General features: G+C 39.6%; 1 protein-coding gene and 1 long non-coding RNA gene across 3 annotated transcripts; one reads left to right on the top strand and one right to left on the bottom strand.

Annotated features, from left to right (window-relative positions):
* The first annotated feature begins 23,749 nt into the window (after positions 1–23,749).
* On the top strand, positions 23,750–111,905 carry LOC114645600 (uncharacterized). 2 transcript variants are annotated; one of them, XR_007935831.1, is made up of 8 exons: positions 23,750–23,863; positions 23,985–24,278; positions 24,508–24,783; positions 28,397–28,532; positions 29,011–29,051; positions 39,228–39,277; positions 40,092–40,558; positions 41,133–41,798. XR_007935831.1 is itself a non-coding variant. In XM_051931834.1 (8 exons), the coding sequence occupies exons 1-7, from the start codon at positions 23,806–23,808 to the stop codon at positions 40,194–40,196; spliced, it is 960 nt and encodes a 319-aa protein (XP_051787794.1). In that variant the 5' UTR covers positions 23,750–23,805; the 3' UTR covers positions 40,197–40,211; positions 111,756–111,905. The 2 variants fall into 2 exon arrangements, 1 of the variants encoding a protein (XP_051787794.1); XM_051931834.1 differs by lacking the exon at positions 41,133–41,798 and adding an exon at positions 111,756–111,905 and having other exon boundaries at positions 40,092–40,211.
* LOC127529154 (uncharacterized) lies at positions 62,859–64,384 on the bottom strand. The gene is made up of 2 exons (XR_007935839.1): positions 64,328–64,384; positions 62,859–63,799 (listed from the first exon to the last, which is right to left on the bottom strand). It is a non-coding gene; the product is annotated as an uncharacterized LOC127529154 (long non-coding RNA).
* Positions 111,906–144,179: the final 32,274 nt, after the last annotated feature.

Here is a 144,179-nt window from a genome sequence, read left to right as displayed (position 1 = left end):
CAATTACTTTGGTTCATTTTGACGTTGAAAATGTATGCATGTTGTTCAAGTAACCTCTTCCTAAACACAGAGGGACTAGAGAGAATTGCAGCTTGCTGCCTATTCCTGTACTCCTTCCTCCTTCTCTGCATAGATTATCAGGCTTTTACCTCAGATTGTTCAGTCAGGGATATTTTTTTTCTTCTATGTACTTTTTTTTTTTTTTTTTTTTTTTTTTTAATTGTGCTGTTTCAGACTCCACAACTTCTGTCTTTTGCTGATGAATTTTTGCACTTCACCTATCTCTGGCATATTCCATACTGAATGGTTTCTTCCCCTTGGTCCCAAATTTTTCAGTAGCAATGTTAATTATTATTGTTGATATTATCTGAAGACATTTGATGAAACTGTAGATCAAACCCTAGCAATAACACATGTTGAAGTTGCTGCCAGAGGTTCTCCTTGCAGGCCTGTGGCCACTTTACTCCACAATGTTCACTGATCCTGCATAGCACAAAAGCATTTGGCATTTAGAGGCTCTCATCCTTGTGGGTTTGCTTGGGGTTCATACTCCTTTGTCTCATCAAGAGGAGTCCGGGTGTATTGTTACTTGCTCCTTTACAAGACATTTCATCTCTCCTGGTGGATGTTTAGGCCACTAATATGCGTGACTCTCATAGGCCTAAGTCCATCTACATAATTTGTTATCCTGAGCTCTGACCTATTGGATGCTCCTCCTTTTCTTCCCTCAAGCACTCCTAGCAATATAATCCCTCAGAAATCTCCTTAACACGTTTTGGGTTCCTCCTCAATGAAGATCCTGAGCCGGCTGCCACCCTTTCTGTCCTGATTGCTGTCACCAACCTATCTAGGTCATTGTCCAGCCTCTTCCCAGACATTACTCACCTAGCCAGTTAAAACTAGTTAACGAATACATCTTCTGATGCCATTAATGATGTAACCTGGGGTTATTGTGTATTTCTGGCACAGTACACTGTTCAAGGAGACAGGATTTGAATTGTGGCTCAGTCGATGTCCATGTGGAGTTGGGACATTAATGGTATGTGGAGGGGTGCTGTTTAAAAAAAGGGGGGCATCTCCAAGGCCTAAGTGTTATGGTGACTGATGACCTGCTTAAATGAGTGCACAACAGTAGTTGTATGTTGTGTGCCCTGCAAAGGACTTCCCTTCAATCCAGTGTTGGTTCCTGACACAAATTCCTCCCCCTTAAACAAGAAATTGGATTAAGTTCTTTGGAAAAGAGTGGCGGGAATATGACCTTGGACCAAACAGATTTATTTCCTCCAGTCTGTTTAGGCTGAAGTTTTGTTCTCTTCTCTTGCCAGTTGGTCTTGTTGTAATATAGTTACATAGTACATTACTTTTTAGTAGAAATGTTAACTTCATAAGTGTATGTATTTTTATATAACAGTTGATTACTTTCCACTTATATAAATACATGTCTGGAGTTATTAAAACTTTATCACAAAGTCTACCATATAAGAATGAGTTGCACTAAATGGCAAAAGGTTGGTTATTTGATAGAAAAAAAAAAATATACTATGAATGACCAAGCTGGGAAAGATGTGCAGCAGGTTAGGATACTAAAGGATAAAGACCGAAACATACTCGCAAGCGAGGAGAGTGTGTTGAGCAAATGGAAAGAGTACTTTGAGAGGCTGATGAATGAGAGAGAGAAAAGGTTGGATGATGTGGAGATAGTAAATCAGGAAGTGCAACAGGTTAGCAAAGAGGAAGTAAGGACAGCTATGAAGAGGATGAAAAATGGAAAGGCCGTTTGTCCAGATGACATACCTGTGGAAGCATGGAGGTGTTTAGGAGAGATGGCAGTGGAGTTTTTAACCAGATTGTTTAATGGAATCTTGGAAAGTAAGAGGATGCCTGAGGAGTGGTGAAGAAGTGTACTGGTGCTGACAGTTAAGAATAAGGGGGACATGTAGGACGGCAGTAACTACAGGGGAATAAAATTGATGAGCCACAGCATGAAGTTATGGGAAAGTAGTGGAAGCTAGGTTAAGAAGGGAGGTGATGATTAGTGAGCAGCAGTATTGTTTCATGCCAAGAAACAGCACCACAGATGCAATGTTTACTCTGAGGATGTTGATGAAGTATAGAGAAGGCCAGAAGGAGTTGCATTGCACCTTTGTGGACCTGGAGAAAGCATATGATCATATGAAAGCAGTGCCTCGAGAGGTACTGTGGTATTGTATGAAGTCAGGAGTGGCAGAGAAGTACGTAAGAGTTGTACAGGATATGTACGAGGGAAGTGTGACAGTGGTGAAGTCTGCGGTAGGAGTGACGGATGCATTCAAGTTGGAGGTGGGATTACATCAGGGATCGGCACTGAGCCCTTTCTTATTTGCAATGGTGATGGACAGGTTGACAGATGAGATTAGACAGGAGTCCCCTTGGACTATGATGTTTGCTGATGACATTGTGATCTGTAGCGAGAGTAGGGAGCAGGTTGACGAGACCCTGGAGAGGTGGAGATATGCTCTAGAGAGGAATGAAGGTCAGTAGGAACAAGACCTGTGTGTAAATGAGAGAGAGGTCAGTGGAATGGTGAGGATGCAGGGATTAGAGTTGGCGAAGGTGGATGAGTTTTTAAATACTTGGGATCAACAGTACAGAGTAATAGGGATTATGGAAGAGAGGTGAAAAAAGAGTGCAGGCATGGTGGAATGGGTGGAGAAGAGTGTCCGGAGTAATTTGTGACAGACGGGTAGGTCTACAGGACTTCCTCCCAAAGAACCTGTTAGGCAATTCTAGATTGGCCCCAGTGTATGGATAGGCCAGAGTCCTATGGTGGACAGACTGCCAGTTATTTCCTGCCTTGTGTTTAGTGCTTCAGAGAGAGGCGTGGGTCTCTTGTAACTCTGTGTTCAAGTAAGCAGCTTTAAAAATGGGCCTACAGCATAAAAAATGAGCACCATACTGGTTTCTGGAAAGTATGTCATTGTTTCAGATAAGCTTCAGGAACATCCAGGGAAGCTCTAGTGGAGCTTGTCAACATTACCTATAATTTTAAAGTATACACAGCAATTTATCAACAAACTAGCTTATACGTGTTGATAACAGTGTGACCTGTTTTTCAATAAGGAAAATAAAAATCTTTACAGTCTTTCATTTACATATATACCTCTATAATTCAATTGTTTTATTCAACTCATTTTAAAAAAAAAAAAAAAAAAAAAAAAATCTGTTTTAAGTTTTCATACTTCAGTTAATTAGATGGTCATCTCTATTAAATAAGTCAGATGTAATAGGCGCTACGCAGTGTTATGAGTGGATAAGACATCTTCAAGATGATCAAGGACTACATTAACATACATTTGGTAGAGGGCTGCTTGATTTTTTTTTTTCTGAGTCCTTGAAATAACTGAGTTTAGATAAGACACTGTTGCATTTTCTTTTCTATTGAACTTTGAGGATTCATAATTTGTAGCAATTGTAAATTCAGAGCAGTACTTTCAGTAGAATGTATGGTAGACTCTTTAGGATAATACTACACTTTTGATTGCAACCAGAATAAGAATTAAGAAAATATATATATATTTTTTTTTTTTTTATGAGAACTACCTTAGATAAAAAGGCCATCTACTGTGTTTTTAATTTTTACTGACAAAAGGTTTTTTTTTTTTTTTCTTCCTTAAAGACACCAGAAATGAATGAAGAGTCAATATGGACCTGCAGCAGTTCAGAACTGAAGGTATCTAGTTTGTCAAGTTATTTCTGTGTGTGACCCAATGTTTATTTAACATAATGTTAATTTGGAATCATAACTATGAAGTAAAATTTAATTGCTGGTAAATTCACAGTTGATGCTGTTGCTAAAACTAAAGAAAAGCAACGCTATACTGAGAAATTATAGGCCGGAGTTCGATCTTTCATACAGTAGATCGATATGAGTCCTGTTGATCTGAAAACCTCAATCCGTTCTTAATTTATACCCCCATTCACCACTCACTTTGCCAGGTATGAATTAACCGTATTAGTAGTTCAATTAAACTGTTTGTCAGTGTTTATTTTGTATAATAGAACTTTATTTGTCCCCAGGGGGAAATTTGACCTTTTATAGAAGCTGTTTGAGAAATATAGTACTTCTGAATGCACCATCATATGCTGCTTTAAAAGAACACAATAATACATTCAAAGAAATAAGATTCTGATATTAGATTTATGTACATCCTTTTGACATGATTGATCATTCCATCCAGTTATACCGCCTTGAATCAATAGAGCTCTCTGCTACTGTCTTAGACTGGTTCAAGACTTTTGTATAGCAGGGAGAAGCTTTCTGGTTTAATTAGGTGTCTTTTAACCCTCATTAGTAATGTTTGACTGTGGCATTGCGCAAGGTAGTATCCTGGGTCCACTGCTTTTCTCTCTGTGTGATTCCTCTTGGCAACATTTTTAGAAAACCGGTTGTAGATTTTCATTGTTATGCTGATGGTACACAGTTGTACGTAGCAGGAAAACCTGATGTTCTTGTACCCAGCATTCTATGTGCATGTTTATCTGTTATGAATGAGTGGATGTGTGATCATTTTTAAAACTCAATCAAATAAAGACCAAGATAACTGTTATAGGCCCCCAGAGAATGAGGGAGAAGGTGAAGACAAGGCTTGGTAATTTATTGACTCAAAGTAAATCACAGGTTTTGAATCTTGGTCTAATCCTGGACTGTTTTCTTAATTTTAAAACTCTCATCCAGTATGTTACCAAGACAGCTTTTCTTCATTTAAAGAACATTGCTAAAGTCTGACCTTTTGTATCACAAAAAGATGCTGAGAAGTGTTGTGGGGGAAAAAAAAAGTCAAGTTAATTACTGTAAATCTTTTTACTGGTGAAGGAAATTGCACCATTAACAAATTACGGATTGTTCAAAATACTGCAGCTAGAACACTTGTGAAAGCAAAAGAGAAAAACATTACATCATTTATTCGTGACCTTCATTGGCTACCTGTATCTTTTTAGAATAGATTTTAAAGAATAATTTTACTAATTTACAAAGCAGTTAATGGTTTAGCGCCTTCATGCATCACTGATCTTTAATGATTTACACTTTAGTCGTGATGTACCAAAACTGTGGAACATGCTACCAGCAGCAAATAGAACTATATTTGTCCCCAGGGGGATTTTTTTTTTCTTTTCTGGAAGCTCTTTAAATAAATAAATCGATAAATGTATATACTCCCACACCAGAATGACTGACTAAAAAGCAAAAAAATTAAAAACAAAAAAAAAAACACTTCTGACTTGACAGTTCCAGTGAAGCTTTATATATATTTTTCTCTTCTGGTTCGTCCTGCTTCCACTTCAAAACCAGTCCCACCCACACGCAGCCGACACGGCATTTCTCGATTCCTATTCATCCTCTTCCATGTCGTGCACTATACAGGCCTGCTGAGCATAATACATCCAACAAGTACTCGAGGTGCTGCCACAACGGTAAAGTAGGTTTACCACCTTTTGTGGGAGCCACCTGTGTCTTTACAACAGCTTCTTAGACAGCAAACATCAGAAGCTAAAAATTATCGTGAACGCATTCAAGAATACAACTCTTCTCTAGCGTTTGCTTCCATGGGTGCACAGTTAACTCAACCTCCTGGCCACGGACCATACTGTTTTAAAATACACGGGCAAATTTATCACCAAATTTCTCCACTATACGCTAACACTTCTACCTCTCCAGGATATGGACAGTTGTATGCTCTGTCTGTCCAATGAAAACTCTGGAGAAGAATAACATTTAATTTTCAAAACCGAGTTGCTTTCCAATTGGCCCGTTTGAATTTGGGGCGTATCCGTCAGTGCCTCCTCCACTAGACGGGCACCGTGTTGGTCACAGTTCACTTAGCCGCACATTTCACTGCACGTTTTGAACCTGTTGACCGCATTCTTTAATTAAAACAGCGTATACATTCCATTCTTCTTTTTATTTTCTGGTTGGTAACACCAAAGGCTATGCATAGGTGGCTTATTAAAAAGCAGACCTCTTCAACCTCTGTCCCTCAGCAAGCTGCTGGCTCCACGGTTGAGCCCAGCACCGCTACTACCAACACGGAGCACAGCACACCCCACGTCGGGAACTGAAACTCCAAAAGATGTAGATAAGCCTACACAATCCTCCAGCTCTGCGCCCGTGTCGGGTACTCCAAACCTCTGCCTTCAACAAAATATACAGTCCGGTCTGCCTGACTTTAAATAGGGATAGCCCATCCCAGCCCATTTTGATTAATTATCCCAAGCGCGCATTCGGAAAGACACTCGGATGTTTTAGTACAAGCTGGTATCCGTCTCGACCATGGCTTGAATATTCTGTTGTCCATGCCAGCTTTTGCTTTGCCTGCCGCAAATTTAGTGTTTCCAATTCGGACCACGGGGACATATTCACCAAACACGGCTACACTAATTGGGGAAAAAAGCTCTAGAAAAAGACGGTGGCGACTTCCACAAACATGTGTCTAGTATCCCGCACGTCAGAGCCATGTCTGCATGGCAAGAGTATCAGCGCTGGGCAGAGACCGGTGAAAGCATAGTTCAACTACTGGGTCCAACCCAGATAGAAAAGAATAGATATTATGTGAAAAGCATTGGGGAGGCCATTCAGTTCCTTGCAGTCAATGAACTGGCTCTGCGTGGTCACAATCACGAAGGTGGGGAGGAGGGACTTTTCCTTAAGTTCTTTGATTATACAATCAAAGATTCCAAACTTGCAGAAATTGTAAAATACATCCCAGACAACGCAAAATACACATCCAATGTAATCCATCCATTTTCCAACCCGCTGAATCCGAACACAGGGTCACGGGGGTCTGCTGGAGCCAATCCCAGCCAACACAGGGCACAAGGCAGGAAACAATCCTGGGCAGGGTGCCAACCCACCGCAGGACACACACAAACACACCCACACACCAAGCACACACTAGGGCCAATGTAGAATCGCCAATCCACCTAACCTGCATGTCTTTGGACTGTGGGAGGAAACCCACGCAGACACGGGGAGAACATGCAAACTCCACGCAGGGAGGACTGGGAAGCGAACCCAGGTCCCCAGATCTCCCAACTGCGAGGCAGCAGCGCTACCCACTGCGCCACCGTGCACCGTGGTAAAAGATATCCGGACCAAATATGAAAAAGCTGACACTCCTGGACTTTGCATTAAAAGTGATGGTACAAGGGATTGCTGTAATATTGAGAATTTGTCTGTAGTGATTAGATTTGTCCAGAACTCCATCCCTGAAAAACACCTGATTGGCTTAATTGAACTGAATCCGCTTGATGCTGAATATATTTGTAACCAAATTCTGTCACATCTCTCTGAGCTAGGTTACAGCCCAGACAATTTAGTGTGTCCAGGTTTTTTTACAAAACCAAGTTGGTAAGTACATTCCATATGTACACTGCTACAAACCACACTTGGCAGTGATACATGCAATGGAATCAGAACCTCTGGTTAAGAAGTTCTTTGACTGGTCAAATTCATTGAACACATTTTGTCACAGACATTATGTTTCACACACCTACAATACACCCACACTAAAAAGACTTCTAGAAATATGATGGACCGGTCATTATGATGTCACAAAGTCAATTGTCAACAACGAGGAAGCTATAAGGGGGCTTCTCTCAGAGGTAGCAGAGGCTGACACTGCCCCTTTCGACATTTGCATAGATGTATGTGGTCTTTTGACCCAATTAAAAAAGCAGAATTTCTTCAATACAGGAAAATTCCTCCTTCATGTGCTTGGTGTGCTGAAACCAGCCAATGCAATTCTACAGGCACATGCAGTGGATTTGTGCACTGCTGGGGAGGTGGTGACAGCTTCACTGGCCACACTGAAGGAGATGAGATGCGACTCATTCTGGGAGGAGCATTTCTCTCAGTGTGAAAGTAGGCCTACCAATTCGCTCAAAAGGAAACGGAAAGTTAATTCACAGCTTGATGATAATATTGTTGTGTCTATGCTTGGGCATGGTGACTCTGAACAAATTGCTCCTAATCAGACTTTTAAAAGGGTTATGCTCAGCATTCTTGATAGAGCTATTGTGGAAATGGAGACAAGATTCTCTCAGAGAAATGTTGAATTATTGAGGGCCACGTTGCTTCTCCTGCCAAAATCAGAATTATTTCTTGATCATTCTCTCCTGAAACCATTTCAGGCACTTACAGGCACAGAGCAAAACAGCATGAACTTGCAAAATGAAATTGCTGTGGCAAAAGCAATGTTGATCAATAAACTGCCAGCTGATGCTAATCTCTCTGAAGCATACAAATGCATTCAGAAGTACAAAGAGGCCTTTCCTATGTTGCATTCGCTATATGTCACAGCACTCATCATTGGTGTGTCTTCAGCAGCATGCGAAAGCTCTTTCTCTACTTTGAACCGCATTCTCACTCCACTCCGCCGAACAATGCTGCATTCAAGGAAGATAAATTTAGTCATTCTGGCACATGAGATCACATGAAAATCTAGACCTGAATGAATTTATTTCAGAATTTGCCAAGAGTAACCGCAGACTGGTCCTGTAGATAATATCCAGGTTAAACACTGGAAACTGATATCCTATAGCCTCCTTAATGACTACAATGCGCCACGTTTCTGTTCTTGCTCTCATATGTTGTATACATTTGACTTTGATACGTGTATTTACTTGTAGATGTATTTTTTGTGAACAAATATAGAACTACAAGTTCCATTGCCTCTGTTAATTTTATTGAACAATAGGTTATGGTTTATGCTGCAATTTTTGCTTTTATATGTTATAAATCTGTTATAAATCCTACAAAAATGGGGATGGATGGATATTTTTTGCCCCCCCCCCAGACAAGCCAAATGCCCACCCACACATGATGTTCTGGTCACACCTCTGTTACAAAATAAAGCAAACACTGCATGCAGCGAAAATTTACTTCTCCAGCTAGACTCCATGCTCGGAACCATCAACCCCTTTGCTAAATCATACAAACACATGCATGAAATCGCTCAGTCCAGTCCAACAGCATCTGTACGAATGGTTTTCAAGAAAAACCCTAGGCAGGATTTACGATACAGTGCCCCGACATGTCACACCGATGTTGCAGCAATTTTCGTCGGAGAAGATGGCGAACCGCCTGCTGAAAGTAACATTTGCATCTATCCCATAGGCAACTCCTGTAAACAGTCTACACTCAATATGAATTGCGATCCTATGGTTTACCCACTTTTATTCCCTTTACTGAGACATTGGCTGGCACAAAGATTTACAACATGTTCCCGATAAAAGATCCGCCAAGCAAATAAGGTTTACTCAATGCCAATTTTACGCGTACAGATTAGCAATGAGGAATACATTTAGTATTTTGCACTCCAGCGGAAAACTCTTCCAACAGTACGTCGTAGATGTGTATGTTAAAACAGAGGGCGCATATCTCAACTATCTCAGATTACATCAACAAGATCTGCACGTCGAACTATCGGATGCACTGCAAGCAAACGCTGAAAATAACGTAAGTGTTGGCAAAATGATCATATCACTGTCCACATTTCCAGGAAGTCCAAGATACATGCAACAAAACTATCGGGATGCCATGGCCATAGTATGTAAATTTGGAAAGCCTGATTTATTTATCACTTTCACATGTAATCCTGCTTGGCCGGAAATTCTACATGCACACTGCGTCTTTCAAGAAGTATTTATTTCTTCTTGATTTCTGAATTCCTTTCTCACCGTTTTCCATTCCTAATTCTTACACCTCCGTATGCTACGGCGGGCGTCGGCTAGTCATTATATATTATTGTGTAGGTTGGAGTGGTCATGTAACACAGAGAAACTATCAGTAAGCAGACATTGAAACTGTTTGGTGAAGCCAAAGTCTATAACTAATTCCTTAGTTTTGCTAATGTTAAGATGCAGACAATTCTCTTTGCACCCGAATTCTCTGCCTGACTCCTGCACTCTGTCCCATCCCCCAGAAGTGCAGAATCCTCTAAGAATTTCTGCAAGTGGCATGACCTGGTGTTCGAGAGTAATATTATTAGATTATAAAGAAGATGAATCATTCCTTGTTTTAAAAAGCTGTTAAAGGTGCATCTTTTACGCTGGCTTTTTAGTTAAGTCTTCGTTTTTTTTTTTTTCTTCAGTGGGCCCCCATTATCTTAGTTACATTTAAAAGACATTTATGTAAAATTAAGAGACTATCTCTAATTGCTTACTCTACATGCTTCTGTTTTCTTTTTTCAAATTTTAATTTTACATGTGAAGCACTTTGCTTTGCATTTCATGTATGAAAGGTGCAATATAAATTGGATTGATTGGTTGGCCTACAATACAAGGTTATTCCAATATAAAATAAATACAGGTGGAGAGTGATAGCTCTTCTGTCTCGAAGTAAGGAGCCTGGGGATCGTATCCCGGGTGCTGCCTGCTTGGAGTTTGTTAGTGGGTACATGTGAGTTTACTCTGGTTTCCTCCCACAGTCAAAAGATTCTTTTTGGTTTGGCGAATTGGCAATGCCAAATGATCCTCTGTGTTTGATGGGGGTGTTTGCACCCTGTGATTGACTGTCCAGGGAGTGTTCCTGTCTATGCTAGGTTAGGCGCCAGCTGCCCCCTGCCCCTGTTAAGTAGGTTTAGAAGATGGGGTGGATCAATGAATAATCCGTTCTAAACAAAGCAACTCTCAACTGCATATCGTCAATCCTTTAAAGAGACTGAGAAATACTCCAGTCGGGTCAGGTTGGGGAGCATGCACTGGTATAGTGCATTGTTGCACGCACCACATGACAAAACAATTCGGGATCCTGGTTGGCAACCCCGCCAGGCAGACACATGGTACACTACCACCCTCTGGAAATGACCATCTATCTGCCGCAGCCAGGTGTTATGTGGGCATCCCCTTGGCCTGGTCCAATTGCTTGAGTCCTCAACAATGATGATCCTGAGAGCCAGATGACCCTCGGGGAATCGCGCCAAATGGGCGTAGTGCCATAACTGATGCTCCCTCACAATGCAGGTAATGTGCCTCTTTCGGCAGCCGGGTGTTACGTGGGTGTCCCTTTAGCCTGGTCCAGAAGTAATCAATACAGTTTTAATTACGTGTGTGTTCACTGTTTTAGATTTACCTAGAGATTCTTTCAACTTTATTGTGATGTCTGTAGTATTTTCCTTTTTTTGTTATCCGATTTAATTTTGCATGATTTAATTTACACGCATTGCACTTCAGGGCTTCTGTAGCAAACACTCCAGCTTTCAAATCAAACCAAGTCTTACCGAAATGTAAAATTATGCATAACATTTTTTAACTTAAAATAAAGTGCTGGTTTTTCCACGATTACAAAATCTAGACAAAAAGCACAATGTTTTCTGTCATTTTTAAATATTGTTGTTTGTTTTTTTTTTTTTTTTTTTTTTTTTTTTCCCCCCTGTCGTGACAATGACTTGTAAGTTGATTTAGACGTCAGAGCCGGTCCTATTGGAGTTGTGTGGTCCCATCTCGAATTGATGCGTTAAGATCATCACACAGAAATTGCACAATCCCTGTTGTATTAAACGTTCAGAACACCTGGATTTAGAAAATGGATGGATGGACATCAGAATGTGACTGAAATGTCATTGTAATATGTGCAGTGCACTTCACCATCCTGCCCTCTAAATTGCTAAAATACCAACAGTACAAAAGTCTGCTTGGGACTTGAATGATCTAAACTTATTTATTCAATCTGGCATTCCAAAAAATCCAAAGGAACTTTTGATTATACACCAATATGACAAATTCTTCAGGTGTGGTTTTTTTTTTTTTTTTTTTTAAATATAAACTTAAGGATTGCATTGCTGATTTGAAAGAACAGGAACCATTGGAGATCAAAGAGCAGACTGCTGGCCCCGTTTTACAGAAAGATACAATCTGGGAATATTCCACCTTCGGTGGCAACAGCGAGGAGGAGGAGACACAGAAGACGGAGCCTTCAGATGAGGTAATGAATCTGCTCTGTATTTAACACTGGCACAATGTGTAAAAAAATGTTTGTATACTGTTGTATAAGAAATTTAAAATTATGTAAAAAAACCTGTAAATTGAGAGTGTTTGAATATCAGAATTAAGTAATTCTTTAATGGATCTCTAGTGATGATTGATAGTTTTTTGACTTAATATTGATTGTAATCCGTGACATGTGATGAGGTTCATGGCTGGTGAGGCACTGCCTCTTTGAGTCAGATTTACAAATATGAACCCAAAAGAGTAGATTATTCACTATTCAATTGGCTGCCAGCCTGCACATTGACTACTGGTTATGTTTCATATCTCATCAACACACACATAGGAAAGGTACATATTTAGCTAAGAAACCATGACGTGCGGTGAGGTTCATGGTAGGTGAGGCACTGACTCCTTCAGAGTCCGATTTACAAATATATGAATCCAGCATGCACATTGCCTATTGGTTGTTTCATATCTCCTCAGCATTCTTTACACACACATAAGTAGGGTACATATTTGAATAAGAGAGTGTTACATTTAGGGGGCGAGAGAGAGCGCATTTGCTCTGTACCCTCCATGTGTTCTAAATTTTCCCTTGCAGTTCCACAATTCATACTCCAATACAAATGAAGTATTGAGTAGTGTACAAAAAATGGATTTCAATTTTAACCTTAACTGAAATATTTAATTTTTTTAAAAGCTTTTAATTCTGATGCTTTAATCAATTTTAATACAGACTGTTCAACAAAAGGATAAGAAAAACAAAGGAATATTTTAAGGTCAAATTTTTTTTCAAATATTGGGTGGTGGTTGTTTTTTTTTTTTTTTATTGAAAACCGTTTATGGTCTTACCATTAATTTTAAAGTCCATGTGCCTATCCTTCTCCATGAAAATCTGTCAATTTCTTGTAAAAGTCCTCCTTATTTTTCCTTTAGTTTTAAAAATCGTAATCTTCCATTTTGGCAGTCAGTTGGAACAAAAAATAAAAATAAATGGACCACTGCATTGCGTTTTAATTTCTGATATTGCCAACTTATTGGCGCTTAACAGCAGCAACAAGCACCTGTTGGGCTCACATCCTCCTCCTTCAGTGCGGCACGGTATTGTCTGCCTCACCTTGCACCTTTTCACTGCAGTTTTATGTCTGATCAGCAAGACTAAATATGTCACACACATTCATTAAAGATATTAGCCAGACTGTGGAAAGTCAGGGTGTATAATAAACGTGTCTGCAAACATATTGGCGACATACAGATAGACAGCAACTGGCACACGCTAATTGCATGAATGAACCCCTGTGTTAGGGATGGGGCAGACCAAGGTTAGGCTCGTCACTGCCACACCTTGCGTTTCTCCCCTGTATTTGAACAGGAAATGCACCAATTCAGAGATTTTGACTATAAAAACGATCGATCAAAGTTATTGAAATCATGCAGAAAACAAATTTATCACACAGACCAGTAGACAAATTTCTTTTGTTATTTTTTATTTTTTTTTTTTTTACTTTTCATGATGACCCTCACCTGCCTCCCCTGACCGCATGTCCCTGCTAAGAAAGAACATTACGTTTATAGCAGCAGGAAAGGGCGCATTTGCTCTGCACCCTCCAGTGTTTGGTTAATCCATCCATCCATTATCCAACCCGCTATATCCTAACTACAGGGTCACGGGGTCTTCTGGAGCCCATCCCAGCCAACACAGGGCGCAAGGCAGGAAACAAACCCCGGGAAGGGTGCCAGCCCACCACAGGGCGTGCACACGCACACACTAGGGACAATTTAGAATCGCTAATCCACCTAACCTGCATGTCTTTGGACTGTGGGAAGAACCCGTAGCAACCATTGGAAAGTCCCGCAGACACAGGGAGAACATGCAGACTCCACGCAGGGAGGACCCAGGAAGCAAACCCAGGTCTCTTAACTGCGAAGCAGCAGTGCTACCACTGCGCCACCGTGCTGCTGTTTGGTTAATTGGATATACAATTTTTAAAGCTTTTTTTTTTTTTTTTTTTTTTGTTTGGAATTTTCAGTTTCATTAGTTGCACTTTTACTTTAAAGGTTTATTAAAAACAATATTTGGAATTTACCTTTTCTTCATGATCGCATAGAATTTTGAATCCATTGTTGGAGACACATTGTGACAACGCAATGTATAACTACCTGTGAGTGAATATTGTTTCTGTTTCTCTAATAAATAATCTGACTTTTTCTAATGGTTGTCCCTTTGATTTGTTAATTGTCATAGCAAAAGCTATTCTATTTTAATACGAATGGCATATCATGATCTCCTTTGTTATCTAATGTTATTCGCGGAATATATACATCACCTTTCTTGTCGCCTGTTAAAATTTGCATCGCTTCTCTGTCATCATAAATATACACCTGACCGAACTGTGTATTCTTTGAAATTAAACTTGTCATTGCTTTAACTGTTCCGGGACCACAGATTCTCCTAACGTATGGTCAATTATTGTGTAAATCCACGTTTTGTGCATTGAATGATACGAAGGCGAAAAGACTGTTTTTTACTCTTCACCTTTCATTTCTGACCTCGATTTGTCCTGCTATTTTTTCAATTACACCTGGCTCTGATGATTAATTACCTTTTGTTTGCACTAATGAGATCTTTACTATCTTTTTTTTTTTTTGATACTGTAGCGACTGATGTAATAAAGTGTCACAGAAGTTTAACTTGAGCAATTGCCAACTTCGTAAACCCAAACACAACTGTCTAGCACCCTCTGCAACCCATCCTTCTCCGGCTCTTGCCTCCCCCTTACCGCATCAATCAGTACCCCGCTATCAGTCTTCTGTGCTGTACTCCACCCCTCTCAATCGGACCGATCAGTTACTTAAAACAAAAGTCTTCAACCTGGCTGGGATGCTGCAATACTTTCAAATTGTACTGCTTTCATATTCTGTACCTTTCTCTGCATGTGTATCGCGCCATCGTTTATTTGAGCCTTTATTTCCAGCCCCGTGCATGGTTACATCTCTTTCTCGCAAGACGTATAACACTGCTTGCGTTGTGAAGTGAGGTGGGGGAGGTGGGGGGGGGGGGGGGCGGTTGGCTGAACGCACGCTAAGGATCGGCTGTTTTTCTGCTGCTGGCGAGCTGCCTGTTCTGCTTGTCACATGTCGTCATTTTAAGAGCTGTGAGCACATGTTGCGTGTCTGCCAAAAGCAGTCCAACAACTGCTTGGTTAGATGTCTGTGAACTCCTCCTTTTAAATGATGGCTCACTGCCTCATTTCGCGTGACGTTGTTAAAACAATAATTGTCCTGTATTTCCGGCCCTGGGCATGGTTAAATCTCTTTCTTGCAGGACGTATAATGCTGCTCCCGTTGGGGGTGGGGGGGGGGGGGTTTAGCTGCTGTCACGTCATGTCTTGCAAGAATCTCATGTTCTATATCCTCGTGAGACGCTCCATGGCCATTTTCTTTCATCTCGCGGGTCTTTTATTTGTCTTCCATGATGATCACGTACCGTCTCCTAGTCATTCCATCCCACAGGATTTTCTTTTATAATAGAGAGATGTCTTTTTATATATGTACAGGTGAGGATGGATATGTTTTGTATATTCATACGGTAAATGCAAATATCTAATATGCAGGATGGCACATTACAATTAAATTTCAAAAGCGTGATATTAAATGTTACAAACGTGATATCAAAATGACAAAGTATGGTGTTAGTTTAAAATGCATATATATTTGCATTTCAGCTGTCATATCAAATTTCAAAAATGACAAATTTTCAAAAGCACAATATCAAATTTTAAAATGTTTATCAAATTTCAAAAGCTTGATATCGAATTTAAAAAGCGTGATATCAAATTTTATAAGTCCGATATCAAATTTCAAACTCATGATATCAAAGTTTTGAAAGCAAATATCAAATTAAACAGATTAAATGTTAAAACGGCTTGCCACAGGGAACAGCTATAAGAACTGTACAATTTTTAAGATGACCTTTTTTTCTGAGCAAAGTTGCTGCAGTAGATTTTGCTCTTAAGGCATAACATGTTTTTAGTTTTAGTTTTTTCCCTCACATTTTTGGCTGAGTACATCAGCCTGCAGAATTTGACTGTTAACAGTTTTTATGTAGGGGAATATCATTAGCAGGAAATACCAGATTTTTCTCATTTATGGATAGTCCTTTTGGTTTGTCATCATAGTTCTGTCTTTTAAATCTTTCTTTGTGTACTTTATTATATTAGACACTGCAAAAATAATTTTAAGTACACACATTTAGTAATGTCCAAAACCAATTTTTACTTTTTCTTTTTAAAAGGTCGTTTCCTGGGTATACTGTAAAGCTTTTGCTCATGCAGAACACCACAAAATAGAATAAACAAACATTGACGCCACAAAATATAAGAATTTGCTGTGTTTTCTAGAAACTTATTGATATCTTGGGGAGGGGTTAGAAAATACAGCTGTTTGCCAAACTTCTTATCATGGCACCCCAGTTACCCCATCTTATGTTCTTCTTTTGGCTGCTCCCATTAAGGGTCTCCACAGCAGATCATCTTTTTCCATATCTTCCTGTCCTTTGCATCTTGCTCTGTACCCACCACCTGCATGTCCTCTCTCACCACATCCATAAACCTTCACTTAGGCCTTCCTCTTTTTTCCCCTTACTTAGCAACTCCGTCCTTAACATCCTTCTCCCAATATACTTGGCACCTTCGGTTCATGCCTCTGTCTCCAACCCCTATAACATAGCTAGTCTCACTACTATCTTGGGTACCAGCAAGAGTGAAAGGGAAGGTCTACATCTGTCAAAAATCGCTTCTGACACTTTTCTCCACTCATTCCACCCTGCCTGCACTCTCTTTTTCACCTCTCTTCCACAATCCCCGTTACTCTGTACTGTTGATTCCAAGCATTTAAACTCGCCCACCTTTGCTCCCTGCATCCTCACAATTCCTCTGACCTCCCTCTTATTCACACACATGTATTCTGCCTTGTCCCTACTGACCTTCATTCCTCTCCTCTCCTAGAGCATATCTCCACCTGCCCAGGGTCTCCTTGACCTGCTCCCTACATATCTCAATTTCCTCTGCAAACATCATAGTTAATGGGGACTCCTGTCTAATCTTATCTGTCAACCTGTCCATTACCATTGCAAATAAGAGAGAGCTCAAAGCTGATCCCTGATGTAATCCCACTTCTACCTTTTAATCCGTCCATCACTCCTACTGCAGACCTCACCACTGTCACACTTCCCTCATACATATCCAGTACCATTCTTGCATACGTCTTTATACAATACCATAACTCCTCTCTAGGCACCCTAACATATGCTTTCTCTAAGTCCACAAAGATGCTTTCTGTTAGCCTCTCGGAGTACTATGTCCATCTGCTCAACACACTCTCCTCGCTTGAGTATGTTTCCATCTTTATCCTTTATCACCCTAATCTGCTGCACATCTTTCCCAGCTCAGTCCCTCTGTCTAGTCAATTGGTACGGGTCCTTTTCTCCCTCCTTCATGTCTAACCTCTCATACAACTTTATCGTATGCCTTTTCTTTAGTCTTGTACTCCTGTCTACTTTCTGCATCTGTCTGACTATCCCACTTCCTCAACATCTTCCTCTGTATACTCTCCTGTACTTCTCTCCAACCCCCCCCCCCCCCATTCCACCACGTTTGTCCTATCTTTGTCCTCCTTTCTCTGCCCAGATATCACACCAAGCACCCTTCTAGCTGTATCTCTTACCACTTCTGCTGTAGTTGCTCAACTGTCTAATAAATGCCACCCAATGCCTGTCTTCCCTCCTCCCTGAACTAAACCTTGCAGAATTTCCTTTTTCAACTTCCATTTGATCCTTGGCTCTGTCCTCACTCTCCTCCTCTTGATATCCAATGTCATCCTGCAGACCACCAAACTATACTGCCTTACTACACTTTCCCCTGCCACAACATTACAGTCTCCAATCTCCTTCAGACTGACCCGACCGCATAGGATATAATCTACCTGTGTGCATCTTCCTCTACTCTTGTACGTCACCCTGTGTTCCTCCCTCTTCTTAAAACGTATATTCACCACAGCCATGTCCATCCTTTTCACACAATCCACTACCATCTGACCTTTTTCATTCCTCTCCTCGACACCATACCTGCCCATCATCTCCTCTGTTCCCTTCACCAACATGTCCATTGATATCCACCACAATTGCCACTCTTTCTGTCCCTTGGGTACACTCTCCACCACTTCATCTAACCCATTCCAGAAATGTTTCTCATCCATTGCACACCCAACTTGTGAGGCATATGCACGAACATTCATCCTCACACCTTCACTTTCCAGCTTCAAAATCAACACTGTCCAACACTCTTTTAACCTCAAACACTCTTGATGTCCTGAAGGAACCGTATAACACCTACCCCATTTCTCCTCCCATCCACATCATGGTAGAACAATTTGAACCTGCCCCCAATACACCTGGTCTTACTCCCCTTTCCATTTTTAGTCTCTTGCACACACAATACATCACACACAATACATCAACTTTTCTTCTCTCCATTATATTGGCAAACTCTCTCCCCTTGCCAGTTATACTGCCAACATTCAAAAGTTTGTACCCTTATTTCCACTCTCTTTACCTTCTCCCTCTGCCTCTGGACATGCTTTCCTCCACTTCTTCGGCCAACAATAGCCCAATTTTTCTGCAAGCACCCTGTTGGCTAACCGTACTGGTGGCGGCTGTTGTTAACTTGGGTCTCAACAAATCTGATATGGAAATCTGTATTGTTGTCTGAATATTGATCTGGAATAATTTTACACTGGATGCCCTTCCTGACGTATCCCTTCCCATTTATTTGGACTTGGGACTGACACGAAGAAACACACTGGTCTGTGCATCCTCTGTGGCTGGGTTACCCAGGAAACTCATTATTTTGAATCTGGTGTGTTATTAAATACAGACCATAGTGATTAGCTGAAACGGGTGTAATACTAATAGTTTAACAAATACTGGTAGCCAAAAATCTTGACTAAAGTCTTTTGACAGATGTAAAGTCATGGTTTGTATCAACAAATTATAGTCTGAGCACTATCACACCAAACCAGACTTTCAGGAAGTTGTATTTAAGCTGACAAATATGAAGAACCTGGGCAAAATAAAGATTGAAAACACAGTTGAAGACCTAAAAACTGTCTGTAGCTAATAAATGCTACTTAACCTTCAGTTCAAACACAGGGGGAAATCCAATCAAGTGCTTGATCAGCATCTGACACCAAATCACATGCTTCAACCATGGAATCTTTAAAGAAATGTTGTTTTTTTTTGTTGTTGTTCCTGTATGTTGTGTCAGTGTTTGTGTCTTGAAATGTAATATGGTGTATTTCATGAGCAAAATAGATGTGCTGCCCACATAAGTCACATTCAAAATAATTTTCTTGGGTGGCATTCTGCTGTACACTGACTGTCTAATGCTTTGTGTTCACTAGTAAAAATATTCACAAAAGTAATAAACAGAATGCTGAACAGACGTTCCATGGTTTTGTTTGTAGAATGTGAAAAGCCATTGTGATTCTGACTATATCCATGATAACAGTTATCAAGATATCTCGGATGAAGAGGTAAGCTATTTAAATTTTAATATTGACTGCAATTGTAATCTTCAGGTTTTTCCAGATGGAAGACCTGTGAATGCAGTGGTTTTTTTATGTTGTTTCAATTTTTATTTCTTAAGACCATCAAGAGTCATTTTTTATTCAACAGTATAAAATGTATCTGTATTTGAAAGGAAAAAAAAATTGTAGAATTTTTTTCTCTTGTAACCCATTGAAGCAATTCCTTTTTTTTTTTTTTTTTTTTTTTTTTTTTTTTTGTAATATATAAAGATTTCAACCAACAAAGAAAAGCATTGCAGACTTGGAGCAGAAGACCTAAATGACACCTTGGAATATGATTTCAGTGAGCTCCAATGTTGCCTGTTGATGCTTGAAGCTTACAAAGTAAAGAAGGCAGAAGATCTGGGAAATAAGAGAGGAACATTAGGTCTCAGTGGTGATTGAAAAATATGTATATTTGTTTTTAATGTAATTTGAAAATAAAGGAAATTACTATTTATATAAAAAAAAAAAAAAAAAAGTTTTGAATGGGACTACGTAGTCTGAGCCTCAACTTGTGATATTTAAAGGACTGCACATAAGATAATGTGAACAGTATACTTTTTTTTTTTTTTTTTTAATTAATGGGGCTATAAAACGATTGACGTTTTAAAAAGGGCAGCATTTGTAAGAAGCTGCAGTAGAATGCCATGCTTTGGACAAGTTAATCTAAAATGGTTTCTAGTCTATTTTACTCTTTTTTTTTTCATAAGCTGTTACAATACTGGTGGACGTTTGTTATATTAGCCTCTATATAGACTGGGATCCAGAGAAACTGATTTTAATCCTGTATAGTGACACCTTTTTTCCTAGGCTGTTAGGTAAGCTAGTGCTGTATTATTGTTATCATTGTATGTTGGTGTATATAGAAGTACGACGACCACCATGGTTTGGCAGTAGCAATCAGTTTTAAAAAAAAAAAAAAAAAAAAAAAATTCAGTATTTTTAGGTTCTAGTTATTTCTTCCCTATCATGATATTAATTTGCCACATAAAATAGTGTTTTAAAGTGAAGCATTTTTTTAAATTAAAAAAAAAAAAAAATACCCAGCTTGTTTAGCATTTTAAGATTAAGGTGTAAAGTCCTGGGGTCTAGGGCAGAGTTCTAGCATTTTCCAAAGGTACACCCCATTTTTTCCGTAGCTGTAGACTGCACATTATCCTAGTTTTGTCGCTGTGGTTGTTTCTTCAATGGTTAAATTCTGCCATGGCTTGTAACTTGGCCCTGGAATTTATTTTACTTTGGGTTTTTCTGTCGTCCTATCCATCAGATGTTTTTATTCTTTGTCACTTAGCATTGCCTAATCTTTTTTTTTCCTCTCTGTCTTCAACTTGTAAAGCACTTTGAGCTGCATCATTTGTATGAAAATGTTGTAATAGAAATAAATATTAAAACAAATGATGCTCTGTACAAAAGTGAGACGAGTGTGATAAAGCAGTAAAGCTCTCCATATGTCATGAAGTCAACTAAACTGTGTATCTCTTGTGATTCCCAGTGTACTGGAGGCACATGTGTACTTATGCCAGGTGTACTGAAATTTGTTTTTTTTTTTTTTTTTATCATTTTACTTTATATTAGACAATGCTGACACACAGACTGAATCGCATACAAACACCATGGTTTACAACAGACGTGTACTCGCACTGTGTGGCAGCGCAGTGTGTATGTTGGTGGGACATGCACATACGACTGCTGCTGTACTTTGCACCTCCCCATTTTGTATCTAAAATGTTTACTTCCTGTGTGTAATACTTTACATGTATTTATATTATATATCATCTCCCCTCCGTGGCTTGTCTAGCCTAATAGAGGCTCATCTGGAAAGAGAGGGGTCGGGTCTTCATGCTTTGCTCAGTTCGGTTCCCCTATCTATGTGGCTTCTTGAAGATGCAGGTGCAAATGAGAGACAGTTGGCATGAGCATCCCTGTTATCCGAGAGTGGTATTACTTCCCTCAGCTGCACCAGGAAAATGATTCCCTCTAAACTAACTTTTTGAATATTATTAAAAGGATGTATATTGGGATTGTTTCCTAAATTAACAGGTCTGTAACACACTTCTAATATGAGGCTTCAATCCTTGATGCTTTCTAGTCAAATCCAAACATCCTCACTATGTTGCGACTCATCTAAAAGAAGCAGACTTGAATTCAAATTCTGTTATACTTAAATGGAGACTTCTCTAGCTTTTCAAATAAACACAACAGAGCCATTTGAAAACTGCAAAGTAACTTGCGTGTGTACACTAAGGTTCTTCCTTGCATTTATCACTTCCTTTCTTTCTTCTCCCGCATATTAGAAGCACACTTTCAAATTGGAGCGACCAGACAGCAAAGCACGTGCCCAAAGCCAATGTGGAAAGAAAAGATCAGAGCACCGAGTTTAGAAGGGTACCGGCAAAGAGAACACATGCATAGAGAAAAGAAAGATGGAGTTAAAGTAGATGAAACTTCACAGCATAACTTTCCAGGGAGGGATTCTGGGGCAGTTGTCAGGGGGTCCCATGCTAATCTTTGAATGTTGTGACTTTCTGTCAATAATACTATACTAAACTATAAATATGTTATTGTGTTACAAGTGGACATTGGCATTCGCTTCTGCTTTAGTATCACAGTGACCTCTGTAACCTCACGTGCATTTATGTGTACGAATCTCACACACTACGTAACATAAAAGCTTATATGTTAACATCACTTCAACTCGATTCTCTTCAAAGAAATTTAGCAAATGTTTGTGTTGAACACTTGATTAATAATAATTCATAGTAATTTCATACTGTGGCATCTCCGTCTGTATGGTTTACTAATTGAGTATCATGTATATGTTAATTTTAGTGTGTTTCACTATTGTTCAAACATTTGTGTTGATCAATCTTTGCTGTACAACACATTTTTTAATGTTTAAACACTGATTTTGTTGGAAGTACCAATACAATGAATATATTTTTATTGGTATTGGTACTTTACTGTATTGGTATTTTTATCTACCATTTACATTTTTATTTGTGTGAGTGGTTGTGTAGGTAGGGGCCTGCACTGCACTGCTTTGTACCAGGCCTAAAATGCTGTTAAGATGGCCCTGATTGGCACCTTTGAGTCTGAAACTGTGCAACTGTGCCATTACAAAGGGCACCAAAAGCCCAAATCCAGGGTGCTATTCAGTAGCAAGAACTGAAAAGTTTTTTTTTTTTTTGTTATCAAGGACAACATGGATTTTTGCAAATCCTTGAGGAAAACCTCTTTAGGCCGATAGAGATCTACATTTTTTCTTTCTCCAGTAGCACAAAGACTCAAAGCACACACAAAAACTCCTAAGGAATAGCTTGAAAAGAAGGTTGGTAGTCTGGACTGGTCCTGCAAACGTCAGGACTTGAATTTGAATATCTGTGGTAGGACCTGAAAAATTGTGTCCACTATCACCTTGCACCTAATCTGGCAGAGCTGGAGCAAATTTTCACTGAAGAATGAGCAACACTTTCTGAAACCACAAATATGAAAAGCTCATGCCAACATACCCAAGAGCGCTCACAGCTGTAACTGCTGTTAAAGGATTACCTACAAGTTATCGCCTCGGTTGAATATGTTTGGAAAGTGAAATGTTAAGCTTTTTATTCTGGAAAAATTAAAGTTCTTAAACAAAAATATTTGAATCTATTACTGTGTTAAATGTTTTGTGTTCCTGGAGAGAGAAATGACTCTTTCAATGTGTTAAAATCGGGAAATGTAACAGTAACAACATGTTAAAAAAACAAAAAACAAAAAACACACACACAAGGGGCTGACTGGTTTCTGAAGGTGCCATTTATACAAGTGAACTCAGTTAGCTTTTATACATTGTTGGTCTTTCTTTTATGCTCATAATTTAAGTACCATTACTGTGTTATCTTATGATATTTACTGTTAATATCTTTATAAGATTGCAGGTTTGAAAAGTTATTTTTATACTAACATGTATTCTTATGTATTTTGTAAAGCATTTTGCAATGTAACTTTATGTGCTTGAAAGCATTAAAATTTGTTAAACATGACTACTATTTAAAACTTGCTGATTCATTCTGGAGTGGAAGTTATTTTTAAAAATTGTTTGCTGTTTCAATGAATTTTGTTATCCGCTCATTTCCATATTTATCTGGTTGCTCCAATTTTTCCTTTTTCCTGTCTTACTAAGCTTTCTAGTCAGACAAATTCGACACAGAAACATGCTTCGCTTCAAGAAGGACAATGGCAACATTCAGTTATATGTTGCTCTTATCTGTCACACTGGATATTTTTCAGACTGGTAAGCTGTATTTCTTGTAAATCCTAAATTCAGGGCAAATTAAGAGTCCCACAGAGTCAGTCCTGCAAAGATGATTTATGAGATGATTTACTAAGTGATTTATTTCTTCTTTCTGTTACAGTTATCCTTGGAAAGTCTGGAGTGGTCACTAATGTCACATGTTCATTAAAAAGTAATATTATCAGATGGGACTGGACACCCAGTTTTCCAGTGTGCTCTGAAACCATGGGCACAAATATAAAGATTTTTGATGTGGCAAAGGGAAAAGTTGCACTGAAAAGATTCATCCATAGACTGAAACTGACTGAGAATTATACACTCCAGATCAGACACCCAATCTCAAGTGACTCCGGCTTATTTACTTGCGTTAGCCATAATGGTGAAACAAGCAAAACTAAAATTCAGATTGAGCCTGGTAAGAAGATGGTATTCATTCTTATTTCTAATTCCTTGAGTTGCACCTAACAAAACTAAGTTGTTCAGCTTTGGAAGCCTGACTTTTATCACTTAGAATATAGTCTTGTATTCCAGACGTAATAATATGTGGAAAAAAGTGCTGAATGATCTTATAAAGAATTTTTAAAGTGTTGGATGAGGTACATTTTAATTAACATTCCTAATATTTAATCTCCTTTTTGTTGTAGGCTGTATGAATAATGTGTTGCTGGAAAAGCATTCAACAAGCCATTCACTGACCCTAAAGTGTTCATTATGTAAGACCACACCAATCTATGAGCTTGACAGATTTGAATGGAAATTAAATAACACTCCAGTAACAAATATAAAGGGTGTCACCGTATCAAAGAACGGAGACATCTTGGAAATACAAAGCACTCAAAAAGCCAGTCCCGGAAAGTGGATTTGCATCTTTTCTCCAAATACCTTATGGTTTGCAGAATATTGTATGGATGAAGATAAGGGTAAGAGATGTTTAAGTTGATTTACTGAAGAAAATATCAATGTTTAATTTTAATTGGGTGGATTCAAGAAACTGTAGGCCACTTAGCTTAACGTGTATCACAGGTAAATGAAGGAAATATCATGCAGAAGATTGAGCAGCACATGGCAAGAACCAGAGTTTTACTGAACAGTCAGCATGGGTTCAGAAGAGGAAGAACATGTTTATACTAACATGCTAGAATTATTTGAGGAAGCAACAAAAAGATGCAACCAACATTGAACATATGATCTTATTTATTTTGACTTTCAGAAAGCATTTGATAAAATGCCACATGAGACATTGGGCATCAAACTAACAGAAGTGGGAGTTCAGGGTGTAGATGTAGAATTTGCTAAAATACAGGAAGCAGAGGGTGATGGTGCAAGGAACCTGATCAGAATTGGATGATTTTAATAGTATTGTTTCACAGGGGCCAATTCTGGGATCAGTTAAGTTTGCAGATGATACCAAGCTAGGTGGTTTGGCAGGTAATTTGGAATCGGTTGAATCATTACAGAGTGACTTGGACAGCATACAGGCTTGGGCTGATTTAAGGGAGATGAAATTAAATGTACGTAAATGTAACTTATCACACATAGAAAGTAATACACAATGGGAGATCTGAAAATCGAAATTACACCTTTATGAGAAGTATCTAGGAGTCATAGTAGACTTGTCACTATCGACTGTTAGACAATGTTCAGAAGCCATTAAGAAGGCTAACAGAATGTTATGTTATATAGCATGAGGTGTAAAGTACAAGTCCAAGGAGGATATGATCAAGCTTTATAATGCAGTGGTGAAGCCTCATCTGGAGTACTGTGTACAGTTTTGGTCTCCAGGCTACAAAAAGGACATAGCAGTGTGAGAAAAAGTCAAGAGAAGAGCAAAGCAGGGTGATTCCCAGGCATTCCTAGGGGATAAGGAATGAGGAAAGATTAAATGAACTAATTCTTTTCAGTTTAAGCAAATGAAAATTAAGAGGTGACATGACTGAAGTGTTTAAATTTCTGAAGGGGATTAGCACAATGGATCAAAACAGTTGTTTTAAAATGAACTCAACGATAGCAGAGGGACACAGTTGGAAATTTGTAAAGGGCAAATTTTGCACAAACATTAGGATGTTTTCCTTCAGACAGAGAAATACAGCCACATGGAATAAGTTACCAAGAAATGTGGCAGACAGTAGGACTTTAGGGGACTTTCCAAACTAGACGTGATGTTATTTTGGAAGAATTAAGTGAACAGGACTGGGGAGCTTTGTTGGGCTGAATATTGTGTTCTCATCTAGATTGTTCTAATACTTACAGTCTTCATCAAAAATGTAAAGGTAGGGCTTGGAAACTGTTATTAACACCCAGCTCTTTTCACTTTCTTATTGATTAATTAAGTCAAGGTTAGGAAACTGTCAAAAGTAGTAACATTTTGTATCTACCCATTCATTGATCCATCCATCTTTAAACCCACTTATCCAGAGCCAGGTCATGAGGCTGCTAGAGCCTAACCCAGAAATCATTGGATACAAGGCAGGAAGAACACCCGGCCAGGGTGCCAGACTTACTTTGCATTCATTTCTTGATTAATTTCTCCTTCATACTACAGGCAGCATAGTGTAGTGGTTACGGATTTGTATTTTTAACATGTTATCGAATGTATTAAAATCACATAACATTCCATACAAGCAAGTCAAATTTGACAAAACTAGGTTCGAGTCAAATCAACACCCATCCATGAGAGAGAGCGTTAGGCCAAAAGAGTAAAACTATAATAGTAGGAAAAATAAGTAAGTAAGTAAATAAACAAATAAACATAATTAAAAAGGGAAGAAAATTTGCTTCCTTAATTTAAATGCTTATTCTAAAATTCTATTGATTTGATTAGATCCTGCCAGGTTTTTAAAAAGTTTAGAAACGGATCCTCTAAGTGAGAATTAGATTTTTTTCCAATTTCAAATAATAATATATAACATCAGTTACCCACTGACATAAAATAGGTGAGTTACAATTCTTCCAGTTGAGCAAGATAAGTCTATGTGCCAATAGTGCCATAAAGGCAATTAGTTTATTTGTCTCTTCTCCACTTTAAGCCCATCTGGGAGTACTGCAAAAACAGCTGTTAATGGATTAGGAGGGATTGTGACACCAAGGCTGCCTGAAATGCATTTAAAGATTTTGGTCCAGAATGATGTTAATTTGGTGCACACTCAGAACATGTGGCCCAATGAAGATGGAACTTGATTGCAATGTACACAGGTTGGATCTTGCCCTGGAAACATTTTGGACAATTTTAAATGAAACAAATGTGCCTGATAAAAGATTTTATGTTGAATAATTGAATGCTTTGTGCATATGGAGCTCGAGTTAATTTTGTGCATGGCTGCCTTCTACTCCTTTTCTGAAATATTGAGTGAGAGACCATTTTCCCACTGTGCTCTGGGATCTTTGAAAGGGAGGGACTTTAAAATGATTTTATATATTACAGAAATGCTTGTAAGTCCTCAAGCCTGATCAATAATTCTTCCAGAATAGAAGAAGGTGGGAGGTGAGGAAAATTAAGCAGATTTTGTTTAGCAAAGTTTCTAATTTGGAGGTAGTGAAAGAATTGTGTTGATGGAAAGTTAAATTTGGAGTGTAATTGTTCATAGGATGCAAAGTCATTATCTATGTACAAATCTCTAAGTGATTTAATCCTGTATGTTTTCCAAACATTAAAAACTGCGTATGTTTGAGAGGGTGGAAAAAGGTGGTTATCGTGCAGAGGTGCCACAGTTAAAAGCTTCTCTATCCTGAAGTACTTCCTACACTGGTTCCATATTCTGAGTGAATGAAGTACAATTGGGTTGTTAGTTGATTGGCGATAACTTGCATTTACTGGAAAACAAAGCAATGCTCAAAGACATCCTTCATTCAACACATTGCATTTATAAAAGCAAAGAAAAGTTTAACACATGACAGGAGAAAATGCAGTCCATAAAGCTCATTTGGTTAGCGGACAGCCTGGTTTTTCCAATATCTCATCAAGTTCCCATTTAAAAGGTATTAAAGTTCTAGCTTTAACCACATAACTTGTTAGTTTGTTCCTGATTCCCAAAACTCTTTGTGTGAAGATATGGTTGCTAGCTTCAGCCTTAAATACAAGACATGGATGAAGCCTCCACTCAGCCTTTTATGTTCAGCATTGAAGACAAAGTTAGAGATGTCTTTTACTCCAGGGATATACTAGGTTGAACAGTCCAGTTTCTATCACTGTATTTTATTTGATGTGTGGTAAGTTCTCTTAAGTTGTATGCAACATCCTTTTATAATGTAATATTTTAACTGCTTTTTAAGTTCCTTCTCCACCTTGTCTATACAATGAAAGTCTTGTGTCAATAGAAACCCATAAGCTCTTTTCAGAGGTTACTTATTGTAGAGTGGAACTGCTCCTCTTGCATTTACAATGAAAGATCCTATTGCCTTCATATGGCATTTTCCACTTGTCCATATTGAACTGCGTTCGTAAAGCTTTTATATTTTTGAAGTCAAATAATCGGTTTCATTTGCTTTAATAAGTTTTATTTTTTCTGATTTTATTTATTTAATTTTTTATTACAGAAGACAAGGAAATTGATACGGGTAATAGGATCAATGGTCTACAGGTTCTGCAGATTGTGGGTATCGTACTTCTGGCCATAATCCTGATATTAGCTGTAATTGTAATTGCGTTCCTGTATAATAAATTTACTGTCAGGTTTGTTGCCTTTTTATATTACTTTGCTAAAACCAGTCTTTATGTCATTTCATAAACTTGTTTTAATAATTCATTTATACATCCACCCATGTATAAAAACATTTATGTAGCACACTTTCATACAAACATTGTAGCTCAAAGTGTTTTACAAGATAAAAAAAGATGTTTAATCTTTAGAATTTTTCACTTGTTTAAAAAAAAAAAAAAAAAACTATTTCAATAGAGCATAATTTTAGTTGACAGACTTCAATATCAATGCCATTTATCAGCACACCATTTTTACAGACAGTCATATTTTCCTTTGAGTGTAGCAGCGGTAGATCAAGCGACTTGCTCAAGGATTACACTGAGTCTGTGGCAGGGCCCTATCCTGCAGACACGAAAACTCCAATCCAGCCTAACAGTTGTAACAAAAAATATATGCCTTTCCAATAATGTTTTATTTTTATGTAATTTTGTTTTTTTTTTTCTTTTTTAGAAAAGGAGAAACATATCAAGTCACAAAAGATGACAATGCAGGTAAGTTTTGAGAGTTTTTCATACACTAGTTATATATGGAATGTACAACTGGGTATGCTGTTTAGCTCTACTGTACATGGATGTAGTCTCCTTTGTTAGTTTCTGGCTAATTAAAAGTATTTCTACAAAATAGGATTATAAATATGTCATTGCTCACTGAATCATACATAGTGACATTGCTATTTATAGCTTGCCTAGTTTATACCGTATTATAGCCAAATGTAAATGTTGTAGAGTTTCTGCTTCGAAATTAAAACAAAAAATTTGAAAAACTCTTAAATACAACAATTTAATCAGTTGAACATTTACTAAAGCAAGCAGGTGGGTGGTTCAGATGATTAGGTTCTGATTGGCTCTCACAGGCCTTTTCAAAGGTGGCAAAGAATATCATTTAAATTTTGATGTTGTATATTTTATGTAAAGCTTTGCTGGGAAATCTACTCCAGATTTACTAATTCTGAGAATGTGATTACTCTTGGCAGTCTGAATCCTTTTGTCATTTTCTAACCATCTTAATCCAGACCAAGGTCACGGTAGGGCAACTGGAGCCTATTCCACCTAGCTAGGAAAAGACCACCGACAGGGCACCAGTCCATCACAGGATGAACACACACCCACACCAAACACACATTAGGAGCAATTTAACATCAGTGTACCTAACCTGCATAGCTTTGGATAGAGAGAGGAAACCAGAGCACAGACATGTGGAGGACCTAGGATGTGAACCCTGGTCTCCTTACTGCGAGGCAGCAGCAATACCAGTGCGCCACCATGCCGTCCATCATGAAGAATGTGAATGTTTATTGTACTAACACATACTGAACAGAATTTAAACAAAATGATACAATATTCATCAAATCAGACACTAGTACCAACCAGAAAAGAATTATTTTCAGGGCAAGTCCTTCACTACATTCACTGAAGCCAAGAAGAGCTGACAGGGTATCGTCTCAGAACCAGACCCACATGTGATTATGGACATGCCAAGTTATAAAAAAAAAAAAAAGATATTATTCACAAAGGAAAAATGTCAGTAATGGCTCAGTGGAATAAACAGTTCAACAAACAGCAAACGACGACTAAAAAGAAAGAACACTTCTCTGACTTTGCAGTGACATGGAGGCATCATGCAGACATATTGCCATTGACCATCAAAAAAAAAAAAAAAAACTCGTTTAATTAGTCAGTCAGTCCTAACACAGGGTCACTGAGGTCTGCTGGAGCCAATCCCAGCCAGCACAGGGTGCAAGGCAGGAACAAACTCCAGGCAGGGTGCCAGCCCACCGCAGGGCACCCACACCCACACACCAAGCACACACTAGGGACAATTTAGGATTGCCAATGCACCTAACCTGCATGTCTTTGGACCGTGGGAGAAAACCGGAGCATCCAGAGGAAACCCACGCAGACATGGGGAGAACATTCAAACTCCATGCAGCGAGGACCCGGGAAGCAAAACCAAGTCTCCTTAATGGGAGGCAGCAGCTCTACCACTGCACCACCATGCTGCCCACTTCTTTAACTATCTCCCATAAAAAGCATTATAGAAAGTGAGATCACAGCTTTACCATCTTTAGAAATTGCTGTTGTGGAAAATAGGTTCACAATTGCATGACTTAAGAGGGCATGTCTTGCATGTTTATAACTTTCATATATATATAATATATATATTTTAATATATCCATCCATCCATCCATTTTCCAACCCACTGAATCCGAACACAGGGTCACGGGGGGTCTGCTGGAGCCAATCCCAGCCAACACAGGGCACAAGGCAGGGTACCAATCCCGGGCAGGGTGCCAACCCACCGCAGGACACACACAAACACACCCACTCACCAAGCACACACTAGGGACAATTTAGAATCGCCAATCCACCTAACCTGCATGTCTTTGGACTGTGGGAGGAAACCGGAGCGCCCGGAGGAAACCCACGCAGACACGGGGAGAACATGCAAACTCCACGCAGGGAGGACCCGGGAAGTGAACCCAGGTCCCCAGATCTCCCAACTGCGAGGCAGCAGTGCTACCCACTGCGCCACCGTGCCGCCCATTTTTATATATATATATATATATATATATATATATATACATATATATATATACATATACAAATAATATGGTTGAAATAGTTTACTGTCAAATAAATGCAAAGAGTACGCGACACGTGTTTCGCCCTCATTCTGGGCTCATCAGGTGTACACACTCCACTGCACTCCCTCTCGGGAATCGAACCTCTGGCGCTGACGTCCGAGGTTCGATTCCCGAGAGGGAGTGCAGTGGAGTGTGTACACCTGATGAGCCCAGAATGAGGGTGAAACACGTGTTGTGTACTCTTTGCATTTATTTGACAGTAAACTATTTCAACCATTCTATGATCTGCTCCTCACAAACTGAGGGCACCGTGGCGGATGTTAGCAGATTGCTGGCCAACCACAAGCGTTACCTGGTAGGTAACCACCCATACAATCAGATTGTGACACAGACTTCGAATGCCGTGAATATATATATATTATTAATATATATGTATATGTATGTGTGTGTGTATATATACAGTGCATCCGGAAAGTATTCACAGCGCATCACTTTTTCCACATTTTGTTATGTTATAGCCTTATTCCAAAATGGATTAAATTCATTTTTTTCCTCAGAATTCTACACACAACACCCCATAATGACAACGTGAAAAAAGTTTACTTGAGGTATTTACAAATTTATTAAAAATAAAAAAAACTGAGAAATCGCATGTACATAAGTATTCACAGCCTTTGCTCAATACTCTGTCAATGCACCTTTGGCAGCAATTACAGCCTCAAGTCTTGTTGAATATGATGCCACAAGCTTGGCAAACCTATCCTTGGCCAGTTTCGCCCATTCCTCTTTGCAGCACCTCTCAAGCTCCATCAGGTTGGACGGGAAGCGTCGGTGTACAGCCATTTTAAGATCTCTCCAGAGATGTTCAATCGGATTCAAGTCTGGGCTCTGGCTGGGCCACTCAAGGACATTCACAGAGTTGTCCTGAAGCCACTCCTTTGATATCTTGGCTGTGTGCTTAGGGTTCGTTGTCCTGCTGAAAGATGAACCGTCGCCCCACTCTGAGGTCAAGAGCGCTCTGGAGCAGGTTTTCATCCAGGATGTCTCTGTACATTGCTGCAGTCATCTCTCCCTTTATCCTGTCTAGTCTCCCAGTCCCTGCCACTGAAAAACATCCCCACAGCATGATGCTGCCACCACCATGCTTCACTGTAGGGATGGTATTGACCTGGTGATAAGCGGTGCCTGGTTTCCTCCAAACGTGACGCCTGGCATTCACACCAAAGAGTTCAATCTTTGTCTCATCAGACCAGAGAATTTTCTTTCTCATGGTCTGAGAGTCCTTCAGGTGCCTTTTGGCAAACTCCAGGCGGGCTGCCATGTGCCTTTTACTAAGGAGTGGCTTCCATCTGGCCACTTTACCATACAGGCCTGATTGGTGGATTGCTGCAGAGATGGTTGTACTTCTGGAACGTTCTCCTCTCTCCACAGATGACCTCTGGATCTCTGACAGAGTGACCATCGGGTTCTTGGTCACCTCCCTGACTAAGGCCCTTCTCCCCCGATCGCTCAGTTTAGATGGCCGGCCAGTTCTAGGAAGAGTCCTGGTGGTTTTGAACTTCTTCCACTTACGGATGATGCAGGCCACTGTGCTCATTGGGACCTTCAAAGCAGCAAAATTTTTTCTGTAACTTTCCCCAGATTTGTGCCTCGAGACAATCCTGTCTCGGAGGCCTACAGACAATTCCTTTGACTTCATGCCTGGTTTGTTCTCTGACATGAACTGTCAACTGTGGGACCTTATATAGACAGGTGTGTGCCTTTCCAAATCATGTCCAATCAACTGAATTTACCACAGGTGGACTCCAGTTAAGCTGCAGAAACATCTCAAGGATGATCAGGGGAAACAGGATGCACCTGAGCTCAATTTTGAGCTTCATGGCAAAGGCTGTGAATACTTATGTACATGTGCTTTCTCAATGTTTTAATTTTTAATAAATTTGCAAAAATGTCAAGTAAACTTTTTTCAAGTTGTCATTATGGGGTGTTGTGTGTAGAATTCTGAGGAAAAAAATGAAAAATTTTGGAATAAGGCTGTAACTTAACAAAATGTGGAAAAAGTGATGCGCTGTTAATACTTTCCGGAGCACTGTATATATATGTACGTCTTTGTTAACGTCGTCCCAGCCGGTTCATTTTGCGCTGATAAATGCCAGATCAGTCGTGAACAAAACTTTCATCCTGAAAGACTTTTTTCTTTCCAATGGCCTGGATTTTTTATGTACTGCTGAAACCTGGATTTTACCGGGCGAGACGCTCTCACTCATTGAAATTTTGCCCCCGGGATGTTCCTTTATCAACACGCCAAGAGCGCAGCGCCGCGGCGGAGGCTTATTGACCTTATTTAAATCTGATTTTATCTGCAACCGCCCTTCCCTTCCGCTTTCATTTTCCCCTTCAACTTTTGAGCTCAGTATGTTTGAACTTGTCTGTTCTCCACCGCTGCTGTGCACACTCATCTATCGCCCCCCACAATATAATAAGGACTTTTTAGACGAATTTGCAGGTTTTTTGGCTGATATTACCTGCAGATATGATCGCTTCCTTTGTTTGGGTGATTTTAATATCCATGTTTGCTGTCCCGTTAAACCTCTAGCAAAAGACTTTCTGGACATTATTGACTCCTTTGGTCTTTCTCAACTAGTGAATGGACCAACACATGGACAGGCTCACACACTGGACCTGGTTCTTTCTCGCGGTCTCAGAATCACTGACTTGGACATTCTGCCTCCCAGTTTTTCTGATCACTCGCCTGTTCTGTTTAATTTGGATTTGGTCTCTGCTGAGCATGGTAAATCCACCACTACCCGTCCCTTCCGTGTCATTTCCTCTTCTGCTGCTGAAGATTTTGCAGCTGCTTTTTCATCAGTCTCCACATCTTGTGAATCCACGGATGCTGATGTTTTATTGCAAACCTTCTATACTTCCTGCTGTTCTGTGATGGATGTTGTAGCCCCACTCAAACGGAGACAATCCAAAGTCAAGCATGACCCATGGCTAAATGAACAAACTCGCTCCATCAGGCAAAACTGTAGGCGGCTAGAACGTAAATGGAGGAAAGATGGTCTCACTGTTACCTTTGACTGCATGAGAGACATGTGGTCTCAATACCAGAGAGCAGTCAGAGGTTCAAGGAACCAATTTTTCACTGACATCATCTCAAAAAATTCTGGCAATCAACGTGTCTTATACAAAACACTGAATGCTGTCCTCTCTCCAGCTGCAATTGTTTTCTCTTCTCCCTCCAATGCTCTTTGTAATCAGATCCTTACGTTTTTTCTGGATAAGGTCACGAACATTAGATCCCAGATCTCCATTTCTTCTTCTGGCTCTGTTGATTTAGCCGTTCCTGTACACGGCTCCCTCACCAGCTTTGAACCCATTTCGCTCCCCCATCTGGAAAAAATCGTCACCTCAATGAAGCCTTCAGGCTCTCCGGACAATGTGGTGCCGTCCAGACTGCTGAAAGATGTCTTTCCTGTGATTCGATATGATGTCTTAAAGATTATAACTAGTAGTCTATCTTCGGCTATAGTTCCTCGTGCTTTCAAAAACGTAGTTGTACATCCAATCGTGAAAAAACCTGATCTTGACCCTGCCGTTTTCTCCAATCTACGTCCAATTTCCAAACTACCTTTCCTGTCAAAATTACTCGAAAAAGTAGTTTATGAGCAATTAATTCATCACCTACAGGACCATCAGGTAATGGACCTTTTCCAGTCAGGCTTTAGGCCCCAACACAGCACAGAAACCGTGCATTTACGTGTCCTAAATGATGTCCTTTTGGCATTGGACTCGGGACTCTACGTGATTATGGTTCTTCTCGATTTATCTGCTGCCTTTGACACAATCGACCATGACATCATGATCTCCCGACTTGAATCCTGGGCTGGTGTATCTGGCTTAGCACTCGACTGGTTCAGGTCATATTTCTGCAACAGGACTCTTAGAGTCATGCTAGACGATTTTTCGTCTGAATCAATCCCACTCCCATGTGGTGTCCCCCAGGGTTCCATTTTGGGGCCACTACTTTTTTCAATTTACATCCTGCCTTTAGGTGCAATTTTTAGAAAACATGCAATCTCGTATCACCTATATGCTGATGACTGCCAAATTTATTTCTCCCTCAAGTCAACTGACTCCACTAAACCTCTTCTCGACTGCTTATCTGACATTAAGGACTGGCTGGCTGTAAACTTCCTTCACCTGAATGATTCAAAAACTGAGGTCATTGTTTTTAGTCCTGACCGCAAACAAACCCTACCCCTTGGCCTCGACTTTCTTCCCATTCCAGTAACTTCGTCTGTTTCCAATCTTGGAATCAAAATGGATATGGTCCTGAAAATGGATGCTCAAGTCAACAGCACAGTAAAATCCTGCTTTTTCCATCTCAGGGCGAATTGCCAAACTCAAACCAATTCTGCCTTACCACCTCCTAGAATCAGTAATCCATGCATTCATTACGTCCCGGCTCGACTATTCTAATTCCTGCCTATATGGTATTAGTAAAGCCACTCTTTCTAGACTCCAATTGGTTCAAAATGCGGCTGCAAGGCTTTTAACTGGAAGCAGCAGAAGCCAACACATTACACCGATTTTAAAAACCCTACACTGGCTGCCGGTTAGATTCAGAATTGATTTTAAGATACTCCTCTTAACCTATAAGGCACTAAATGGGCTAGCCCCTGCCTACTTGAGTGTCTTGCTCCATCGTCACAATCCCCCTCGTGTTCTTAGATCCGCAGATCAGCTGCTCCTAACCGTTCCCAAGGCACGTTTTAAAGTTCATGGTGAAAGGGCTTTTTCCGTCTGTGCACCTAGGCTCTGGATCTCCTTACCTTTAGTGGTTAGGCAAGCCGCTTCAGTCGCCACATTCAAATCACACCTAAAAACGCACTTCTTCACATTGGCTTTTAATTCTTAACCTGTCTTATTTCCACTTGCTTTTTGCTATTTCTCTGTTTTATTGGGTCCCCTGACCTGTTTTTAGTGTCTCTGTTTTAATTCTCTCTTAATGTTTGTTTTTAATGTTTTGCTTTTAGTCTTGCTTGTTTTAACTGTACAGCGCTTTGGTCAGTTGTAATGCTGTATTTTTAAGCGCTTAACAAATAAAAATGGTATGGTATATATAATATACACTGTATATATACAGGGTATATATATATATATATATATATATATATATATATATATATATATATATATATATATATATATATATATATATATATACACTGTATGTGTGTGTGTGTGTGTATATATATATATATATATATATATATATACACACTGTATATATATCTATTATTTAAAAAAAAAATCTTGGGAGGGAGACGAGGCGTGATCTTCTCGCAAGACATATTTGACGTCCTGCGAGAGACACTTCAATGATACGCGAGACAAGGCAGTGAGACAACATTTAAAACAAAACAAGTTCATAGACATCTAACCTAGCAGTTTTTGGAATGCATTTGGCAGACACACTTCATGTGCTCCCAGCTCTTAAAACAATGACAAGCGACAAGCAGATCACGCAGCTTGCCAGGAGCAGCAGCAGCAAGCCAGCAGATGATCCGACTGTTTCTCCTTAGCGTGCATTTAAACCCCCCCCCCCCCCCCAAAATGCGACCAGCAGAGATGCGAGGTGGCAAAAGGACAGCTGCTATACAGGCTTTTAAATGATAGATGTGCAGCGCGACAAACAGCAGCAACAGCAAGCCAGCAGATGATCAAACCGCTTCTCCTTTGCGCCCCCCACCTTCTCACCGTCCTCGCAATGTGAGTAGCAGAGACATGAAGTAGCAAAAAGACAGCTGCTGTACAGGCTTTTAAATGATCGACGCGCAGCACGACAAGCAGAACACGTAGCTCGCCAGCAGCAGCAAGCCAGCAGATGATTCGACTGCTTCTCCTTAGCGTGCATTTAGAACCCATCCCCCAACCCAAATACCGTCAACCCACCCACCGTGAGCGGCAGAGACATAGAGTGGCAAAAGGACAGCTGCTGTACAGGCTTTTAAATGATTGATGCGCAGCGTGACATACAGAACATGCAGCTCACCAGCAACAAGACAACATGATCCAATGGAATCTCCTTAGTGTGTGTTCAGACAACCCCCCCCCCCCACTTCACAACACGAGCAGCATTGTACGTCCTGCAAGAAAGAGATTTAACCATGTCCGGGGCCGGAAATAAAGGATAAGTATTGTTTTTACAAAAGTTTTAAAGTAAAAGTGAAAATAATGCTTATGTAACAATTCCCAAGAAAATAACAATCTCTTTAAATTGTATATCCGGTAAAACAAACCCAGGGGTGGGGCGAGCAAAGTGATCAGGTGGCGGAGCCCCCTAGTATCTATTATATAAAAAAATCCTGCATCAAGACAAGACTTTTTTTAAGATATTTTTTCCTGCAAGATTTTGGCCATGAGATTTTTTTCAAGTCACGCGCTCCTCTCAACCATATTCAACCACGCACATGGTAATCTCACCTCTCATTCGGGTGAATGTTTTTCTCAGACACAGTTCCCGTTCTCTCAGCTGTTATAAATTTTATGTTTTCCTCACTTTAAGTTCCCAATTAACGAAGACGTATTATGTCCAAATCTTATTAAAGAATTTCATCACGAAGGGCTATCAACAGAAAAAATGAGTACACGGGCAATCCTAGCACTGAGAAACATTGAAGTCAAACGAATTAATGCCAAAAATGTCAATCGATTACACTGCAAATTGGTTAAATGCGTATCAATAGGCTATGCTGAAACAGTTGGTGGTGATCGTGCAGAACATGAAAACATCAACTTACAATATCCCGAAGAATATCTACAACCATTAACACCATCCGGTCTTCCACTGCATGAATTACTGTAGAAAGAAGAATGTATCCAAGATAGGTAATGTACAGTAGTACATCTTCAGGGGATAACATTAGACAACAAAGGAGATCTTGATATGCCATTCGTATTAAAACATTAACAGATTCCCATTAGAATAGCTTTTGCAAAGACATCTAACAAGTCCATCCATCCATCCATCCATTTTCCAACCCGCTGAATCCGAACACAGGGGTCTGCCGGAGCCAATCCCAGCCAACACAGGGCAGGAAACAATCCTGGGCAGGGTGCCAACCCACCGCAGGACACACACAAACACACCCACACACCAAGCACACACTAGGGCCAATTTAGAACCGCCAATCCACTTAACCTGCATGTCTTTGGACAGTGGGAGGAAACCGGAGCGCCCGGAGGAAACCCACGCAGACACGGGGAGAACATGCAAACTCCACGCAGGGAGGACCCGGGAAGCGAACCCGGGTCCCCAGATCACCCAACTGCGAGGCAGCAGCGCTACCCACTGCGCCACCGTGCCGCCCCATCTAACAAGTCTCAGAGCCAAACAATCAAAAAAAGTCGTTTTATTTAATAGAGAGAAAGAAACGAAATTCAATCACGGGCAGTTATACATTGCATTGTCACGATGAAAGTCCAAAGAGTACTGAGAAAAGCGCTATATAAATGTAATGAATTATTATTATTATTATTAAAATTCAATGCGATATTGACAAATTTAATTAAAATATTTTAAAAAATGACATTTACTGAGGTTTTTCAGTAAAAGTGTAAGTTTTTAAAAGTATTTGCGTGTTAATTTCAAAGCCAAACAGGATGAAATCGTATTACGCAATGAATAACTCTAACTCAACATGAAACATAATTTACTTTCAAATTATTACATTTTACTATTTTTTGAAATGCTTAATTACTCGCTATAATGTAAAATAGTTCGTTCTATTGTGCATATGTAACAATTCCCATGAAAATAAAAGTCTGTTTAAATTGTACATCTGCATCCCCATACGCAAGCAGCAGAATGGCAAAGAGGCTAGCATGTAGAGCAAGCCTGAGGGTTGGCGAGCAGAGCGAGGATGGAGCAAAGCCCCCTAGTATATATATATTTTTTTTATCACAGAGTATGAAATTTTTTTGAATTGATGGTCATCTCTCTGAGCCACACTCTAACACAAGGAGTACAGTATAAAAATGAATTTCTTTTTTAAATGAATGTTTTCTTTTGCAGAGATTGCAATGATACCATCAGATGCTTCAAGGACCGACCCCATGTTGGAGGTTGTTATTTTACTCTTTATAGATTGTATTGTTATAGAGAAATAACTTTTTTTTTTTTTTTTACATTTTTGTCATTCTTTGTGTGTTTGTCACTTTGAGCTTCAAGTTGATTTTTTGTTGTCTTCAGTTTCGTCCATGAAATTGGAATAGACACTCTATGGTACGACTTCAAATAAGAAGCATCTCAGAATGCAAGAATTGTGGCAGAACTAAAAAGCTTGAGTTTGTGAAATAGAACAGGGTTAAATGGGTCATCTACCACCAGCATTTAAAAAGAAAAATAGCATATTATACAGTAAGAGCTGCAACATTAATGGATGCAAATCATTGCTGCCATCCATCAAATTTACCTTGCCTACTATTTCACTTCTCTGTTAAGGGAATATTTTTTGATTGCATGTGATAGTCCCAGACTAGAGACTAAATAGTATCATCTCCAGACAGAAGAGTAGCTTCAGCGACAGACTGCTGTCAATGTCCTGCTCCACTGACAGATTGAGGAGATCGTTCCTCCCCCAAAATATGCGACTCTTCAATTCCACCCGGGGGGGGGGGGGGGGGGGGGGGGGGGGGGTAAACGTTAACATTTAACATTATACAAAGTTATTGTCTGTTTTTCACCTGCATTATTATCATTTAATATTATTTATTGTATCAGTATGCTGCTGCTGAAAAATGTGAATTTCCCATTGGGATTAATAAAGTATCTATCTATCTATCGAGGTTTTCCCGTCAATATTTATGTATATTTCTCTAGACTACGGTACAAAGAAAGTATTAATATGATTAATTCTTTTTAATCTTTTAATTTCAGGCTCCATCAGAACTAAACTACATGACTATTATGTTTTCAGAAAACCAAGCTACTACAGTTGCATTGGGAAGCCCAAATGTTTATGCTTCTCTCAAAGTTAAATAATGAACTCTCTTCAAGGTTTACCAGAACACGTTACTCAATGGGGGTGGCATTTTAACTTTGAACTTGTACAGCTGATTGTGCCACAGACCCGAATTAAGACAAGTTAACAGCATCCTCCCTGTTGCAATATCTCATTGAGGCAGCGCTGTATGGTAGACTACTGCTGCAATTGCCCGAGCTTACTCAGGCTCAGGATGTCTCATCTTAAGTATTGATTGTCTATTTATATTATCTTTTTCCCTGTTAGTTTCTGTAAGTTCTCCCCATCAAAAGCAAAACTTTAGATTCTGTGGAGAACCACATGAAAAACATGGCCTGTATGTGGCAGTGTCTTTGATATACAGCTTTCTAGAATGCATCACGTAGAGCAGGGGTCCTCAATCACAGTCCTGGAGGGCCGCAGTGGCTGCAGGTTTTTGCTCCAACCCAGTTGCTTAATAAGAAGTACTTATTGTTCAAGTAACATTTCTGCTTCACTTTAGTTGTCTTGCTCATTAAGATTTTGAAGCCTTATCATTTATTTTAGTCTTAAACAGCTGTATTCTTGGTTTTTAATTGCTCCTAATTAACAATAACATGCAAATGACAAAAGAGACCAGCATTTCTCCATTAAGCTTGTTACAATTTACACCTGTGCGTATTTATTATGCACTATTGGGTTTAATTAAATACTTGGAAGGAAAGTGAAGAGAATAAAGTGAAGGACTGAGAATTAGTCATCCATTTAAACCTTCAAATCATTTGGATGACATCCTTAGAAAGCGGACAACAATCTAGGATATGAGAATTACCTGACACAGTAGAGTTAAAGCACTAACCAGCCATGAAATGAAATTATTGGCAAGAATTGCCTTCTAATTAAGCAACTGGGTTAGAACAAAAACCTGCAGCCACTGCGGCCCTCCAGGACTGTGATTGAGGACCCCTGACGTAGAGCATCAGCTACTGAATCCTAACTGAAAACAACTACACAAATTGCACACATTATTTTGTTATGTTTATGCTTATCACTTACATCAACTTGCAAGAGCCCATGCTGTTTGAAAAATTATAATAGCACTTGCTTGGTAATAGCAAAGTAATAATCATCTGCCTAAGTAAGTGAAAAGGGTAAACAAAAATCAATAAGTGGGAGTGAGGAACAAGTGGAAAATTAAAAAAAAAAAATACAAAAGGTGGCTTTTAAATTAATTGTAACCTGTGAGTTTATTTTAAACATTTTTGTGCAGTGTGAATGATCAATTGTCTGCATGCTAGATTCACTAGATTTGGAATTACTGTGCTGCATTAAACGGCCGAGTGTCCACACTCTGCTTTGTTTAAAGTATGATCAGCTCTCTGCTAAGGAGCTCCACTCCTCAAATTACCCAGGGGCTTGTTGGGATCTTCATCTCGCCATGGTTACCACACTGGGTGGCGCCAACCCTAGTGATGCCAATGGTTCAAACGCATCATCTTCATGGGCTGCCATGTTATTATTTCTTGACATGCCATCAATAGTTCTTGTACAAAATCGTACATATTTAATGCGAAGTATTGTTTAAAATATATATTTTTTGTATGTATGTTTATTACCACTTCTGCTACTAAAAATCATACTAATGCCACAAAATAAAGTCATTTATTTTAAAATAGAATGTACACTTGACTAATTATTCACTAAACATAGGAAGATGGGAAGACCTTCTCAAAAATTATACAAGAGATGACCTTGAAATGCATGATTTTTAAAAGTAGTCTGTTTGTGGCACACTGACCTGGCATATTCATTTTCAAGTATATTGTGCTTTTAGTGAGGAAGTGTCAACATGTAATTATTTTAATGGGGGAGTCAAGCCTCCATGAACCAAAGAGCCAGTTTCATTTTGCCTTGCTCCAGATCAGGGGTTTTCAGACTCGGTCCTGGGGGTCCACTATGGCTGCAGGTTTTCTTTCCCGCCAGATTCACAATCATTGACAACAGCACTGATCTCACTTAATTAGCGGGTATTTTTTCCCCTCTTCTCTTATTCTACATTTAGAAAAGCAGAGCAGCATGATTTTTACATTTATAAGACATATAGAAATATTTCTATTTTTGCTATAGATTTAAATGCGTAACTTTCTTTTGTTGATTTCATTATATTTTGCCCTTTCAGTATGTAGTTTGCTCCCTTCCATGTATCTAAATAATGACAATTAGAAACTAGCAGAGCAGACAGCCAGGCAAACAACACTGAATTGTGAAAGGCTACAACTACTTTAGCGTCAGACCCACTAATTAATAAATAATGGATTAAACAATTACAACACCTGATAAAGTAGAATGAAAATCAAGATGAAAACATTTTTTAAAAAGAAAAAAAATACATTATTCCTATATAACTGCTTAGTATATTTTAATAAAAACTTTTTAAAATTTTTTTTAACCAAACTTAGTTTTTTAATTTCTGAATTGTTCCCAAAACACAATCTGGGAAATATCAGTTCACTTAATTAGCCCAGGAGTCCCAATAAGAGACTCCTGATTGGAACAAAAACTTGCAGCCACAGGGGGTCCCCAGGACGGAGTTTGAGAACTCTTGACTTACAGCATTATACTGATCTTCAAACCTGCCTTTGGCCAGTGGAAGTAGAAACACTTCTACATGGTTATTCTTGTGCTCTTACTGACCTTTACAGTAGTTGACTGTGATGCCCTGGTTGCCTGCAGCTGGCATACTCCTCTTTGAACCCAGGATATCGCCGATCATGTACCAAGGATGGATGGGACACCTAACAACAAGAGGTTGGTGCAGATCAGTGCAAAGTGCTTTTATTGTCACAACACTGTGTTCCAAAAAGTGCAGTGCATTTTCTTCATAAATAATATATAAAATCCAAGATCTGTTTGTCTGTCTGTCTGTCTGTCTGTATGACTGTCTGCTTTTCACATGAGAACTCCTTAACAGATTTAGATCGGTTTTTTTTCTATAATTTGCTTGAACATTCCGGTTGATTGTGTGACTTCTCTCATCACATTAAGTATCATAGTTCGCTGGCTGTACTGATTTATTTGTGCAAATCCGAGAGGCAGAGGGGGGCGGGGCGCTCCTCATTCACGTGCCAGCCTCAGGGCATATCTTACCTCCACTTAGCTAGCGAATGACAGAAATACTTAACGGATTTAAATCTGTTTTTTTTTTTATCTATAATTAGCTTCAACATTCCGTTATGATTCTTAGTGTGATGAGAAGTCACAAAATCAATTTCGGTAGCAGGAGTGATATATTTGTGCTAGTCCGAGACAGAGGCTGCAGGCCGAGGGGAAGGGGAAGCATGACATCAGGAGTGGGGAGCCGGGCACTGTTCTGTTTCACTATTATGCAGACAGAGCCACTGGGGATGGCTAGTACATGGTTAAAATTCAATCAAATATTCCAAAAAATAGGTTAAAATCAAGGCTTAACAACACTGGATTTGCCCATTAAAATCACTCCTCATTCTATGCGTTTCCTTCCAAAACCAAAGTCTCCTCAGCATGAGATGTCCTCCAAAAGTGGCAGTCAACCATTTAAATCCAGTTTTTGTCCTCGCCGTCATCCCTCCACATTAGAGGGGACCCTGCTAGCACTGCTTTTTCCCGCCACCATCCTTTCGACCTTTAGTGGGATCCCATCCGGAGTGGTGGAATACTGATTGCAATCCACGGATTGCCAATGTGGAACAGCTGACCTAATCCAACAATCTGCTCGCTGTCCACACCAAACACCCCATGGCCGCCCCACTCCAACAGTGCACTGCCACCGACCCCAGATGCATTTTACCACATGGACTCTTTAAGGCAGAGCTTTCTAGAGCGGGTGTTGCAACACATTGGGCTGTCTTAAAAAGGCTATAGGAATGTTATGTAGATAATTCTCTAATTTTTCCTTTTTGTGAAGACGGAATTTTAATATGTTACTTTTAACTTTCAGTATACAACAAACAAATCTGCAATGGGAAAGTCAAATTAGCCATAAATTTAAGATTTGAATGCTCATAATTAAAATAAATGAAGGCTTATATATGTTCAAAACAAGAATAAATTATTCTGGGTGCTACAGAAGTTTGTACAATGTGAGTAATATGACATATACTGTATGGGTGTACTTCATGTATATTGTAAACATGAGTAGCAGATGCAGAGAGGCGAGATAAAGGAGTATGATCAGTCAAATGGTGTGCATTTAAAACAAACCGGCAGTTGAATTTTTCTTGGTAAAAAAAAAAAACAAAACAAAAAAAAAACATATTGCTTAGTGTCAGAAGAAGCAGCCATCATAAACAAGTAATGAAATAAGACCCAAGTATGGCTTTCAACACCTTTATATCTGCAAAGAAGTTTCTCACTGAACTAGAAAAGCTAGATTTAGTGATTCAGATAATGATAGATTAAATATAGCTTGAAGTTAACTAAATGCAGCAAATGTGGTAGGAAGCATGAATAAAACATGCCCAGGTGTCAGACAGATTTATAAGTCTTGTAAAATAGAAGTCCCACTTCGCTAAGATGTGCAGTTTACAGTCAGTAGAAGCTCAATAGTAAAATGTCCACAACTGACTGCAATAAGGATTCAACCAACATGTTCATAGGGACAAGCAATGTGCAACATGACAGTTGTTTCATGGCTGTTATTTTACAGAAGAAGATTGATTAAAGTGGACTGAAGATAGAAAAAATGTCAGAATTAAACAAGAAACTAGCACAAAGTGTAATTTGATGTCAGAGAGAAACTTCATTTCATTGAATACTAGCTATGTCCCGTGGCTCCGCCTGCGTATTAGTGAAAAAAGACAGTGGGGTGGGCCCTGCCCAGCTCCCCGCTCCTGATGTCACGCTTATCATGCAACCCTCAACATCCCCCCGCCCAGCAGCTTCTGTTTCAGATTAGCTCAATGTGGATTAGCTTAGCACAATGAGAGAAGTCACAAAATCAACCGGAATGTTCAAGCAAATTATAGATACAGTGGTGTGAAAAACTATTTGCCCCCTTCCTGATTTCTTATTCTTTTGCATGTTTGTCACACAAAATGTTTCTGATCATCAAACACATTTAACCATTAGTCAAATATAACACAAGTAAACACAAAATGCAGTTTGTAAATGGTGGTTTTTATTATTTAGGGAGAAAAAAAAATCCAAACCTACATGGCCCTGTGTGAAAAAGTAATTGCCCCCTGAACCTAATAACTGGTTGGGCCACCCTTAGCAGCAATAACTGCAATCAAGCGTTTGCGATAACTTGCAATGAGTCTTTTACAGCGCTCTGGAGGAATTTTGGCCCACTCATCTTTGCAAAATTGTTGTAATTCAGCTTTATTTGAGGGTTTTCTAGCATGAACCGCCTTTTTAAGGTCATGCCATAGCATCTCAATTGGATTCAGGTCAGGACTTTGACTAGGCCACTCCAAAGTCTTCATTTTGTTTTTCTTCAGCCATTCAGAGGTGGATTTGCTGGTGTGTTTTGGGTCATTGTCCTGTTGCAGCACCCAAGATCGCTTCAGCTTGAGTTGACGAACAGATGGCCGGACATTCTCCTTCAGGATTTTTTGGTAGACAGTAGAATTCATGGTTCCATCTATCACAGCAAGCCTTCCAGGTCCTGAAGCAGCAAAACAACCCCAGACCATCACACTACCACCACCATATTTTACTGTTGGTATGATGTTCTTTTTCTGAAATGCTGTGTTCCTTTTACGCCAGATGTAACGGGACATTTGCCTTCCAAAAAGTTCAACTTTTGACTCATCAGTCCACAAGGTATTTTCCCAAAAGTCTTGGCAATCATTGAGATGTTTCTTAGCAAAATTGAGACGAGCCCTAATGTTCTTTTTGCTTAACAGTGGTTTGCGTCTTGGAAATCTGCCATGCAGGCCGTTTTTGCCCAGTCTCTTTCTTATGGTGGAGTCGTGAACACTGACCTTAATTGAGGCAAGTGAGGCCTGCAGTTCTTTAGACGTTGTCCTGGGGTCTTTTGTGACCTCTCGGATGAGTCGTCTCTGCTCTCTTGGGGTAATTTTGGTCAGCCGGCCACTCCTGGGAAGGTTCACCACTGTTCCATGTTTTTGCCATTTGTGGATAATGGCTCTCACTGTGGTTCGCTGGAGTCCCAAAGCTTTAGAAATGGCTTTATAACCTTTACCAGACTGATAGATCTCAATTACTTCTGTTCTCATTTGTTCCTGAATTTCTTTGGATCTTGGCATGATGTCTAGCTTTTGAGGTGCTTTTGGTCTACTTCTCTGTGTCAGGCAGCTCCTATTTAAGTGATTTCTTGATTGAAACAGGTGTGGCAGTAATCAGGCCTGGGGGTGGCTACGGAAATTGAAGTCAGGTGTGATACACCACAGTTAGGTTATTTTTTAACAAGGGGGCAATTTACTTTTTCACACAGGGCCATGTAGGTTTGGATTTTTTTTCTCCCTAAATAATAAACACCATCATTTAAAAACTGCATTTTGTGTTTACTTGTGTTATATTTGACTAATGGTTAAATGTGTTTGATGATCAGAAACATTTTGTGTGACAAACATGCAAAAGAATAAGAAATCAGGAAGGGGGCAAATAGTTTTTCACACCACTGTAGATAGATAGATAGATATAGAAAAGAATCCGATCTAAATCCATGAAGTGGTTCTCTCGTTCTCTAGCCAAGGTAAGGTACATGCCCCAAGGCTGGAGCGTGAGTGAGGATGGCCCCGCACCACATTCCTCGGCCAGCTGTGTGTCTCTCAGATTCGCGTAAATAAATCGGTACCACAAGCAAACTATGATACATAGTGCAATGAAAGAAGTCACAAAATCAACCAGAATGTTCAAGCAACTGATAGAAAAAAACCCGATCTAAATCCGTTAAATAGCTCTCTCATGAAAAGCGGACAGACATACAGAGGTTGGATATATATATATATATATAAATAGAAAGAGAGAGGAGAGATTAGAGGAAGGCCGCATATGTTTTAGCTGCAAGATACTTGCAGATTCAGCTCACAAGATGGTGCCATTGGGCAGGTGGAATCTGAGATCATTCAGCAAGATGTTCAGCAATAGCTGGACTTGTAACATTTCAAAAACTAGGCATGATGAGAGGCAGGTTGGAAAGAAAATTGAACAATTAATAGCAATAATATTACATTTTCTTTATATACCACTTTTCCCTTGCTCAAGGTGCTTTATGTTACAAAGCACAAACACTTTTTTATAAATTGGAGCAGCACCATGCTCAAAATTGACAAACCAATCAAGTACATGTGCATGCTCTGCCTTTTGGAGACCAAGTTATTAAAAAAATTGTACCAAAAGAAAAAGATGAGTGTCCTTGCAAGACACACTGAGCCAAATGAGTGGGTCAAGAGCATGATAACCATGTTCATACCCAGTAAGATTCGTACAGTATTTGCATGGTGTAATGGATGGACCGGTATCCCAGTCGGGATAGACTCCATCTAGGCAGAGAGAGGCAAATTAAAGATTTGTAGGAGACAGTCAATATTCATAGGACATTTCCAGTACATAACAATCCATTAGTTACCCGTTATAAATCACAATCACTTATAAAAGTATGTTCGTGAACACACCTCAATGCTAATCAACCTTATACATATGTAATTACGATGCTGCGTACGTTCATTGATGTATAGAGGACCGCCTCCTTCATTCAACAGCACCCGCATGTGCTCCACAACTGAGTGCGCAAGTTGATGCGTGACATTAAAGTGTTCAAGCACTGATATGCCTGGCTCATGTAATGATGTTGATACTAGTGATGGGCGGAGTGAAGCCTCATGAAGCATCAACACGTTTGAAGCAATTGTGTCGGAAATCGTATCGAAGCTTCGAAGCATTTGACACTCACCTCTCTAGGGACACCTCCTGGCCATTTGTATTAACAGCACATTTTAACAGTAAACTCTTAGAGCATTGTGGACGAATACCGAATCTCTATGAAGTTGTGATATACACCTTTGAAGTCAAAAATTATAATTGGCAATTGTAAATCGACATACGCTTAGCAAGTAATTATTCTGCAATAATCGGGTCAACGTTGACTAGTTATGTTAGGCGCCAGCACGGATTACCGTTGTTTAGAAGTAAATGTATGCGTAACGGTGGCTTGAACAATTACGCCAGTCGGACAGCGCCAGGTCTCGTGTTCAATAACAAACCTGGTCAGCATCTGTCTGGGGATTGCAGATTGCCGTTGCCTGATGCGTTTGATTGATAGTTCCGATTATGCGACAATGCTCCTTGAAAACCTGGTTGGTGTTAGACTTCTAATCGGGAATTTAATCTGCATAATGTACATTCATATTCTAATTTCAATGTAAAACCAGAATATATCAGTATTTGAATTAAACTCTTCAACCAAACTAGACTACACCTCGTGGAAATGCGATTGGTCCATCACTAACTGTCACTAAATTTTGCAATAACTATACTGATACGAACTGGCGCTACACATCCACATCATCACGTGCATTGGAAATGAGACGCTGAGCTTTTGACGCACAAATGTTTCAAAACTATGAGGGGCCAAACAGGCCATAAATCATATATTTCTGTGTGTAATCTATTGGTTTACGTATCAACACTATTGGTTTATGAATATTTACTATCGGTTTGCGTGCATACTTAATTGGTTTGCGTGCGTATAATACTGGTTTCATTCATATGAACTATATTGGTTCGTGTCCGTATATTATCGGTTTGTGCGTGAACTATATCCGTTTGTATATGCATAGCACTGGTTTGCATATGAACTATATTGATTCGCGTGTGTATATCAGTGGTTCCAGTACGTTTGTTATTGGTTTGTGAGTGAACTGCATTGGTTTTCGGTTGTATGTTATCGGTTTGCGTATGAACTATATTGGCTTGCGTTCTGTGCCGGTCTAACGATGGATTTGTGTATGCACTATATTGGTTTCATGCACGTCTTATACTGGTTTCATGTGGGTAACATATCGGTTTTGCGCTTGAACTCTATTGGTTGTATGTGTGTTCCATGTCGGTTTCTCGTATGAAACATACTGGTTTGTGAACGAACACTATTGCAACTCTGTGTATGAACTATATCGGTTCTGCGTACGAACTATATTGGTTGTTCACGTGATCTTCAGTGAAAATGGGCGGGGCAAGAAACAGGAACTCAGGGGCCGGTAGTGTCATGGAGCGTGTAGAGAAGCTGACAGGAGACGGATCTGGGTTTACTTTAAACAGTGCAGTATTTTTTTCCACACAATAGGTTTGGGAAAGGACTTGGTGGTAATTATTACTATTTAATAGAATCTGCCATTGAGTGTGTAATGAACACAAAGCTGAAGTTAAGTACGTATTTGGTCGTCTTTTTATTCGCTTCCAGCTACATGCTCGCTTGCAACCCGCGACTGTACTTTTTCACACAGCTTTTGCAAGCTAGTTACTTATTCTAAAGGCAAAATATTCTACATTTACTACTGACGCCTTTATCCAGTATAACATTTAGTTACTACTGGTTACATTTCTTATGCCCAGCGATCCCGCACCGTGCCGCCTATTCAGGTGAAGTGACATGCTCATGGTCACACAGTGTCACTATCAGTACTTTAACCGAGAAATGAAGGATTTAGAGGGCAAAGCCCTTACCACAATGCCCCAATGCTTGCACATCTGCAATGTGTATATTATTTGACATGATATGATCGTGTCCATTCTTTGAAAAGCTAAATGTTCCATATTTAGGACCAGTATATGTGAGTTACATCATATTGGGCCACCTTACCTTTCACAGTTTTGTGACAAGGCATATGCGTTTTTTAAGATGCAGCCGATTTTTGCCCTGCCAGGTACGAGTACCTGCGTATTTCCACTCCAATATCTGATAAATAGGATTTACTGTGCTATCATGGACACTGTAAAGTGTTAAATCACGTTCAGCCACCTTAATTTTCACAGTTTTGTGACAAGACAGATTCCTTTGTTAAATTAAAGTTGTGTTTAACATTTTTGACCTGTGCAGAACCAAAATGTGGAATATTTATTTTTTCAAATAATTGATCAGTTTGTAATGATTCTGATTAATGTACATGCTGTAGAATATTTTGCCATGCTGTTAGAATAAGAAGCTGGTGTGCAAAAGCTGTATGAATAAGTAGCTGACTGCAAGCATATACTGGATGAAGCTAGGATTGAATAAAAAGCCAGCAGAATGTGCACCTCACGTCAGCCCCGTTAATATTTCAGAATTACGGGAAAATACTGTTAAAAATAATAACCACCAAGCCCTTTCAGAAACAAACAGTGACATGCAAAAGTATTCAATCACTTTAAAAGTCATCCTAATTTTCTGTATGACAAAAGATTTTTCCACGTTTATTTATTCATTCTTTTTAATGTGAACTCTTGTGCTGTAACAATACATTTCTAAATAAACCATTTTCTGTAGATATTTAACTGAAGAAGAAAAACTCCAAAGTTGATGTTTGCATTAAGTATTCAAGCCCAACACATTCATACTTTGTCAAGAACCCTTTTGCTGCCGTAACAGCCTTCGTTCTTTTGTAAGTAGGCCCCAGTTCTGCACATTGCTCAGGAGTGATTCTGCCCCTTTCTTCTTGGCAGGATTTCTAGAGACCCTCTATGTCGGTGAGATGGCACCTCTGAACAGCAGTTTTCAAACAGTGCCACAGATTCTCAACAGGGTTAAGCTTAGGGCTTTGACTTGGCCACTCCAAAACATTCACCTTTCTGTTTTTGAGCTATCCCAGTGTCACATTGTCCTAATGCTTAAGGTCATTATCATGTTGAAAGATGAATCTTCTCCTGAGCTTTCATAGCAGACTGGAACAAGTTCTCTTGCAAAATTGTGCAGTATATGTGTCCATCCATTGTCCCTTCAACTCTGACAAGATTCTCAGACCCAGCACATGAAAAACATCCCCATAGCATGAGACTGCCACCACCATATTCCACTGTAGGAATGTTGTTTTGAGGCCTGGGTAATGTTAGTGTTACACTTCACATACCTTTTACGTCTGTCCAAAAACTTCTATTTTGGTATCATATGACCATAAAACCTTCTCCCACATTTTAACTGGGTCTTTCTCATGCTTCTTTCATGCTACCCTCCCATAGAAGCCTGTTTTATGGAGAACTCTTGAAATTTGGACCCCAGCACCTTTACTCCAGCTAAAGATCATTGCAGACGTCTGAGAGTGACAGTTGGATTTCTAGTCGCCTCTCTCACCAGTTGATGTCTCACTCTGATGTTGAGTTTTGAGGGACAGCCTGTTCTAGTCACAGTCTGTGTACTTTGATGAACCTTCCACTTTCTGGTGATGAATGCAACAGTACGCAATGGGACATTCAAACTCTTTTGATATTTTTATAGTCATTCCCAGTCTTGTGCATTTCAATAACTTTGTTTCTCACATCAGTAGAATGCTCCTTTGTTTTCATTTTTGCAGTGACTGTCCACCAAAGATTACGGCCCTTACAAAGGGGGCTGTTTATATCCAGAGAGACAGAAAGGACTCACAAGTTGCACCTCATCATGTTTAATTATGACTGTTAAACGACTGTCACCTTTGTAATTAATTTGTCATTGGTGTAATGATGGAGCTTCCAAAACACAGAGGTTTAAATACCTATGCAAACATTAACTTTGGAGTTTTTCTTCTTCAGTTAAACGTCTACAGAAAATGGTTTATTTTGTCTTTGGAAATGTTTTGTCACAGCATAAGAAAAATACTGAATGAATAAATGTGTATAAATCTTTTGTCTTGCAGAAAATTATGACTTTCAAGGGGATTGAATACTTTTGTATGCCACTTAATGTTTGTGAAAGGGCTTGGTGATGATTAATGTTTAACATCTGAAATGATCACAGGACTTAAATTAGGTACACATTCAGGTGGCTTTTTATTCACTCCTAGCTACACATATGCTTGTAGTCAGCTACTTATTCACAAACCAGCTTCTTCTTCAATGTTAAGTGCATGGTAAAATATTATACAGTGTGTACATTAATCTGCAAACTGATACATTATTTGAAAGAATAAATATCCCAGATTTAGCTCTTGAACGGGTTGAAAATGTTACACTCAACTTTAACAAAGGAATCTGTCCTGGACAAGATTATATTATGTCAAATAATATACACATTGCAGATGTGCAAGCATTGGGGCATTGTGGTAAGGGCTTTGCCCTCTAAATCCTACATTTCTAAATCCTACATTTCTCGGTTAAAGTCCTGATAGTGACACTGTGTGACCATGAGCATGTCACTTCACCTGAATAGGCGGCACGGTGCGGGATCGCTGGGCATAAGAAATGTAACGGCGTCAGTCGTAAATGTAGAATATTTTGCCTTTAGAATAAGTAACTAGCTTGCAAAAGCTGTGTGAAAAAAGTACAGTCGCGGGTTGCAAGCGAGCATGTGGCTGGAAGCGAATAAAAAGACAACCAAATACGTACTTAACTTCAGCTTTGTGTTCATTACACACTCAATGGTAGATTCTATTAAATAGTAATAATTACCACCAAGTCCTTTCCCAAACCTATTGTGTGGAAAAAAATACTGCACTGTTTAAAGTAAACCCAGATCTGTCTCCTGTCCGCTTCTCTACACGCTCCATGACACTACCGGCCCCTGAGTTCCTGTTTCTTGCCCCGCCCATTTTCACTGAAGATCACGTGAACAACCAATATAGTTCGTACGCAGAACCGATATAGTTCATACACAGAGTTGCAATAGTGTTCGTTCGCAAACCAGTATGTTTCGTACGAGAAACCGACATGGAACACACATACAACCAATAGAGTTCAAGCGCAAAACCGATATGTTACCCACATGAAACCAGTATAAGACGTGCATGAAACCAATATAGTGCATACACAAATCCATCGTTAGACCGGCACAGAACGCAAGCCAATATAGTTCATACGCAAACCGATAACATACAACCGAAAACCAATGCAGTTCACTCACAAACCAATAACAAACGTACTGGAACCACTGATATACACACGCGAATCAATATAGTTCATATGCAAACCAGTGCTATGCATATACAAACGGATATAGTTCACGCACAAACCGATAATATACGGACACGAACCAATATAGTTCATATGAATGAAACCAGTATTATACGCACGCAAACCAATTAAGTATGCACGCAAACCGATAGTAAATATTTATAAACCAATAGTGTTGATACATAAACCAATAGATTACACACAGAAATATATGATTTATGGCCTGTTTGGCCCCTCATACGAAGCCTCTGACATGCGCACTGGGTTAACTGAGGCTTCGAAGCGTCGAGCAGATTCGAAGCCTCGGACATGCGCACTGGGTTAACTGAGGCTTCGAAGCGTCGAGCAGATTCGAAGCCTCGGACATGCGCACTGGGTTAACTGAGGCTTCGAAGCGTCGAGCAGATTCGAAGCCTCTGACATGCGCACTGGGGTAACTGAGGCTTCGAAGCCTCGAGCAGATTTGAAGCCTCAGACATGCGTAGTACTACTGAGATTGCGTCATGACTGGCTTCGAACGGGGATTTGAAGCCTCAGACATGCGTAGTACTACTGAGATTGCGTCATGACGGGCTTCAAACGGGGATTTGAAGCCTCAGACATGCGTAGTACTGAGCTCATGACGGAGCTCTGAAGCCTCAGACATGCGTAGTACTGAGCTCATGACGGAGCTCTGAAGCCTCAGACATGCGTAGTACAGAGATTGGATCATGATAGGGCTTCGAAGTCTCGAGCAGACATGGTTACTGAATCTTTGTGAAGCCTCAGCACACTCAAAGGCATTGACCTCTATATTTTGAGAGTCTATCTGACACTTAACTCTCTAGTTATTTTGTAATTCGTATTGACATTACACAATTCAGGTAGTTGCTGAGAAGTAATTATTGTTCTTGTGGTTTGCTGTGATTTCCTTTGTCTGATACATAGTGTCAAAGATATATTGTCATATATCAACTTTATATATATAAAAAGATTAGGTAAATCGTACAACCTTTTTATGGAACGCTTAATTTTGTTCAAAACCGTATGTCATATAGTATACATCTATAAATATAATTTTTTTGTCTTCATTAGGAGAATACAACAATGATACTCTCGTGTCAATTAAACCAATTTAACGTGCATATGTCAAACAACATATTTCCACATCCGCCGCAGTAAGAACAGTAGTAGTAGTTCAGTTGTGCGAAGCTCGTTTATTATCCTGATTAGGTGGCTCAATGGTATCGCAACTGTCTCTCGGTAAAAACACCAGCGGTTCGCGTCGTCGATCCTCCACTTGATAAAGGTTTTTTTCAATTCCTCCATTTAACCAAATTTTCAGCTTGGACGGATAGCGAGCGAATCGAGCTGTCGAGGGAAGATTGGGCCGCTGTAGACGGGCAGGGGGCACACGTCCCTAATTATATTGTGTATGTAAAGAGTTTCACTGTAAAACGTAATAAGCTTCATATTTGTGTGTTTGGATACCCTGGTGTCGTACTGAATTTGTATTGTAGAAAAACAAACTACTGTCCAGCATGCCTAAATGTGTCTTTTCGTTTCTGATCGCTATACGGCACTACCAATTTAAGACAATTCCCTATAAACAGTTTCAGCCAATCAGCGCCTTCTAAACATGCAGAATGACAGTGTGAACCTTTATTGTAGCGGCGCAGCATCTTCGTTTCAGTCAGTCGTTGTCCTGTTAGACTATTTACTGTTAAGTGCTGCTTGAGGTAGCGTTTATAGTACAACAGGTAGCCTACGTAGTTCTTAAATTGGTATTGAAATGCACACACAAGTCTCCTAAATTATTTATTGAAATGCCTACATTTACAGTGTCCGTTTTAGGAAATCGTAGTTTTTACTTGTTCCCGTTATCAGGAATTACAATTTCTCAGTGTCATATATTATTCGTTACTACTCGCGAGTCCCGCATCATTGAGATTCTGATTTATATTCGGTATAAGCAATTTTTTAAAAGGAGCGTTCATTGAACTGACTATAGCAGACTTGTCATCTTCTTAAAATGACTTTATTGATTTGATGTTGACAATCATAAGATCAAAAACCAAGGAGGCGATGAGTTTGCACGGACTGTGCTGTTTCTTTTTTTTTGTGACATCGCATCAGTAGAGAGTGCGTCAAATTAACAATGCATTCTGTCCTAAATGACAGCGCATACGCTTTTTTATATTTCCTAAAGGCCAATGTGTCTCAGTTTGCTCATTAATATATTTTGACAGTGTATTTTAGTGAGAATGATTATAAACATATTACCCATGTTCATTTCCCATGTAGATATGTAACGTTTGGTGAGAATAAATAAAAAGTAACAACACATATAATAGTTATGTTGCATTGTTTATGATTAACAAAATTCATAGTTTATCTGAAATGTTCTACTTATACAGTCGATTTATTCCACTTCTGAAGGTGTACATTGTCGGTATTCTCCATTGCAATTGCCCCAGAGTGTAAGGTGTGCCAGTGCAACTGAAGGGTGGCAGACGAGCTCACGTAATGGGTGACAAGGCACATTCTCACCCTGATGCAGAGGCTCTTGTCATGAATATTCCCATCTTGTGCTTTTTCTCGTTCCTGCCAGTTTACTATTATTATTGGACACGTATGTAGAGGGAATGTGTGTCTTATTTTATGTCTATGAAAGGAAGGACGGTAAAGCCTTGAATGAAACTGAGTGTTGATGCTTTGGGTGACACGACAGGTGAGGAGCAGGGAACGTTAAATGTGACAGTGACTGCGGGGGATTGTGGGACTGGAAGATGGTTTAAGAATACAGAAACGACAAAAGCTTAGTCTTTCAATAATTTTATTTACATCAATGATTTACTCCGTTGTGCTGCAGTTCGGAAGATTACTTATTTACCCCCCGGCGCAGCTTTTGATAAGATGCATTCAGAAGGAAAGGATGTTGCTGACAAAGTCAGGTGCTTTTTTGAAAGTTTGGCTCCAGATGTGCTTATCCAGCTGCTCCTTCTTGTCAGTACTTGAGTGATCTTTATGTTCACCTCTGGATGATTTCGCAAAGTTTCTTTGCAACGTTTTTGTCTCATTAACGCAAAACTCCCGAAGCTTTCCTAAAATTGCAGAAGACAGTTGTGATTAGTTATGCAGCACATGCTTTTACTCACATTGCTTTTTGGAAATCACTAATACAAATCAGCTACAGATCTGGGAATCACTGAATAGTAAAAACGTTTAATGAGAGTGTCTTGCGCATATACTGGTGTAATGACCACGTCGGCTTTAGTGAAGCGTTTCTTAGCCTCTCCGATATGATCGACATGGCGTAGAATAGATTCTGGATTGTTATAATACGTGCTACCTTACGCAAAATATGCTCATTAATTTGTTACAGATTCTAGGTGGACACGATTCCACACCAAGGAAAAAGGTGCCCCATGTAAATCGTTCATAATGTCTCCAAAATATATTTGTTAACTTTCAGACAAGTACTACTTAACTGTTTTATACAAAATCCTTATTTCAACATATGCGAGCCTAAATTAGGATTTGATCTCGGGTTAGCGAACCTTATCGCTGTAGCAAGAACAACTGCTTTTTACGCTTTGAGCCAAAGCGCTTTAACAGCCTAGTGAATGACCAAATCGACTGCTGACTGCGCAGGTATCAATGACGTCATTACGCAAGCGTGACTCAAAATCACGTGACGGGCGCATTTGAAGCAAGCCTCGAAGCGGCGCTTCGATCTCCAGTGCTTCGAAAGCTCGACACAGTGTCGAAACCTGAGTATCAAGCGGCACATCGCTAGTTGATACAACAAATAGTATTAAACACATGAAAACTAAGGTTTGCTAAAACAAAATATATGGAAAAAAATTGCTCTATGATCAACTTTCCACTTGTGACGAATGTTTCTAAATAAAAAAAATAAACAAAAAAAAGTCCCCTTATTTTCAGTGCTCTGTGCAGTGAACTCCATACTAATAACAGGCAACAACGAACAACACCAACATTGTCAAAGAGAAAAATCAGCCTGCGGCAATTAAGCATTAACAGAAAAGCAGCGCCATCTAGTGGTATGAACTAATACTGGGCAACACATTACATTATTGGTCTATCTACAGTAGAGCACTTTAATGCAATAATATGAGGGCAGTAAAGTGATCCCGTTACGTAAGGAGGACCGCACACTGCTGTAAATTGCCTTTTAATGTTGGTAACAACATTTTATATTTAATGTATGTGCATGAAAACCATAAGAGAACTGGACTTAGCGGCTCCTCGGTTAGCTAATGACTTTCTGCATAGCGGGTACGACGGAGTGAAGCTTGGCTGAAATATTCCTGACCTGTCGGCCAGTTCCCAGCGAAGTAACAACAGGTAGGATACAAACTGAAGAAAAAACAAAAAAGTTCTTCAGTTCTTCACTCTTATAACGGAACTGAAATGCACTGGCAGTGATATTTTCATAACGAAAACGAGAACTAGAATTTAAAATATTGTTTTTTGTTTTACAAGAATGAGAACTGAAATTAAGGCAAATAGAGAAACTAAAACTAAATAAAAATAAAAATCAGTGATATGTGAACAAACTAAAACGAGAATGAAAATTGAGTGAAAATGAAAAAACGGCAATAGCATTTTCGTTCAATCCTGTCTAGTCGCCCTGAGCGTTCAGTTAAGTTGCGCTCTTCACTATGTGGTGATCTTGTACCTTGGGCTTACTATAGTCACGTGGCACAACTTCCGTAAAGGACAGTGGTTTGTTTGTTGAGCACATTTGGCTTGTCGGGTTGAAGCAGTAAGCAAGTGTGGTTACCTATGACGAATTTGGCAGAGATGTTTGCGGGTAGAAATCAAGAAAGTAACGTGTGGAAATACTTAAATTACAGCGCAGATGATAATAACAGCAAATGTAGAGTGCGAGAAGAAGAAAAGAGTCTCGGAGTTTCAGTGCAGGACTAACTGGATCAGTACTTAGTGGAAGCCCAGGACTTCTCTGGCACCATGACTGCTCTTCAGTCCAGGGATGTGTGATCGGGGGAGGCATGTAAAGTAAAAAAAATAAATAAATAAAAAATAATATTGATAACATAAAATAAATTTGTCCACTTGTTTGTGCTGTAAATTTATTTTCTGTATGATTCCAATAATTTTTATCTTTTTTTACTGTTAAAATCACTGAATTTGCGCATTTCCTGATCGAATACATGAGAGAAACGCAAGGTGCGGCAGCAACGAGATTTGCATGCATGACACATGCTTTATCAAATACATGAAAGGAATTGCATATTGGCACTTGATTGTAATCAATCGGTAACAATATAATGGTGCACAGAATGGCCAAACTGTTCCAACTACCTGGCTGCTTTAGTGTTGTTAGAAGACATCACAAATGGAAGAATCAGAACAGGGCGTGTATTTAGAGATCGTCCTGATTTCTTGCCCCATTATGATGATGGACTTCTAAGTCGATTTCAATTTCCTAGAGCTATCCTCTTGGAGATGTGTGCCGAACTGGGACCAGCTTTACAAAGGCAGACTTTGAGGACTTGTGCTCTACCTGCTCCTTTGCAAGTTCTGTCAACCCTTGGGATTTTAGCCACAGGAGCTTTTCAACATGAACGGGCTGACTGAACGGGGATTTCTCACTCATGACTGAGTCACGCCATGCCAGCTGTATGGGATGGTATTATCTGCTTGTCATCCAGATATGTAAGATTTCCTTACACTGTTGAATGGGCAAACATCAAAGTGCAATTCGCAGCAACGTCCGGTTTTCCAAATGTAATTGGAGCAATTGACTGCACGCACCTTGGTATAAAGGCGCCTTCATAAGTGCAGAGAATTAATTTGTTTATGTAAATAATTTGCACATTAAACGCTTTCTATCTGTGATGCGAAAATGATTCTCATTAATGTTGTGGCGAGATGGACTGGCTCAACTAATGATTCATTCATTCTGAGAAATAGCAGTGTTGGGAGCAAACTTGAATCTGGGGCTGTGTGTGATGGCTGGCTTCTCAGTAAGACAAGACATTTAATATTATTGCTTTGTTCAAAATTTTAAATTATCTGTATGATGTTACCATATAACACTTACATTAGGTGACAGCAGGTACCCGCTGAAGACATGGCTTCTCACCCCGCTTGCCAACCCAGTGACTGAACAAGAGGAACGTTATAATGACCACCACTCTCGGGCTCCGGAGTTGGTAGAATGTACTATAGCACAGCTTAAGGGCCATTGCTGCTGCCTGGATAAGACTGGTGGAGTGCTGCTGTGTAGTCCACAGAAAGTGTGTCATATTGTGCAAGCATGTAGCGTGCTGCATATGTGTCACACAATCGTGGCTTACCTGTACCTGAAGCGATGCAGTATGATGAACCTGACCCAGACCCACCAAATGATCAGCCAAATCGGACAGCATTACAATTTTGTTTGATTGTAATTAGGAAAATGTAAAAACAGGTAATCAGAAGAAGCATCTATTATGTTAAGCAGTTTATTCCATTTGTGGCCAATATCACATAGTACAGCATTTATATTCCTTAATTCCTTTCTTCACATCTCTTAGAGAATCCACTATTGCATTTTGTGACTCCAGAATAGCGGCTGTCAGCACACGGAAAGATGGTCATATGGTGATTTCTGAGGCAGGGGTGTGTGAGCAGCCAGCACTTAAAGATGTGTTCAGAATTGCCTGGCATAGAGGTCACCTTTTGTAATATTGTCTGAAACAGAAAAAACATTAATACCACATCGCCTGCTTGTTTGTCTTATTAAACATGAAAATTATTTACATGAGTATGGGTAATAGTAAGTGAAAAAAAATTTAAGCTCCCACTCACCTGCAAATTCCAGTTATAACTGTCTCACCAATAATTGCAGCATCTCATTGCTCAAATGGTATGAGCCCCAGACCTCCGCTATCTCCTCCAATGGTGTAGACACTCAGACTTTGGGCTGCAACTCGCCTTTTCATGTTGACTTTGACATCTGACTACTTTTTTAGTTTGGGCACTGTGCAACTTTCTGAACTTTAACTTTTCAGTGCATCCACCACGGTGTGCCGCTCCATCAATTTCCTTTTTTTTGCTTTACCACTGCTTAAGCCACCAAATAGTAAATTTTTCCTTGCTTCCACTGAGCAAGACCTCCATTTTGCATTTGCTGAAATTCTTATTTTGTACAGATGCTTTTGCCATTGTCTTTTAACAAAACACTAAACCAAAGGGATTGTTTATACTGATTTGCTTATTCAAATTGGTGAAACAGGAGTCGGGGTGAGGCTGTAGGTGTGTGTAGTTATGTTAAAATTCATGTTGATTGGGATTTATAAAGGGAAAATGCGTTGAACTTTGCTTATGCATAGTTTTATGCATCTGAATTTTTTTTTGTTGGTGTGAATTCTGCACAAGGCGTTTATTCATGAGGCATCCTAGTATTCTCTCAGCACACAGCTCCAAGAGAATAGCTCTTGGAAATCTAAATAGACTTTGAAGCCAGATATCATCATGGGACAAGAAGTCAGTAGGATCTCTAAATACGTGCTCTCTGCTAATTTTTCCATTTGCGATGTCTTCTAACAACGCTAAAGCAGCCATGGTAGTTGGAATAGTTTGGCCATTACATGCACCATGATATTTTTACAGACTGATGACAATCAAGTGCCATAAATTTGTTTATGATATGCAATTTATTTTGGTGCATTTTATTAGACCTGCGTCATGGATACAAATAAAAAATAAAGGGGAAACCTGATGCTGGGTGCTGCCCATTTACAAAGCCGAGCAGAAAAATGTGTACACATGGTCTGCGACCATGAAATTGTAGCTTTACGCCAAGTTTAGTTCTTATACATCTCGATGTCAGCGTGGAAATGGGCATATGCAAAATTTTTGTGCGTACTCACCGTTTATACATGATGCCCCTGTAATAAATCAGGTTTTTATGGTTTGGGACCCCAGCTCTTTTTACATTTTTTTCAGTAGTATAGTGTTGTACAGTGTTAGCCATTATGGATGCAATGAGAAGTCAAGGAAAATGACACCTTTTATTGGCTAACTAAAAAGATTACAATATGCAAGCTTTCGAGGCAGCTCAGGCCCCTTCTTCAGGCAAGATGTACCTGAGCTGTCTCAAAAGCTTATATATTGTATTCTTTTTAGGTAGCCAATAAAAGGCGTCATTTTGTTTGACATCTCATGGCATTTTTTTAACAGATTGCAGTTAGGAACAATTAGTATAAAAGTTCTGGTCTGGAGGAGCCTTATTTCAGGAATTGCCTGACTCTAACTAAGAAGGAGAGTTGAATAGTTGGAGAAGTTCTGATGGAAATGAAAAAGGAGGATTTCCTGGTATGAACAAGTTGTAAGATAGAGATGACCAACACTGTTGCCTTGTCTTCCACTCACTTTGCCCTCTCTTAAGCCGATGTCATATTATGCAACATTTTGTCGTAGGGTACGTCAGATTTGCTGATCATAGTCGCTGATCTCGTCACTGCACCATTTCAATTACACGACTGAAAATTGCAGCCATTGTCATATTTTTCAACTGACCGCCGATCTTGCAATACAGCTGTGCTCGCCCTTTTTTCTGACAGCTAATAGCGCGTTGCTTGACAGAGCCAGAACTGCATGAAGTGTTAACAGCTCTAGCAGGTTCAGCAGCAATCTCAGCCCTTTAGTTCTTTTTCTCCATTCTCTTATGGTATGTTAAATACAAGAATCAAACAGACAATGTTCTCTTCTGTTTGTGAGGTCTAAGGGCCCCCATGCTGCTTGACGTAGCCGAGGGTATACCAATGCTTTGTGAAGGGTTCATAACTGTGGTGCAGTTCTGCCCTTCTTCTTTTTTTCCATTTTGTTTTAGTACATAAAACACGAGACACCAGACAGACCAGCTTCTATTTTATTTGTGAGGTTCACAACACAGGTGTTCCAAATTCCTCGTCACAGCATTCTATGTAGTGTACTGCGGGCTGGATGCTCATTGGTTCTAAGATCTCACACATAAAGAGCCGGCCTCGCTGACCAATACAAAGTCAGACTTTTTCATCCTAAGTAGCTACAGACTAGTTGGTTTCAGTTGTTAGGTATGTGACATTAGGTGATCAGCTTTAAAAAGGAAACAATCAAGAGGTCTGAGTCTTACATAGCAAGACAATTAAAATGAAGGTGAAACAGTTAATCAGCAGCAAAAATGGCCACTAATTAAGAAAAAGTTTAGAAAGAAAACTCTGCAGCCACTGTGGCGCTCCAAGACTGGAGTTGGAGACCCCCACATTAGAGACTGCACAGTTAGTCAGATGCCTCAGGCTGGCTATGATTATGTAAGTGAAGACTAAGGCATTGTCATCTAATGTGACATCATGTGACATGGCCTTAAGGGACATTCAAAAACTACAAAAATGATCAGGATGGCACAGCATTGTGTGTTAGGAAGGGTCACTGAATTTGCTGTACTGCAGTATATGGCAGTCAGGATGATCACCAAACTGAATTTACCATTGTAAAGTTTTAAGTTGATTATTTAAATTACAATATTAAATATAAAAAAACCTGAGACTGTCTCAATAATATTTCATCCTTATGTACTAAAATAGCACCTGGGAATCTAGTCATAAAAACAACAAAAAAAGGAATGAAAACCCTCGTACTCAAAATAGTTTTGATTTAATGCATTTATTTATTGATTGATTGAATTTAACAATAAAAGAATGAATCAAGTAGCACAGAAAATATAATCATAGCTAAATCATCAAGAAAATCATGAGAAAATCAATTATAAAATTAACTATTAAACCTACATTACTATAGTAGTGAGGAAACAATTAAATTTTCTCTGGAACTAAGACATGCAATTTTTAATTGTCAGCAGGATCTTTAAACATGTTCAGTTATTCTTGACAGTTAGCCAGCAATATTGATTATGGGCCTACTTTTAACTAAAATGTGAGTAAATCAGATTTTGATGTTGCATTTAGAAAACTGCTTAGTGTCAATCCACTCTGAGGCACAGACCTACATGAGGCTAATTTAAAATGAGCTAACATGCAAGTCTTGCAATACGGTAGGAAAATTAAAGAACCTGTAGAAAAACCCATGAAAACACAGGGAGAGCATTCAAACTCCACACAAATCATAACTCGCTGCAGGATGTAAAACTAAGGCTCTAGTAAAGCAGTGCTGTTTTTATAAAACTTGTTTTCTAAATCCCGATACCAGTCACAAAACAATATTAACAGCAAATCAGCAAATGCTCTGTCTACTTTCAATTTAAAGATATGTTTTGATTAAAATATTAAATTAAAGTTGTTAAAATGTGTAGCAGTTGAACTACTTTTGTTCCCAAAGATCTCAGATTTTACATAAGTTCAATTCAAAAACCCATTAAATGTTATCATTCATTGTTGATTATGCACTTGATCATTGTTATTGATTACATATGCCATGCATTGCAATATTTCTATTATCATTTTAGTCTTTTTCAGAACATTATTAGAAAAGAGATAAAGCTCAGAATGAAAGAATATTCAAATCAACATGTATTACTTCTTCAGTTTTTACTTCCAGTATGAAACTGTCTTGTGCTCAGTATAAAAAAAGCCTGGAAACAACAAACATAAAATAATTAGTAACAATATTTTTACAACATCTATAAAAATTAATGTGCATCTGAAATAAACATGAGAACAGGTTTTTGAAAAGAAGAATCAATAAATGCTGTAGCTCTGCTGCAGTAAAATTGGGAATATTGTTGGAGACACTTTGAGCATAGGCAGCTAAAATGCTGTGCTTTAATTCACCTAATTTCTTAATTTTCCTCATTTAAAAATAAATGTTTGAATAAAAATGAAATTTGCTAAAGCAAGAATTTGGGTTAGAGGGTACACAACAATACTCAACAAAGTCAGAAATGTTTTGAATGTGTAACTTAAATACTAAAAATATTAAAATAAGAAATAAAATAATATCTGAAAATTATCAATAACAACACTTTCATTTATTTCTGTTTATATAAAATGGTGGTCTTACTAACTGATTAGTTTTTTTTCCTCTTTAAAGTATTTCAGGTAAAGATCCATTCTGTGTTAAACTATTTTAATTCAAATGGTGCGTTAGAAGATTAACTTACCTGGTACATTTTGGACCTCCCCATGAAGTCCAGTTTCCTGCTCCTTAACAAAGGAGTGAACATGAAATTCATTTCCTCCAAGTCCTCCACACATTCCATGTCCTCCATGTTCTCCATGCACTATGTGTATTCCAGATGTACCAAATGCTTCAGGTGCTCCTTGCGGTAACCTTATGAAACAAATATTGGTGATGAGATGCAATATAAAACAATTTATAACAATTTATAAAGTAGCATTTCTATCCCATTACATTTATCTATCATTGTTAATAAAGACAAAATCTTTATATATAATACGCTACCGTGGCTGTTCTTTTGTCTGTCCAGGATTTTAAATCGCAAACCGTTTCAGCTATTGAACTGAAATTTGGTACACATATACTACGTGACGTCTACTATCTGCTTTCTGGGTGATGATTGACCGCCAAGGTTATTCCTCTTTTTATTTTTATTTTATTTGATTGTAGAATCAACTCTCGGCAGTGACCAGCAGGGCGGCCGTGCGGCGCATGCGTATAGGCGATGTTCTCAACCCTATCACCTTTGCTGTCACTTCCCCTACCTCTTCATATCTTAAATCATTGTTGAGGCAGATTGAAGACTTAAGTGCCCGCTTAAGTGAAAAATTAAAAAAAAAAAAAACGTACTAACTAATTGCAACACATACACTGACTTTCACAGTTTTAACGTGAAAAGATGCCGACAAAAGAAGAGAAGAAGCAGGCCGCCAGCGTGGAGAAAAGAACAAAACAGCAAGTGCAGCAACCTCTGAGCAAACAAATGGTAAACTACAGAGAAAGAGGATGAAAACTAGGAATGTGCAAGTCAAGTGTATTCAGTGCACGTTATTGTGCAGTGCGTCATTACTGGTAGCTTATAATGCAATAAAATGTAAGTGTTATAATTAGTACAATTTACAATTCACCTTCCCTGTATTTTTAGTACATTCCTTGCTCTTATCATCAAGTTTGACAACTTAAATTCTCTTTTTTATTTCTCTGTTGCTCACTGCATTCAGCTTTGATCATTCTTTTCAAAATCATTCAAGAACAAATACGCCGTTCATTAAAAATATCTTAATAGTAAATCAGTAAGCATTCAGGTAACCTACATCACAAAGGTTCAGATTTCTAGGCTTCACCTTGAATCCTTGTCCTCCCTTTTAAAATATCTCTTTTTCTTTTTAAAACCCTAATCGTGCTTAGGGTCTGCCTATTGTGTGTATTCCAAAATCAGTTATATAAAATATAAACCAACTGACAAATATCTCATTTTATACACTGGCACAGTGGTTTGCTCTGCCATCTAAAATGTGCAGAGTTCCGGATTCAAAACCTGGTTTGGAGACTGCACTTGTGGGGATCTCACATTCTCCCTCTGTGTTTGCATGAGGTTTTATTCCAGAGATGTGCAGGTGAAGTAAATGGCCGACTCTGGACTGACACTGAATGAGTGACGGTGTGTGCACAGCTGTGTCCTGCAAAGGGACTTGCACTTTTTGCCAGGTTATTTCCTACCTTACACATAAATTCTACCAGTACATGCTCTGGCTGGCTGCAGCCGTGCACTGGATAAGTTATTTAGTATATGGATGGACTAAAATAATATGTTATTATTATTTAGACATATACAAATAAAAATACTTCCCCGTACAGCTGAATTTGAATGCTTATAAGCATTTCAGAGGCAAATGTGCATAAATCAAAACACTTTTCATTAAAGCAGTATATTCAGTTATTGGAATATTATGTCTGATTTTGTTTTCTGTATTGTAAAATAAAATGATTCTTGGGAAAAAAATCAGGAAAATGTACATGACAGTTGAAAGCAAAATTAAATGCTGCCATACAGTGGTTAAACTAAAGAAGACCAATTTCATTGGAGATACATGGCATAAACTGTCAGTATAAACTGTATTAAGGTATCACTTGGATTTTTGATCAATACATCATATTTTTCATACAAGGAAATACAACACAGATAAATATTAAAGCAGGGGTTTACATGTTCAGTCCTGTGTTTTTGTTCATACCAGTTTCATAACCATTTTTAAATCTAATTGTTTTCTATGTTTAATTAGCTGGCCTTTAGAATTTTTCTTATTTTGCATTCAGAAAAGTGCCATATTCATATATTTACATTTAGAAGAAATTACATAATATTTATATTTGTGTTGTATCTTTAAATGCTTAACTGTTTTGTCATTGTATTTTTAATTCAAATTTCCTGTGGTGTTTGCTCTGATTGATTCCAAATGCTGCAAATGAATGTTTAACAGAATAGACACCATTGCAAATGATGTTGAATGGTAAAGGGCAACGTCTTAGTGTTACCGACTTAGGACTGAAGCTGAGAACCACCATATTAAAGTTTTAAGCCCTGTGATGGACTGGTGCCCTCTCCAGTCCAGAACAATCCCTGGACAAGGCACCAGTCCATCACAGGGCAAACACACATTTTGATTTAACTAAGTTGGCTTTTCACAATGTAAAAGTTTCATATTTCAAAAAAATCAGGGATTCTTTGAATATGATTTTCTTTTGGCTATTGCATAAAAATAAGCCATTATATCTCATCAGACCTAAAACTACAAGAAGAATGGAACGTTTGAACAAAATAATGATGAAATTGTTCATCTCTCTGTTCATTTTTCAAACCCACTAAATTTTATTTCACATAGCCTGCATACTTGAGTAAACTAAACCCATATTAATCCAGATTCCACCCCAGCCAAAATCCTCAATGAATAAATGTTGCAAGGGCAGGTAAGAATTGTTCGTAAAATCAGCATTGTGGATACTGAGATACTCCCGATCATGTTCTTCATTAGGCAGGAGAGGACAGGGTGTTGCTGACCACATGTTAAAGTGAAAACAGACCATAAGCGAAAGCATTCTGTCTGTATTTGTGGTGACAGTTTTCAGTCTACTAATCCTGAGCTCACAGCTCATGTTCATGTCACATTTAACTAAATTTTTGTGCTTTAACCAGCATTTTGTTATTTCAGCACTTCATTGCTCCCTAGTTTAGTCTGGTTGTGACTTTTCACCTTATTTAATAAATAAAATAATTTTACTTCAAAATAGTCTTTATAGTTTGGATAAAGTAATATTTTGTCTAAAACTTGGTGTGTGTGTGTGCGTGCCCTGCGGTGGGCTAGCGCCTTGCCCGGGGTTTGTTCCTGCCTTGCACCCTGTGCTGGCTGGGATTGGCTCCAGCAAACCCCCGTGACCCTGTGTTAGGATATAGCGGGTTGGACAATGTCAAATAACTTAATAATTAGTTTGGCATGATGATGCATTTTTGTAGTTGAATTGTATTTGGAATAATGTGATGCACTCTTGATGTGTTTAGTTTGAATTTTACTTGCACAGAATAAATAAGGCTTTTGAAGTGACCAAACAGTAAATCAACAGTCACCTAACTCTTCTAGCAAAACAAACTGGCAATTCAAATGAACAAAGTGGAAAGGTGAGACATCATATGAATGTGAATGCAGCATTTGCCAGTCAAATGCCTGCTCAGTTGTATTTTACATAGAACCCAAGACCTTCAAAATGCCTGCCGCTCACCTTAGTTCTCATATACATACTAATACATAACTTATTCATTTCTCTCCCCATAAACAGTACACTGTCTATGAAGTTCCTAGCTGTTTTCATTTGCTTCTGTTAATATGAGCATCTTTTACCTGTACTCCTGGTCTTGAAGTACCCTAAAGCTGCTGATTTTAGTTTTAACTTTATTTCAGTTTGAGCATAATCTCTGTCTATAACAAAAATGGTTTTAAAATTATCAAAACAAGTTATAATTCCAAAAGCTATAGCAGTTGTATTAGGCGTTTGTCACTGTTGCACATGCAGATAATATACTTTTAAGAAGGCAAAATAGTACAGCTCTACTGAGTACAGTATGCTGAATACAAGTCACGATGTTACTCATAAATTGTATTATACAGTTGTGAGGGCAGACCTGAAATGGTGTGTTAGATTTCAGTGTATGTAATACAAAAAAGGTAAAACAGGTCTAAAGGAGTCTGGAAAACAGCAGCTAGACTAATTGCAAGACATATGAGATCATCAGAATAACACTAAAACAGTTGAATATTTTCAGTATAAGCAAAGAAGATTAAGATGTGAAATAAAAAATTGCAGGTTACTACTTTTATTTTGGGGTTTTTTTATTTGTTTTTTTTTTTCAGAAAAAAGTTTTCTGTCCAATGAGGAAAAACCAACATTTCCTTTTAAATTGCAGGTTGCTCTACAAGAACTCAGTTTGCCTTGATTTGGAGTTTTCAGAGGTCCATAAGAAAAAAAAAATGTAAATAAATGTGTTTAAAAATAAGAAGGAATGTGCAGCTTTGAGTCTATTTGCTTTTTTAATTGGTTAATTAACATGTAACCCTTGTTGGTACTGAATATTAACCCGCATTCAGTATGTTCTACTGTAGTAAGTAAAACTAGTAGAACTACTGTAGTACAGTAGTTTAAAAATAGTATCACAAACTGAAATACACAGTAAATAAAAGAATAACAGTTTGTCACTGCAAAAAACAGAATTTTAATGGTTTCCTTACAGTCGTTATTTATCTTAAATGTGCTATATATGCACAAACTTAAACATTTAGCTTATTATTAAGTATATTAAAAAATGTTTATTTCTGATTTGAAATATGTGTATTATAGTTATTAAATCAGGTGGCACGAGCAACGGTTTTCATATACTTCTGAGAGGTATTGCAGAGGTTATTGGTACACATTGCAGCTTCAGGGACAAGGGATTAGTTTGTGGAGAAGTCATTGATTATGTGAAGTTTGCATATTCTTTGTTATAGTAATGTGGCTTTTCTCCAATACTCTTCCAGATCCCAAAAATCTGGGGATAGGGTGAATATTTGATTTGCTTTTAGTGGACCACCAAAGGTCAACTATCAATATTAGATCATCTGTAAAAAGATGATATTGTTCCATCATCTTCATAAAGCATGACAATGTGAAGTCAGAAGAAAGAGAAAATCCTTCTAGTCAGAGTACTGAGACATATAGATTTCACAGATTTCTTGTTTTGTAAAATGTATCTGTGAGTAATACATTTCCAATTTACTCTCATATTGACAGCTTCAGGCAGAGACCCTAAATAATGCAGTATGAAGTAAAGCAATATCAATACAATGAATGTATCGAAAGGCAAAACTGATGCATAGTCTCAAATTGCTTTTTAGGACAATGTTCACAAAGTCCACGTGTGGGTCCAAAATCAACATTTCCCAGATAGGTGATTTAATTTCAGGGAAACTTCACCCTTAGATCTTTCTCATGATTACAATTGTTCCAACACCATGAATGTGCTCCAATTAATACTCCACTGCCTATCTTGAAGAACCTTGCTATTTCACAAAGCTGCCCAATTTCATCCTGCCAAGTAATGAAGAAGACACCCATGTTGCTATGAAAAAAATCTGATATTTTTCACATTCATCCATTACCACAATGAGAAAGCCTGCAATATCTTTAAAAAAAATTAGGAAGACCAACTGTAGCACTTGGATTTGGATTTGGCAAACTCACAAAATTACTTAAGACCTAGCATATGTAGTATAAGGATTGTTCCTGTATTTCACATAACTAAGCACAACCATTTGATCCTTGCCACACTACTGTGCCATAATATAGACAATACCGTACTTATCTGATCCTTCAATGTAGACATTGCTTTTGAGAATTTAAAGAAGAAGAAGTTCATCAGAGTCTATTTCAAAGTTTGTATTAAATTTACTTTCATCTTATAACAATGAAAAAAGTGAAATATAATGCAGGTAGTGTTGTAATCAAGACTGCCTCTGTAATGTCCTTGCCCTCATTCATGACTGGGACATGCATATACTCACATTTACCACATCCCTAGAAAGTGAAAAAAAAACTGATCACAAAGAATACTCACTTCTCAAGACTTGATTTCTTATGAATTCTGAAATGTCCCCGGGGTCTTTTATTTGGTCCAAAATAGATATCTGCTAATCCTGTGAGTTTGTTTGCAGGAAAGTGAGCCAAGGGATCTGTGCCTGGGTTTTGAATGCACCAGCACCAAGCCTGGGCTCCAATCATCACTCCACCACCTCCCTTGATAAATTCAGTAATCTCAGGGAGCTGTGAGATTTGTTCCTGTCCGTTGATGAAGAACACTCCCATGCTTCTGTCAAACTTGTCTGATACTTTGACCTTGTGGCCAGCGGCTGTGAGAATGCTTGCAACACTCTCATAGAATTTAGGAATACCCACCACAGCATTTGGATTTGACTTCAGCCATTTCACACAATTGCATATAAGCATTTTGATGTTGGGCTCTTTTAGATATGCTTCATGACCAAACACTACCATTCGACCCTTGCCATACTCTGTGGCAGCCATCAATACTGCACCAGCCTGGTCTTTCAGGATAGGGATTGCCTTAGTCGACTTGACTACAAGTTCTCCAGGGTCTGCATCAATGTTCAAATCCAATTCAGTTATGTTCTCCAGCAACTGGAAGATTACAGGCACCTGAGCAGATGGCTTAATAAATGTTTGTGACCTGTTGTAAGACAGTAAAAACATGGACCATTTTAACTGAAGCTATTATACATGATACTGTAAATGTCTTTGCAATTGCCTCCTAACGAATACAATTTTCTCACTTATACAGTATAGGACCGTATCTGAAGTTTTACTGAAACAGAAACAAACCTGTGAGCGTGGCTCAATTTTTGATTATCTTCTATCACTGACAAATGTAAGAAAAGCATAACAGCTTAAAATCCATACAATATTAAAGAATTAATGTTCTTATTGTATTTAATTTAAATTACAGAAAGTTGTGAATAAAACACAAAAAAAAATTACAACTTTTTATTAATGTATTATATGAATATTCAGAAATTCTTATAGTAAGTTATTTTTCAGGTTTCCAACTAGGGATTCTTTTATCTCAAGAACAAAATGATGAAATACTGTGTATAGTTAAAGTTTTTATTTTTATACATGGTTTATGAGCTGCCAATCTTAAATTTAATAGGTTTTATTAGTAAAATGTTTTGAAAAGCTCACAGAACTTAACCTTTTAATTCTGCTGCTCAATGGATTATGTTAAGAAGGTGACTTATCACAATATTAACAAGTAACCTGAAAACTGTATATAAATTCTTTCATGTGTAAATAGTTATTTTTTGATTACATTACCACATCAGTTACACTACCATGTGCAATAATATTTATAATAACAGGAACAAATAAATATCAAAAGAAATGCAATGCTTGTTATAATTTATACTAGACAGTTTAATTATTTTACGTATTGATTTTTTTTCTTACTTATTCATTATTAATCTTTCCAATTTTAATTTGTTCTTTTCTTGTAACTATTTATTTGACATTTATTGAGACACTTTGAGCTACATTCTGTGTAGGAAAAAGTGGTATAGAAATTAATGTTATTGATGTTGCTTGTGATTTACAGGATAATTCTATTCTCTCAAAACCAAAATAAAAACGAGGAGAAAATATTTTAAATATCATATCCACCCTTCCACTAAGTTGTCTTTCATCAGACAACTTACTATATAATCTGAATTTTTCTTTAACAGAATTCAGTTATCTGAGGACATAAATTTTATTATGAACTCTATAATCACAGTAAAAAACAGGAGAACACACTGAAATTAATAAACAATACTAAAATAAAGGTGATCCAAGAATACTCACTCCTCAGAAGTTGTCAAATGAATTGTAAAATATCCCCGGGGTCTTTTATTTGCTCCAAAATAGATATCTGCTAATCCTGTGAGCTTGTTTGCAGGAAAGTGAGCCAAGGGATCTTTCCCTGGGTTTTGAATGCACCAGCACCAAGCCTGGGCTCCAATCATCACTCCACCGCCTCCCTTAATAAATTCAGTAATCTCGGGGAGCTGTGAGATTTGTTCCTGTCCGTTGATGAAGAACACTCCCATGCTGCTGTCAAACTTGTCTGATACTTTGACCTTGTGGCCAGCGGCTGTGAGAATGCTTGCAACACTCTCGTAATATTTAGGAATACCCACCACAGCATTTGGATTTAATTTCAGCCATTTCACACAATTGCATATAAGCATTTGGATGTTGGGCTCTTTTAGATAGGCCTCGTGGCCAAAAACTACCATTCGACCCTTGCCATACTCTGCGGCAGCCATCAATACTGCACCAGCCTGGTCTTTTAGGATAGGGATTGCCTTAGTCGACTTGAGTACCAGTTCTCCAGGGTCTGAATCAATGTTCAAATCCAATACAGTTATGTTCTGCAGCAGCTGGAAGATTGCGGGCACCTGCTCAGATGGCCTAATAAATGTGTCTGGCCTGTTGTAAGACAGTAAAAATATGGACCATTTTAATTGAAGCTATTATAAATGATACTATAAATGTCTTTGCTATTGCCTGTTAATGAATACTTTTTTTACTTATTAATTACAGTATCATATGACAAGTTTTACTGAAGCAGAACTACAGTAATGACAAATGTAGGAAATAACATCGCTGCCTGTAATTCTTACACTTTTAATGTATTAGCTTTTTCCATGCTTAGTTTAATTACTGAAAATTGTGATAAAAGAGGAAAACAGCATCACATTCCATTTTTATTGATATATTATTCAAATATTAACAAATTATTTCTATCAGCTATTTTTCAGGTTTCCACGAAGTGTTTCTATTACCACAAGAGAAAATTGTTAAAATTCTCTGTATATTTAGGTTTTAAGTTTTTTAACATGGTTTGTGGATTGCCAGTTTTCAAATTTACTATTTTTTCCAGTAAAAGGCTTTTAAAAACTGATATAGTTCTCAAATAAGTTGACATTCATTATACAATTTACAGAATAATATTCGTACATGTGCTATGGAATTTGAGGTGCCTGTGGACATGAATTTCATCATGAAATAGAGAGCAACGGAAAAAAAACAGGAAAGTCCATTAATGGAAAAAAACTTCAATAAAACAAAGGTGACCAAGAATACTCACTTCTCAGGACATGTTTTCATATGAATTGTAAAAAAGCCCCGTGCTCTGGAATCTGGTCCAAAATAGATATCCGCTAATCCTGTGAGTTTATTTGCAGGATAGTGAGTCAAGGGATCTTTGCCAGGATTGGAGTAGCACCAGCTCCAAGCCTGTGTTCCAATCAGGACTCCTCCACCTCCCTTGATAAATTCATTAATTTCTGAGAGCTGTGAGATTTGTTCCTGTCCGTTGATGAAGAACACTCCCATGCTTCTGTCAAACTTGTCTGATACTTTGACCTTGTGGCCAGCGGCTGTCAGAATGCTTGCAACACTCTCGTAATATTTAGGAATACCCACCACAGCATCTGGATTTGATTTCAGCCATTTCACACAATTGCATATAAGCTTCTTGATGTTAGGCTCTTTTAGATATGCCTCATGGCCAAAAACTACCATTCGACCCTTGCCATACTCTGTAGCAGCCATCAATATTGTGCCATCCTCGTCTTTCAGGATAGGAATTGCCTTAGCTGACTTGACTATCAGTTCTCCAGGGTCTGCCTCAATGATCAAATCCAATTCAGTTATGTTCTCCAATAGCTGGAAGATTGCATGCGACTTATCAGATGGCTTAATAAATGGTTTTGACCTGTTGTAAGATAGTAAAAACATGGACCATTTTAACTGAAGCAATTTTAAATGATACTGTAAGTGTCTTTGCATTTGCCTCCTAACAAATAAATTTTCTCACTTTTGGAGTATAGCACCATATGTCAGGTTTTACTGAAGGAGAAACAAAGCACTGACAAATGCAGTAAACAATATATCAGCCAGTAATCCCTATACTGTACTTTTATGTATTATTTATTTCACACTTCTTTTAACTACTGAAGGTTGTGATAAAAGAGGAACACAGCATCACATCGTATTTTTATTGAGGTGTTATTCAAATTTTCACAAATTTTTCTGTCTGCTAATTTTCAAGTTTACACTTAGAGTTTCTATTACCACAAGAGAAAATTGTTGAAATCCTCTATATATCATGGTTTGTGGATTGCCAATTTTCAAATTTAGTATTTTTTTTAGTAAAAGGCTTTTAATGTTGATATAGTTCTCAAATAAGTTGTCCTTCAGGATAGAATTTACAGAATAATATTCATATGTCTGTTATGGAATGTGAGGTGTCTGTGGATATGAATTTTATTATGAACTGCATAACCACAGGAAAACATAAAACAAGAAAATCCATTAACACAAAAAATTCTGTAATAAAAGAAAGGTGATCAAGAATACTCACTTCTCAGGACATGTTGTAGTGTGAATTTTAAAACAGCCCGGGGGTCTGTTATTTGGTCCAAAATAGATATCCGCCAATCCTGTGAACTTGTTTGCAGGAAAGTGAGCCAAGGGATCTTTGCCAGGATTGCAAATGCACCAATGCCAAGCCTGGGCTCCAATCATGATTCCCCCACCTCCCTTGACAAATTCAGTAATCTCAGAGAGCTGTGAGATTTGTTCCTGTGCGTTGATGAAGAACACTCCCATGCTTCTATCAAACTTGTCTGATACTTTGACCTTGTGGCCTGCTGCTGTGAGAATGCTTTGAAAACTCTCGTAAAATTGAGGAATACCAACCACAGCATCTGAATTTGATTTCAGCCATTTCACACATTGGCATAAAAACATTTTTATTTTAGGCTCTTTTAGATATGACTCATGACCGAAAGCTACCATTCGACCCTTGCCAAACTCTGTGGCAGCAATCAATACTGCACCATCATTGTCTTTCAGGACAGGAATTGCCTTAGCTGACTTGAGTATCAGCTCCCCAGGGTGTGCATCAACATTCAAATCCAATTCAGTTATGTTTGACAATAGTTGGAAGAGTGTAGGTCTTTCTTCTCTTCGATAGTGAAATGTAACTCTTTCAAATTCCATTTTTTTGTTCTGTTCTTTGTAACCTGTTTAAAATATAAGGTTATGACTTTTTAAAGTGATTACACAAGATTAGGAAACTCAATTAAAAATGACTTTACAAATACATCAATATTTTGGCTAATTGAACTTTATTTTTCTAGAAGACTATGATTGATTCCCAACCTAGACATCTTCTCTGTGTATAATGTCCACCTTCTCCCTGAGCTACCAAGTGTTTTTCCTAATACTGCTGTTTCTTTCAGACACATGCATGTGGGCTCAGCTGGGGTGCATACATTTCCCCACTATGAGTGAATTTGCATGCATTGCTTTCTTTACAGAGTCATTTGCTGCCTTGTGACTGATGTTCCTAAGATAGGCTGTGTCGCCCTCAGAAAGAATTAAGCAGATTTTGTAAACGGACATACATTTTCATTTTCAAAATTATACAGACTTACGTTAAATATATATTTCTTGCTTTTAAAATTTATTTACCTGAACAACTCTCTTATTTAAATGTACTTTGAAACCAAAAATTACAATAAATAAAATGAAGTTTTTTTTTTATAATGCTTATATGTTGTAGTTTGTGAGAAACAATAGGACAATAATAACCTTTTTTTAAAAACTTTTAATTGTTTGAAAATGTTTATAACATTGAATATTTCATATGTGTTAATATTGCATTTGATATTAATTTGCTGCTTCTCTTTTTTATTTGTTGATTATATTACAAAAAGCTCTAAAGTATGCCTATTGTAATATTTGAAATGTTTTTACGTCTTTTTAAATGGTGGGGAGCACAGTGGTAAACTGAAATAAAACACTATCCACTTGTTATTAAAATGTATTGTGTTTGTCTTTGTCATCCATACTGCTCTCTTGCAAAACATTGCATAAAGTACTTGATGATCCACATTATCATTTTTTATCAAACCATTAAGATTCTGTATTCTGTTTATCTCATTCATAATTTTAAATAAAGATTCAGCTCCATTCTTTCACCATAGTTCATACCTGCAGACCAATTCCCTGGATTGTTTGTAGTGCTGTTAGGTCTTTCTTACTATGTGGAGATCAATACTGTATAAAATATCCCATATGTAAGTTCTTTGTGAATGATATAGACAATAAACAATTTAAAACATTTTCTTTTTTATACAGAGCCTTTTATTAGAGTTTTGTGCTGTTTTTTTAATATGAGAAAAACTAATCAAGGTGGATCAGAATTTTTAGAGAAAAATGACTACAGTACTACAATATTTTCATATTACATTCAAAATTTTTAAAGACATTCACTGTTTTAATACAGAAACGTTGTGAGTCTATGGCATTACAAAAATTACCCATTATTGTTTTTGCACTTTGAAACAATTGATACTGGCAGATGAAACACTGATTACATTTATATATATGTATCCTTACGCATGCAAAAATGTTTAGTGCTAAAATAATTTTATGCATTTGTATGGGAGGTTTTTTATTGTACCAACAAGGCATTCTTTTTACCTAAGGTATAATTATAAAATTGAATAGCAGCATGCAGTGCTCGTTTCTTACTAATCTTAAAACTCTGTCATACATACAGTGCAATCCTCTTATATTTAAACTGTTGACTACTTTGTCAAGGTATATTTTGCAGTGCAGAGAACTCCATAGACAGATTTGCACAAATATCGTTGTTATAGAACGACTCCTTCACTGCAAGTGTACTGACAGAGCGACCTTAATGGGCGGTCTCATCTTTTTCTATCACTAGTACACTTACAGATGAAGCTTTTATTTCTGTATCTATAAAGCCGAAATTTTGCAGTATATTTTAAATACCAACAGCCATAATTTTTATTGTGAACACTTTATTATTTTAAATATCTTACTAGTTTAAAAATCAACTTACTTCATGTGTTTTCTTACATTTCAGGAAGCGTTAATGTATACATGAAACTCCACAGTTTTGGGGAAGCCGAGTTTACACCTCACAATAAGGATGATTTGCTTTAACTCTGAGACCGAATGGCTCTACTAAGTCTGACCAGGTCCCTAATTCATCAAACGTGCCACCACTACTAGCACGACATCTTCAGCTTTCTGTCATGCCCTCCACCGCACAGGTGACGAGATTGATGGTGGGGTCTCAGACAACATAATAATGTTCATCTTTGTGCAGGTAGAATTGCTGTCCTTGTGTCCTGTCCTTGTTGTGTCTTTCAATGACATTTTTTAAACCTGATTGTGTGATTCACTGCCACTTATAAAGAACAGTATTCACTATAAACTGGCTTTTTTAATCTTTACAGCTTTACTGGTAGACATGTTTTCCTTTTACTTGCACACTTGCATGCTTTCTTTTTACAAGGCAACAGGGATGGCAATCACATTATTCTCAAAGATAACAAAAAAAGTTTCAAAGGAAGAGCAATGTAAAATTAAGAAGTACCTTATTTAACAATGGTAGGCAAAATCATCCTTACTTGTAGATAAAACACCAATACGCCTCTGCCTGGCATTCAAAAACCTGTACAAAGCAAAAGCTGAAATACTTTTATTCTTCCATTAGGAGCACAGAATACCTGTTGCTTCACAGATGCCTTTTTGTTCAAAACCATTTTACGCTCATGAGTTTGCCTATTTATATTGTAAACCTAACTAATAGAGCAGGAGCTACCCGAAAGAACCTGGAGAGCCATATGCATGCATATCATAGGAGCAGGGCTTTATTCTGTACTGTCACCAAAGTCAGAAACTTTGTTAAAAAGAATTTGCATAGCTTCACTAAATCTCCATTAACATTCATGCTCATAATGTTTTAATTAATCATGAGAAGAATATTGGTAGAAGTTTCAGATTATCAAGGGTATGATCTCTAGACAATTTTAGGCTACACAGGGAAAGAAACCTTCCTATCAATATCTCAAGTGAAGAGTGGATTTCAGTTATTCATAACATTCATTTGTCATCATCTTTAGTCACTGAGTTTCTCTTGACTTACTCCATTTAGTCATCATATTTCTCTTCCTTCTGAAGCATTGACCCGGGTTAAGTAGGTTCGGCAACATTAGAATTTATTTCGCCTTAACTCCCTGAATTAGAAGCCCTAAATGTAGTAATCTATTCATATTTATGTGTGTAGATACTGTACTGTATATATTGTAGACTGTGGTGGGTTGGCACCCTGCCCGGGATTGGTTCCTGCCTTGTGCCCTGTGTTGGCTGGGATTGGCTCCAGCAGACCCCCGTGACCCTGTGTTCGGATTCAGCGGGTTGGAAAATGGATGTATGGATGGATGATGGATGGATATATTGTAGAGTGCTTTTGTTACCATCTTACATTTATAAGCATGAAAATACTTTCCAATTCTGTTCATTTCAAATACTGTAAACTGATCTGCATTTAATCCCTCAGATTTATTTACTCATATACATATTCTGTCTTTCTTTGTTCAAAATTGCATTAGTCTGTATTAATTGCTTCCCAGTGCTTGTCTTACCAGAACATATTGCAACACTATCCTCCAGACTGAAAGGTGCACAACTGTTCAGAACTTGAGGGGCCTGCTGTTTGAAGACTGGTTCATCTCCAGTGAAAGAATTTCTCATTGTGAATTGGTTTCAGGCAAATGTACTGACCAGCATAAATTGTTCTAAGACAGCCAGAAGTTCTATAATATTTTTAGGATTTTTTTTCCCGGTCAGCTCTCTAACCTCTGTAGGCAAAGCCTGTATGAAATGATCTATTACTAGAATTTCCACAATTGAAGCCACCTGTCTGCCAGATAAATCAGGTGGAACATATGAGATCTTGTAGAGTCTCCCATTTGGTATCACCAGTCATGGAACCGCTGAGCTATCTCTCATTAAGTCAAACATTTGACTAAAATTTCATTTTTTAGCTTTTCATAGTCACTGTCTTCAGATTTAAGATCAAATGAACTTTCAATGCCTACAAGCAATGGAAGAACAATGCTAACCCATTGATCTTTTGGCAAGCATATCTGTACAGCAATCATCTCAAATGACTTCAAATAATATTCTATATCATCACTTTGTTGTTTCTTTTAAACTAAAACACTTTTCTTCATGAAGGATTTTTGTAATTCCTGGAGCCACCTGTTTAAAGAAAGTGTAATTGGCTTCTTCTGGGAGAGCCTGGGTTCTTTGGACTAATTCAATAGATTTTGTCATCTGTTCACATTGAATCAGGATATTTTCTTGTTGTAACCCTGTTGCCTTTATTAAGGAATTCAATAAGTCTTCCATTTTTTCTTGGTTATTACAGTATTTGTGTTCTTTGCTGACCTTAGGTACTACCACAGTTTTGTAATAAATGGAGTCTTTAGCACTTAATTCTTCAGCATTTAGGCTTTGTGAAGCAACTCATCAGGCTTTCACCAAATTTTTATTTAAAAAAACCTCAAACCACAAGTGGATCCACAAATATTTAAATAGTTATTCTGAATAATTAATGCATTTTAGTTAATTCTGTAACTTTCAGACTTGGAAATGTTAACTTTAGTTCCCCAAACTTCACAGCACTTTCATTCAGAATAACCATGAAGGATATCAATCGTTAATATCAAATCTATATTAGCAATATTATTACTTACTGTATAATCTTGTACTTAAAATACAGGATACAGTTGTAGGCTTTTCTGCTAGAATTAGTTATCTTTTGAGAGATATTTCTCCGATGCAGAGGTTGACCCTACAAGCCTGTCAGATTTAAATGGATGTGTGTGTTTGGCTTCCTTATGCTCTGAGCTAACTCTTTGTTTTGTTTTATTTATGTACAGAATTCAGTAATGTCCACATTAAAAGCAATAGCTTTTAAATTGTAAAGAATGCATTATTATATACAATTATTTTTATTCTTATTCTAAACTTTTCATATTCAAAGTGGCTGTACATTGATTAAAACTACTGTGAAATTTTTTAGCTGAGGTCTTTTTTTAATTAATACTCTTAAACCAATTTGATACATTAGCTGTAAAGAACAAATTCTTCATTTAGTCAGGCTTCTTATTTGCATTATGACCTTGTTGGTCCTATCCATTTGATTATAGTATTTACATCATTTGGAGCATTTAAAAATTAGGATGTGCTAAGTAACTGTGGAGTAAAGGGGTTATGCATCTTGACAGCACAGGAAGTTCACAGGTTTAATTGGTATAGATCAGGGGTCCTCAGTCACAGTCCTGGAGGGCTGCAGTGGCTTTTTGTTCCAACCCAGTTGCTTAATTAGAAAGCAATTCTTGCCAATAATTTAATTTCATGGCCTGTCGGTGTTTTAACTCTGCTATGTCAGCTCATTCTCATCTCCTGGATTTTCTTCCCCTTTCAAATGATTTGAAGGTGAAAATGGAGGAGTAATTCTCAGTCCTTCACTTTTTTCTCTTCACTTTCCTTCCAAGTATTTAATTAAACCCAATAGTGTACGATAAATAAACACAGGAGTAAATGGTAATAAGCTAAATGGAGAAATGCTGGTCTCTTTTGTCATTTGAATGTTCTTGCTAGGTGGCACGGTGGCGCAGTGGTAGTGCTGCTGCCTCACAGTAAGAAGACCTAAGGAGACCTGGGTTTGCTGTGTGAAGTTTGCATGTTCTCCCTGTGTCTGCATGGGTTTCCTCCCACAGTCCAAAGACATGCAGGTTAGGTGCACTGGCGATCCTAAATTGTATCTAATGTGTGCTTGGTGGATGTGTGCCCTGCAGTGGGCTGGCATCCTGCCCGGGGTTTGTTTCCTGCCATGCGCCCTGTGTTGGCTGGGATTGGCTCCAGCAGACCCCCGTGACCCTGTGTTAGGATATAGCAGGTTGGATAATGGATGGATGGATGGATGGATGTTATTGCTAATTAGGAGCAATTAAGACTAAAATAGGCGATAAGGGTTCAAAATCTTAACGAGAGAGACAACTAAAGTGAAGCAGAATTGTCACTTGAGCACTAAGGGCTACTTATTAAGCAACTGGGTTGGAGCAAAAACCTGCAGCCACTGCGGCCCTCCTGGACCATGATTGAGGACCCCTGGTATAGATTAAATTTATGATTATTTTAGACTTTGGTATACAATTTGTGATTATTTAAACAATATTATTATAATTATGCACAGACCTCTTGGTTTGTAAATGTCAGATGTAGAATTACATTCAGGTTATCTTACAAAGTGTGATTAAACATATTGATTTGGTGTATATTACTGCATACATGATTATTATATACATTACATAATAAATGCATATACTTGAAGGTCCCCTGTTGACAAAAGACAGATTAGTTGAATGGTTTGTTAATTAAACAAATGGTCTTATAAGCAAGTTCAAGATAATAAATTGTTTTCTACTTTTTCCATATTTCAAAAATGATGAAAGTATTATTTTAATGAAAAAATCAGCTTTGGGTTTTATACCTGAATGTCCATCTTCTGTGGTGAACATTTTGTGGATGTAGTAACTCAGGAATGAATGGACTGATTGTTTTGAAATTTTGTGGACAGTTTGCATTCATTAGTCTTAATGAATACTCTGCATACTCCCCCCAAAAATGATATTTTTTTTCTGCATTACCCCATGCAGTTTGTTGGGATGGCCAAGAAAAGAATGTTCAGGGAGAAAGAGCGTAACAAAGTTATAGAATGGACCCAATGGAGACTAATGCTGGACAACAGCAAACAATATTAAAAATGCCCATGTAAAAAATCTCATGTAACTCGCGTCACATAATCTACATGGCAAGTCATTCAGACATACACACACAGCAGTCAAAATGCATGTATTTCATGCTAAAATCTTAAATAACTTCAGGAGATGAAAGTAATCTACAAAAAGGGTAATCTACAAATACCCTTCACATGGAATTGTACCTACGAATTGAAAACCTGATTCCTCCCCTCATTGGTCAAGAGTCTTGTCTTCAATTCAATTGCAAAATATATCAGATGGCTTCTTCTACTAACAAATGTCCCTTCTTCAAAGCCTTAAATTCACAGACAAACTCAGAAGGGCCACATTAAATCACAATGGATTTAATTTATTTTTATTTGAGAATCTTTAATGTCACACTAAAAACAGGTTTCTGCAAATTGATCTATAAGTGGCCTAAATTATCTACAAGTATAACACACAAAATAACTGATTGCATACGCATTCACTCCTTTAATATGACACACCTAAATTAGCCCTGGAGCAGCCAGTTTGTTTTAGAAGTCCCCTGGTGAGTTAAACAGAGATCACTTGTCTGTGGTTTCAATTGATTGTAGTATATCCATAGCAGTAGAGTGTTGTACCGTGTTAGCCATATATTGATACAGGAGAAAGTAGGGTGAAATGACACCTTTTATTGGCTAACTAAATAGATTACAAATGCAAGCTTTCAAGGCAGCTAAGGCCCCTTCATCAGGCAAGGCAAGGAGTAACTCCACTCTACTGCTATGGATATACCAGACAGCACAATGCACCAGATTCACATGGAACTGAAAACCCGATGGAAGAAGTTTCACTGTAGCAAGGGCCCGAATGTCGAATAGGAAGGGAAAAGTCGAGTGGGAGGGACTACAGTGTAGAGTAGGAGGGGTTTATGGGCTCTTAACATCTGACCCTCCCACAAGCCATAATCTTTACCATAGTGTAATTGGCCATGCATTGGGCGTATGTCCCATCACACTCGACATTGTCCCTCCTACTTAACATTCAGCTCCTGGCTGCAGAGGTGGTTACTTGTGTATCAAGCACTGTGCTGGCTCTTTTTGAGTAGCGTATGCAATGTGACATCTATTGGAAGTGATTTGTAGTGCATGATGTAATTAACTGCAGTGCATTTTCATTCCAATAGATGGTGCATCATAAGCATTGCTGTTGAGAATATTGCAATAATTGCACCTACCCCCAAGTACCCCTCCCCCATCCCTGAAGTTTACGGAATGGCTACAGTGAGGACAGTCTCTATAATTCAGGCAACAGACAAATGGACCCTATCATTTAATAAAGGACATTTTAAATAGAAAAAAAAACAATAATAAAAAATGAAAGATATGGCACTGATCTCATTTAAATTCTTTATATATTCAGGTTATCTGCCCTCATTTATGTAACAACTGGATAGCAAAAATAAATTGTGTAAAGAAATAAATTCCTTTAACAGCTAGAAAGAGCTCACTTAGGCCCCCCAACATCTGAGCTTGATACCACCACGGTCAGACCATCAGCTGTTTTCTAAAGAAATTAAGAAACTAAATGTGAGTATTGAGCAAGACAAAGATATGCCGAATGGAAATAACTGATTTTAAGGCAAGAGAAAAAAATGAATGAGAAAATTAAAACCAGAAATATGTGGAACAAGGTTATGAAAAAAAATGCGATCAAATGACAGAATTTGGAAAAAGCAGATCAAATTCTAGAGAGAACTTAAAGTGATATGTAATACTGAAAGATGGTTTTCAAATGGAAGGAGACTGAGACAATTGTGTTTTGAGTATGACTTAATCACAACAGGAAAAGATCAAATCTAAAAACCAGCCAATGGCAATAGAAAGAGGGTTATGCTTCTGGTTAATTCTTCTTTAGGTGTGTCACAATACATTAAAAAAAAAAATTCAAATTTAAAAAATAATGTTTATTCAGATATGAAAACAGTGAAAAAATTTTGTAGACAACTATACAAACATAAAAAATAAAATAAAATCTATTTACTTAACATGCTTAATCCAAATTTTACTCATGGGGGATCTATGCCAGTCTTAGACAGGGCAGCAAACATTCTACAAGATGTTAATAAAATGAACGCTAAAATTAAACAAGAGTAATTTAAAGAATTAGAAGTGTACAAAATAAAAGACTTGCATTGGGTGTGACAAGGATGGACAAGATTAGAAATGAGAAAATTAGAAGGTTAACTTAGGTTGGACGGTTGGAAGACAAATCAGAGAGGCAAGATTGCGCTGGTTTGGACATGTGCAGAGGAGAGATACTGGGTAGTTTGGGAAAAGGATAATAAGGATAGAACTGCCAGTTAAGAGGAAAAGAGGAAGGCCTAAGAGAAGATTCATGGATGTGGTGAGAGAGGACATGTATGTGATGGGTGTAACAGAGCAAGATGCAGAAGACAGGAAGATATAGAAAAAGATGATCTGCTGTTTCAACCCCTAATGGGAGCAGCCGAAAGAAGAAGAAGAAATGTAGAAAGTAAAAGCAGTATGAACCAAGCAGAGCTCAGTACACAATCAATTGCCAGTTTTAATTTGGCCTGCTCAGAGTGGATGGTTGTTTGGATGGGCTCTGTGACAAACTGCTGTCTTACCCCAGGATGAACGTCTTTTACTAGGCTCCGCTGCCCTGTAATGGACAGCTACAAGCATAGGAAGGTTAAAAAAGGAGTGCCTACTTGCCAGTGCTCTTTCCAAGTTAGAAGACATGTCTTGTTTTTTGAGCCTGAGTATATTTAACACCATGACATAGGCTTCTAAAACCCATCTCATCCAGTTCAGAGTTGCAGGAGGACAGAGCCCATCCTGGTTACATCAAGTGCAAGGAAGGAGGCAAATCCTGCACAAGATGCCAGTCTATTACTGGGCGCACTCACACCTACAGTCACAATAACAAAGGGTCAATCAACCTAGGATGCATGTCTTTGGTATGTGAGACAAAAACAAGATTAGCCAGCAAAAAATTAAATAGAGATAACTACAGAGAGAAGAATTTGAACTTAGCGTGTTTTATGTGTGCATAACCCTGACCTTTAAGAACATTTCTGCAAAAAGTTGTTCTTTAGATTTAATTGTTATACTTAGACAGCATGTCTAACCGGGAGGATGCCCCGGGGAAGACCCAGGACACGTTGGAGGGATTATGTCTCTCGGCTGGCCTGGGAACGCCTTGGGATTCCCCCGGAAGAGCTAGAACAAGTGGCCGGGGAGAGGGAAATCTGGGCATCTCTGCTCAAGCTGCTGCCCCCGTGACCCGATCTCGGATAAGTGGAAGAGGATGGATGGATGGATGGATGGATGGATGGATGTTATACTTAGAATGAATGCAGAGAAAAAATGAATACAGTGGAACCTCGGGTTCACAACCATAATTTGTTCCAAAACTCTGGTCGTAACCCAATTTGGTCGTGAACTGAAGCAGTTTCCCCCATAGGATTGTATGTAAATACAATTAATCTGTTCCAGACCGTACGAACTGTATGTAAATATATATTTTTTAATTTTTAAGCACAAATATAGTTAATTATACCATAGAATGCACAGTGTAATATTAAACTAAATGTAAAAACATTGAATAACACTGAGAAAACCTTGAACAACAGAGAAAACTAACACTGCAATAGTTCGCGCTATAGTGCTAGGAACCGCTCCCTAAAAACACTTTTTTTTAATGAGTTTTAAGCACAGGGGAAAAAAAATGAACATTTGAAAAATCCATAATTTAATAAACCACCAAGAAAAGTAACATTGCAACAATGCAGGCTACGAACCGATCGCTGTAAACAGAACTGAAAACAAAAACAAGCCTTCTCTACCTTTTGTGTCCCTCCCTCTCTCGCTCGCTCGTGCGCCTGTGTGTGTGTGCGTGTGTCTCTCTTTTGCGAACCTGGAGCGCCTGTGTGTCTCTCTAGCGCGCTCCTGTGTGTGTGCGTGTCCGTCTCTCTCTCTCGCACTGCCTGTGTGTGTGCGTGTCTCTCTTTTGCGAGCCTGGAGCGCCTGTGAACGCCTACAGAGACAGTCTCTGTAGCACGCTCCTGTGTGTGCGCACGCCTCTCTTGCGCTGCCTGTGTATGTGCGCGACTCTCTCTCTCCCGCTGTCTGTGTGTGTGCGCGGCTCTCTCTCTCCCACTGCCTATGTGTGTGCGTGGCTCTCTCTCTCGCGCTGCCTGTGTGTGTGCATCTGTCTCTCTCTCGCGCTGCCTGTGTGTGTGTGTGTCGCGCTCTCTCACTCTCTCTCTTGCTTGCTGCACAGGAAATGCACAGGGAGAGACTGAACATGTACAAACCGAAAGGGAACCTGGCTTGTTCGTATACCGAGTGTGTGGTCGTGAACCGAGGCAAAAGTTTGGCGAACGTTTTGGTTGAAAACCGATTTGTACGTGTACCGAGACGTTCATGAACCGAGGTTCCACAGGCTAAATATGGTGTTGACAGATCCCAGCCCCCTGTGATCCTGATTATATGGGTTTAAGAATGTTATTTTATTTTGGACATAAAGGAATAGTTATTGTTTATTGCATGTAACTATAACATTTGAGGAGTTTATCAATAAAGTGTTTAATTATTATACAGCAGACATTTAATTACATCTGTCACTAAGCCAAATAATGTAACTTTTAAAATTTCTTACCTCTCTAAAGGTTATTATACCTGAGACAGACATATATGATTGATTACACATGGTACAGAATTTAACTGTTAGCTCTTACTTTGTTTACTTACACTTCAACAAAACTTTCTGATTCAGCATTTATCAAATTCTCAGCCATTTGGCTTATTTCATATTGCCAAGAAATCAGTACAAATTTTGTACAGTGGTTAGTGATATGATTATTATCTAGATATAAGGAGCGTTGTTTATAAACTCCTGAAGTTATTGAATTAAAGAAGATGGGAAATATCATCAAAGCATTGCACAGAAAATTTGCACTGCTGTCCTTTTATTAGTAATTTCATAGTTTTTGTACTGCAATTTATCAGAAATATACTAACATTACAGGTTTATCAGTGACAAGCCAATTCAAGTAAACTCACAGTTTTTATTGTTTTCTAAGACATATCAGTCCCTTTAAAAGCACAAGTACAAATAAAGAAATATAAAGTCTGTTTTTGCTCCTTACCTGACTATCAAGTTGTGAGGATGAAGGAAAGGGTGACCTTCCAGTACTAAAGAGATGGTTTATATAGCGGAGGACATCTAATTCATGCTTCCCCAAAGGTGTTAGAGAGATTATGAAACCAGGTGCAAACTTCACTTGGGGCAATCCAAACAAATTCTGTAAACCATGAAATATATGAATAATGGACTAAGAGCTCTTTTTTCAGCACCTGTCAAGATGTTATGGATTCTCATTTGATTTCCTGGGGGGCAGAAGGTAAATGTGACCTAACATCAAGGTTATGAAGTACTCTTCTTAAAGCACCTCAGCAAAACCTTTACCATACACTGAGCCCTTATTGACTAAATGAAGTATAAATGATGTATAATAAAGTAAATGGAATCACCACAATGGCCTGCATCCCCATCCAGCTGTGTTTCTGACTTGCTTCCATTCATGATAGCTCCAGTAGAGGGAGGTTTTGAAATGAATGGACAACACAATGCTGGGTCCTTACACCTTGCAGAACCTGTCAGTGAGGCTACAGCAAATAAAATACTTTCTGAATGTTTTGGAGCACAATATATTTAATATGAAAGAAGGAATTATAAAAATATACTGTAGGAACATCTTATACACATGGAATCTTTAAATGCATAAACAACAATTAGTCATTAGAAAATAGTGACATACTTTAAGCTAGGCACATAATTTAGGTCCTCTGTGGTCACTATAACTGCAAGATTGCATTTCAACAAGTTTCTTATTTAGAACTCTTTAGATGCTCCTAGATGATTTGATGCCATCATCTTTTCTTGTTGAAGAAATCCCCTGTCTACATTGGGTAATCTCTCTCTCATGCCACAGGCAAAATACTTCTGATAAAACATTGATTTCAATTAACAGCATGAAATAATTTGAAATAAGGAAAGTGGACTTTAAGGAATAGTGCAGGTGCTGCGGCCATCCAGGGCTGAGGATTATCTACTGCTGTTATTAAGTGTGCTTGCTAGTTTAAAAATGTCTTAGGATAACACCTAAACAAAGGCTCATTTCTGAATTAAAATAAAATAAAAAAGGACACTGGAAATATATACACACTTTACCCAGACAGCAAGCAAGTGTGTGATTTAAACCTAGGATGCTGGATCTCTGAGGAACTGTGAAAAACCTAACAAAAGGGTTATCTATTTAGGCTGTACAATCATTGGCTGGTGTATGTATGAAGGCTAAATACAGCAACAATTCTTATTATTTATTCTGTGTGGAATAACCTTTGCCTGTGTTTAACTCTAGAAGATTTACAGTGATGTAGCCCTTTGATGGCTGAAAAAGGCAAGCCTACCTCCCACCATTCTCACCACATTCTACATGGGTACCATTAAAAGCAGTCTGACCACCTGTGTCATTGACTGGTTTGGGGACTGCAGTGTTCCTGACCATAAAGTCATACAATGGATAATGCACATAAGCAGAAAAGATCACTGGGTTTTCTCTTCCCTCCAATAAAGACATCTTTGTAAAGGATTGCATCTACAAAACCTATATCATTGTGGAGGAACACTCCCACCTCTCCAGTGGTCTCTTTTCCCCACTTCCATCTGACTGAAGGTTCTGTAGCATCCAAATGAGTTCTGTCAGGTTCAGCAACAGCTTCTACCCCTCCGCTGTTTGGACTGTGAACTTTGTGCTGCCTCCCTGCCCTGAGATCTGCTCCTCAAAGTTTACTTATATGCAGTATATTTGCTACACTTGTTACCACTGTTACTAATATTATTATTTGTTGTTACTATTTATTTATTTATGTATTTATTAATTATTATCTGTTTCAAATTATTACTATTTATTCAATTATTTATTTATTTATTTACTTACCTACTTACTTAGTTAATCACTCCGGTGTTTATGTATATGTTGCCTCGCAGTCCTAGGGACTGTTATTTCATGCCACTATATAATAAGCACAAATAGCATAAAATAATATAGCCAGACTGCCTTAACCCCATTCAGAATCATGGGTGACTTGGACCTATCCTAGCAACAAGGGGTGATGTCAGGAACCAACTGTCCATTACAGGGATCGATCTCCCACCCAGATCATGCTACTTACTTAAACTTGGCTAAATTTGAATAGTCAATTAACCTAATATGAATATTTTTAGGACATGAGAGGAAAGCTCACAAGGAGAACATAAAACCTTCATAACGACTTGGTGTTTAATGCAAACCCAAGACACTGAATCCAGGAAACAGCATTAACCACAGCACCATTAAAGAAAGTGCAAAAATAAAACAACAACAACATTTATTTATATAGCACATTTTCATACAAAAAGTAGCTCAAAGTGCTTTACATAATGAAGAAAAGAAAAATAAAAGACAAAATAAGAAATTAAAATAAGGCAACATTAGTTAACATAGAAAAGGAGTAAGGTCTGATGGCCAGGGTGGACAGAAAAAACAAAAAAAACTCCAGAAGCTGGAGAAAAAAATAAAATCTGTAGGGGTTCCAGGCCACGAGACCACCCAGTCCCCTCTGGGCATTCTACCTAACATAAATGAAATAGTCCTCTTTGTAGTTAGGGTTCTCATTGAGTCATTTGATGCTGATGGTCATACAGACTTCTGGCTTTTAATCCATCCATCATTCTTGGAACATCATGGTGCTTTGAGTAGATGGTGGTGGCGCAAGCCACCACCAAAAGGACACCGGAAAAGGAAACAGAAGAGAGAGTAGGGGTTAGTACAGATTTTAGAGCCACCATGAATAGTTATTATAATGAATTGGATATACAGAGTATCAGGATTAAATTACAGTGAAGTTATGAGAAGGCCATGTTAAAGTAATGTGTTTTCAGTAGTTTTTTAAAGTGCTCCACTGTATTAGCCTGGCAAATTCCTACTGGCAGGCTATTCCAGATTTTAGGTGCATAACAGCAGAAGGCCGCCTCACCACTTCTTTTAAGTTTTGCTCTTGGAATTCTAAGGAGACTCTCAGTTGAGGATCTGAGGTTGTGATTTGGAATATAAGGTGTCAGACATTCCGATATATAAGATGGGGCGAGATTATTTAAGGCTTTATAAACCATAAGCAGAATTTTAAAGTCAATCCTGAATGAAAAATCCAAAACTCTAAACATCGAGAAAGGTAAATAAGTGAGAACTCAAATGGATTATAATGCTTGGTAGTTCAGCCAATCCTTTAATAAGAATTTGGTCTAACTTAAGACTAACTTTCACTTTAGAATTGTATGAACAATAGGTAGTTTTCCATGCTTTAGCTAAAAGTCATCCTTTTGTCCTTTTTTCAGATAAGTGTGGTCTCCCCAGTTTCTGTACAATGTACAGTGTCTCTTATTCACTATAGTTTTGTGTTATTTTTGTAATGTGCAGTTCTCACCAGTTCTGATTACACAAGGCGTTGGACAACATGACTACAGGAGCAGTTTCCCAGCTGCACTCCTCTAAGCTAAATTGTATATTTTCTATTTTTGAATATTCAGTAATGTTGTCACCATTTTCAGTTGAACAAGGAGCTGAATGCAATGTAACTTCAGGGTCTGAATCCGGCTGAATATCCTATTAAACAACTACAATTTAAAATTTTAACAACTGAAAATCCTTCTTGCACCAAGTGGATACCTTCTGAAGTTCATACTTCAAATGGTGAGTTGGGTAATAAAACATTTGCAGTTTTTCAATCAATAGACATACCAGGTTGCCAAAGGTACAGCATATAGCCAAGGATCAAAGTTTGTGCGCCATACTTGTTCCAGACTAGCTGGTAGTTTAATGACAACTTACCCATTAAATGTTTGAGTGAATTAAAATCTGGGGACTTGCAAAGGCACTGCATTTAGCATAATTCATTATCATATTTCTTAACCACTGCAGAACTTGCTTAGAGTATAACCTTTCTGAAAAATCCCATTTTCTGACATGAAGTGATGCATCAAGTTCACAGACGTTCAGATGTCTTGTGGCTTTCTAATCCTCCGTTCAGCCTTCAGATGAAGCTTTTCCTGTCTTCTTGTGTCTCTTCCCCCACTGAAACTGTACCTTCTTGATTTTCTCTGATAAACTTGATTAGTTCACTTAATGCCATGCAGCATTTGTCTCTTCTGGCACCACTGATGTGTCAGCCGTCTGTTACTTCACCAGGCTGCATTAACCATACAATTACCACATGGCTGGTCATTTTTGGCTGATGTGCCATTGGCTATGCAAAGCCATTTAAATTTTCAGTCTTGCCCATTTCATTCCAAAATGCACATACACACATCTGATTCATTTTCAATAGCATTGTCTCCAAGTATGTCGGAGCAGTCATTTGGGAGACATAAGGACCTAATAAATTGACCACTCAATGAATATCAGCTGTTTTTTGTTTCTTTTCTTGCTTATTAATCTAAAATCTGTCTAATTTAGTCCAGTTTTATATAAATTCATGGATTAGCATATTCAATATGAACAATTGGGAGGTTCTCTTGTGAAGTTCACCAAACCCAGAGAATGTAAAGAAGTCCAGACTATGCATCTTTACTACACAGATTAAATACACAAAAGAAAAAGTAAAACAACTTTGAAAGGAAACAACAAACAACAACAAGTGAAGCCTCTGGTTTGTCTTTTTGCCCCACCACTACAGTCCTACACAAAAGTGCCTCCCATTCTCAGCTTCTCTCTTTCTAGATACGAGGCTTGCTTTGTTCAGCCACCCGAGTGGTTGTTCTAACCTGACTCCCCACAAATACCACACTGAGTGAACCTCTGACACAAAGTTGGATTGCACCCCCTTCTCAGGGTGACTTGTAGGCAAGCTCCATAATTACTTTCAGAGCCAGGGACAGACATGTACAGTTGAATTTTGTCTTGTAGACAGAGATATTTTTCTAATTCTCAGCTTTCATTTCAAATGTGCATACAGCATATAAAACAAGCACCATACTGGTTTCTGGGAAGTATGTTATTTTTTCGGATAAACATCAGGATAATCCTGGCAAGCTCTAGTCAACATTGCCTATAATTAAAGTATACACAACAATTTACCAACAAACTAGCTTATACCTGTTAATAGTAGTGTGTACTGTTTTTCAATAAGAGAAATAAAAATCCTGACAATCTGTCTTTCACATATAATATAATTCAAATATTTTATTCAACTCATTAAAAACGGCATTCTGTTTATAATTTTTCCTCCTCATACTTCAGTTAATTAGATGGCCATCTCTATTAAAAGAGTTAAATATAATAGGAACTAACACAGTATTATGAGTGGATAAGACATCTTCAAGATGATGAAGGACTACATAAACATTCATTTGGTAGAGGACTGCTTGATTGTTTTGATGTTGATGGTCATGGGAACATCTGGCCTTCAATCCATCAATTTAGGGACTGCATAGTGCATTGATCAGGTGTTGTAGTGCAGATTGCCACCATTGAAAGACCAGGAAAAGAACAGTAGAGAACAGTATGGATTAGTACGGATTGTTGAACCATGAAGAAAATGATATGTGAAAGCCATGTTAGAATAATGGGGTTTTAGCAGTTATTTAAAATGCTCCACCGTACTAGCCTGGTGATTTTCTGATGGTAACCAATTCCAGATTTTAGGTGCAAAACAGCAAAAGGCTGCCTCGCCACTTCTTTTAAGCTTAGCTCTTGGAATTATAAGCAGATCCTCATTCGCAGATCTAAGGTTATGAAAAAAAAGAAAATTAAATGCATTTGCAGAATATCAGAGTTATACTAAAATAAAGCTATGAGAACGCCATGTTATAATAATGAGTTTTTAGCAGTTTTTTTTTTAAAGTTCTCCACTATATTAGCCTGGCAAATTTCTATTGGGAACTATTCCAGATTTTAGGTGCATAACAGCAAAAGGCTGCATCAGCACTTCTTTTAAGTTTAGCTCTTGGAATTATAAGCAGACCCTCACTCGAAGATCTAAGGTTACGATTTGGAGCGTAAGGTGACAGGCATTCCAAAATATAAGACAGAGCAAGATTATTTAAGGCTTTGTAAACTATTCGCAATTTTTTAAAGTCAATTCTGAATGGCATAGATAACCAATGTAATGATATCAAAACTGCAGAGATGTGCGTGGATTTTCTTTTCCTAGTTAGGATTCTGACAGCTACATTCTGCACTAGTTGCAATCGATTGATGTCTTTCTTGGATAGTCCTGAGAGGAGTGCACTATAGTAATCTAGCTGACCAAAAACAAAAGTGTGAACTAATTTTTCAGCATCTTGTAAAGTTATAAGGGATCTAACTTCTATATATTTAATTCACTAAGCCGCCAGTGAGCAAGACACCCATGGAGCACGCAGGACGGAGCCACGCCCACCAACTCTAAGACCATTGGGTACGACGACAACTTGCAGAGCCACGCCCACCAACTCGGATGCAGCAACTCACAAAACACGGCATCATTCGCATTCGTCTCTGCTACAGTCCACATGCACCTCTGAGCCACGTTGACTTTTCATTTTTCTTTTCGGTTACAACGCATGACCGCGTCCACCATCGCAAACTGTTTTACACGCCATGGTCTTAGAGTTGGTGGGTGGATCTCTGTGAGTTACTCTTGTCAGCAGGCACATGACCAGGCGGTGTGTATGCTTCGAGAACGAGGGTGGACGCGGCAGGACCATCTAAGAAGAGGCATGTTTGTCGCGGATGTGAATCGCTGTATGCAGTGTGTAAAACAGTTTGTTTGTCGCAGATGTGAATCTCTGTATGCAGCGTGTAAAACAGTTTGCGAGGGGTATCCCATGGTCTTAGAGTTGGTGGGCGGATCTCTGTGAGTTGCTCTTGCGACCGGGCACATGACCAGGCAGTGTGTATGCTTCGAGAACGAGGGTGGACGCAGCAGGACCATCTAAGAAGAAGCATGTTTGTCGCAGATGTGAATCGCTGTATGCGGTGTGTAAACAGTTTGTTTGTTGCAGATGTGAATCGCTGTATGCAGCGTGTAAAACAGATTGCGAGAGGTATCCCATGGTCTTAGAGTTGGTGGGCGGGTCTCTGTGAGTTGCTCTTGCACATGCTCTGAATTTAACACTGCCATAATACGTATATAATGTTAAATATCTTTGTATATTATTGTATAAGAAATTTTAAATGATGTAAAAAATTGATAAATTTAGATAGTGTTTGAAGCTCAAAATTAAATCATTTATTTAATGGATAATCTAAGTGATGATAGTTTTTTGTGGCTCAATATTAATACTGATTATAATTTTTCAATGTACTTATAATATTTTAAATTGGCATCCATGATTAAGGAGTATTGCAACTTTCTAAGTAAGGACATAAATGTCATAAATGAGGATAACAGTTTGGAAACAGGACATATTATTCAAACTTGTCTGTGTTTTTTCATATATGTACAGGTGAGGGTGGGTCAGTTAATCAGTATATGCAAATATCTAATATGCAGGGTGGCACAGTACAGTTATGCAATTTATATTTGCATGTCTGACTAACATGCAACATTTTGCCACTTTCCAGTGCCAGATGGAAGTCTGTGAGCTCTGAAGGACACTGATGAACCCTGTAAGAACTGTACAGTTTAAGATGCCCATTTTGTCTGAGCAAAGTTGCTGCAACAGATTTTGTTCAAAAGGCATAATGTGTTCCTCACACATTTTTGTCTGAGCACATTGGCCTAAAGAATTTTACTGTTAGCACAGTTTTTATGAGGGGTGAAATCATGAGCAGAAAATACCAGATTTTTGTCATTTATGGATAGCCATTTTGGTTTGTCCTCATACTTCTCTGTCTTTTAAATAATTCTATTACTTTGTATACTTTATTATATTAGACACTGCAAAAATAATTGTAAGTACACACTATTTAGTAGTGTGCAAAATCAATATGCTCATACAAAGCACCACAAAATAAAATAAACACAAACATTGACACCACAGGGTTCAGAACAACACACGTTTGGTTGCCTATCAAGGCATCACAGTTAATACATCTTATCGTCTTCTTTTGGTTGCTCCCATTAAGGGTTGCCAGAGCAGATCATCTTTTTTAGTATCTTCCTGTCCTCTGTATCTTGCTTCATTACATCCACCACCTTCATGTACTCTCTGACCACATCCATAAACCTTCTCTTAGGCATTTCTCTTTTCCTCTTACCTGGCATCTCCATCCTTAACATCCTTCTCCCAATATACCCAGAATCTCTCCCAATATCTCCCAGAATCTTTGGTTAGTGCCACTGTCTCCTAGCCATATAATAAAGCTACTGTCCTGTAGACCTTCACTTTCACTCTTGCTGATACCCCTGTGTCACAAATCACTCCTGACACTCTTCTCCACCCACTCCACCCTACCAGCACTCACTTCTTCACCTCTCTTCCACAATCCCCATTACTCTTTACTGTTGATCCCAAATATTTAAACTCACCCCCCTTTGCCAGCACTACTCCCCATATCTTCACCATTTCACTGACCTCCCTCTCATTTACACACATGTATTCTGTCTTGTTCCTACTGACTTTCATTCCTCTCCTCTCTGGAGTACTGTATATCTCCACCTCTCCAGGGTCTCCTCAACCTGCTCCCTACTCTCGCTACAGCCCACAATGTCATCCGCAAACATCATAATTCATGGGGACTACTGTCTAATCTCGTCTGTCAACCTGTCCATCACCATTGCAAATTATAAAGGGCTCCAAGATGATCCCTGATCTAATCCCATTTCTACTTTGAATGCATTCATCACTACTACTGCAGACCTCATCACTATCACACTGCCCTCGTACATAAACAATACCATTCATACATACCTCTTCATACTTCGTCATACAATACCACAACTCCTCTCTAGGCACCCTGACTTATACTTTCCTCCAAGTCCACAAAGACACTTTCTGTAAGCCTCTCAGAGTACTATTTCCATCTGCTCAACACACTCTCCTCATTTTTGAGTATGCTTCCATCGTTATCCTTTATTTCCCTAACTTGCTGCACATCTTTTCCAGCTTGGTCCCTCTGTCTAGACAATCGGTACAGGTCCTTTTCTCTATCCTTAGTGTCCAACCTCTCATACAACTCATCATATTCCTTTTCTTTAGCCTTCACCACCTTCTCTTTACTTTACCCTTATCTCCTTGTACTCCTGTCTACTTTCTGCATCTCTCTGACTATCCCACTTCTTGTTCAACAACCAATTCCTCTGCATACTATCCTGTATTTCCCCATTGAACCACCAGGTTTCCTTGTTCTCCTTCCGCTATAAAGATGTAACTCCAAACACCCTTCTAGCTCTCCCTTTCCACATCTGCTCTAGCTGCCCATCTATCTGGTAACTCTTCACTGCCGCCCAGTGCCTGTCTTACATCCTTCCTGAACTCAACCTTACAGTCTTCCTTTTCCAGCTTCCACCATTTGATCCTTGGCTCTGTCATCTTGATATCTAATGTCATCCTATTGGCCACCATCCTATGCTGTCTAACTACACTTTTCCCTGTCACCACTTTGCAGTCTCTAATCTCCTTCAGTCTGACCATCCTACATAGGATATAATTTACCTGTGTGCATCTTCCTCCATTCTTGTACATCACCCTATGTTCCTCCCTCTTCTTAAAATATGTATTCATCACAGCCATGTCCATCCTTTTTGCAAAATCCACTATCATCTGACCTTCTTCGTTCCTCTTCTTGACACCATACCTACTCATCACCTCCTCGTCTCCTCTATCCCCTTCACCAACATGTTCACTGAAATCCGTTCCAATCACCACTCTCTCTCTTGGGTACACCATCCACCACTTCATCCAACTCTCTCCAGAAATCTTCTTTCTCAGTCATTGCACACCCAACTTGCAGGGCATAAGCACTAACAACATTCACCATCATGCCTTCAATTTCCAGCTTTGTAATCCTCACTCTGTCCAACACTCTTTTCACCTTCAAACACACTCTTGACATACTGTTCTTCAGGAAAGCCCCTCCCCCATTTCTCCTTCCAACCACACCATGGTAGAACAATTTGAACCTGCCTCCGATACACCTGGCTTTACTCCCCTTCCATCTGGTCTCTTGAATGCACAATATATCAACCTTCCTTCTCTCCATTCCCTTATCAGTCATACTGCCAGCATTCAAAATTCATATCCTCACTTCCACTCTCTTTACTTTCTTCTTCACCCTCTGCCTCCGGACATGCCTTCCCCCTCTTCTTCTCCCTCTTTGCCCAACAGTAGCGTAGCCCAATTTCCACCAGCACCCTTTTGGCAAACAGTACTGGTGATGGCTGTTGTTAACCTGGGCCTTGACCAATCCAGTTTGGAAATCTATATTGTTGTCCGCATATCGATCTGGCAAAATTTTACATGGATGCCCTTCTTGATGTAATTTTCCCAATTTATCCGGGCTTGGAACTGGCATAAGGAACCACACTGGTTTGTGCATCCCCAATGCCTGGGTTTCCCCAGTTATTCTATGTATTTTGTAATTTTCACTAACAACACACTAGATTCAAAATATTGAGATAGTGATTAGCAGAAATTGGTGTGTTATTTATAAAGTTTAACAAATACTGGTAGCCAAATATTCTGACTAAAGTCTCTTTGACAGGTGCAAAGTCATGGTTTGTATCAACAAACTATTGTCTGAGCACTGGCACACCAAGTCAGACTTTCAAGAAGTTATATTTAATCTGACAAATATGAAGAACCTAGGCAAGATCTGTTCCCTGTAGGGGGCGATAGCTCCCTAGTTGGAATAAGTTCTTTTGTAATTGCCATGTTTTAAGTAACCCGAATCTATATACATATAATATTAAAAGGCGATATCCCTCCCATAGTGATATGGTGGTAAGAAATCACATAAGAGAAAATAACTTAGCTTTCTTTAATGATGATTTACGTGGCATTACAGATGGGAAGCCATGACAAGACTTTATCAAGGTGAGATCTCGATGTATACAGTCTGCTATTTTTCTTCGCTGCGCTGGAAGGCTTTTCAGGACGATATCACCCATCCTACACCTGAACACCAGCAAAACCAAGGAGCTGGTGGTGGATTTTAGGAGGCCCAGACCCCTCATAGACCCAGTGATCATCAAAGGTGACTGTGTGCAGATGGTGCAGACCTATAAATATCTGGGAGTGCAGCTGGATGATAAATTAGACTGGACTGCCAATACTGATGCGCTGTGCAAGAAAGGACAAAGCCGGTTATACTTCCTTAGAAGGCTGGCTTCCTTCAACATCTGCAATAAGATGCTGCAGATGTTCTATCAAACATTTGTGGAGAGCGCCCTCTTCTACGCAGTGGTGTGCTGGGGAGGCAGCATTAAGAGGAAAGACGCCTCACGCCTGGACAAACTGGTGAGGAAGGCAGGCTCTATTGTTGGCATGGAGCTGGACAGTTTAACATCTGTGGCAGAGCGAAGGGCGCTCAGCAGGCTCCTATCAATTATGGAGAATCCACTGCATCCATTAAATAATGTCATCTCCAGACAGAAGAGCAGCTTCAGCGACAGACTGCTGTCACTGTCCTGCTCCACAGACAGATTGAGGAGATCGTTCCTCCCCCAAACTATGCGACTCTTTAATTCCACCAGGGGGGGTAAACGTTAATATTTAACATTATACATAGTTATTGTCTGTTTTTTTCACCTGTATTATTATCATTCTTTAATTTAATATTATTTATTGTATCAGTATGCTGCTGCTGAAGAATGTGAATTTCCCATTGGGATTAATAAAGTATCTATCTATCTATCTATCTATCTATCTATCTATCTATCTATCTATCTATCTATCTATCTATCTATCTATCTATCTATCTATCTATCTATCTATCTATCTATCTATCTGTCGGCTTCGAAGACTTGGCTGCTGTCCAAGTCTTTTATACTGTTTTCTCCACGCGCAGGCCCTTACTTAGGTTCCAAACTAGGCAAGGAGAGGATTCAATTTCATCTCTAACATACAGAAATAGTAAAATGTCCATTTTCGTAGTTGTACCTTTCTCTCTTCAAATGCTTGCCTAGCAGTTCTAAATGCTGAGAGCCCCTGTGTGCTAACTTTGGCCTGACCTGTACATGTGAGTGGATTTATAAAATAATTTTTGTACAGAGCACAGTGACATTAAACTTATATTCTTATTATAATACTGAACAGAATTTAAGCAAAATGATACAATATTATTCAAATCAGACACCAGTACCAACCAAGAAAATAATTATTTTCAGGGCAAGTCCTTCACTACATCCATTGAAGCCAAGAGGAGCTGACAGGGTATTATCTCAGAACCAGGCCCACATGTGATTCAGGACTATGCCAAGTTATAAAAAAAGATTTTATTCACAAAGGAAAAAATATCAGCAATGGCTCAGTAGAATAAACAGTTCAACAAACAAGAGTGTCCAATAAATGAATTAAAATTCAGTACCCAGGGGAAAATGTTGAAGACTCCCATTTATGTTAAATAACACATTCGCTTGTCTCTCCAAATATAACAAGCCTAAAGACAGACAAATATACTAGGTAAATAAAAGGAGAATTTACAGTGGGTACGGAAAGTATTCAGACCCCCTTCAATTTTTCACTCTTTGTTATATTGCAGCCATTTGCTAAAATCATTTAAATTAATTTTTTCCCTCATTAATGTACACACAGCACCCCATATTGACAGACAAAAAAAAGAATTTTTGAAATTGTTGCAGATTTATTAAAAAAGAAAAACTGAAATATCACATGGTCCTAAGTATTTAGACCCTTTGCTCAGTATTTAGTAGAAGCACCCTTTTGAGCTAATACAGCCATGAGTCTTCTTGGGAAAGATGCAACAAGTTTTTCACACCTGGATTTGGGGATCCTCTGCCATTCCTCCTTGCAGATCCTCTCCAGTTCTGTCAGGTTGGATGGTAAACGTTGGTGGACAGCCATTTTTAGGTCTCTCTAGAGATGCTCAATTGGGTTTAAGTCAGGGCTCTGGCTGGGCCATTCAAGAACAGTCACAGAGTTGTTGTGAAGCCACTCCTTCGTTATTTTAGCTGTGTGCTTAGGGTCATTGTCTTGTTGGAAGGTAAACCTTCGGCCCAGTCTGAGGTCCTTAGCACTCTGGAGAAGGTTTTTGTCCAGGATATCCCTGTACTTGGCTGCATTCATCTTTCCCTCGATTGCAACCAGTCGTCCTGTCCCTGCTGCTGAAAAACACCCCCACAGCATGATGCTGCCACCACCATGCTTCACTGTGGGGACTGTATTGGACAAGTGATGAGCAGTGCCTGGTTGTCTTCACACATACCTCAGTGCAAGACACATGACAGCCCGCATGGAGTTTGCTAAAAGACACCTGAAGGACTCTGAGATGGTGAGAAATAAGATTCTCTGGTCTGATGAGACCAAGATAGAACTTTTTGGCCTTAATTCTAAGCGGTGTGTGTGGAGACAACCAGGCACTGCTCATCACTTGTCCAATACAGTCCCCACAGTGAAGCATGGCGGTGGCAGCATCATGCTGTGGGGGTGTTTTTCAGCTGCAGGGACAGGACGACTGGTTGCAATCGAGGGAAAGATGAATGCGGCCAAGTACAGGGATATCCTGGACAAAAACCTTCTCCAGAGTGCTAAGGACCTCAGACTGGGCCGAAGGTTTACCTTCCAACAAGACAATGACCCTAAGCACACAGCTAAAATAACGAAGGAGTGGCTTCACAACAACTCTGTGACTGTTCTTGAATGGCCCAGCCAGAGCCCTGACTTAAACCCAATTGAGCATCTCTGGAGAGACCTAAAAATGGCTGTCCACCAACGTTTACCATCCAACCTGACAGAACTGGAGAGGATCTGCAAGGAGAAATGGCAGAGGATCTCCAAATCCAGGTGTGAAAAACTTGTTGCATCTTTCCCAAGAAGACTCATGGCTGTATTAGCTCAAAAGGGTGCTTCTACTAAATACTGAGCAAAGGGTCTGAATACTTAGGACCATGTGATATTTCAGTTTTTCTCTTTTAATAAATCTGCAACAATTTCAAAAATTCTTTTTTTTGTCTGTCAATATGGGGTGCTGTGTGTACATTAATGAGGGAAAAAATTAATTTAAATGATTTTAGCAAATGGCTGCAATATGACAGAGTGAAAAATTGATGGGGGTCTGAATACTTTTCGTACCCACTGTATATGTTTACATCAGCCAAAAAACAGCCAACACCTTTAACCTGCTTTCCAAAAAATAAAAACAGCTGCTCCCAGGCTTTATAATTCACTACCCTCAACCTGCCACTAAGGTAAGACAGGAATATTCCATCCCGTGAGGGAAACCCCAGCCTACAAGCAGAACTAAATAAAGCCACGCAATAAGGGAAATGTCACCGCTTCTTTTATTTACAATTAACAATATAACATACATTTTCAGACTTGGTCCAACACAGGCAAGGCAGTTTTAAGATGTACTGCCAACACTCCTTAAACCTACTGTTTTATCATAAAATTACCAAAAAGCACTATATTATGAAAGGCACTATATAAGTCTTTTAGGTTCTTTTGTAATTACCCCCAGGAAGCTCAACAGTGATAGCCTGCATGCTTCTGATGCTACACTTTATTATTTATTATTATTATTATTAACCTCTGCATCTTATCCAGAAATTTGTCTCTCTCTCTCCCCACCCTCACTAATCATCTGTTTCACTCTCTGCAATGGTTATGTATTACTATTACGAGTAAACCACTTGATAAGATCCACTTTGGAACTCTCATTCTGACATACAGGTGGTTGCACAGCTCTTTTTCTTACTGTCTTTAATGTTTGCTTTTTCCATAAATGCGTGAGAAAATGTGTGTGTTTACTTATGTAGTGGAAAGCAGTCTTTAGGCCATTTATTTGTAAATATCACTGTCACCTTTCCCATGCAATAGGAGAGAAATTACTAAGTTCTCTTTACACAGGGGCAACAGCTAGAGGGCTACACATACATATGTGTGCGTATATATATATATATTGTCACACACGCACGCTTAGGAGGCAGTCAACAAGCCCAGAGGTGAGTGAAATCATGGGGTTTGTGCCGGGTACTATCCCCTCTTTCTTTCTATCTTCTGATCCAAGGAACAAAAATAATAAAACTGTTATTGTGTTGATGTGATTGTAAAATTAATTCAGCTGGTCATTTTTTAGTATGACGAATGTGTCGTCTACATAGTGTATTCAAATTTTGGGTTTGAACTGGGATAGGGCCATGTTTTCAAATCGCTGCAATCACATCAACACAATATTCCCTGCAATCCAATTCACAATGGAAAAAGAAATGAACCGACACATCAGCTTCCTGGACATCTACATCAAAAGAAATAATGACGCCACCCTGACCACAAGTGTTTACCGTAAAGAATGCTACGCAGACAAGATATTACACTTCACCAGCAACCACCCGGTATCTCATAAATGGAGCTGTGCTAAAACTCTATTCAGAAGAGTCCACACCCATTGTAATACGAAGGAAACAAAAATGAATGAGAGACGCTATCTCTTCCATCTTTTCACTTCAAACGGATACTAAAAAACATTAATTAATCGGAGTTTACACAGAAGACGCCAAATACTCAGCAAACAATCGACTTTAATCAGTACCCCCCCCACTTGGTACTCACTCCCTTATCACCACAAGGTGTCTGAAGGTACAGCACGCATCCTGGCCAAGTCAGGCGTCAGAATAGCACACAAACCCACGAACAATTTGCGCACGGTCCTCATTAATGCTAAAACTAAGAAATTGACAGCAGAAACATGAAACGCGGTTTATAGTATTCCATGCAGTTCTTGCTCAGCAGTATACATAAGACAAACTTCAAAAAGAATCGCAACACGTATACAGGAACATCGCAACGCCATCAGAATTTGATTGATCTATACGCATACTAAATCAACAGGACATACATTTAACTGGGACAATGTACAAGTAAAATTCAAGGCCAGTACTAAAAGTGCTAGAGAGCTGGCCGAATCTTGGCTATCAAATGAGAACGCCATTAACAGACACTTGGACATAAATCCAGCATACGATCACATTGATCACATCACATATGATCACACTGACAATGGGAATAAATACAGTTTATCTCCTCTTTGCTCTGTTACTTGCTGGGTGGCAGCTGCTGCTGCCGCCGCCGCCACAGAAGAAAAGGAAGATTTTTTTGTATTCTTCTAATTGAGAGACAGAACTGTCACCTCTGTCTTCACAAGGAGCTCATTTTACTTTTGAAAGAGACATATGTTCGTTTTAAGTGTTTGAATAAAGTTCCTGTCTCTAAAATCTCCTGTGTTTCTGTGCAAATATGTGACCCAAGCGTGACAAGTGATACCAGGAGTGGTTGCACAGATGAATCCTGAGGAGTTGTTTCAATTCGCTCAAACTTTTCCGCTTCCTCCCGACCCAGAAGATGATTCCCCACCTGCTCTTCCTGCTAATCCTAAGGATCTGCTGGTGAAGATGGGTCCTTCAGGTAACCCAGAGATGTTCTTTTTAGCTTTTGAACACGTGGTGACTTTGATGTGCTGGGACAGACGAAACTGGGCTGTTATCGTCACCCCCTTTTTGTCCAAGGATGCCTTGCTTGCAATGCAGAATGTGCCTCACAATAAGGTCGGCGATTATGATTTCTTGAAGGAACAAGTTGTTTTCTGTAAAACTACGAGCTTTCTGGCTAAGGGTTTTGCACTTCGTGATTGGAGACTGGACATGGATGGTCCAATTCGAGCGCAGTTACAAGATTTGATTCATCAAGTTCACTGCTGGTTTGAAGGGGACCAGACAGAGTGTGTTGTGGAAAAGGTTGCCATGAAGATCGTGCTGGCAGGGATACCCACAGTTCTCCGCAATGAATTTCTTCGTCATGATGTTGAGTCATTTACAGTCTTAGCCAAAAGTTTGGAAGGTTCTCAGGCTGCTTGGAGAAAAGGCGATGGATTCGCTGCACTTTATGCTCATTATCAGCCTCCACCGGATTGCCCTGGGAATGTTCATCGCCTGAACAACGGTTAGAGCATCAACGGGCTTCAAGACCTGAAAATCCAGTTTCCTCAGGAAGGCCACCTACGGGTCTGGTTGTTGATGAAGTGCCAACATCTGGAGAGGCAAATGGTCGTAGACATCGCCGTGGATATTTTAGCAGTGGTGCTGAACGAAGATGTTTCCGGTGTGATCAACTCGGCCGCTTAGCCAGAGAATGTCGCCTATCCCCTGATCATTCAATGGAAATCGGCTTAGCCAAGGTTTTTTGCTCCTGTGTTCCTTCAGTTAAAAGGGACAGCTTAATGATCTCAGTGAAGTTGGGGGGCCGCGAGATCTCTGCCTTATTGAACTCAGGAAGTGACCTTTGTGTTATCAGACGTGACTGTCTTAACAGCGAGTACCACTGCAACGCTGAAACTGTAAACATACGTTGTGTAAATGGAGATGTTAAGGACTATCAGACAGTGCTGCTTCCTTTAACATATTGTATAAGGGTCGGCACTTTAAAGTTTGGACTGCTGTGTCGGACTCCTGCCTCTGGCCCTTGCTAATAGGCAGGAGGAATGCCCTCTTTCCTAGACTCATGACCAAATGTCGGGTACCAGTCATCAAGCCCCCTGTCAACCTAAATGAGGGGGAGGAACTGGTGGCTGTTGGGGAAGATCTTGAGCCACGATTAGACATTGAATCTGATCTCTCCAGTGAGACTGGGAGTGACTCCTCCAAATTCCCAGAGAGTGGCTAGCTGGCCCATCTACAACTTCTCAACTTGCAAATGCCTCCAAACACAAACCAAGCACTAGTGAGCAGATGGATTTTGTGTGCTTGCAGCATGCTGATAACTCATTAGAATATGTGTTTAAACAGGCTTACTCCGCTAGTGACTCCTACTACCAAGAGCGTGCGACTGGAGGCTTGAAAACCCAACACTTTCTCGAGAAAGACGGCTGCCTTTTTAGAGTGATTTCAGATCATTTAGTGGGGGAATTTATTAAACAGTTAGTTGTTCATAGAGACATTCTTTTGCAGTTGGCCCATTCTCATGTCTTGGGTGGTCACCTGGGGGCTGATAAGACTAGAGATCGTTTATCAAATCGATTTTATTGGCTGAATATGGTTAAAGATGTTGAACAATTCTGTAGTCCGTGTCCTGACTGCCAGATCATCTCTGCTTATAAACCTCCTCGGGCTCTCCTTTCTCCTATGCCTATTTTGGATATTCCTTTGCAACGGGTAGGATTGGATATTGTGGGCCTTCTTCCTAAGAGTAATAATGGGTATCAATATATTCTTGTGTTGATTGACTATGCAACGCGATATCCTGAAGTGGCTGCTCTGAGAAAAGCCAATTCCTCCACTGTAGCCAAAGCTCTGTACGAGATTTTTAATCGTATTAGCAACCCTAGTTAAATTTTAACTGATAAAGGCACACCTTTTACTTTTCGCATGATGAAACAATTGTGTGACAGCCTTGCTATTAAGAAATTAAATATGACTGTTTATCATCCGCAGACGAATGGTCTGACTGAGCGATTTAACAAGACTTTAAAACAGATGATCAGACGAGAGTTGCTCATGATGACCCAACATTTTGGGACTCTGTCCTGCCCTTCCTTATGTTTGCTGTGCGGGAATCGCCGCAGGCAACCACTGGCTTGAGTCCTTTCGAGTTGTTGTTCGGTAGGCGCCCGTGATGAGTCTTGGATGTTGTACGTGAGGAATGGACAGGAATCAGGACAAAAGCTTCTAAACTTTCTTCTATTGCTGTGGAGCATCAGCAACATGAACAAGAAACTCAGAAACGGCTATATGATAGACGCTCTAAGCTCCGTGAATTCAAACCTGGTGATTGTGTTTTGGTTCTGATTCCATCTGACCCGCACAAGTTCCTAGCCAAATGGCAGGGTACTGCCATTATTGGGGAGCGTATGGGGCCGGTGCAAACCATTCTAGATTCTACATGTTAATCTCTTGAAGGAGTGGCATGACATGCAAGGGCTTTGTGCTTTCTTGGCTGCTGTCTTTCAGACCAATGTTGCCATTGGTGACGATTTGACTGACTCGCAAAAGACAGAGTTATTATCATTGATTGAACGAAACACTGATGTTTTTTCCACCCTGTTGGGTGTGACTCACCTTGCAGGACATAAAATCACTAGTGAACCCAGTGCTACGTTGCAGATGCACCCGTTTCGGATCCCTGAAGCAGGACGAAATATTGTATGCGAAGGAGTCAAACAGATGCTGGCATTGGGTGTAATTTGTGAAAGTAAAAGTGACTGGTGTAGTCCGGTTGTATTAGTCCTAATACCGAACAGTTTAGTTCGGTTCTGTATCAATTTCAAGCGCTTGAATAAGATCTCTAAATTTGGTGCTTATCCAATACTCCGGGTTGACGAGCTGTTGGAAAAACTGGGTCAGGCGACTTATATCTCCACGCTGGATCTCACGAAAGGTTACTGGCAGGTGCCTCTTGAGGCTGGCAGTTGTGAGAAAACAGCATTTGCAACTCCTGATGGATTTTATCAATTTACTGATAGGCATATGCATCTAGAACGTCTTCAGGCTGTCCTTGATAGCTTGAGACAGGCTGGCTTGACAGCTAACCCAAAGAAGCGTAGGTTGGGTATGTCTGAGACTCATTAACTGGGTTATTCAATGGGCCGGGGTTTACTCCGGCCCCAACTTATAAATGTGGAAGAGATGCTTGCTTACCCATGTCCAGAAATGTAGAAACAAGTTTGTGCTTTTCTGGGGCTTGCCGGTTATTATAGAAGATTCATCCCTGATTTTGCAAATTGGGCTGCTCCTCTTTCTGATCTTACAAAGGCAGAAAGAACCGGCCTGTTTTATGGACAGAAGATTGTGAAGGTTCCTTTTGTGATCTGAAAACTGCTTTGTCTTCTTATCCGGTTTTGTGGAATCCCGACTTCTGTAAGGATTTTGTTCTACAGATGGACACTAGTGCGTTTGGTTTAGTTGCTGTCCTATCTCAGGTTTTAGATGGGGAAGAGTACCCTATCACATTTTTGAGTAGAAAATTGCTTCCTAGGGAACACAATTATTCGACTATTGAGAAAGAATGTTTGGCGATTAAATGGGCTGTGGATGCGCTCTGTTATTATTTATTGGGTTGAAATTTTACATTAGTGACTGATCACGCTGCACTTCAATGGTTATACCATCAGAAAGATACAAACTCTCGTCTCAAGAGATGGTTCTTGAGCTTGCAACCGTAAAGTTTTACTATCAGGCATCGACCTGGCTCTGAGCACGGATGCGGATGTCCTGTCACTCCTGTTTGAACCTGTTTTGGAGAGTTGCTTAATTCACGAAAAGGAGGAGGTGTGAAGAGGGGGGCTGAACGCACCCCTAGAAAACATGGTCGCTCCTCCAAAACACCCTCTGAAACGCTGATACAATGGAAATAAATACAGTTTACCTCCTCTTTGCTCTGTTACTTGCTAGGCTGCTGTTGCTGCTCTTTTGTATGATATGCTTCTTGCACAGCGCTTCGCATTCTTAAAAGCCTCAACAGCACCTGTCCTTTTTGCTCATTGCTTTGTCTCTCTCTCTCTCCTCCTCCAGACATCCTCTGCTCATGTTGGTGGTCCCACTCATGACGCACACCCCTATGAAGAGGAAGATGTTTCTGCATTCTTTTAATTGAGAGATGGAACTGTCACCTCTGTCTTCACAAGGAGCTCGTTTTACTTTTGAAAGAGACATATATTCGCTTGAAGTGTTTGAATAACGTTCCTGTCTCTACAATCTCCTGTGTTTCTGAGCAAATCTATGACCCAAGCGTGACAAGATATACACCAGCCATTTCATGTCCTTGCCACTCGTATGAGACTTTCAAATTTTAGTACTTTCAAAATCTTTTACCTGCTCTGTATGTGTATCGCGCCAATGTTTTTGAATTCTTTACGATGTCCTACTTTGTCATCTACTCTTTGTCTTTTATTTCTGGCCTCGAGTGTGGTTAAATCTCTTGGCACAAAGTCTCGTCTCGTGGGATGTGAAAGTATCTTTCTGAAAAAGTCTTGTCTCGTCCCAGGATTTTTTTATTATAATAGAGAGATATACACACACACACACACAGTGGTCTGAAAACACACCAGAATGACTAAAGAGAAAGAAAACTTCTCTGACTTTGTAGTCACATGGAGGCATTATGAGTATTATTTTCCATAAAATGCATTATTAGACAGCTAAGGCTGTGGGCATGCCCCCAGAGGCCCACTCAGATTGACAGGACTGGGCTGGCATGAAATCTCAACCAGTTGGAAGAAAATGAGATCACAGCTTTACCATCTTTAGAAATCACTATTGTGGAACATAGCTTCACAATTGCATGGCTTCAGAGGACATGTCTATAACACACACATACAGTATATATATATATATATATATATATATATATATATATATATATATATATATATAGCGCATCACTTTTTCCACATTTTGTTATGTTACAGCCTTATTCCAAAATGGATTAAATTCATTTTTTTTCCTCAGAATTCTACACACAACACCCCATAATGACAACGTGAAAAAAGAAGAGTCCTGGTGGTTTCAAACTTCTTCCACTTACGGATGATGGAGGCCACTGTGCTCATTGGGACCTTCAAAGCAGCAGAAATTTTTCTGTAACCTTCCCCATATTTGTACCTCGAGACAATCCTGTCTCGGAGGTCTACAGACAATTCCTTTGACTTCATGCTTGGTTTGTGCTCTGACATGAACTGTCAACTGTGGGACCTTATATAGACAGGTGTGTGCCTTTCCAAATCATGTCCAATCAACTGAATTTACCACAGGTGGACTCCAATTAAGCTGCAGAAACATCTCAAGGATGATCAGGGGAAACAGGATACACCTGAGCTCAATTTCGAGCTTCATGGCAAAGGCTGTGAATAATTATGTACATGTGCTTTCTCAATTTTTTTATTTTTAATAAATTTGCAAAAACCTCAAGTAAGCTGTTTTCACGTTGTCATTATGGGGTCTTGTGTGTAGAATTCTGAGGAAAAAAATGAATTTATTTTGGAATAAGGCTGTAACATAACAAAATGTGAAAAAAGTGATGCGCTGTGAATACTTTCCAGATGCACTGTATACTATACTTTCCACATTTTGTTATGTTACAGCCTTATTCCAAAATGGATAAAATTCATTTTTTTCCTCAGAATTGGCCGGCCATCTAAACTGAGCGATCGGGTGAGAAGGGCCTTAGTCAGGGAGGTGACCAAGAACCCGATGGTCACTCTGTCAGAGCTCCAGAGGTCCTCTGTGGAGAGAGGAGAACCTTCCAGAAGGACAACCATCTCTGCAGCAATCCACCAATCAGGCCTGAATGGTAGAGTGGCCAGACGGAAGCCACTCCTTAGTAAAAGGCACATGGCAGCCCACCTGGAGTTTGCCAAAATGCACCTGAAGGACTCTCAGACAATGAGAAAGAAAATTCTCTGGTCTGATGAGACAAAGATTGAACTCTTTGGTGTGAATGCCAGGCGTTATGTTTGGAGGAAACCAGGCACCGCTCATCACCAGGCCAATACCATCCCTACAGTGAAGCATGGTGGTGGCAGCATCATGCTGTGGGGATGTTTTTCAGCGGCAGGGACTGACAGACTAGTCAGGATAAAGGGAAAGATGACTGCAGCAATGTACAGAGACATCCTGGATGAAAACCTGCTCCAGAGTGCTCTTGACCTCAGACTGGGGTGACGGTACATCTTTCAGCAGGACAACGACCCTAAGCACACAGCCAAGATATCAAAGGAGTGGCTTCAGGACAACTCTGTGAATGTCCTTGAGTGGCCCAGCCAGAGCCCAGACTTGAATTCGATTAAACATCTCTGGAGAGATCTGAAAATAGCTGTGCACCGATGCTTCACATCCAACCTGATGGAGCTTGAGTGGTGCTGCAAAGAGGAATGGGCGAAACTGGCCAAGGATAGGTGTGCCAAGCTTGTGGCATCATGTTCAAAAAGACTTGAGGCTGTACTTGCTGCCAAAGGTGCATCGATAAAGTATTGAGCAAAGGCTGTGAATACTTATGTACATGGGATTTCTCAGTTTTTTTTATTTTTAATAAATTTGCAAAAACCTCAAGTAAACTTTTTTCATGTTGTCATTATGGGATGTTGTGTGTAGAAGTTTGAGGAAAAAAATGAATTTAATCCATTTTGGAAAAAGGCTGTAACATAACAAAATGTGGAAAAAGTGATGCGCTGTGAATACTTTCTGGATGCACTGTATATATATATATTGTGACCGATTAAGGTCTCCGTGACCCCTTGAACCCTCAGACTAGACGTCAGACACCAGGTAAAAGTCCAAATAATGGTTTATTAATAATAAAGTGCACAAGGCACCCTCCTCTCCACAATACTCAATAATAATAACAATAAACAATAATCATCCACACTCCCAGACGCATTGCCACCCTTCCACCCAGCTCAGCTCAACGTCTGGGATTTCCCATCGTCCTTTTATACACCCTGACCCGGAGGTGTTCCTGTCCAATCCGTCCACAGTTCCTTATCCCTTCCGGGTCAGGGTAAACAGTCCTTTTCTTCAACCCGGGAGCACAGCGTATCTTCCTGTCACGTGACCATGACGTACTCCCGGGTTATAGGGCACATAAGAGCCTCCGAGTCCTCCTACAGCGACTCCTGGTGGCCCCCAAGGTATCCAGCAGGGCTGCGTATAAAAACTACATAGTCCATGAGGCCCTGCTGGAACTCGGGGGACGTTCACGCTGTTGGGAGAGCTCCTCCTGGCGGCCTGGGGGTGAGAACCGGAATCGAAAGCCGGCAATCCACCACAATATATATATATATATATATATATATATATATATATATATATATATATATATATATATATATATATATATATATATATTATCATATAGTATGAAAATTTTTTTGAGTTGATGGTTATTTCTCTGAGCCACACTTTAACACAAGGAGTACAATTTTAAATAAATTTCTTTCTTAAATAGATGTTTTCTTTTGCAGAGATTGCAATGATGAGATCATCAGAGGCTTCAAGGACCGACCCTATGTTGGAGGTTGTTATTTTACTCTTTATAGTTTCTATTATTATATGAAAATAATGGCTTTTTTTAAAAAAAAATTTGTCATTCTTTATGTGTTTTTGTCACTTTGAGCTTCACGTTGGTTTTTTTGTTGTCTTCAGTTTTGTCCATGAATTTGGAATAGACGCTTGATGGTACCACTTCAAATTAGAAACATCTCAGAATACAAGAATTGTGGCAGAACTAAAAATCTTGAGTTTGTGCAATAGAGCAGGGTTAAATGGGCCATCTACCACCAGCATTTAAAAAGAATAATCGCGTATTATATAGTAAGAGCTGCAACATTAATGGTTGCAAATCATTGCTGCCATCCATTAAATTTACCTATTTCTAATTTTTCCTATTTCACTTCTCTGTAAAGGGACCATTGTTTGATTGCATGTGATAGTCCCAGACTAGAGAGGTTTTCCCATCAATATTTATGTACATTTCTCTAGACTACTGTAAAGAGAAAGTATCAATCTGATTAATTCTTTTTAATCTTTTTATTTCAGGTTCCATCAGAACTACATGACTATTATGTTTTCAGAAAACCAAGCTACTGTATTTGCACTGGGAAACCCAAATGTTTATGCTTCTCTCAAAGATAAATAATTAACTCTCTTCAAGGTTTACCAAAACACGTTACTCAATGGGGGTGGCTTTTTAACTTTGAACTTGTACAGCTGATTGTGCCACAGACCTGATATAAGCCAAGTTAACAGCATCCTCCCTGTTGCAATATCTCATTGAGGCAGCGCTGTATGGTAGACTACTGCTGCATTTGCCCAAGCATACTCAGGCTCAGGAAGTTCTCACCTCAAGTATTGTTTGTCCACTTGTATTATCTCTTTTCCCCCCTTAGTTTCTGTAAGTTCTCCACATCAAAAGAAAAACTTTATATTCTGTAGAGAACCACATGAAAAACATGGCCTGTATGTGGCGGTATCTTTGATATACAGCTTTCTAGAATGCATCACTTACAGCATCAGCTACTGAATCCTAACTGAAAACAACTACACAGATTGCACACATTATCTATATATAATTCACTAAGCCGCCGACAAGTAAGAAACCCATGGCACACGCAGGATGGAGCCACGCCCACCAACTGTAAGACCATTGGATACGACGACAACTCGCAGAGCCACGCCCACCAACTTGGACGCGACGACTCAGAAAATATGGCGTCATTTATGTTTGTCTGTGCTAGAGTCCACATGCACCTCTGAGCCACGTTGACTGTTCATAGAGGCATGTTTCTCGCGGATGTGAATCGCTGTATGCAGCGTCTAAAACAGTTTGCGAGGGGTATCCCATGGGATCCTTAAAACAATCCTTTAAAACTGAGGTTAAAACACAATGAAGGAAGCAGTCTTTAAAAACCAATAAGCCCTGTGCCTCTTTTTCATTAGCGTCTCACCTGCTTCACCGATGCAGGCCCTGCAACAGTCGAGACGCTCTCTCAGCAGCTGACCTTCTCTGTGCCTGACTCCACTACTGTCAGTCGCCTGATTAAAAATGGCTTTTTGAAGGGGAGCTATGGACCCGCTATACCACAGGAACACATTGCCTTCGAGCCTGCTCTCGCTCACTGTAACGTACCAGCTTTCTCTCTCTCCTCACTCACTCGCACACTGCACAGGGGAGAAACGCCCGCAGCACGACTCCACCCGGAAACCGTTTCAGCCAAACTTCCACGCCCCTCGCTACTCTGTGAGCGCGGTAATTATTTATTTAAAAATGGGGGGATCGGAGGGTGTGTTCCAACTACAGAGGGATCACACTCCTCAGCCTCCCTGGAAAAGTCTATTCAGGGGTCCTGGAGAGGAGGGTCCGTCGGATAGTCGAGCCTCGGATTCAGGAGGAACAGTGTGGTTTTCGTCCTGGTCGCGGAACAGTGGACCAGCTCTATACCCTTAGCAGGGTCCTGGAGGGTGCATGGAGTTTGCCCAACCAGTCTACATGTGTTTTGTGGACTTAGAAAAGGCATTCGACCGTGTCCCTCGGGGAATCCTGTGGGGGGTACTCCGAGAGTATGGGGTACCGGCCCCCCTGATAAGGGCTGTTCAGTCCCTGTACGATCAGTGCCAGAGCTTGGTCCGCATTGCCGGCAGTAAGTCGAACCCGTTTCCAGTGAGAGTTGGACTCCGCCAGGGCTGCCCTTTGTCACCGATTCTGTTCATAACTTTTATGGACAGAATTTCTAGGCGCAGCCAGGGTGTTGAGGGGGTCCGGTTTGGTGGGCTCAGGATTGGGTCACTGCTTTTTGCAGATGATGTTGTCCTGTTTGCTTCATCAGGCCGTGATCTTCAGCTCTCTCTGGATCGGTTCGCAGCCGAGTGTGAAGCGGCTGGGATGAGAATCAGCACCTCCAAATCCGAGACCATGGTCCTCAACCGGAAAAGGGTGGAGGGCCCCTCTCAGGGTTGGTAGCGAGATCCTGCCCCAAGTGGAGGAGTTCAAGTATCTCGGGGTCTTGTTCACGAATGAGGGAAGAATGGAGCGTGAGATCGACAGGCGGATCGGTGCGGCATCCGCAGTAATGCGGGCGTTGCATCGGTCTGTCGTGGTGAAAAAGGAGCTGAGCCGCAAGGCGAAGCTCTCAATTTACCAGTCGATCTATGTTCCTACCCTCACCTATGGTCATGAGCTATGGGTAGTGACCGAAAGAACGAGATCGCGAATACAAGCGGCTGAAATGAGTTTCCTCCGCAGGGTGTCTGGGCTTTCCCTTAAAGATAGGGTGAGAAGCTCAGTCATCCGGGAGGGGCTCAGAGTAGAGCCGCTGCTCCTCCGCATCGAGAGGAGTCAGATGAGGTGGCTCGGGCATCTGATCAGGATGCCTCCTGGACGCCTCCCTGGTGAGGTGTTCCAGGCACGTCCAACCGGGAGGAGGCCCCGGGGAAGACCCAGGACACGCTGGAGGGACTATGTCTCTCGACTGGCCTGGGAACGCCTTGGGATTCTCCCGGAAGAGCTAGAAGAAGTGGCCGGGGAGAGGGAAGTCTGGGCATCTCTGCTCAAGCTGCTGCCCCCGCGACCAGACCTCGGATAAGCGGGAGACAATGGATGGATGGATGGCCTTTTGAAGAGGAGCTGTACACCCACTATACTACAGGAACACCTGTGACATTGCCTTCACATTGTTTTCCTTTTATTTCTGATCCTGTCGAGCAGATCAGACACCCAGGCAAACAACACTGAATAATCAATAGCTGCAACTACTTTGCCCGCCCCAACTCCTCACCTGAGTCGGTTTCGTCTGTGTTCTTACATCCACCTAGTCTGCTAGACTAATCTGCTACACGGCTGCATTTGAAAAACTGACTTATCCCGGATGAGTTTCACCGGCATTAATGATTAGGAATCTGGTTGGAACAAAATCCTGCAGCCACAGGGGGTCTCCAGGACGGAGTTTGAGCACTCCTGACTTATAGCATTATAATGATCTTCAAACCAATCATTGTGACTGCTTTTGACCAGTGAAAGTAGAAACACTTCTACATGGTTATTCTTGTGCTCTTACTGACCTTTACAGTAGTTGACTGTGATGCCCTGGTTGCCTGCAGCTGGCATACTCCTCCTTGAACCCAGGACATCGCCGATCATGTACCAAGGATGGACGGGACACATAGCAACAAGAAGTTGGTACAGATCAGTGCAAAGTGCTTTTATTGTCACAGCACTGTGTTCCAAAAAGTGCAGTGCATGTTCTTCATAAATAATACATAATAAAATCCCATTTCATGATAGAGGTTAAAATTTAATCAAATAAATATTCCGCACTGCTTTTTCCTGCCACCAGAGGGAGCTCACCCGGAACAGCTGGCTGCTTCTTTTCATTGAGCATTCAGGAGGAGTGAGCCAGCCATGTGAGTGCCATTAGTACTCCATTTGGGTCAACATTCCCAACCACCTACCTCTCCATAACACCAGCCTTGATCCTATCGCACCTTCTTTTCCTTATTCCTTCGTTTATTGTCATTTTCTCCCAGCTCCATTTATACTCCTTTGGGTGCTGAATACTGATTGCAATCTACAGAGTGCCAATGTGGAACAGCTGACCTAATCCAACAATCAGCTTGCTGTCCACACCAAACACCCCATGGCCTCCCGGAGTCTGACTACCATGGACCCCAGATGCATTTTACCACATTGACTCTTTAAGGCAGAGCTTTCTAGAGTGGGTGTTGCAACACCTTGGGGTATCTTAAAAAGGCTTAAGGAATATTGTGTAGATAATGCTCTAATTTTACTTTTTGTACAAGCAAATTATTTTTTTTTTAAATTTCAGTTTTAACTTTCAGTATACAACAAACAAATCTGCAATAGGACAGTCAGATTAGCCATAAATTAAGATTTGAATGCTCATAAGTAAAATAAATGAAGGCTTATATATGTTCGAAACCAGGAAAAATTATGTTTGTACAATTTGGGTAATATGGCATATATGGGTGTACTTTATGTATATTGTAAACATGAGTAGCAGATGCAGAGAGGTGAGATAAAGGAGAATGATCAGTCATATGGTGTGCGTCTAAAGCAAACTTAGAAGTTAACCTGCACTTGAATTTTTCTTGGTAAAATATATATATATATATATATATATATATATATATATATATATATATATATATTGTGATGGACGACCGGCTACAGACTCCGGTCGCCACCCCCAGGCCGCTAGGAGGAGCCCTCCGGACAGCATGATGGTGCCCCGAGTTCCAGCAGGGCCTCATGGACTTTGTAGTTTGTATACACAGCCCTGCTGGATACCTTGGGGGCCGCCGGGAGTCGCTGTAGGGGGGCTAGTGGGCTCTTATGTGCCCTATAACCCGGGAGTGCGTTATCATCACGTGACAGGAAGGAACGAACGACGTGCTCCCGGGCTGAAGAAAGGACTGTTTACCCTGACCCGGAGGGAATAAGGACTTGTGGGTTTGGCCAGGAACCACTTCCGGGTCAGGGCATATAAAAGGACTGTGGGAAAGCCCAGACACTGAGCTGAACTGGGAGGTAGGGTGGCGAAGTGTCTGGGCGAGGAGGATTGGTTTGAGAATTGTGTAGTATATGAGTAGTGTGGTGTGGAGAGTGCTTTGTGCACGTGAAGACAACAAAATAAAGAGTTGTTATACTTTTACCTGGTGTTCAGAGTGGTACCTGAGGGTTCAAGAGGTGGACAAAACCTCTATCTGCTACAATATATATATATATATATATATATATATATATATATACAGTCATGGGCGAAATTATCGGCACCCTTGGAATTTTCCCAGAGAATGCACCATTTCTCCCAGAAAATTATTGCAATTACACGTTTATTTCCTTTATGTGCATTGGAACAACACAAAAAAACAGAGAAAAAAGCCAAATCTGACATCATGTCACACAGAACTCCAAAAATGGGCCGGACAAAATTATTGTCACCCTTTCAAAATTGTGGGTAAATCGTTTTATTTCAAGCATATGATGATCATATGAACTCACCTGTGGCAAGAAACAGGTGCTGGCAATATAGCAATCACACCTGAAGCAAGTTAAAATGGAGAAAAGTTGACTCAACCTTTCTGTTGTGTGTCTGAGTGTGCCACACTAAGCATCTATATTACTAACCGAGAATGCTAAACCGGATGATGGACGCAGGCACATCCGGCCATGGGCCGTAGCTGCAAAAAGACGTACTGCGCAGGCGCAAAAAGAGTCCGCGAGAGTCGGCTGAGGAGCCGAGAAAGGCGGACAAAAGAGGGCGGACAAAAGAGGGCGAGAGAGGCGGATGAGGGTCCGCGAGAGGCGCAGGCGCAAAAAGAGTCCGCGAGAGTCGGAGAAAGGCGGACAAAAGAGGGCGACAAAGGCGGATGAGGGGCCGCGAGTGGCGGACAAGACCACAGAAAAAAGGAGTGAGCACATACAAAAAGGAGTCACACAAGCACCGAAAAAAGGAAAAGGCACATAAAAAAGTACTCAACCGCGGGCAAAGCACAGAACACATTGCACACGAAACTAAACACAACAAAAAAAAAGAACAGACGAGCGCACAACGGCAAGGCACGACCACCCCCCCTACAGGCACGGGACGGGACGGGACACACACCAAGAGGGGGATTCAACAAGCCCATGGAAGACAATAAAAAAGAACACAAAACCACCCCACAGACCCTACAAGCAAGGGACGGGACACACACAAAGAGGGGGATTCAAACAAGACACAGGAACACAAAAAGAAAGAAGACGCTCGCGCAACAACAATCCTCACCCCCCCCCCCCCAATAAGAAGTGACACCCAAAACCACATTTCTAAAGGAAACGTCCATATTAAACATACGTCATCTGAACACCTTCACACTAGGCAGCATAGGTGTGAGCATAGGTGTATCTCCTTACAATAAAGCACTATTAACCGTTCAACTGCAGAAAAGGATACATATTAACAGTGAGTGCGATCCTCCTTATTTCGCAAAGCGGTGGCAAATCAATTAAAACTACAAATTAGCTCGTCACAAATAATGTACATGCAACAACGCGTCAGTCAAACGCCACAAGCAAAACATGCCCGTCGCGGACATCAACGCCAGACACCTGCTAAATGCTTACGCCAGTTGGCTGACAACGCCTTCAATAATGAGTCCACTATTGAGGAAAATTCATTGGGATTAATGAATGTCATTTGCAATCATTGTCATTCACTTAACTTCCCAGAAGAAACAACTGGCAATACAAATAATGAATTTACACGTAGTTGTCAAAAAGGTAAAATTAGACTGCCTCCTTTACATATAATCACCACGGACCCAGTGTCATTGAAACAAAACCGGAATAAAGCTAGGTCAGAAATTAAAGACAGAGTAGAAAGCAAAGTAAAACGTCATAAACAGGTTGAACAAGGGGGCCACGCACATGGACAGCAGGTTACAGATAATGAAGACCGGAATTCAAAAGCTTGAAAAACATGAGCTCAACTGACCAAAGATACAAACTGAAACGAGAAAAACTACGGGGTCCGCAGTAGTCCAAAATGCACCGCGTAATAGTACGGACGAAGCTCTGTTTTACCAGTGGGGGACTCCAGAATGACACGGGCAAACGCTCCGTATTAAACGTGCGTCATCCGGACACGTAGCTGCCCAGCGGGCACGGGTTCAAAACGCCGGGGGTAGGCGAGCGAAGCGAGCAGGGGGCGGAGCCCCCTTGTGGAGAACAGAAAGAAGAGTAGAGAATTGTCTGAGGACTTGAGAACAAAAATTGTGGAAAAATATCAACAATCTCAAGGCTACAAGTCCATCTCCAGAGATCTTCATGTTCCTTTGTCCACTGTGCGCAACATAATCAAGAAGTTCACAACACATGGCACTGTAGCTAATCTCCCTGGACGTGGACGGAAGAGAAAAATTGATAAAAGACTGCAACGAAGGATAGTCCGAATGGTGGATAAACAACCCCAATGAACTTCAAAACATATTCAAGCTGTTCTGCAGACTCAGGGTGCAACAGTGTCAGCTTGAACTATCCGTCGACATCTGAACAAAATGAAACGCTATGGCAGGAGAGCCAGGAGGACCCCACTGCTGAGACAGAAACATAAAAAAGCCAGACTGGATGTTGGCCAAAATGTACTTGAGGAAGCCAAAATCCTTCTGGGCGAACGTCTTGTGGACAGATGAGACCAAGGTAGAGCTTTTTGGTAAAGCTCATCATTCTACTGTTTACAGAAAATGGAATGAGGCCTCCAAAGAAAAGAACACAGTACCTACAATCAAACATGGTGGAGGTTGTAAGATGTTTTGGGGATGTTTTGCTGCCTCTGGCACTGGATGCCTTGACTGTGTGCAAGCCATCATGAAATCTGAAGATTACCAAAAGATATTGGGGCACAATGTAGGGCCCAGTGTCAGAAAGCTGGGTCTGTGTCAGAGGTCATGGGTGTTCCAGCAGGACAATGACCCCAAACATACCTCTAAAAGCACCCAGAAATGGTTGAAGACAAAGCGCGGGAGAGTTCTAAAGTGGCCAACAATGAGTCAGGATCTAAATCTGACTGAACACTTATGGAGAGATCTCAAAATTGCTGTTGGGAGAAGGCGCCCTTCAAATCTGAGAAACCTTGAGCAGTTTGCAAAAGAAGAGTGGTCGGAAATTCCAGTTGAGAGGTGTAACAAGCTTGTTGATGGTTATAGGAAGTGCTTGATTTCAGTTATTTTTTCCAAAGGGCGTGCAACCAAATATTAAGTTGAGGGTGCCAATAATTTTGTCCAGCCCAGTTTTTGAGTTTTGTGTGACATGATGTCAGATTTGGCTTTTTTTCTCTGTTTTTTTTGTGTTGTTCCAATGCACATAAAGGAAATAAACATGTGTATACCAAAACATTTGTAATTGCAACAATTTTCTGGGAGAAATTGTGCATTTTCAAGGAAAAGTCCAGGGGTGCCGATAATTTCAGCCATAACTGTACAGTGATCCCTCGCTATATCGCGCTTCGTCTTTCGCGGCTTCACTCCATCGCGGATTTTAAATGTAAGCATATGTGAATATATATCGCGGATTTTTCACTGCTTCGCGGATGTCTGCGGTCTACAGTACGTGTGCTTCCTCAGTTGATTTGCCCATTTGAATTCAAACAAGGGACGCTATTGGCGGATGGCTGAGGAGCTACCCAATCAGAGCACGCGGTTAAGTTCCTGTGTGCTGCTGATTGGCTCAGCAATGTAGTGCTGACCAGGAAGTCTACTCTCACTCATTCAGAATTAATGCACGTTACTGTTAATGCTTCAGGATTGCAGAAAAGGTAAAAGTTTTGGATATGTTGAAGTAAGGGAACAGCTACACCGCTGCAGGACACAATTACAGCATCAATGAGTCCACGATTCTTTTTATTTAAAAAGGAGGAAAAGCATATAAGATCTATGGCCGCAGTGTCCTTTAATCAGGGCGCAAAATGAGTTGCAAGTGGACGTGATAAGGCAGTAGTATGGATGGAATCTGCCTTAGGGATTTGGATTGAAGAGCGATGGAAGAAGAACAACGGCGGTGCTAAACAGTCGCCTGAAGAGGCTCCTTTATAAGAGCTGTAACGCTCTCCTTTGTTGTGCAGTAAAATTAAACTCATCGTTATTGGACAAGTCATCATGTCATTGTTGGTGAGTAACCATAATTAATTTTCTACGTACAGTACTTAGTACATGTACTACGTTTAGTGTCACTGTACACACATTTTACTGTATACAATTTTTCTTGCATTGTACGTATTTATTGCTGGTGGCCTGTCTGTCGTAATGGCTGTAACATATGTGATATCGGAGACGCTCAATATCTTTAAAATAACATTTAGGTTTTACTAGATATAAACAGAGTGTTTACATACATAATTTCAATGAATCTTACCTAATATCTAAGAATACAAAGGGTTTATGCTGTATAACTGTGCGGGAAATGTTTATATGACTCGGGGAGAGTTTATAAGAGTTTGAAATATATAAAAATAACCATATAAACATATGGTTTTTACTTCGCGGATTTTCACCTTTCGTGGGGGTTTCTGAAACGCAACCCCCGCGATCGAGGAGGGATCACTGTAATATAGTCAAATTCCGTAGCAACGCTTGGCATTCACATTGACACTTTGCCGGCCAGCTTTTCTAGGCCACCCCACAAACATGTTTGACGGGTATCCCAGTAACAGAAAATCGATTGTTTGCTTTCGGATTATAGAGAGAACAGCGAGAGGTTCATTGTAAACCGAATTCATCATTCCTAAAGTTCTCAGATTCCATATTCCCTTTAAAATGGCTAGTGCTCCTCCAGCTAAGAGAAAAAGGAAACTGAACGAAGAAGGGCGAGTGTTTCAAGAAAAATGGGAATTACAGTATTTTTGCACAACAATAAATGGAAAGATACATTGTTTAATTTGCGACAACAGCATTGCCACGCCCAAAGAGTATAACTTGAAAAGACATTATGAAACGAGCCATCGATCTTACGATAAATATGAAGGCCCAATGCATGTTTCAAGACTCAAGAAATTAAAGGTTAACTTGAGACAGCAACAGACCTTTTTTACGAAAATTGAGAAAGGTAATGTTGCTTCCGTTACTGCAAGCTATGAACTCAGTCGAATGATAGCCATGAGTGGGAAATCTTACAGTGAAGGTGATTTTGTAAAGCAATGCCTTGTAAAAACGGCTCAAATCGTGTGTCCGGAGAAAGCACACTTATTCAAAGATATTTCATTAACCAGGAACACTGTTGCTGAACAGGTTGATGAAATGTCAGGTGATTTGAAACAACAGTTGAAGGCCGCATCATCAAGATTTGAACATTTTCTATTGCTATTGATGAGACCATTGACATCACTGGAATAGCACAGCTTGCAGTTTTCATCAGGGCCTGTGACAGTGAATTTAATATTTATGAAGAACTGATTGAACTGATCCCCATGCATGACACTACAACAAGCCAGGACATCTTTGAGAAAGTCGAGCAGGTTCTGCATGACTATGGTTTGGATTTGAGTAAACTTGCATGCTTATCTACCGACGGTGCTGCGAATATGGTTGGCAGACATAATGGTGTTGCTGCCAAGTTACGAACAAAAATAGAAAACTCGCATCCAGATTCATCATTTGCACATTTTCACTGCATTATTCATCAGCAAAATTTGCGTTCAAAGATTTTAAAATTGGATCATGTGCTTAGTTTGGTCACAAAGACAGTGAACTATATCAGAGACCGTGCTCTCAACCACCGTCAATTCAGCCAGTTGTTGGAAGATATGGATAATCAATTCACAGATGTTCCATTCTACACAGAAGTCCGCTGGCTGTCATGTCACAAAGTGCTGAAAAGATTTTATTTGTTGAGACAAGAAATAATTATGTTTTTGGAGATGAAAGGTCAAAACACAGATGAAATAAAAGATGAAAGTTGGCTCCAGGATCTGGCTTTTTCTGTGGACATTACTGCACAACTAAATGATCTTAATTTGAAAACAAGGTAAAAACAAACTCAACACTCAGTTGTATGATGACATCAAATGCTTCATTGCAAAACTAAGCTTATGGAAGTCACAGTTGTCAAATGAAAATTTAGTTTATTTTCCTAAGTGCAAAGAGCTGAAAAACACTGCCAATACTGAGTCTGTACTTACCTTTGCTAAGTATGACAGTCACCTGGAATTGTTATCAAAGGAATTTCAGGAAAGATTTCGTGATTTCTCATCTTTTCAACACCACTTTGCATTATCCTCAGCACCATTCACCTTTGATGTTGTCAAGGCAGAAGAAAGTCTACAGATGGAACTATTAGAAATGCAGTCGGATTCTACACTCAGAGCAAAGTATCTTGAAGTGGGGATACCTGGTTTCTTTTCATACCTTCCTGAAAAGTTTAAAAACCTCAAGAAGTTTGCCACAAAGATTATGGCAATGTTCGGTTCTACCTATGTGTGTGAACAGTTATTTTCCTTCATGAAATCAACAAAAACTTCTCAGAGAACAAGGGTGACTGATCAACACTTGTCATCTCTGATCAAAGTCGGAACTGCACAGACATTTCAGCCAGATATACCAAAAATTGTCATTAAAAAGAGGTGTCAAGCCTCAGGACAAAACACTAAAAATGATTGAACAGTCGTAAATAAATGTGTTCATTTTGAACTGTTGTAACTTTTGTACAATGTATTTGTTGCTGTTGCATACAAGTCTATGTTACCGTTTTAAACTTAGTTTTTTTTTCTTTTATTAAACTACCATTACCTTGCATTCATGAATGTGGCTAGCCGCTAAACCATTTATATGCACATCGTATGTTTCTAAGTTTAAGTAATAAAAATATTCTGCAATAATTTTTATTAAATGACTTCAATTAGTTGTTGTGTGTGGCCCTCATGACAACACAAATGTGACCCATATGGCCCTCGGGCGACCCTCAGTTTGACATGCCTGTTCTAATTCATTCGCAGACAAACAAAGATCAAGATCCAAATGAAGATTATATATAGAGATGTTTTTTAATGTATGTATGTATGTATGTATGTATGTATGTATGTATGTATGTATGTATGTATGTATGTATGTATGTAATGAAGATGAAAACAATTATATATAGATGTATACTATATGACATACGTTCAGTGTTGCATGAGGCGAAGAATGGATATTTATGAGAGTATTATAGTGAGAGATGTGTCGTCACTCGTATTACTAAAGCTCTTCTTTGCAGCATTATACATTCTACAAGTCGGCATTTGTATGATGTATAATTTATTATTTGATTTTTTGCCACAAAGTATTATCGGGTACAATCATTTAACATGTATGGATCATCCACAAACACTCATTTCAATGGGAATTCTGTCAAGTTTTTGAACTCTGTTGATGCCATATGTACTTCAAATGGGAGCTCGATGAATAATGATTCGAAGCACTAAGCAGACATGCACACTGGAATTGTCAAGCTTGGTTAGAAGCACTGAGCAGACATGCATCATGATGGGGCTTCAAAGCCTCAGACATGCGTAGTACTGAGATTGCATCTGACAGGGCTTCAAAGCCTCGAGCAGACATGCGTAGTACTGAGACTGCATCTGACAGGGCTTCGAAGTCTCGAACATGCGCACTGGGTTAACAGAGACTTCGAAGCCTCGAGCAGATATGCGTAGTACTGAGATTGCATCATGACGGGCGCACTGGTTACTGAATCTTTGTGAAGCCTCAGCACACTCAAAGGCATTGACCTCTATATTTTTGAGAGTCTATCTGACACTTAACTCTCTACTTATATTTTGTAATTCGTATTGACATTACACACTTCAGTTTATAGTTAAGTGACAGCCTGAAACTACAATTCAGGTAGTTGCTGAGAATTCATTATTGTTCTTGTGAATTGCTGTGATTTCCTTGTCTGATACATAGTGTCAAAGATATATTGTCATATATCAAATTTATATATATAAAAAGATTAGGTAAATCATGCAACCTTTTTATGGAACGCTTACTTTTGTTCAAAACCATAAGTCATATAGTATACATCTATAAATATAGTGTTTTTCGTCTTCATTAGGCGAATACAACAATGATACTCTTGTGTCAATTAAACCAATTTAACGTGCATATGTCAAACAACATATTTCTACATCCACCGCAGTAAGAACAGTAGTAGTAGTTCAGTTGTGCAGAGCTCGTTAATTATCCCGATTAGGTGGCTCAATGGTATTGCAACTGTCTCTCAGTAAAAACACTAGGGATTCGCGTCGTTGATCCTCCTCTTGTGAAAGGTTTTTTTTTCCAGTTCCTCCATTTAACATTTCGAACTTGGACGGATAGCAAACGAATCGAGCTATCAAGGGAAGGTTGGGCCGCCGTAGTCAGGCAGGGGGCACATGTCCCTAATTATATTGTGTATATAAAGAGTTTCACTGTAAAACATAATAAGCTTCATATTTGTGTTTTTGGAGACCCTGGTGTCATACTGAATTTGTATTGTAGAAAAACAAACTACTGTCCAGCATGCCTAAATGTGTCTTATCGTTTCTGATCGCTATAAGGCACTTACAACTTGGGACAATTCGCCATAAACAGTTTCAGCCAATCAGCGCCTTCTAAACATGCAGAATGACAGTGTGAACCTTTATTGTAGCGGCTCAGCATCTTCGTTTCAGTCACTCATTGTCCTGTTAGACTATTTACTGTTTAGTGCTGCTTGAGCTACCGTTTATAATACAACAGGTGGCCTACCTAGATCTTAAATCGATATTGAAATGCACACACAAGTCTCCTAAATTATTTATTGAAATGACTACGTTTACAGTGTCCATTTTAGGAAGTCGTACTTTTTACTTGTTCCCATTATTAGGAATTATAATTTCTCAGTGTCACATAATTATTCGTTACTACTCGTGAGTCCTGCATCATTGAGATTCTGTTTTATATTAATTGAACCAACTATAGCAGACTTGTCATCTTCTTAAAATGACTTTATTGATTTGATATTGACAATTAATCATAAGGTCAAAAATCAAGGAGGCTGTGAGTTTGCCTGGACTGTGCTGTTTCTTTTTTTCGTGACATCACGTCAGTAGAAAGTGCATCACGTTAACAATGCATTCTGTCCTAAATTACAGCGCACACACTTTTTTGTATTTCCTGAAGGCCAATGTCTCTCAATTTGCTCATTAATATCTTTTGACAGTGTATTTTAGTGAGAATGATTATAAATATATTACCCATGTTCATTCCCCATGTAGATATGTAACGTTTGGTGAGAATAAATACAACCGTAACAACACATATAATAGTTATATTGCATTGTTTATGATTAACAAAATTCATCGTTTATCTGAACTGTTCTACTTATACAGTCGATTTATTCCACTTCTGAAGGTGTACACTGTCGGTATTCTCCATTGCATTTGCCCCCCAGTGTAACGTGTGTCAGTGCAACTGAGGGGTGGCAGACGAGCTCACGTAATGGGTGACAAGGCACATTCTCACCCTGATGCCGAGGCTCTTGTCATGAATATTCCTATCTTGTGCTTTTTCTCTTTCCTGCCAGTTTACTATTATTATTGGACACGTATGTAGAGGAAATGTGTGTCTTATTTTATGTGTATGAAAGGAAGGACAGTAAAGAGTGTTGATGCTTTGGGTAACAAGACAGGTAAGGAGCAGGGAATGTTAAATGTGACAGTGACTGCAGGGGATTGTGCAACTGGAAGATGGTTTAAGAATACAGAAACGACAAAAGCTTAGTCTTTCAATATTTCTATTTACATCAATGATTTACTCTGTTGTGCTGGAGTTCAGAAGATTACTTATTTACCCCCCCCCCCCCCGCCCAAGCGCAGCCTTTGATAAGATGCATTCACAAGGAAAGGATGTTGCAGACAAAGTCAGGTGCTTTTATGAAAGTTTGGCTCCAGATGTGTTTATCCAGCTGCTCCTTTTTGTCAGTACTTGAGTGATCTTTATGTTCACCTCTGGATGAATTTGCAGTTTCTTTACAACTTTTTTGTCTCATTAATGCAGAAATCCCGAGGCTTTCCTTAAATTGCAGAAGACACTGTTGATGGCGCTGAAAGACAGTTGTGATTAGTTATGCAGCACACGCTTTTACTCACATTGCTTTTTTGGAAATCAATAATACAAATCAGCTACAGATCAGGGAATCACTGAATAGTAAAAACGTTAAATGAGGAGTATCTTGCGCATATACTGGTGTAATGACCACGTCGGCTTTAGTGAAGCGTTTCATAGCCTCTCTGATATGATCGACATGGGGTAGAGTGGATTCTGGATTGTTATAATACGTGCTACCTTACGCAAAATATGCTCATTCATTTGTTACAGATTCTAGGTGGACACGATTCTGCACCAAGGAAAAAGGTGCCCCATGTAAATCGTTCATAATGTCTCCAAAATATATTTGTTAACTTACAGACAAGTACTACATAACAGTTTTATAGAAAATCCTTATTTTAACATATGCGTGCCCGATTAAGATTCGAATTCGCGTCAGCACACTTCCGCAGCAGCAAAGGACAACTGCTTTTACTCTTTGAACCAAAGCAGTTCGCCGAGTGAGTGACCAAATCTACTGTAGACGGCACAGATATTAATGACGTCATTACGCTAGCGTGCCTCAAAATCACGTGACGGGCGCATTTGCAACAAGCCTCGAAGCGGTGCTTCGAAAGCTCGGCACAGTATCGAGCATGTGCTCCGCAACTGAATGCTTAAGTTGATGCGCGGCATTAAAGCGCCTTACCTCTGTGTTCTAGCGCTGTTGCCTGGCTCATGTAATGACACGATGTTGATACAAAGTATAGTATTAAACACATGAAAAAGTAAGGTTTGCTTAAACAAAGTAAATGAATCTTGGTTGATTGTAAATGTATTAGTTATTGCAGCTTTCCAGTTGTAATCAACTTGTTACCTGCCCTACTACACTTGCTGAAATAGTAGGCCCTAGCCTAATGTTACTTGACTATGTTACCCATTTTGTAAGTCGCTTTGGATAAAGCGTCTCCCAAGCAAATAAATGTACATGAATCACAGGTTGACCAAGGCCACGAGGTATGTTATCAATTTTAGGACATCCTCCTAGCATCAAATACGACTTTTACGTTAATGGAATGCAACAACTTGCAGTTAAGAAAAGAAGCTTAATTCCCGCTAGTGAACAAATAAAAGTTCTATCAATCTGTTATGTAATGAAAATGAATGCTTACTCAGACGAATGTTTCTTTTTAAAAAAAAAAAAAGTCCCTTTATTTTTTATTTTTTTTTAAAAAAGTCCCTTTATTTTCAGTGCTCCGTGCAGTGAACTCCATACTAGTAACAAGCAACAACGAGCAACACCAACATAGTGAGAGGGCAAAAGGTCTGCAAGAATTAAGCACTAAGGGAAAAACAGCACCATCTAGTGGCATGAACTAATACTGTGCAACACATTAGGAGTGGTCTATGCAATAATAGGAGAGCTGTAAAGTGATCCCATTACGTCAGGAGAACTGCACACTGTTGTAAATTGCCTTTTTATGTTCGTAACATTTTATATTTAATGTATGTGCACCAAAACCATACGAGCACTGGACGTCGCGGCTCCTCGGTCAGCTAATGACTTTCTGCACAGCGGGCACGATGGAGTGAAGTTTGGCTGAAATATTCCTGACCCGTCGGCCAGTTCCCAGCGAAGTAACAACAGGAGATACAAACTGATGAAAAAAAAACAAAAAAAGTTCTTCAGTGGAAATCTGCAGCAGTGGTTCTCATATAACAGAACTGAAATGCAGTCATCCATCCATCCATCCATCCATTGTCTCCCGCTTATCCGAGGTCGGGTCGCGGGGGCAGCAGCTTGAGCAGAGATGCCCAGACTTCCCTCTCCCCGGCCACTTCTTCTAGCTCTTCCGGGAGAATCCCAAGGCGTTCCCAGGCCAGTCGAGAGACATAGTCCCTCCAGCGTGTCCTGGGTCTTCCCCGGGGCCTCCTCCCGGTTGGACGTGCCCGGAACACCTCACCAGGGAGGCGTCCAGGAGGCATCCTGATCAGATGCCCGAGCCACCTCATCTGACTCCTCTCGATGCGGAGGAGCAGCGGCTCTACTCTGAGCCCCTCCCGGATGACTGAGCTTCTCACCCTATCTTTAAGGGAAAGCCCAGACACCCTGCGGAGGAAACTCATTTCAGCCGCTTGTATTCGCAATCTCGTTCTTTTGGTCTCTACCCATAGCTCATGACTATAGGTGAGGGCAGGAACATAGATCGAGTGGTAAATTGAGAGCTTCGCCTTGCGGCTCAGCTCCTTTTTCACCACGACAGACCGATGCAATGCCCGCATTACTGCGGATGCCGCACCGATCCGCCTGTCGATCTCACGCTCCATTCTTCCCTCACTCGTGAACAAGACCCCGAGATACTTGAACTCCTCCACTTGGGGCAGGATCTCGCTACCAACCCTGAGAGGGCACTCCACCCTTTTCCGGCTGAGGACCATGGTCTCGGATTTGGAGGTGTTGATTCTCATCCCAGCCGCTTCACACTCGGCTGCGAACCGATCCAGAGAGAGCTGAAGATCACGGCCTGATGAAGCAAACAGGACAACATCATCTGCAAAAAGCAGTGACCCTATCCTGAGCCCACCAAACTGGACCCCCTCAACACCCTGGCTGCGCCTAGAAATTCTGTCCATAAAAGATATGAACAGAATCGGTGACAAAGGGCAGCCCTGGCGGAGTCCAACTCTCACTGGAAACGGGTTCGACTTACTGCTGGCAATGCGGACCAAGCTCTGGCACCGATCGTACAGGGACTGAACAGCCCTTATCAGGGGGGCCGGTACCCCATACTCTCGGAGTACCCCCCACAGGATTCCCCGAGGGACACGGTCGAATGCCTTTTCTATGTCCACAAAACACATGTAGACTGGTTGGGCAAACTCCCGTGCACCCTCCAGGACCCTGCTAAGGGTATAGAGCTGGTCCACTGTTCCGCAACCAGGACGAAAACCACACTGTTCCTCCTGAATCCGAGGCTCGACTATCCGACGGACCCTCCTCTCCAGGACCCCTGAATAGACTTTTCCAGGGAGGCTGAGGAGTGTGATCCCTCTGTAGTTGGAACACACCCTCCGATCCCCCTTCTTAAAGAGGGGGACCACCACCCCGGTCTGCCAATCCAGAGGCACTGTCCCTGATGTCCATGCGATGTTGCAGAGGCGTGTCAGCCAAGACAGTCCTACAACATCCAGAGCCTTGAGGAACTCCGGGCGTATCTCATCCACCCCCGGGGCCCTACCACCAAGGAGTTTTTTGACCACCTCGGTGACCTCAGTCCCAGAGATGGGGGAGCCCACCTCTGAGTCCCCAGGCTCTGCTTCCTCATTGGAAGGCATGTTAATGGGATTGAGGAGGTCTTCGAAGTATTCCCCCCACCGACCCACAACATCCCGAGTCGAGGTCAGCAGCGCACCATCCCCACCATATACAGTGTTGACACTGCACTGCTTCCCCTTCCTGAGACGCCGGATGGTGGACCAGAATCTCCTCGAAGCCGTCCGAAAGTCATTCTCCATGGCCTCCCCAAACTCCTCCCACGCCCGAGTTTTTGCCTCAGCAACCACCAAAGCCGCATTCCGCTTGGCCTGCTGGTACCTATCAGCTGCCTCCGGGGTCCCACAGGACAAAAGGGTCCTGTAGGACTCCTTCTTCAGCTTGACGGCATCCTTCACCGCCGGTGTCCACCAGCGGGTTCGGGGATTGCCGCCACGACAGGCACCGACCACCTTACGGCCACAGCTCCGGTCAGCTGCCTCAACAATAGAGGCACGGAACATGGCCCATTCGGACTCAATGTCCCCCACCTCCCTCGGGATGTGGTCGAAGTTCTGCCGGAGGTGGGAGTTGAAGCTACTTCTGACAGGGGGCTCTGCCAGACATTCCCAGCAGACCCTCACAACACGTTTGGGCCTACCACGCCTGACCGGCATCCTCCCCCACCATCGAAGCCAACTCACCACCAGGTGGTGATCAGTTGACAGCTCCGCCCCTCTCTTCACCCGAGTGTCCAAGACATGTGGCCGCAAGTCCGACGACACGACCACAAAGTCGATCATCGAACTGAGGCCTAGGGTGTCCTGGTGCCAAGTGCACATATGAACACCCCTATGCTTGAACATGGTGTTCGTTATGGACAATCCGTGACGAGCACAGAAGTCCAATAACAAAACACCATTCGGGTTCAGATTGGGGGGGCCATTCCTCCCAATCACGCCCTTCCAGGTCTCACTGTCATTGCCCACGTGAGCATTGAAGTCTCCCAGCAGAACGAGGGAGTCCCCAGAAGGTATGCCCTCTAGCACCCCCTCCAGGGACTCCAAAAAGGGTGGGTACTCCGAACTGCTGTTCGGTGCATACGCACAAACAACAGTTAGGACCCGTCCCCCCACCCGAAGGCGAAGGGAGGCTACCCTCTCGTCCACCGGGGTAAACCCCAATGTACAGGCTCCAAGTTGGGGGGCAATAAGTATACCCACACCTGCTCGGCGCCTCTCACCGGGGGCAACTCCAGAGTGGTAGAGAGTCCAGCCCCTCTCAAGGAGATTGGTTCCAGAGTCCAAGCTGTGCGTCGAGGTGAGTCCGACTATATCTAACCGGAACCTCTCAACTTCGCGCACTAGCTCAGGCTCCTTCCCCTTCAGAGAGGTGACATTCCACGTCCCAAGAGCCAGTTTCTGTAGCCGAGGATCGGACCGCCAAGGTCCCCGCCTTCGGCCACCACCCAACTCACACTGCACCCGACCTCCTTGGCCCCTCCCATAGGTGGTGAGCCCATGAGAAGGGGGACCCACGTTGCCTCTTCGGGCTGTGCCCGGCCGAGCCCCATGGGTGCAGGCCCGGCCACCAGGCGCTCGCCATCGAGCCCCACCTCCAGGCCTGGCTCCAGAGTGGGGCCCCGGTGATCCGCGTCCGGGCAAGGGAAAACGCCGTCCAAAATTGTTTTTCTTCATAGGAGGTTTGTTTAACCGCTCTTTGTCTCATCCCTCACCTAGGACCAGTTTGCCTTGGGTGGCCCTACCAGGGGCATAAAGCCCCGGACAACAGAGCTCCTAGGATCATAATAACTATTGTAATAATTCGTTCAAATCGTCGTCATTTAGCTGCCTGTTTGGCTGCATTTTTCTACTTCATCAAAAGTTTCTTCGAAATGCTACGTAATACGTATACAGGGATCCGAGTTGCCGTACATATACACAAGCATTCGCGACACATTTTCTTTTCTAAATCTCGATGTTTGCGAAGTTGCGTACACACATTTCGAAGCTCATTTGTACGTATGCAACCTTTATAAATGAGGCCCCGGTGCTCTACTGAGGCTGCAAGTTTTCATTCTAACAGTTTTCTTAATTTGTGACCAGTACTTGCTGCTTTTATGTTAATTTCAACCTGTTTTTCAAGACTCGGTCCTCAGAATTGCTTCATTTGTTCCTTAAACAACACCCAAAGAGAAGTGAGCCAACAGAGAACCGGCGAAGTTAGGGCCTCAAACTGGATCCAATTAGACGCCAATTCTTGATGTAATTAAACTCGTAATTTAATTCCATAACTTATTGGCGCTGTCATTCTGCCACAACAGACATTTGCAGAACTGCTGATTTTTATTTTTCTAAGAATACCATCAAAATGATTTGTGGACCTGAGCAGGTTAACATTACTGAGGTCTTTCTTCATTTTCAGTAATTGTGTTGGTCATGTGTTGGGTCGATTTGTTTATCATTATTGTTTAGCTGCTAATTAAAGAAAAAAATAAATAATTAAGGAGTCTGAGTCTTAAAAAGCAAGTAATTAAAATGAAGGCAAAAGAGTTAATCAGCGGGAAAAACTGGTCACTAATTAAGAAAAGGGATAGAATGAAAACCTGCAGCCACAGTGGCACTCCAGGGGCTTCATGTATAAACGGTGAGAACGCACAAAAATGTGTACGCCCATTTTCCACACTCACATACGGATGTATAAAAATGAAATTTGCCGAAACGCTACACACATTTTCACGGCAGCCTCGGACCATGCATTTGCACGTTTCTGCTCGGTTTTGTAAACTGGGGCACCCTGCATCAAAACAGTGCTACTGTTTCTGTGTGGTTTCTCTTTCTTTTTTAGATTTGCATCCATGACACATGCTTTATCAAATGCATGAAAGAAATTGCATATTGTTTACAAATTTAAGGCACTTGATTGTAATCGATCTGTAACAATATAATGGTGCACAAACTGTTCCAACTACCATGGCTGTTTTAGCGTTGTTAGAAGACATAACAAATGGAAGAATCAGAACAGGGCGTGTATTTAGAGATCGTCCTGATTTCTTGCCCCATTATGATGACGGACTTCTAAGTCGATTTCAATGTCTTAGAGCTATCCTCTTAGAGCTGTATGCTGAATTGGGGACAGCTTTACAAAAGCAGACTTTGAGGACTTGTGCTCTACCTGCTCCTTTGCAAGTTCTGTCACCCCTTGGGATTCTAGCCACAGGAGCTTTTCAATGTGAACGGGCTGACCGAACGGGGATTTCTCACTCATCACTGAGCCACAGCATGCCAACTGTATGGGATGGTATTATCTGCTTGTCATCCAGATATGTAAGATTTCCTTACACTGTTGTTGAATGGGCAAACATCAAAGTGCAATTAGCAGCAACGTCCCGTTTTCCAAATGTAATTGGAGCGATCAACTGCACGCACATTGCTATAAAGGTGCCTTCATAATTGCAGAGAATTAATTTGTTTATGTAAATAGAAAGCATTTCCACTCTGTTAAAGTGCAAATTATCTGCAATGCAAAAATGATTCTCATTAATATTGTGGTGAGATGGCCTGGCTCAACTAATGATTCATTCATTTTGAGAAATAGCAGCTGAAGACGAGACTTCTCACCCCATTTGCCAACCCACTGACTGAATAAGAGCAACTTTATAATGACCTCCACTCTTAGGCTCAGGAGGTGGTAGAACATACTATAGGGCAGCTTAAGGGCTGTTGCCGCTGCCTGGAAAAGACTGGTGGAGTGCTGCTGTGTAGTCCACAGAAAGTGTGTCACTTTGTGCAAGCATGTAGTGTGCTGCATATGTGTCAAAATGAAAACTCCTCCTCACCCGCTGCTAAAATGTTAGTTATAAGTGTTTCACCAATAATTGGACCAACTCATTGCTCAAACGGTGTGAGCCCCAGAATTCCGCTATCTCCTCCAGTGGTGTAGATACTCAGACATTGGGCTGCAACTCGCCTTTTCATGCTGACTTTGATATCTGACCACTTTTTTAGTTTGGACACTGTGCCACTTCATGAACTTCAGCTTTTGGGTGCCTCTGCCACACTGTGCCACTCCATCAATTTCCTTTTTTTGCTTTTACCAGTGCTTAAGCCACCAATAGTACATTTTTCTTTGCCTCCACTTCACTGAGGTGGACATCCATTTTGCATTTGCTGAAATCCTTCTTTTTTACACATGCTTTTGCCATTGACTTTTAACATAACACTAAAACAAAGGGGTTATACTAATTTGCATATTCAAATAGGTGAACTAGGAGTCAGGATGGGGCTGTAGGTGTGTGCATTTGTGTTAAAATTCATGTCGTTTGGAATCTATAAAGGGAAAATGCATTGAACTTTGCTTACACACAGTTTTATGCATCTGATTTTTTTTGTGGGTATGCCCATTTCTAGTTTTGTTCGTACACCATGTTTTTGTGTGAATTCTACATGAGGTGTTATACATGAGGCGTTCTTATATTCTCACAGCACACAGCTCCAAGAGAATACCTCTTGGAAATCTTAATCATTGTTGACGCCAGATATCACATGGGACAAGAAGTTAGTAGGATCTCTAAATACGCACTCTCTGCTAATTCTTCCATATGTGATGTCTTCTAATAACGCTAAAGCAGCCATGGTAGTTGGAATAGTTTGGCCATTACATTCACTATTATATTTTTACAGGCCAATTACAATCAAGTGCCTTTAATTTTCAAATGATATGCAATTAATTTTGGTGTATTTGATAAAGCCCTCGTGGATACGAATGTAAAAAGTAAAGGGGAAACCACACAGAAGCAGTACTGCTTTGACGCTGGGTGCTGCCCATTTACAAAACCAAGCAGAAAAATGCGTACACATGGTCTGAGGCTGCCGTGAAAATGTGCATAGCTTTACACCAAGTTTAGCTTTTATACATTTTGATGTGAGCATGGAAACAGCGTACGCAACATTTTTGTGCGTACTCACCATTTATATATGACGCCCCTGCAATTAATCAGGTTTTTATGGTTTGGGACCCCAGCTCCTTTTACATTTTTTCAGTAGTAGGGTGTTGTACAGTGTTAGCCATTATGGATGCAATGAGAAGTTAAGGAAAATGACACCTTTTATTGGCTAACGAGAAAGATTACAATATGCAAGCATTGAGGCAGCTCAGGCCCCTTCTTCAGGCAAGATGTACCTGAGTTGCCTCAAAAGCTTACGTATTGTATTCTGTTTAGTTAGCCAATAAAAGGGTTTGCTTTGCTTGACTTCTCATGCCATTTTTTAACAGAGTGCAGTTAGGAACAATTAGCATAAAAGGTCCGGTCTGGAGGAGCCTTACTTCAGGAATTGCCTGACTCAAACTAAGAAGGAGGGATTAATGGTTGGAGAAGTTATGTTGGAAATGAAAAAGGAGGATTTCCTGGTTTGAACAAGTTGTAAGATAGAGATGACCAACACTGTTGCCTTGTCTTCCAGTCGCTTTTCCCTCTCTAAAGCTGATGTCATATTATGCAATGTTTTGTTATAGGGTATGTCAGATTTGACATTCATAGTCACTGATCTCGTCACTGCACCATTTCAATTACACAGATGAAAATTGCAGCCGATGTCATATTTGCCAACTGACTGCTGATCTTCCAGTATAGCTGTGCTCGTCCCTTTTTCTGACAGCCAATAGCGCGTTGCTTGACAGAGCCAGAACTGCATGAAGTGTTAACAGCTCTAGCAGGTTCAGCAGCAATCTCAGCCCTTTAGTTCTTTTTCTCCATTCTGTTATGGTATGTTAAATACAAGATATCAAACAGACGATGTTCTCTTCTGTTTGTGAGGTCCACAGCCCCTGTGCTGCTTGACATAGCCGACGATGTACCAGTACTTTAAGAAAGGGTTCATAGTTGTGGAGCAGTTCAGCTGCAGTTCTGCCCTTCTTCTTTTTTTCCATTCTGTTTTAGTACATAAATCACGAGAACCAGACAGACCAGCTTCTGTTTTATTTGTGAGGTTCACAACACGAGTGTTCCAAATTTATCTTTGCTACATTCTATGTAGTGTACTGTGGGCTGGAAGCTCATTGGTTCTAAGATCTCACACATAAAGAGCCGGCCTCGCTGACCAATACAAAGTCAGACTTTTTCATCCTAAGTAGCTACAGACTAGTTGGTTTCAGTTGTTAGGTATGTGACATTAGGTGATCAGCTTTAAAAAGGAAACAATTAAGAGGTCTGAGTCTTAAATAGCAAGACAATTAAAATGAAGGCAAAACAGTTAATCAGCAGCAAAAATGGCCACTAATTAAGAAAAAGGTTAGAAAGAAAACTCTGCAGCCACTGTGGCGCTCCAAGACTGAAGTTGGAGACCCCCGCATTAGAGACTGCACAGTTAGTCAGATGCCTCAGGCTGGCTACGATTATGTAAGTGAAGACTAAGGCATTGTCATCTAATGTGACATCATGTGACATGGCCTTAAGGGACATTCAATAACTACAAAAATGATCAGGATGGCACAACATTGTGTGTTAGGAAGGCTCACTGAATTTGCTGTACTGCAGTATATGGCAGTCAGGATGATCACCAAACTGAATTTACCATTGTAAAGTTTTAAGTTGATTATTTAAATTACACTATTAAATATGCATATATTCAAATTTTCATTTGCACCTGGGAATCTAGTCTTGAAAACAACAAGAAAAAGAATGAAAACCCTCATACTCAATAGAGTTTAGATTTAATGCATTTATTTATTGATTAGATTTAATAATAAAGGAATGAATCAAATAGCACAGAAAATATAATCGCAGCTTAATCATCAAGAAAATCACAAGAAAATCAATTATAAAATTAATTAATCAAACCTACATTACTACAGTAGCAAGGAAGCAATCAAATTTTCTCTGGAACTAAGACATGCAATTTTTAATTGTCAGCAGGATCTTTAAATATGTTCAGTTGTTCTTGATAGTTAGCTAGCAATATTGATTATGGGCCTACTTTTAACTAAAATGTGAGTCAGATTTTGATGTTGCATTCAGAAAACTACTTAGTGTCAGGGTACTCTGAAGCACAGACCCACATGAGGCTAATTTAAAATGACCTAACATGCAAATCTTGCAATATGGTAGGAAAATTATAGAACCTGTAGAAAAACCCATAAAAACACAGGGAGAGCATTCAAACTCCACATAACTCGCTGCAAGATGTAAAACTAATGCACTAGTAAAGCTGTGCCTTTTTTATAAAACTTTTTTTCTAAATCCTGGCACCAGTCACAAAACAATATTAACAGCAAGTCGGCAAATGCTCTGCCTACTTTCAATTTAAAGATATTTTTTCGATTGAAATATAACATTAAAGATATTAAAATGTTTAGCCAGTTGAACTACAGTTGTTCCCAAAGATCTCAGATTTTACATAAGCTCAATTAAAAAAAACACTGAGATCCTGATTTTTTTTTTAAAAACCCATTAAATGTTATCATTCATTGTTGATTATGCACTTGATCATTGTTGTTGATTACATATGCCATGCATTGCAATATTTCTATTATCATTTTAGTCTTTTTCAAAACATTATTAGAAAAGAGATAAAGCTCAGAATGAAAGAATTTTCAAATCAACATGTATTACTTCTTCAATTTTTACTTCCAGTGTGACATTTTCTTGTGTTCAGCATGAAAACACCCTGGAAACAACAAACATAAAATAATTAGTAACAACATTTTTACATCTGTCAAAATTAATGTGCATCTGAAATAAACATGAGAACAGTTTTTTGTAAAGAAGAATCAATAAATGCTGTAGATCTGCTGCAGTAAAATAGGGAATATTGTTGGAGACACTTTCAGCTTAGGCTGCTAAAATGCTGTGCTTTAATTCACCTAATTTCTTCATATTCCTCATTTAAAAATAAGTATTTGAATAAAAATGAAATTTGTCTCCAGTAAGAATTTGGGTTTGATGGTACACAACAATACTCAGTAAAATCAGAAATTTTTTGAATGTGTAACTTAAATACTAAAAATATTAAAATAAGAAATAAAATAATATTTGAAAATGTATTAATAAAAACACTTTCAATTATTTCTGTTTATATAAAATGGTGGTCCTACTAACTGATTGTTTTTTTTCCTCTTTAAAATATTTGAGGTAAAGATTCATTCTGTGTTAAACTATTTTAATCCAAATGGTGCAGATTAGAAGATTAATTTACCTGGTACTTTTTTGACCTCTCCCAGAAGTCCACTTTTCTGCTCCTTAACAAATGTTTCTGCAGAGTGAGCATGTTTTTCAATTCCTCCAAGTGCTCCACATATTCCATGTCCTCCATGCATTCCATGTCCTCCATGCATTTCATGTCCTCCATGCATTTCATGTCCTCCATGCATTTCATGTGCCATATGCATTCCATGTGCCATATGCATACCATGTCCTCCATGCATTTCATGTTCTCCATGCATTCCATGTCCTCCATGCATTTCATGTGCCATATGCATTCCATGTGCCATATGCATGCCATGTCCTCCATGCATTCCATGTCCTCCATGCATTTCATGTTCTCCATGCATTCCATGTGCCATATGCATTCCATGTCCTCCATGCATTTCATGTTCTCCATGCATTTCATGTTCTCCATGCATTCCATGTGCCATATGCATTCCATGTCCTCCATGCATTTCATGTCCTCCATGCATTTCATGTTCTCCATGTGCTATCTGTATTCCAAATGCACCAAATGCTTCATGTGCTCCATGTATTAACCTTATGAAAAAAATATAGGTGGTGAGATACAATATAAAACAATATATAAAGCAGCATGTTTAACCCATTACATCTTTTATTCTTAATAAAGACAAAATAGCTTATAATGCAATAAAATGTGTTTTAATTAGTACAGATGTTTACAATTCATCTTCCCTGTATTTTTATTACTTTTCTTGTTCTCATCATTAAGTTTCACAACTTAAATTCTCTTTTTTATTACTCTGTTGCTCACTGCATTCAATATGATTATTCTTTTCAAAAATCATTCAAGAACAAATAAGTCATTCAGTAAAAAAATCTTAATGGTAAATCAGTAAGCATTCAGGTAACCTACATAAAAAAAGATCAGATTTCTAGGCTTCACCTTGAATCTTTGTCTTCCCTTTTTAAAATATCTCTTTTTCTTTTAAAAACCTTAATCATGTGCGCACTCAGTTTACATGTGTATAGCGTCTGTATCTCACTAATTGCACTCATTGTGCTAAGGGTCTAGCTGTTGTGTGTATTCCAAAGTCAGTCAGATAAAATGTAAGTCAATTGACAAATATCTCATTTTACACACTGGTACAGTGGTTTGCTCTGCTGTTTAAAATGTGCAGAGTTCCGGATTCAAAACCTGGTCTGGAGACTGCACTTGTGGGGATCTCACATTCTCCCTCTGTGTTTGCATGAGTTTTTATTCCAGAGATGTGCAGGTGAATTAAATGGCCGACTATGGACTGACACTGAATGAGTGACAGTGTGTGCACAGCTGCGTCCTGCAATGGGACTTGCACTGTATAAGTTATTTAGTATATGGATGGACTAAAATAATATATGTTATTATTATTTAGATATACAAATAAAAGTACACCCTTGTACAGCTGAATTTGAATGTAGATTTAGCTTCTTCAGTTCAGCTTGGTGGTAGGCAATAAGAAAAGCAAATTAAATGAAGCATTTCAGAAGAAAATATGCATAAATCAAAACACTTTTCATTAAAGCAATATATTAAATTATTTAGAATATTATGTCTGATTTGCGGCACGGTGGCGCAGTGGGTAGCGCTGCTGCCTCGCAGTTGGGAGATCTGGGGACCTGGGTTCGCTTCCCGAGTCCTCCCTGCGTGGAGTTTGCATGTTCTCCCCGTGTCTGCGTGGGTTTCCTCCGGGCGCTCCGGTTTCCTCCCACAGTCCAAAGACATGCAGGTTAGGTGGATTGGCGATTCTAAATTGGCCCTAGTGTGTGCTTGGTGTGTGGGTGTGTTTGTGTGTGTCCTGCGGTGGGTTGGCACCCTGCCCAGGATTGGTTCCCTGCCTTGTGCCCTGTGTTGGCTGGGATTGGCTCCGGCAGACCCCCGTGACCCTGTGTTCGGATTCAGCGGGTTGGAAAATGGATGGATGGATGGATGTCTGATTTCATTTTCTGTATTGTAAAATAAAATGATTCTTGGGAAAAAATCAGAAAAATGTACATGACAGTTTAAAGCAAATTTGAATAGAGCCATGTGGTTAAACTAAAGATGACTAATTTGTGAGGAGATACATGGCATAAGCTGTCAGTATAATGTAACTGTATTAAGGTATCACTTGGATTTTTCATCAATACATCATATTTAGGAAAGGCATCCGGTATAAAATTTTGCCAAATCAATATGCAGATAATATGATCTGCTGTGGCAACCCCTAACGGAAGTAGCCGAAAGAAGAAGAAGACATCATATTTTTCATACAAGGAAATACAACACAGATAAATATTAAAGCAGGGATTTTCACGTTCAGTCCTTTATTTTTGTTCACACCAGTTCCATAATCATTTTAATATCTAATTGTTTTCAATGTTTAATTAGCTGGCCTTTAGAATTTTTCTTATTTTGCATTCAGAAAAGTGCCATATTCATACATTTTCATTTACAAGAAATTACAAAGTATTTGTATTTTTGCTATATCTTTAAATTCTTAACTGCTTTGTCATTTTATTTTTAATTCAAATTTCCTGTGGTGTTTGCTCTCTTGATTGATTCCAAATGCTGAAAATGAATGTTTAACAAAACAGACACCATTGCACATAACACTGAATGGTAAAGAACAACATCTTAGTGTTACCGACTTAGTAGTAACTAGTGGATTAAATATCCAGAATATTAAAAAAGAACCAAAATTAAAAATCAAAAAAGAAAAGAATTCTTATCCATCAGCATCATTCAGTAAAAATTCTTCTTAGCCAGTTCTTAAGTTTTGAAGTCAAATTAAAGAAAGGAATTGGTTGCAAGAAAACCTACAGCCACATGGGGCTCCCAGGATTGAAGCTGAGAACCACCATATTAAAGTTTTAAGCCCCGTGATGGACTGGCGCCCTCTCCAGGGCTGTTTCATACCTTCCAACCAGTGCTGCTAGAACTGGTCCTAGTCTCTGAAATCCTGAATTTGGATTAAGCAGGTCTGAGTGCGGTACGATAATAAAGATTACAAAGAAAGAGTCTTTGAAAAATTGTAAGTTAAAATATTTAAATTTTACAAATCTGAAATTATTTGAATGCTTTTTTAGTCAGACTTATACTATCCATCCATCCATTTTCCTGCCCTGCTTATCCAGGGCAGGGTTATGGGGCAGCTGGGGCCTATTCCAGCAATCATCATGGCCAAGGCAGGAACTATCCCTGGACAAGGCACCAGTCGACCACAGGGCAAATACACACACATACCCACACACAAACACACATTTTGATTTAGCTAAGTTGGCTTTTGACAATATAAAAGTTTCATATTTCAAAAAACCAGGGATTCTTTGAATATGAATTTCTTTTGGCTATTGCATAACAATAAGCCATTATACCTCAGCAGAGCTAAAAATACAAGAAACATAGAATGCCTGAACAAAATAATAATGAAATTGTTCATCTGTCCGTTCATTTTTCAACCCCACTAAATTTTATTTCACATAGCCTGTATACTTGAGTAAACTAAACCCATATTAATCCAGATTCCACCCCAGCCAAAATCCTCAATGAATAAATGTTGCAAGGGCAGGTAAGAATTGTTAGTAAAATCAGCATTGTGGATACTGAGATACTCCTGATCATGTTCTTCATTAGGCAGGAGAGGACAGGGTGTTGCTGACCACATGTTAAAGTGAAAACACACCATAAGCGAAAGCATTCTGTCTGTATTTGTGGTGACAGTTTTCAGTCTACTAATCCTGAGCTCACATCTCATGTTCATGTCATATTTAACTAAATCTTTGTGCTTTAACCAGCATTTTGTTTTACTAAGATCAACACAGGTACAACGTGGTGTGCCAACAAATAAGAAATGACAGCTAGACAAAGAACCATGTTCTGTCCCAGAAGGAAGGGGAGCTGTCAAAAGTTCACTCTGGCACACATTCATTTTCAGGAATATTCATCTCAAGATGTGAACACTACAAATGCAATCTGCACTGTGAAAATTGACAAGTGCATAAGTATGTGTAGTAATTGATAATGTGATTGAGTGACTGATAATGTGCTGATACTGTATTTTAGTAGGTATTTTTGCTGTTCTCATTTGCTAGGAGCAGTCAGGAAATTAAATGTGAATATCCTTTAAAGGAAGAGCCCTGAGTGGAGCACTTCACTGCTAGTCTGGTTGTGACTTTTCACCTTATTTAATAATGTAAAATAATTTTACAGCAAAATAGTCATTATAATTTGGAAAAAGTAATATTTTGTCTAAAACTTAATAATCAGTTCGGCATGATGATGCATTTTTGTAGTTGAATTGTATTTGGAATAATGTGATGCACTCTTAATGTGTTTAGTTTGAATTTTACTTGCAGTCGTTATTTATCTTAAATGTACTGTATATGTCCACACTTAAACATTCAGTTTATTATTAAATATACTAAAAAATGTTTATTTCTGATTTGAAATATGTGTATTATAATTACTAAATCAGGTGGGACCAGCAATGGTTTGCATATACTTCTGACTGGTATTGCAAAGTTTATTTCTACGCCATGCAGCTTCAGGAACAAGGGATTAGATTGTGGACAAGTCACTGATTATGTGAAGTTTGCATATTCTGTGTTATGGTAATGTGGCTTTTCTCCAAGTGCTCTTCCATATCTCAAAATATCTGAGGATTAGGTGAACATAAGGTCAACTATCAATAATAGATCATCTTTAAAAAGATAAGATATTGTTCCATCATCTTCATAAAGCATGACAATGTGAAGTTAGAATAAAGAGAAAACAATTCTAGTCAGAGTACTAAGACATATACATTTTACAAAACAGGAAATCTGTGAAATCTAGCTGTGAGTAATTAATTTCCAATTTACTCTCATATTGACAGCTTCAGGCAGAGACCCTCGATAATGCAGTATGAAGTAAAGCAAAATCAATACAATGAATTTATTGAATGGCAAAACTGATGCATAGTCACAAATTGCTTTTTAGGACAATGTTCACAAAGTCCATGTGTGGGTCCAAAATCAAAATTTCCCAGATAGGTGATTTAATTTCAGGGAAAATTCACCCTTAGATCTTTCTCATGATTACAATTGTTCCAACACCATGAATATGCTCCAATTAATACTCCACTGCCTATCTTGAAGAACCTTGCTATTTAACGAAACTGCTCAATTTCATCCTGCCAAATAATGAAAAAGACACCCACGTTGCTATGAAAAAAATCTGATATGTTTCATTTCATCCCCTGCAGCAACAAGAAAGCCAGCAATATCTTTAAAAAAAATTAGGAAGACCAACTGTAGCACTTGGATTTCGATTTGGCAACCTCACAAAATTACTAAAAACCTAGTATATGCACTATGAGGATTGTTCCTGCATTTCACATAACTAAACACAACCATTTGATCCTTGCCATACTACTGTGCCATAATATAGACAATACCTACTTATCTGATCCTTCAATGTAGACATTGCTTTTGAGAAATTAAAAAAGAAGAAGTAGTTCATCAGAGTCTATTTTAAAGCCACTTTCATTTTATAACAATGAGAAAAGTTAAACATAATGCAGGTAGTTTTGTAATCAAGACTGCCTTTGTAATGTCATTGCCTTCATTCATGACTGGGACATGCATATACTCACATTTACCACATCCCCAGAAAATAAGAAAAAAAAAACACTGTTCACAGAGAATACTCACCTCTCAAGACATGATGTCTTTTGAATTCTGAAATGTCCCCGGGGTCTTTTATTTGGTCCAAAATAGATATCTGCTAATCCTGTGAGTTTGTTTGCAGGAAAGTGAGCCAAGGGATCTTTCCCTGGGTTTTGAATGCACCAGCACCAAGCCTGGGCTCCAATCATGACTCCCCCCCCTCCCTTGATAAATTCAGTAATCTCAGGGAGCTGTGAGATTTGTTCCTGTCCGTTGATGAAGAACACTCCCATGCTGCTGTCAAACTTGTCTGATACTTTGACCTTGTGGCCTGCTGCTGTGAGAATGCTTGCAACACTCTCATAGAATTTAGGAATACCCACCACAGCATCTGGATTTGATTTCAGCCATTTCACGCAATTGCATATAAGCATTTGGATGTTGGGCTCTTTCAGATATGCTTCGTGGCCAAAAACTACCATTCGACCCTTGCCATACTCTGTGGCAGCCATCAATACTGCACCAGCCTGGTCTTGTAGGATAGGGATTGCCTTAGTCGACTTGACTACAAGTTCTCCAGGGTCTGAATCAATGTTCAAATCCAATACAGTTATATTCTCCAGCAGCTGGAAGATTGCGGGCACCTGAGCAGATGTTTTAAAAAATGTTTCTGACCTATCGAAAGACATCAAAAACAAGGAAAATTTTAGCAGAGGAAACCATAAATAATACTATAAATTTCATTGCAATTGCCTCCTAATGAATACAATTTTTTTCACTTATACTGTATAGGACTGTATCTGAAGTTTTATTGAAACAGAAACGAAACAAACCACTGAGAGTGGCTCAATTTTTGATTATCTTCTATCACTAACAAATGTAAGAACAGTGTAACAGCCTATAATCTATACAATTTTAATGTA

Source organism: Erpetoichthys calabaricus, chromosome 1 (assembly GCF_900747795.2).
Source record: "Erpetoichthys calabaricus chromosome 1, fErpCal1.3, whole genome shotgun sequence".
Lineage (NCBI taxonomy): Eukaryota > Metazoa > Chordata > Cladistia > Polypteriformes > Polypteridae > Erpetoichthys > Erpetoichthys calabaricus.
Note: the sequence above shows the minus strand (reverse complement) of the source record. Positions and strands in the feature narration are given on the sequence as shown.

Coding starts and splice junctions, on each gene's coding strand:
- LOC114645600 (XM_051931834.1), top strand. CDS start 23,806: ATGGCAACATTCAGTTATATGTTGCTCTTATCTGTCACACTGGATATT. Junction 24,784..28,396: donor TTGTATGGATGAAGATAAGG/GTAAGAGATGTT, acceptor TTTTTATTACAG/AAGACAAGGAAATTGATACG. Junction 28,533..29,010: donor TATAATAAATTTACTGTCAG/GTTTGTTGCCTT, acceptor TTTCTTTTTTAG/AAAAGGAGAAACATATCAAG.